At 42.1% G+C, this 138,822-nt stretch overlaps 1 protein-coding gene and 1 long non-coding RNA gene across 2 annotated transcripts; both read left to right on the plus strand.

The window, feature by feature from the left end:
* The first annotated feature begins 47,113 nt into the window (after positions 1-47,113).
* On the plus strand, positions 47,114-97,352 carry LOC123742517 (secretory phospholipase A2 receptor). The gene is made up of 7 exons (XM_045717464.1): positions 47,114-47,192; positions 47,910-47,945; positions 48,716-49,096; positions 49,329-49,483; positions 49,570-49,771; positions 50,037-50,393; positions 96,849-97,352. Exons 2-7 carry the CDS (start codon positions 47,912-47,914, stop codon positions 96,854-96,856), a joined length of 1,137 nt encoding a protein of 378 aa, XP_045573420.1. The 5' UTR covers positions 47,114-47,192; positions 47,910-47,911; the 3' UTR covers positions 96,857-97,352.
* LOC123742518 (uncharacterized) lies at positions 89,138-91,257 on the plus strand. Its single transcript, XR_006769702.1, has 3 exons — positions 89,138-89,270; positions 89,988-90,023; positions 90,866-91,257. It is a non-coding gene; the product is annotated as an uncharacterized lncRNA (long non-coding RNA).
* Positions 97,353-138,822: the final 41,470 nt, after the last annotated feature.

Below are 138,822 nucleotides of genomic sequence, written 5' to 3' on the forward strand. Positions count from 1 at the left end.
TTCGAAGCATGTCAACCGCTGTTTAAAATCAATTTTTATGCCATTTTTCTCGTAGAAAAGCGATAATATTCCGACCGGGAATCTCCTTTTCGGCAAACAGAGGAAAAAATCACAAAGACGTAGGCGGTCAGGTCACGCGCCTAAGCCCAGAGTCCCTTGATCGGCCACTTGAGAAAGGCGATAATGTGTTTCAGCCTGGGGCTGGGATGACGACATTCAGGTTTTTCCCGGGCTCTGAGCGCCTATGGACGACGTAGGAAGTGTCACGTTAGAGCAGAGATCCTTAGTAAAAGATAGAGATGGCAAAGAAGTTCCAGAAATGGTCAGACAGGCCACTTCCTGTAAAGGAATCTCTCAGGTTTTGACCTGCCATTTGAGTTCTGTTATACTCACAGACACCATTCAAACAGTTTTAGAAACTTTAGGGTGTTTTCTATCCATATGTAATAAGTATATGCATATTCTAGTTACTGGGTAGGAGTGGTAACCAGATTAAATCGGGTACGTTTTTTTATCCAGCCGTGTCAATACTGCCCCCTAGCCCAAACAGGTTAATGTATTTCTATGTTCTGTCTAGTCTAGTCAATTTCTATGTTTAGTTTATTGGGGTTGGACCTTCAATTGGAAGCAGCTGGTTATCGTTGCTTCTGATTGAAGGTCCTATAATTAGGAGTTTGCTTTCATGGGTTTTTGTGGGGGATTGTGCTGTTTATAGCTCTGTGCCTTACCGGCCTGCTATACGTCATTGTGTTTTTGTGTACGTGTTTGTTTTGGTTTTTCCTTCTTTGCCAATTTTAATAAAAGAAGATGAGAGCACATAACCCCGCTGCGTTTTGGTGTCAACACTACGACAACCGTGACAGAATCTCCCACCAAACAAGGCCCAAGCAGCGGGGTAAGGAGCAACGGAACACTAATATGGACTATCGGGAGTTTTGGACATGGGAGCAGATTCTGGCCGGAGAGGGCCCATAGAGGAAGTCGGGTGAGGACGGGGAAAGCTACCGGGGAACATGGCTGGCGAGGAAGCCGGAGAGGCACCCCCAATATTTTTTTTTGGGGGGGCACACGGGTAGTTTGGCTGGGCCAAGGGTGAGCCCTAAGCCAGCTCCCCGTGCTTTTTGGGAAGAAGGTATGGAGTGGAGGGCGCCGAGGTATGCGGAAGTGCGCACGATCTCGCCCATACGCACGCACAGTCCAGTGCGAGTGATCCCAGCCCCTCGCAAGTGCCGTGCTAGAGTGGGTATCCAGCCTGGTAGGAGGATGCCTGCACAGCGCATCTGGTCACCGGTGCGCCTCCTAGGTCCAGGCTACTCTACGCCCGCTCTACGCACGGCAACCATAAGGCCCCTGCACAGCCCAGTTCGCCCTGTGCCAGCACTTCGCTTGTGCAGGGCTACTAGTTCCATCCAGCCAGGACGGGTTGTGCAGGAAGTGCGATCGAGACCGCCAGTACGCCTCCACGGCCCGGTATATCCAGTACCGGCAACACGCACCAGGCCTCCAGTGCGTCAGCCCAATCCAGATCAGCCTGTTCCCGCTCCTCGCACTAGCCTTGAAGTGCGTGTCTCCAGTCTGGTTGCTCCACTACTAGCCCCACGCACTAGGCTTCCAGTGCATCAGCCCAGTCCAACTCAGCCTATTCCTGCTCCACGCACTAGCCCTGAGGTGCGTGTCCCCAAACTAACACATCCAGTACCAGCACAACGCATCAGGTTTTCAGTGCGTCAGCCCAGACCCAGGCTAGAGTGTCCGGCAACAGTGTCTAGTCCAGAGTGTCCAGCAACAGTGTCTAGTCCGGAACCGAGTGAGACGGCCTACTGTCCGGAACCGAGTGAGACGGCCTACTGTCCGGCACCGAGTGAGTCTGCTTACAGTCCGGAACCGAGTGAGTCTGCCTACAGCCCGGAACCGAGTGAGACGGCCTACTGTCCAGAACCGAGTGAGTCTGCTTACAGTCCGGAACCGAGTGAGTCTGCCTACAGCCCGGAACCGAGTGAGTCTGCTTACAGCCCGGAACCGAGTGAGTCTGCCTACAGTCTGGAACCGAGTGAGACGGCCTACAGCCCGGAACCGAGTGAGTCTGCCTACAGCCCGGAACCGAGTGAGTCTGCCTACAGCCCGGAACCGAGTGAGTCTGCCTACAGCCCGGAACCGAGTGAGTCTGCCTACAGCCCGGAACCGAGTGAGTCTGCCTACACTGTTCTATGTTAGTGTATTTCTATGTTCTGTCTAGTCTAGTCTATTTCTATGTTTAGTTTATTGGGGTTGGACCTTCAATTGGAAGCAGCTGGTTATCGTTGCTTCTGATTGAAGGTCCTATAATTAGGAGTTTGTTTTCATGGGTTTTTTCTGGGAGATTGTGCTGTGTATAGCTTTGTGCCTGACCGGCCTGTTATTCGTCATTGTGTTTTTGTGTACGTGTTTATTTTGGTTCTCCTTCTTTGCCAATTTTAATAAAAGAAGATGAGAGCACATAATCGCGCTGCGTTTTGGTCTCAACACTACGACAACTGTGACAAATAGGTAATAAGATAACCAGTAATGAAATAGGTAATAAGATAACCAGTAATGTAATAGGTAATAAGATAAACAGTAATGAAATAGGTAATAAGATAACCAGTAATGAAATAGGTAATAAGATAAACAGTAATAATAATGGTAAGAATCCAATTCAATAAAATAATATACAAACATAAAATAATATTAAAATCATTTAAACGATTAATTCTATAAATAGATTGAGTATCCATCACCTTACTCAATGTAAATCTGAATATGTCTGGAACAATGTGTTGGGCTGTAGGGTTCAGCTGGTCCAGCGATCAGGGTCTGGAACAATGTGTTGGGGTGTAGGATTCAGCTGGTCCAGAGATCAGGAACAATGTGTTGGGCTGTAGGATTCAGCTGGTCCAGAGATCAGGAACAATGTGTTGGGCTGTAGAATTCAGCTGGTCCAGAGATCAGGAACAATGTGTTGGGCTGTAGGATTCAGCTGGTCCAGTGATTAGGAACAATGTGTTGGGCTGTAGGATTCAGCTGGTCCAGAGATCAGGAACAATGTGTTGGGCTGTAGAATTCAGCTGGTCCAGAGATCAGGAACAATGTGTTGGGATGTAGGATTCAGCTGGTCCAGAGATCAGGAACAATGTGTTTGGATGTAGGATTCAGCTGGTCCAGACATCAGGAACAATGTGTTGGGCTGTAGGATTCAGCTGGTACAGAGATCAGGAACAATGTGTTGGGATGTAGGATTCAGCTGGTCCAGAGATCAGGAACAATGTGTTCGGATGTAGGATTCAGCTGGTCCAGAGATCAGGAACAATGTGTTGGGCTGTAGGATTCAGTTGGTCCAGAGATCAGGAACAATGTGTTGGGATGTAGGATTCAGCTGGTCCAGAGATCAGGAACAATGTGTTGGGCTGTAGGATTCAGCTGGTCCAGAGATCAGGAACAATGTGTTGGGATGTAGGATTCAGCTGGTACAGAGATCAGGAACAATGTGTTCGGATGTAGGATTCAGCTGGTCCAGTGATTAGGAACAATGTGTTGGGCTGTAGGATTCAGCTGGTCCAGAGATCAGGAACAATGTGTTGGGATGTAGGATTCAGCTGGTCCAGAGATCAGGAACAATGTGTTGGGCTGTAGGATTCAGCTGGTCCAGAGATCAGGAACAATGTGTTGGGATGTAGGATTCAGCTGGTCCAGAGATCAGGAACAATGTGTTGGGCTGTAGGATTCAGCTGGTAGAGAGATCAGGAACAATGTGTTGGGATGTAGGCTTCAGCTGGTCCAGATATCAACGTCTGGAACAATGTGTTGGGCTGTAGGATTCAGCTGGTACTGATTTCAGGGTCTGTTTTTAGTCATCTGCAATACAGAACAAATAAAATAAAAATACAAGATTAGTGAAATAGTGAGTGAGAGAGAGAGAAAGACAGACAGAGAGAGAGAGAGAGAGAGACAGAGAGAGACACAGAGAGAGAGACAGAGAGACAGACAGAGAGAGAGAGAGCTGAGTTCACAAACCTGTTCTACTAACACACTGAAGCCTCAGGACCAGAACATCCAATCAATCAGAATAAACCAAATTACAACACAGTCAAAACAAAACTACATTGCTTATTGGGAAACACAAGCACCAAGCAAAATGCAGCGCTATCTGGCCCTAAATCGACAGTACACCGTGGCTAACTATTTGACCATGGTTACTGATCAAAACCTTAGAAAAACCTTGACAAAGTACAGGCTCAGTGAGCACAGCCTTGCCATTGAGAAGGGTAGACACAGGAAAACCTGGCTTCCTGTAGAGGAAAGGCTGTGCAACCACTGCACCACAGCAGAACCTGAGACAGAGCTGCATTTCCTGACAAAATGTCAAAAATATAAAACAATTAGAGTGTCATTTCCCCAAATTTGAAACCCTTATTCAAGGTTTGAAAGACCTCTCTGATGAGGATAGGCTACCCGTCCTGTTGGGGGAGGACGCAGAGAGCTGTGTGTTGGCAGCTCACTACATTGCTGCCTGCCATAAGATGAGGGACAGTGTCTGACAGACCAATCAACCTGCACATGTCCTCTACTGTATGATTATTGTTCAATGTCTGGTTATTCTGACCCTTGGTTATTGTTGACAGACGGGTTGTCTGACTGACTGACAGACAGACAGACAGACAGACAGACAGACAGACAGACAGACAGACAGACAGACAGACAGACATTACAACATTTACTAAATAACAACACACATTAATGTTTACTAAATAACAACACACATTAATGTTTACTAAATAACAATACAAATTTGTGTTTACTAAATAACAATAAACATGAATGTTTACTAAATAACAACACACATTAACGTTTACTAAATAACAATACACATTAATGTTTACTAAATAACAATACAAATTTGTGTTTACTAAATAACAATAAACATTAATGTTTACTAAATAACAATACACATTTGTGTTTACTAAATAACAATAAACATTTATGTTTACTAAATAACAATAAACATTTATGTTTACTAAATAACAATACACATTTATGTTTACTAAATAACAATACACATTAAAATGTACTAAATAACAATACACATTTATGTTCACTAAATAACAATACACATTTATGTTCACTAAATAACAATACACATTTATGTTTACTATATAACAATAGACATTTATGTTACTAACTGTATTTTACTTTTCTCTTTACAAAAGTAGACATGTAGAGTTATGAAAGATATCCTCATACCCGATGTTTGTTGTTGTCGATGTTGTTTCTTGATATTGTTGTCAGCTCTCCCTCTCCCTCTGAGTGGCTCTGTCCCATCTGAGACAGGTGGGTGTTATACAGCTACATTATACAGTACTTCCTGCTCTTTCACCTCGTAACGTAGTGATGTCACAGTGGAAGGATGAAAGGCATCCCTGTCAGTTTTGTCTTAGTTCTTCCTCGTAGAGACATGCAAAACACTGGTCAAAGAGAAAAACCCATACAGGAAGAAGGAAATCCAAGAATTTATCATCATGGATTTCTGGAAAACAAAAATAAATTGCAACCCTCCATGTGGCTAAACTATACTAACATGTTGGATTACAATATAATATCTCCTTTAAAAAAGTAAATAGGAAGAACGAAAGAGAGAAATCATCAACAGTCAAATCCAGCCAAAGTAAATAGGCCTAGATAAAAAACCTCCTGTGTCATTCACTCAGCTCCCTTGTCAGTCACCCTGCTCTCAGGTATTTACCTCTCTGTCAGTCACCCTGCTCTAAGGTATTTACATCCCTGTCAGTCACCCTGCTCTCAGGTATTCACCTCCCTGTCAGTCACCCTGCTCTCAGGTATTTTCCTCCCTGCTCTCAGGTATTTACCTCCCTGTCAGTCACCCTGCTCTCAGGTATTTATCTCGCTGTCAGTCACCCTGCTCTAAGGTATTTACCTCCCTGTCAGTCACCCTGCTCTCAGGTATTTATCTCTCTGTCAGTCACCCTGCTCTCAGGTATTTACCTCTCTGTCAGTCACCCTGCTCTAAGGTATTTACATCCCTGTCAGTCACCCTGCTCTCAGGTATTCACCTCCCTGTCAGTCACCCTGCTCTCAGGTATTTACCTCTCTGTCAGTCACCCTGCTCTCAGGTATTTTCCTCCCTGCTGTCAGGTATTTACCTCCCTGTCAGTCACCCTGCTCTCAGGTATTTATCTCCCTGTCAGTCACCCTGCTCTAAGGTATTTACCTCCCTGTCAGTCACCCTGCTCTAAGGTTTTTACCTCTCTGTCAGTCACCCTGCTCTCAGGTATTTACCTCCCTGTCAGTCACCCTGCTCTAAGGTATTTCCCTCCTTTTCAGTCACCCTGCTCTCAGGTATTTATCTCCCTGTCAGTCACCCTGCTCTAAGGTATTTACCTCCCTGTCAGTCACCCTGCTCTCAAGTTTTTACCTCCCTGTCAGTCACCCTGCTCTCAGGTATTTATCTCCCTGTCAGTCACCCTGCTCTAAGGTATTTACCTCCCTGTCAGTCACCCTGCTCTAAGGTTTTTACCTCTCTGTCAGTCACCCTGCTCTCAGGTATTTACCTCCCTGTCAGTCACCCTGCTCTCAAGTTTTTACCTCCCTGTCAGTAACCCTGCTCTAAGGTATTTACCTCCCTGTCAGTCACCCTGCTCTAAGGTATTTACCTCCCTGTCAGTCACCCTGCTCTAAGGTATTTACATCTCTGTCAGTCACCCTGCTCTCAGGTATTTGCCTTCCAAAGAGTCATCAAAGAACCGTTTTGTCCAAAAATGGTTCTTAGAACGTTAAATGTTCTAGGTAGAACCCTTCAGCTTACAAAGAACCCTTGTTTTCCAAAAACAGTTCTTCAGATCTAAATGGTTCTTTGTAGAACCCTATCCCTCTGCGAAGAACCCTTTTGGAACCCTTTTTTCTAAGAGTGTATATCTGTTTTATCGTTTAGAAAATGAAAGTACTTTGTGTGTCTATTTCCCCGATTTGAAGGTGTCATGAGCATTTGGAGCAATTCACTTATGTGTATGAAATTAGTCACAAGTGTGTTATCTGGTCCTGTATTCCGAGCACACAGTGATGACATCAAGCTTGTGACTCTACAAACTTGTTGGACGCATTTGCAGTTTGTGTTTGTTGTGTTTCAGATTATTTTGTGCCCAATATTTATTTATTTTTTATAATGTATTGTGTCATTCTGGAGTCACTTTTTTGTGTGTGTACTTTTTTACCACTTTTTCTCCCCAATTGGTAGTTACAGTCTTGTCCCATCGCTGCAACTCCCCTACGGACTCGGGAGAGGCGAATGTCAAGAGCCATGCGTCCTAGGAAACATGACCCTGCCAAGCCGCACTGTTTCTTGACACACTGCTTGCTTAACCCGGAAGCCAGCCGCACCAATGAGTCGGAGGAAACGGTGTGCAACTGGCAACCAATGTCGGCGTGCATGTGCCCAGCCAGCCACAAGGAGTCGCTAGAATGCAATGGGACAAGGACATCCTGGCCGGCCAAACCCTCCCCTAACCTGGACGACGCTGGGTCAATCGTACACCGCCTCATGGGTCTCCCGGTTGTGGACGGCTGCGACACAGCCACGGGATTGAACCTGGGTCTGTAGTGACACCACAAGCACTGTGATGCAGTGGCTCAGGAGGCCTTGGAGTCAATTCTATTGTAAATAAGAATATAACATGTTTCTGAACACTTCTACATTAATGTGGATGCTACCACGATTATGGATAATCCTGAATGAATCATGAAAAATGATGAGTGACGATGTTACAGAGGGTCACAAATCGTATCCTCAAGACATGCTAACCTCTCACCATTACCAGTAATAGGGGAGGCTATCACTTTTGCCGGGTATGATATTTATGCTATCCTGAAAGAGGAATTAAATCACATTTTCCTCACTAGTGAGCAGATTTAATTAAACAACTCCACCCAAGGTTGATTACACTGAACTGTTGAAGTGACCTAGTGGAGTGACCTAGTGAAGTGACCTAGTGGAGTGACCTAGTGAAGTGACCTAGTGGAGTGACTTAGTGAAGTGACCTAGTGGAGTTACTTAGTGGAGTGACCTAGTGAAGTGACCTAGTGAATTAACTTAGTGGAGCGACTTAGTGGAGCGATCTAGTGGAGTGACCTAGTGGAGTGACCTAGTGAAGTGACTTAGTGAAGTGACCTAGTGGAGTGACCTAGTGGAGTGACTTAGTGGAGTGACCTAGTGGAGTGACCAACTGGAGTGACTTAGTGGATTGACCTAGTGAAATGACCTAATGAAGTGACCTAGTGAAGTGACTTAGTGGACTGACCAAGTGAAGTAACCTAGTGGAGTGACCAAGTGGAGTGACCTAGTGGAGTGACCTAGTGAAATGACCTAGTGAAGTGACTTAGTGAAGTGACCTAGTGGAGTGACCTAGTGGAGTGACCTAGTGGAGTGACCTAGTGAAGTGACTTAGTGGAGTGACCTAGTGGAGTGACCTAGTGAAATGACCTAGTGAAGTGACCTAGTGAAGTGACCTAGTGGAGTGACTTAGTGAAGTGACCTAGTGGAGTGACCTAGTGAAATGACCTAGTGAAGTGACCTAGTGGAGTGACCTAGTGGAGTGTTCTAGTGGAGTGACCTAGTGGAGTGACCTAGTGGAGTGACCTAGTGGAGTGACCTAGTGAAGTGACCTAGTGGAGTGACCTAGTGGAGTGACCTAGTGAAGTGACCTAGTGAAGTGACCTAGTGGAGTGACCTAGTGGAGTGACCTAGTGGAGTGTTCTTGTGGAGTGACCTAGTGGAGTGACCTGGTGGAGTGACTTGGTGGAGTGACTTTGTGAAGTGAGCTAGTGGAGTGACCTTGTGGAGTGACCTAGTGGAGTGACCTAGTGGAGTGACTTAGTGAAGTGACCTAGTGGAGTGACCTAGTGGAGTGACCTAGTGGAGTGACCTAGTGGAGTGACTTAGTGAAGTGAGCTAATGGAGTGACCTAGTGGAGTGACCTAGTGGAGTGACTTAGTGAAGTAACTTAGTGAAGTGAGCTAGTGAAGTGACCTAGTGGAGTGACTTAGTGGAGTGACCTATTGAAGTGATGGAGTAAAGTGACCTAGAGAAGTTACCTAGTGAAGTGATCTAGTGGAGTGAGTTAGTCATGTGATACGTACGAACTCCATGTTCCATCCTTCTCTAGTACTCTGAGTAGTCTGGAGTGTTCTAACTTGTTGGAGTGTACCAGAGTGTACTGACATGTTGGAGTGTACCAGAGTGTTCTAACGAGTTGGAGTGTACCAGAGTGTTCTAACGTGTTGGAGTGTACCAGAGTGTTCTAACGTGTTGGAGTGTATCAGAGTGTTCTAGCGTGTTGGAGTGTACCAGAGTGTACTAACGTGTTGGAGTGTACCAGAGTGTTCTAACGTGTTGGAGTGTACCAGAGCGTTCTAACATGTTGGAGTGTACCAGAGTGTTCTAACATGTTGGAGTGTACCAGAGTATACTAACGTGTTGGAGTGTACCAGAGTGTTCTAACGTGTTGGAGTTTACCAGAGTGTACTAATGTGTTGGAGTGTACCAGAGTGTTCTAGCATGTTGGAGTGTACCAGAGTGTACTAGCGTGTTGGAGTGTACCAGAGTGTACTAATGTGTTGGAGTGTATCAGAGTGTTCTAACATGTTGGAGTGTACCAGAGTGTACTAATGTGTTGGAGTGTACCAGAGTGTACTAATGTGTTGGAGTGTACCAGAGTTTTCTAAAGTGTTGGAGTGTACCAGAGTGTTCTAAAGTGTTGGAGTGTACCAGAGTGTTCTAATGTGTTGGAGTGTACCAGAGTTTTCTAACGTGTTGGAGTGTACCAGAGTGTTCTAACGTGTTGGAGTGTACCAGAGTGTTCTAGCGTGTTGGAGTGTACCAGAGTGTTCTAACGTGTTGGAGTGTACCAGAGTGTTCTAATGTGTTGGAGTGTATCAGAGTATACTAACGTGTTGGAGTGTACCAGAGTGTTCTAACGTGTTGGAGTGTACCAGAGTGTTCTAATGTGTTGGAGTGTATCAGAGTGTTCTAACGTGTTGGAGTGTACCAGAGTGTTCTAATGTGTTGGAGTGTATCAGAGTGTTCTAACGTGTTGGAGTGTATCAGAGTGTACTAACATGTTGGAGTGTACCAGAGTGTACTAACGTGTTGGAGTGTATCAGAGTGTTCTAACGTTCCAACCTCTTCTCAGGGACCTCTAATCTCTCCTCAGTTACCTCCAGCCATTCCAATCTCCCCTCAGGGACCTCCAGCCATTCCAATCTCCCCTCAGGTACCTCCAGCCATTCCAATCTCCCCTCAGGGACCTCCAGCCATTCCAACCTCTGATTTGGGACCTCCAGCCATTCCAACCGCTCCTCAGGGACCTCCAGCCGTTCCAATCTCCCCTCAGGGACCTCCAGCCATTCCAATCTCCCCTCAGGGACCTCCAGCCATTCCAACCTCTGATTTGGGACCTCCAGCCATTCCAACCGCTCCTCAGGGACCTCCAGCCATTCCAATCTCCCCTCAGGTACCTCCAGCCATTCCAATCTCCCCTCAGGGACCTCCAGCCATTCCAACCTCTGATTTGGGACCTCCAGCCATTCCAACCACTCCTCAGGGACCTCCAGCCATTCCAATCTCCCCTCAGGGAACTCCAGCCATTCCAACCTCTCATTTGGGACCTCCAGCCGTTCCAACCACTCCTCAGGGACCTCCAACCATTCCAATCTCCCCTCAGGGACCTCCAGCCGTTCCAACCCCTCCTCTGGGACCTTCAGACATTCCAACCTCTCCTCTGGGACTCCAAACCTCTCCTCAAAGACTCTCAAACCTCTCCTCAGGATCCCCAACCTCTCCTCTAGGACCTCCAGCCGTTCCAACCTCTCCTCAGGGACCTCCAGCCATTCCAACCTCTCCTCTGGGACCTCCAGCCGTTCCAACCTCTCCTCTGGGACCGCCAGCCATTCCAACCTCTCCTCTGGGATCTCCAGCCGTACGATGTATTTGATCTATTCTAGAGCTAATATATCTGATTTATCTGGTACTGCTAGTTCAGGACTACAACAACAACTACTGGTTCAGCTAGTTCAGGACTACAACAACAACTACTACGGCTAGTTCAGGACTACAACAACTACTGATGCAGCTAGTTAAGAACTACAACAACAACTGGTTCAGCTAGTTCAGGACTACAACAACAACTACTGGTTCAGCTAGTTCAGGACTACAACAACAACTACTGGTACAGCTAGTTCAGGACTACAACAACAACTGGTGCAGCTAGTTAAGGTCTACAACAACTGGTACAGCTAGTTCAGGACTACAACGACATGGTGAAATGTCTGGAGGTCCCTGAGGAGAGGTTGGAATGGCTGGCGGTCCAAGAGGTGAGGTGTGAGAACCACTGCTATACTTGAAAGTCATGGAACAACGCAGCCTGTTGGGGCAGGCACCAGTAGCCTAAAGGTAGATGAGTCGGTGGACCCCATACAGTAAGGTGTCTTTTTACTGTCAGGCTGCGTCCACACCTGAGCACCTGCCCTGAGGGTAGTCAAATCATTTGGCTGCAGCCAAACACATGCAGGCGCACGCACACACACAAGCACACACGGCCTGCGGAAACTCAAACCCTTTGACGAACTTAACAGTCAGTTAGTCACACCCTCACAGTATTTTTGCATTCCCCCCCACCTAAACTCCAACCCCTAACCCCTCAGACAAGCCTAGCTTTCTTCTCCTGTAACCCCAACTCCCCTCCTCTCCTCCTCCTTTCCCCCCTCTTCTCCTCTCCTCCTCTCCCCTCTTCTCCTCTCCTCCTCCTCTCTCTCTCCTCCTCTCCCCTCTCCTCCTCTCCTCCACTCTCCCCCTCTTCTCCTCTCCTCCTCCTCTCCTCCTCTCCTCCACTCTCCCCCTCTCCTCCTCACCTCCCATCCTCCTCTTCTCTCTCCTCCTCTCCCCCTCTCCTCCTCTCCTCCCATCCTCCTCTTTCTCTCTCTCCTCCTCCTCTCCTCCTCTTCTCTCTCTCCTCCTCTCTCCTCTCTCCCCCTCTTCCACTCTCCCACCTGGCTCCAGAGATAATACTCTCTCTTCACGTTCTCCTGCATCTCTCCTTCCTCTCGCCTTGTCCTCCCTCTCTAAACTCTCTCTTCACGTTCTCCTGCATCTCTCCTTCCTCTCTCCTTGTCCTCCCTCTCTAAACTCTCTCTTCATGTTCTCCTGCATCTAATCAAATCAAATCAAATTTATTTATATAGCCCTTCGTACATCAGCTGATATCTCAAAGTGCTGTACAGAAACCCAGCCTAAAACCCCAAACAGCAAGCAAAGCATGTGAAAAAAGCACGGTGGCTAGGAAAAACTCCCTAGGAAAAACTCCCTAGAAAGGCCAAAAACCTAGGAAGAAACCTAGAGAGGAACCAGGCTATGAGGGGTGACCAGTCCTCTTCTGGCTGTGCAGGGTGGATATTATAACAGAACATGGTCAAGATGTTAAAATGTTCATAAATGACCAGCATGGTCAAATAATTATAATCATAGTAGTTGTCGAGGGTGCAACAAGCACGTCCGGTGAACAGGTCAGGGTTCCATAGCCGCAGGCAGAACAGTTGAAACTGGAGCAGCAACACAGCCAGGTGGACTGGGGACAGCAAGGAATCATCATACCAGGTAGTCCTGAGGCATGGTCCTAGGGCTCAGGTCCTCCGAGAGAAAGACAGAAAGAGAGAATAAGAGAGAGCATATTTAAATTCACACAGGACACCGGATAAGACCTCTCCTTCCTCCTTCCAGGACACCGGATAAGATCTCTCCTTCCTCTTTCCTTGGCCTCCCTCTGAACTCTCTCTTCATGTTCTCCTGTATCTCTCCTTCCTCTCTCATTGTCCTCACTCTCTAAACTCTCTCTTCCCTTTCCCCTCCATCTCTCTACTGTATATTTATTGTTCTTCTCTGTTCCCTCTCTCCTCCATCTCTCTTCTGTATATTGCTTGTTCTTCTCTGTTCCCTCTCACTTCCATTTCTCTTCTGTATATGTATTGTCCTCCTTCTCCTCCCTTCTCTGTCAGTCTCTCTTTCTCTCTGTCTGCCTCTGTCTTTCTTTCTCGCTCTCTTTCTCTCTCAAACTAAAGAAGCTATAGGGAAGGGGAGGAAGAAAGCAAATAATGGAAAGTGAAAAGTAACCAGTTACACTGGGGCCAGAGGAGCTGGGAACTCCCTCTAGTGGTAATGTCATGCCAGTACATGGAGTTTAGGTCTTCCATTATTCTGAATACAGTGAGGAGGTCTCCCTCTAGTGGTAGAATCATGCCAGTACATGGAGTTTGGGTCTTCCATTATGCTGAATACAGTGAGGACTCCAGCCGATGGTGGTACCGCCTTTTAATATTAGGGGAGACGAGGGTTGGTTGTCTCGAGGGTTGTTTGTCTCGGGGGTTGGTTGTCTCAGGGGTTGGTTGTCTCGGGGGTTGGTTGTCTCAGGGGTTGGTTGTCTCGGGGGTTGGTTGTCTCGAGGGTTGGTTGTCTCGGGGGTTGGTTGTCTCAGGGTTGGTTGTCTCAGGGGTTGGTTGTCTCGGGGGTTGGTTGTCTCAGGGGTTGGTTGTCTCAGGGGTAATTATTCTCTAAATGGCATTGTGTAATACTTCCAACCACGCCTACAAATGTCAGTACATACGCAACCACAGCATCCCCAACTTTAAAATGTGTGATTTATTTTTAATAATTTATCGACCTGGTCAATTCATGTCAGCATGACAAAACATTGAGATGAGGGGAATTAATTGGATGTTCTCCTGCATCATCTCTGACATTTTTCTGACAAGTTCAAAGGTCAAAGGTAATCGAGGAGAGGCGATGAGGAGCGTGAAAGTGGACAAAAAATGAGCTTGTATGAAATTAGCCAGTCCTTCTCCACTCACGTCATCAGGCAAATTAAATTACACCTGGCCAACATCCGGTGAAGTTGCAGAGCGCGAAATTCAAAATACAAAAATTGTGATATTAAACATTCATGAAAATACAAGTGTCATACATCAGTTAAAAGCGTAACTTCTTGTTAATCCAGCCACTGTGTCAGATTTCAAAAAGGCTTTACGGCAAAAACACACCAATGCGATTATCTGAGGACAGCGCCCAGCACACAAAAGGATTAACCTCTCTGGGCCAGTGGGACGCTTGCGTCCCACCTATTCAACAGCCAGTGAAATCCCGTGGCGCGATATTCATATACCTTGGAAATGCTATTACTTCAATTTCTCAAACATATGACTATTTTACACCATTTTAAAGACAAGACTCTCGTTAATTGAGCGTCTCGTCCCGTAAGCGGGATCAAAATCCAGCGAAAACTCCTAGCGACATTAGCATAACGAAATGTAATCATTTTTTTTTTTCAAATATAGGACGGTCTCATATCGTTTTATAGATACACCTCTCCTGAATCGTCGTCCGATTTCAAAAAGGTTTTACAGGAAAAACAAAACATTAGATTATGTTAGAGGAGTCCATCGTAAAAGCAGCAACATAGCCATTTTCCGACCAACCACATGCATCACAAATAACCAAAAAACAGCTAAATGCAGCACTAACCTTTTACAAACTTCATCAGATGACACACCTAGGACATCATGTTATACAATGCATGCATTCTTTTGTTCGATAAAGTTCATATTTATATATGAAAACAGCATTTTACATCGGCGTCTGACGTTGACTAACTATTTTCCCGTCAAATGCATCCCGGGAAACAGTGCTACAATTTACTGAATTACTATTCGAAAACATTTTTAAAATGTAATATTGTCATTCTAAGATTTATAGATGAATATCTCTTGAAAGCACCTGTCATACCAGATTTAAAAATAACTTTACTGGGTAATCACACTTAGCGATAAAAGGGGATGCGATACTCAGAAAATGAGCTAGTAAATCTAGCTCGGCGCCATCTTGGAACAATCGCATATCACATCTAATCTTGTATAATATTGTCCATAATCGCTTACCTTTAGTTGTCTTCATCAGAAAGCACTTCCAGGAATCCCAGGTCCACAACAGATGTATTTTCGGTCGAAAAAGTCCATCCTTTATGTTCCATTAGCTTGCTGTTGTTAGCGCATCTGAAGGCTGTATCCAACTGCTCCGTCGGCCGCGGGACAGCCGTTTCGAAATAAAACATTTTTTTCTCATTTAGGTTCGTTCAAACATGTCAAACGTTGTATAACATAAATCTTCAGGGCCTGTTTCAACAAGAGAGCCAATAAGATTCGAGGGGGACGATTGTATTGTGTTTCAAAACGTTTCGAAAGGTGGGGGTAGACAGGGGCGCCGGCGTCATAATGGTGATGGCCCTCCCCCTGTGACCAATTTCCAACGCGTCTCATTCACTGAGTTTCGACAGTAGAAGGCTCAAAACACTTTGTAAAGACTGGGGACATCTTGTGGAAGCAATAGGAAGTGCTCAATGAACGATAGCTCACGTTGTGAATAATAGGCAACGATGTGAAGTTGAGTCCACAATTCAGAATTCCACTTCCTGTTTCAATCGGTCTCGGGGTTTTGACTGCCATATGAGTTCTGTTATACTCACAGACACCATTCAAACAGTTTTAGAAACTTTAGGGTGTTTTCTATCCACAGGTATTCATTATATGCATATCCTAGCTTCTGAGTTTGATTAGTAGGCCGTTGAAAATGGGCACAATTTGTTTTCAAAATGCGCTGTGGCGCCCCCTATCCTAGGGTAACGTCAAGAGGTTAATCTAACCACACTGTCCGATTTCAAAAAGTCTTTACAACGAAAGCAAAACATTAGATTATGTCAGCAGAGTACCCAGCCAGAAATAATCAGACACCCATTTTTCAAGCTAGCATATAATGTCACATAAACCCAAACCACAGTTAAATGCAGCACTAACCTTTGATGATCTTCATCAGATGACACTCCTAGGACATTATGCTATACAATACATGCATGTTTTGTTCAATCAAGTTCATATTTATATCAAAAAACAGCTTTTTACATTAGCATGTGACTAGCATGTGACTAGCATTCCCACCGAACACTTCCGGTGAATTTACTAAATTACTCATGATAAACCTTCACAAAAAACATAACAATTATTTTAAGAATTATAGATACAGAACTTGTTTATGCAATCGCGGTGTCCGATTTTAAAATAGCTTTTCGGTGAAAGCACATTTTGCAATATTCTGAGTAGATAGCCCGGCCATCACGGGCTAGGTATTTTGACACCCACCAAGTGCGGTACTCACCAAACTCAGATTTACTATTAGAAAAATTGGATTACCTTTGCTGTTCTTCGTCAGAATGCACTCCCAGGACTTCTACTTCAATAACAAATGTTGGTTTGGTTCCAAATAATCCACAGTTATATCCAAATAGCGGCGTTTTGTTCGTGCGTTCAAGACACTATCCGAAGGGTAAAGAAGGGTGACGCGCCCGAAGCGTTTTGTGACCAAAAAAATCAAAATATTCCATTACCGTACTTCGAAGCATGTCAAACGCTGTTTAAAATCAATTTTTATGCGATTTTTCTCGTAAAAATGCGATAATATTCGGACCGGGAAACCCTGTTTTTGTTCAAAGACGAAAAAATAAAAACATGGTGTCGGCTCGTGCACGCGCCCCAGTCTCATTGTTCTCAGATCGACCACTATCCAAATGCGCTTTCTGAGAGCCTATGGGAGCGTTAGAAAATGTCACGTTATGCCAGAGATCCCCTGTTTTGGATAGAGATGATCAAGAAGGCCAAGAAATAGTCAGAGAGAGAGCTTCCTGTTTGGAATCTTCTCAGGTTTTGACCTGCCAAATGAGTTCTGTTATACTCACAGACACCATTCAAACAGTTTTAGAAACTTTAGGGTGTTTTCTATCCAAATCAAACCATTATATGCATATTCTAGTTACTGGGCAGGAGTAGTAACCAGATTAAATCGGGTACGTTTTTTATCCGGCCGTGCAAATACTGCCCCCTATCCCCAACAGGTTAAAAACATTTTCCAATCAGGCAGAGGCGTAACGAAAGTCAGAAATAGTGATTAAATAAATCTCCTTTGAAGATCTTCCTCTGTTTGCAATCCAAAGGGTCCCAGATACATAATAAATGGTCGATTTGTTCAATAAAGTCCTTCTTTATATCCCAAAAAAGTCAGTTTAGTTGGCGCGCTTCATTCAGTAATCCACTGGTTTCCCTCGTTCAAAATGCATACAAAATTAATCCAAAATGTTACCAATAAACTTTGCCAAAACAGGTCAAACAACATTTCTAATCAATTCTCAGGTACCCTAATATGTAAATAAACAATCAAATTTAAGACGGAGAATAGTATGTTCATTACCGGAGATAAATAACGAAGTGCACACCCTCACCGGAACGCGCAACAAACACTACAGCCAAAATGGGAGCCACTTAGAAAAACTACAAATTCTAGCTCATTTTTCCAAAAACAAGCCTAAAATTCTTTCTAAAGACTATTGACATCTAGTGGAAGCCCTAGGAAATGCAATCTGGGAGGTATTAATTTTATATTCCCATAGACAGGCATTGTAATCAGTGGTGAGATAAAAAAAAAAAAAAAATTATCTGGATGGATTGCCCTCGGGTTTTCGCCTGCCACATCAGTTCTGTTATACTCACTGACATTATTTTAACAGTTTTAGAAGCTTTAGTGTTTTCTATCTAATACTACCAATTATATGCATATCCTAGCTTCTGGGCCTGAGTAACAGGCATTTTACTTTGGGCACCTCATTCATCAAAACATCCGAATACTGCCCCCTACCCCGAAGAAGTAAACAACATATTTTTTTTCTGTGACACACACACACATATTTACTCAAAATGTCACCTGTTATTTGCCCGGCATATCCTCGATCAAAGAAAGGCTGATAAAAGATGGTTGCCGACAGAGATGGCCGCCTCGCTTCGAGTCCTTAGGAAACTATGCAGTATTCTGTATTCTGTTTTTTAATGTATTATTTCTTACATTATTACCCCAGGCAATCTAAAGTCTTATTACATACAGCTGCGAAGAACTATTAGATATAAGAGCAACTTCAACTTAAAAACATTACGACCAGGAATACAACTTTCCCTAACCGGATCCTCTGTTTGAACCACCACCCAGGACAATGGATCGGATCCCAGTAGCCGACCCAAAACAACCGCGCCACAGAAGAAGCAGATGGAGCGGCCTTCTGTTCAGGCTCCGTAGACGGGCACATCACCCACCGCTCCCGAGTTTACTACTCGCCAATGTCCAGTCTCTTGACAACAAGGTAGATGAAATTCGAGCAAGGGTTGCCTTCCAGAGAGACATCAGAGATTGTAACGTTCTCTGTTTCCAGGAAACATGGCTCTCTCGGGATATGTTGTCGGAATTGGTTCAGCCACCGGGCTTCTCCATGCATCGCGCCGACAGAGATAAACACCTCTCTGGGAAGAGGAAGGGCGGGGGTGTATGCTTCATGATTAACAATGAATGGTATAATCATAACAACATACAGGAACTCAAGTACTTTTGCTCACCCGCGGAAGTTAGAGGGCTTTGTATGCATCGTGGAAGTTAGAGTAGCAGTGATTGAGTCTATTACCCCCGCGTGTAGTGCAATCAATATGCTGATAGAATTTAGGAATCCTTGTTCTCAAATTTGCTTTGTTAAAATCCCCAGCTACAATAAATGCAGCCTCAGGATATATGGTTTCCAGTTTACATAGAGTCCAGTGAAGTTCCTTGAGGGCAATTTTGTTGTCTGTCTGAGGGGCAATGTACACAACTGTGTCAATAGCTGATGAGAATTCTCTTTGGAGGTAATATGGCCGGCATTTGATTGTAAGGAATTCTAGGTCGGGTGAGCAGAAGGACTAGAGAAGAATAAGAATAATTATATAAAAAAACTAAATACTGCATAGTTTCCTAGGAACACGAAGCGAGGCGGCCATTTCAGTCAGCGCCGTATATATTAACCATGTATACTGTATACTGTCTATATTAACCATGTATACTGTATACTGTCTATTAACCATGTATACTGTCTATATTAACCATGTATACTGTATACTGTCTATATTAACCATGTATACTGTCTATATTAACCATGTATACTGTATACTGTATATTGTCTATAATAACCATGTATAATGTCTATATTAACCATGTGTACTGTCTATAATAACCATGTATACTGTATACTGTATATTGTCTATAATAACCATGTATAATGTCTATATTAACCATGTGTACTGTCTATAATAACCATGTATACTGTATACTGTCTATATTAACCATGTATACTGTATACTGTATATTGTCTATAATAACCATGTATACTGTCTATATTAACCATGTATACTGTATATTGTCTATATTAACCATGTATACTCTCTATATTAACCACGTATACTGTATATTGTCTATATTAACCATGTATACTGTCTATATTAACCATGTATACTGTCTATAATAACCATGTGTACTGTCTATAATAACCATGTATACTGTATCAAATCAAATCAAAAATCAAAATATATATTCTGTCTATATTAACCATGTATACTGCCTATATTAACCATGTATACTGTATATTGTCTATATTAACCATGTATACTCTCTATATTAACCACGTATACTGTATATTGTCTATATTAACCATGTATACTGTCTATATTAACCATGTATACTGTCTATATTAACCATGTATACTGAATACTGTCTATATTAACCATGTATACTGTCAAAAGTAACCATGTATACTGTATACTGTCTATATTAACCATGTATACTGCCTATATTAACCATGTATACTGTATATTGTCTATATTAACCATGTATACTCTCTATATTAACCACGTATACTGTATATTGTCTATATTAACCATGTATACTGTCTATATTAACCATGTATAGTGTATACTGTCTATATTAACCATGTATACTCTCTATATTAACCACGTATACTGTATATTGTCTATATTAACCATGTATACTGTCTATATTAACCATGTATACTGTATACTGTCTATATTAACCATGTATACTGTCTATATTAACCATGTATACTGTCAATATTAACCATGTATACTGTATACTGTCTATATTAACCATGTATACTGTCTATATTAACAGTGTATACTGTATATTGTCTATATTAACCATGTATACTCACTATATTAACCACGTATACTGTATATTGTCTATATTAACCATGTATTCTGTCTATATTAACCATGTATACTGTATATTGTCTATATTAACCATGTGTACTCTTTATATTAACCACGTATACTGTATATTGTCTATATTAACCATGTATACTGTCTATATTAACCACGTATACTGTATATTGTCTATATTAACCATGTATACTGTCTATATTAACCATGTATACTGTATACTGTCTATATTAACCATGTACACTGTATACTGTCTATATTAACCATGTACACTGTATACTGTCTATATTACCATGTATACTGTATACTGTCTATATTAACCATGTACACTGTATACTGTCTATATTAACCATGTACACTGTATACTGTCTATATTAACCATGTACACTGTATACTGTCTATATTAACCATGTACACTGTATACTGTCTATATTACCATGTATACTGTCTATATTAACCATGTATACTGTCTACTGTCTATATTAACCATGTATACTGTCTATATTAACCATGTATACTGTCTATATTAACCATGTATACTGTCTATATTAACCATGTATACTGTCTATATTAACCATGTATACTGTCTATATTAACTATGTATACTGTCTATGTTAACCATGTATCCTGTCTATATTAACCATGTATACTGTCTATATTAACTATGTATACTGTATACTGTCTACATTAACCATGTATACTGTATACTGTCTATATTAACCATGTATACTGTCTATATTAACCATGTATACTGTCTATATTAACCATGTATACTGTATACTGTCTATATTAACCATGTATACTGTCTATATTAACCATGTATACTGTATACTGTCTATGTTAACCATGTATACTGTCTACTGTCTACATTAACCATGTATACTGTCTATATTAACCATGTATACTGTCTATATTAACCATGTATACTGTATACTGTCTATATTAACCATGTATACTGTCTACTGTCTACATTAACCATGTATACTGTCTATATTAACCATGTATACTGTATACTGTCTATATTAACCATGTATGCTGTATACTGTCTATATTAACCATGTATACTGTCTATATTAACCATGTATGCTGTATACTGTCTATATTAACCATGTATACTGTCTACATTAACCATGTATACTGTCTATATTAACCATGTATGCTGTATACTGTATATATTAACCATGTATACTGTATACTGTCTATATTAACCATGTATACTGTATATTGTCTATATTAACCATGTATACTGTCTATATTAACCATGTATACTGTCTATATTAACCATGTATGCTGTATACTGTCTATATTAACCATGTATACTGTATACTGTCTATATTAACCATGTATACTGTCTACTGTCTACATTAACCATGTATACTGTCTATATTAACCATGTATGCTGTATACTGTCTATATTAACCATGTTTACAGTATACTGTCTGTATTAGCCATGTATACTGTCTATATTAACGATGTACACTGTATACTGTCTATGTTAACCATGTATATTGTCTATATTAACCATGTATACTGTATACTGTCTATATTAACCATGTATGCTGTCTATATTATCCATGTATGCTGTCTATATTGGTTGTAATTTATCTAGCGAAAATGTTATTGTTGAAATGAAACAGATCGGGTAGAAATGGCCGGATACATTTTAACCTCTTACTTAAGCTTCCCCAAACTTTGAAAGTCAAACTTGAAACTCACCCTCCTATGACAAAACCATGTTGAGAGGTGTGTTGTAACTAAGATTGTGCCTATTCTAACTGAGCACAAATGGACAGCTATGAAATCCATCGCGGAGAAAAGTGATCACCTCGACGCAGCACCAGCGGGTAGAAAGAGGAGAGACAGATCCGACAATCCACCGCCAGGGGGAGAGAGAGAGAGGGGAGAGAGGAGAGAGAGACCTGACTATCCACCGCCAGGGGGAGACAGAGAGAGGGGAGAGAGGAGAGAGAGACCTGACTATCCACCGCCAGGGGGAGAGAGGGAGGGGAGAGGAGAGAGAGGAGAGAGAGACCTGACTATCCACCGACAGATGGAGAGAGAGAGAGTGGAGAGAGGAGAGAGAGACCTGACTATCCACCGCCAGGGGGAGAGAGAGAGAGGGGAGAGAGGAGAGAGAGGCCTGACTATCCACCGCCAGGGGGAGACAGAGAGAGGGGAGAGAGAGACCCGACTATCCAACACCAGAGGGAGAGAGAGAGGGGAGAGGAGAGAGAGACCTGACTATCCACCGCCAGGGGGAGAGAGAGAGGAGAGAGAGGAGAGAGAGACCCGACTATCCACCGCCAGAGGGAGAGAGAGAGGAGAGAGAGACCCGACTATCCACCGCCAGAGGGAGAGAGAGAGGAGAGAGGAGAACTGAATTGAATCCACAAACCTCCACAACTGAATAGAAACTACAAACCTCCATAACTGAATAGATAGGAGCATATCAGGTTTATATATTAGAGGTTTCCATGCAGAATGGGCCCCACATATAGAGGTTTCCATGCAGAATGGGACCCACATATAGAGGTTTCTATGTAGAATGGGACCCACATAAAGAGGTTTCCATGCAGAATGGGACCCACATATAGATGTGTCCATGTAGAATGGGCCCCACATATAGAGGTTTCCATTCAGAATGGGCCCCACATATAGAGGTTTCCATGCAGAATGGGCCCCACATATAGAGGTTTCCATGCAGAATGGGCCCCACATATATCAAATCGAATCCAATCAAATTTATTTATATAGCCCTTCGTACATCAGCTGATATCTCAAAGTGCTGTACAGAAACCCAGCCTAAAACCCCAAACAGCAAGCAATGCATGTGAAAGAAGCACGGTGGCTAGGAAAAACTCCCTAGGAAAAACTCCCTAGAAAGGCCAAAAACCTAGGAAGAAACCTAGAGAGGAACCAGACTATGAGGGGTGGCCAGTCCTCTTCTGGCTGTGCCAGGTGGATATTATAACAGAACATGGTCAAGGGCTAGGGGGCAGCATTTGCACGTCTGGATAAACAAAATGTACCCGATTTAATCTGGTTACTAATCCTACCCAGTAACTAGAATATGCATATACTTATTATATATGGATAGAAAACACTCTAAAGTTTCTAAAACTGTTTGAATGGTGTCTGTGAGTATAACAGAACTCATTTGGCAGGCAAAGCCCTGAGACATTTTCTGACAGGAAGTGGATACCTGATGTGTTGTATTGCCTTTAAACCTATCCCATTGAAAAACACAGGGGCTGAGGAATATTTTGGCACTTCCTATTGCTTCCACTAGATGTCACCAGCCTTTACAAAGTGTTTTGAGTCTTCTGGAGGGAGATCTGACCGAACAAGAGCCATGGAACGATGATGTCCCATTAGACACCTGGAGCGCGAGTTCATGTTGGGTACCCTCGTTCCAATACGTTATAAAAGAGTATGCATTCGTCCACCTTGAATGTTATTCATGTTCTGGTTAAAAAAGGCCCTAATGATTTATGCTATACAACGTTTGACATGTTTGAACGAACGTAAATATATTTTTTCCCCTCGTTCATGACGAGAAGTCCGGCTGGCTTAGATCATGTGCAAACAAGACGGAGATTTTTGGACATAAATGATGAGCTTTTTTGAACAAAACTACATTCGTTATGGACCTGTGATACCTGGAAGTGACATCTGATGAAGAGAATCAAAGGTAATGGATTATTTACATAGTATTTTAGATTTTAGATCTCCCCAACATGACGTCTAGTCTGTATCGCAACGCGTATTTTTCTGGGCGCAGTGCTCAGATTATTGCAAAGTGTGATTTCCCAGTAAGGTTATTTTTAAATCTGGCAAGTTGATTGCGTTCAAGAGATGTAAATCTATAATTCTTTAAATGACAATATAATATTTTACCAATGTTTTCTAATTTTAATTATTTAATTTGTGACGCTGACTTGACTGCCGGTTATTGGAGGGAAACGATTTCCTCAACATCAATGCCATAGTAAAACGCTGTTTTTGGATATAAATATGAACTTGATAGAACTAAAAATGCATGCATTGTCTAACATAATGTCCTAGGAGTGTCATCTGATGGAGATTGTAAAAGGTTAGTGCATCATTTTAGCTGGTTTTATGGTTTTGGTGACCCTGTCTTTGAATTGACAAAACATTACACACAACTCTTGTAAATGTACTGTCCTAACATACTCTAAATTTATGCTTTCGCCGTAAAACCTTTTTGAAATCGTAAAACGTGGTTAGATTAAGGAGATGTTTATCTTTCAAAGGGTGTAAAATAGTTGTATGTTTGAAAAATTTGAATTTTGACATTTATTTGGATTCAAATTTGCCGCTCTTGAAATGCACCTGCTGTTGATGGAGTGCACCACGGGTGGCACGCTAGCGTCCCACCTAGCCCATAGAGGTTAAAATGTTCATAAATGACCAGCATGGTCAAATAATAATAATCATAGTAGTTGTCGAGGGTGCAACAAGCACGTCCGGTGAACAGGTCAGGGTTCCATAGCCGCAGGTAGAACAGTTGAAACTGGAGCAGCAGCACGGCCAGGTGGACTGGGAACAGCAAGGAGTCATCATGCCAGGTAGTCCTGAGGCATGGTCCTAGGGCTCAGGTCCTCCGAGAGAAAGAAAGAGAGAAAGAAAGAGAGAAAGAGAGAATTAGAGAGAGCATATTTAAATTCACACAGGACACCGGATAAGACAAGAGAAATACTCCAGATGTAACAGACTGACCCGAGCCCCCGACACATAAACAACTGCAGCATAAATACTGGAGGCTGAGACAGGAGGGATCAGAAGACACTGTGGCCCCATCCGATGATAGACAGGCAGGATATAACTCCACCCACTTTGCCAAAGCACAGCCCCCACACCACTAGAGGGATGTCTCCAACCACCAACTTACCGTCCTAAGACAAGGCCGAGTATAGCCCACAGAGATCTCCGCCACGGCACAACCCAAGGGGGGGGGGCAACCCAGACAGGAAGACCACGTCAGTGACTCAACCCACTCAAGTGACGCACCCCTTCCATGGACGGCATGGAAGAACACCAGTTAGCCAGTGACTCAGCCCCTTTAATAGGGTTAGAGGCAGAGAATCCCAGTGGAGAGAGGGGAACCGGCAAGGCAGAGACAGCAAGGGCGGTTCGTTGCTCCAGCCTTTCCGTTCACCTTCACACTCCTGGGCCAGACTATACTTAATCATAGGACCTACTAAAGAGATAAGTCTTCAGTAAAGACTTAAAGGTTGAGAATGAGTCTGCGTCTCTCACATGGGTAGGCAGACCATTCCATAAAAATGGAGCTCTATAGGAGAAAGCCCTACCTCCAGCCATTTGCTTAGAAATTCTAGGGACAATTAGGAGGCCTCGTGCCTTGTGACCGTAGCGTACGTGTAGGTATGTACGGCAGGACCAAATCGGAAAGATAGGTAGGAGCAAGCCCATGTAATGCTTTGTAGGTTAGCAGTAAAACCTTGAAATCAGCCCTTGCCTTGACAGGAAGCCAGTGTAGGGAGGCTAGCACTGGAGTAATATGATCAATTTTTTGGGTTCTAGTCAGGATTCTAGCAGCCGTATTTAGCACTAACTGAAGTTTGTTTAGTGCTTTATCCGGGTAGCCGGAAAGTAGACCACTGCAGTAGTCCAGCCTAGAAGTAACAAAAGCATGGATACATTTTTCTGCATCATTTTTGAACAGAAAGTTTCTGATTTTTGCAATGTTACGTAAATGGAAAAAAGCTGTCCTTGAAACAGTCTTGATATGTTCTTCAAAAGAGAGATCAGGGTCCAGAGTAACGCCGAGGTCCTTCACAGTTTTATTTGAGACGACTGTACAACCATCCAGATTAATTGTCAGATTCAACAGAAGATCTCTTTGTTTCTTGGGACCTAGAACAAGCATCTCTGTTTTGTCCGAGATTAAAAGTAGAAAGTTTGCAGCCATCCACTTCTTTATGTCTGAAACACAGGCTTCTAGCGAGGGCAATTTTGGGGCTTCACCATGTTTCATTGAAATGTACAGCTGTGTGTCGTCCGCATAGCAGTGAAATTTAACATTATGTTTTCGAATGACATCCCCAAGAGGTAAAATATATAGTGAAAACAATAGTGGTCCTAAAACGGAACCTTGAGGAGCACCGAAATTTACAGTGGATTTGTCAGAGGACAAACCATTCACAGAGACAAACTGATATCATTCCGACAGATAAGATCTAAACCAGGGCAGAACTTGTCCATGTAGACCAATTTGGGTTTCCAATCTCTCCAAAAGAATGTGGTGATCGATGGTATCAAAAGCAGCACTAAGATCTAGGAGCACGAGGACAGATGCAGAGCCTCGGTCTTACGTCATTAAAAGGTCATTTACCACCTTCACAAGTGCAGTCTCAGTGCCATGATGGGGTCTAAAACCAGACTGAAGCGTTTCTTATACATTGTTTGTCTTCAGGAAGGCAGTGAGGTTGCTGCGCAACAGCTTTTTCTACAATTTTTGAGAGGAATGGAAGATTTGATATAGGCCGATAGTTTTTTATAATTTCTGGGTCAAGATTCGGCTTTTTCAAGAGAGGTTTTATTACTGCCACTTTTAGTGAGCTTGGTACACATCCGGTGGATAGAGAGCCGTTTATTATGTTCAACATAAGACGGCCAAGCACAGGAAGCAGCTCTTTCAGTAGTTTAGTTGGAATAGGGTCCAGTATGCAGCTTGAGGGTTTAGAGGCCATGATTATTTTCATCATTGTGTCAAGAGATATAGTGCTAAAACACCTTAGTATCTCCCTTGATCCTAGGTCCTGGCAGAGTTGTGCAGACTCAGGACAATGGAGCTTTGGAGGAATACGCAGATTTAAAGAGGAGTCCGTAATTTGCTTTCTAATGATCATGATCTTTTCCTCAAAGAAGTTCATAAATGTATTACTGCTGAAGTGAAAGCCATCCTCCATTTGCAAATGCTGCTTTTTAGTTAGCTTTGCGACAGTATCAAAAAGAAATTTCGGATTGTTCTTATTTTCCTCAATTAAGTTGGAAAAATAGGATGATCGAGCAGCAGTGAGGGCTCTTCGATACTGCACGGTACTGTCTTTCCAAGCTAGTCGGAAGACTTCCAGTTTGGTGTGGCACCATTTCCGTTCCAATTTTCTGGAAGCTTGCTTCAGAGCTCGTGTATTTTCTGTATACCAGGGAACTAGTTTCTTATGACAGATGTTTTTAGTTTTTAGGGGTGCAACTGCATCTAGGGTATTGTGCAAGGTTAAATTGAGTTCCTCGGTTAGGTGGTTAACTGATATAGAGGTTTCCATGTAGAATGGGACCCACATATAGAGGTTTCCATGCAGAATGGGCCCCACATATAGAGGTTTCCATGCAGAATGGGTCCCACATATAGAGGATTCCATGCAGAATGGGCCCCACATATAGAGGTTTCCATGCAGAATGGGCCCCACATATAGAGGTTTCCATGCAGAATGGGCCCCACATGTAGAGGTTTTCATGCAGAATGGGCCCCACATGTAAAGGTTTCCATGTAGAATGGGCCCCACATATAGAGGTTTTCATGCAGAATGGGCCCCACATGTAAAGGTTTCCATGTAGAATGGGCCCCACATGTAGAGGTTTTCATGCAGAATGGGCCCCACATATAGAGGTTTCCATGCAGAATGGGCCCCACATATAGAGGTTTCCATGCAGAATGGGCCCCACATATAGAGGTTTCCATGCAGAATGGGCCCCACATATAGAGGTTTCCATGCAGAATGGGCCCCACATGTAGAGGTTTTCATGCAGAATGGGCCCCACATGTAAAGGTTTCCATGTAGAATGGGCCCCACATGTAGAGGTTTTCATGCAGAATGGGCCCCACATATAGAGGTTTCCATGCAGAATGGGCCCCACATATAGAGGTTTCCATGCAGAATGGGCCCCACATATAGAGGTTACCATGCAGAATGGGCCCCACATATAGAGGTTTCCATGCAGAATGGGCCCCACATATAGAGGTTTCCATGCAGAATGGGCCCCACATATAGAGGTTTCCATGCAGAATGGTCCCCACATATAGAGGTTTCCATGCAGAATGGGCCCCACATATAGAGGTTTCCATGCAGAATGGGCCCCACATACAGAGGTTACCATGCTGAATGGGCCCCACATATAGAGGTTTCCATGCAGAATGGGCCCCACATATAGAGGTTTCCATGCAGAATGGGCCCCACATATAACTATCCCATGTTATTTTCTCCCCTTACCCCAATCGCATAATTCATATCAATATTGGAACTGAACATAGTTTGATAGTTTTTATTGAAACAAAGATTCTTGTAGTTTTATCATCACACCACCAGGGGGTGCTGCAGGACCTTCACCTCCAGTACTTCCCGTGGCTGAAAACCTTGCAATAGAGACACTAAAGAATCTGGCAAGTGAGCTAGTCCAGTCTCACTTTGATTGCCTGCACATCATGGTTCACCAGCAGCCCCAAACAGCTCAAGAATAAGCTACAGCCCAGACAAACAAGCTTGTTTTGACAAAAGGAGGGTGATGTGAAAATATTTTTTACATTGAGAAGTTTAAAAAAACAAAATGTTACTCATTGAGTTGGAACAAACCCCGTTTATCTATGAATAATGATGTATGTTCCCTTAATGATTTATGTTCCCTAAATTATTTATGTTCCCTTAAGGCTTTATGTACCCTTAATTTCCTGAGTGTTGGACCAGTGGTTTTGGAAGATACTGACATATGACCAAAGTTCTACCATCTTCAGTCCATGTTGCAGCTAGTATAATTGTTTAGTGCATGCTTTTAGATCATGTGTTAGCTAATATAATTTAGCACTAATACCCAGTAATGAAATAGGTAATATGAAAACTAGTAATGAATTAACCAGTAATGAAATAGGTAATAAGATAACCAGTAATGAAATAGGTAATAAGATAACTACTAATGAATTAACCAGTCATGAAATAGGTAATAAGATAACCAGTAATGAAATAGGAAAAAGATAAACAGTAATGATATGGGTAATAAGATAAACAGTAATGATATGGGTAATAAGATAAACAGTAATGAAATAGGTAATAAGATAAACAGTAATGATATGGGTAAAAAGATAGCCTGTAATGAATTCGGTAATAAGATAAACAGTAATGATATTGGTAATAAGATAAACAGTACTGAAATAGGTAATAAAATAAAGAGCAATGAATTAACCAGTAATGAAATAGGTAATAAAATAAACGGTAATGAAATAGGTAAGAAGAAAAACAGTATAAATATGTGTAAAAAGATAAACAGTAATGAAATAGGTAATGGGATAAACAGTAATGATATGGGTAATAAGATAAACAGTAATGAAATAGGTAATAAAATAAACAGTAATGATTTCTCCAGCAATGAATTAGGTAATAAGGTAACCAGTAATGAAATAGGTAACAAGATAAACAGTAATGAAATAGGTAATAAGATACACAGTAATGAATTAACCAGTTATGAAATAGGTAATAAGATAACCAGTAATGAATTAACCAGTATTGAAATAGGTAATAAGAGAACCTGGAATGAAATAGGTAATAAAGTTAACAGTAATGAAATAGGTACTAAGATAAAAAGTTATGATATGGGTAACAAGATAAACAGTACTGAAATAGGTAATAAGATAAACAGTAATGAAATAGGTAATACGATAAAAAAAGTTATGCAATACGTAATAAGATAAACGGTAATGATATGGGTAATAAGATAGACAGTAATGAAATAGGTAATACGATAAATAGTAATGAAATAGGTAATAAGATAAACAGTAATGAAATAGGTAATAAGATAACCAGTAATGAATTAACCAGTAATGAAATAAGTAATAAGATAACCATTAATGAATTTTCCAGTATTGAAATAGGTAATAAGAGAACCTGGAAATAAATAGGTAATAATATAAACAGTAATAAAATAGGTAATAAGATAAACAGTAATGAAATGGGTAATAAGGTAAAACAAGTAATGAAATAGGTAATAAGACAAACAGTAATTATATGGGTAATAAGATAAATAGTAATGAAATAGGTAATAAAATAAACAGAAATGAATTAACCAGTAATGAAATAGGTAATACGATAACTAGTAATGAATTACCTAGTAGTGAAATAGGTAATAAGAGAACCAGTAATGAATTAACCAGTAATTAAATAGGTAATACGAGAACCTGGAATGAAATAGGTAATAAGATAAACAGTAATGAAATAGGTAATAAGATAAACAGTAATGATATGGGTAATAAGATAAACAGTAATGATATGGGTAATAAGATAAATAGTAATGAAATAGGTAATAAGATAAACAGTAATGATATGGGTAATAAGATAAATAGTAATGAAATAGGTAATAAGGTAACTGTCAACAGAATTTCTAGGTTCTCAAGGTTCCAAATGAACTATAATTAATCTACTAGGATCTGTATCCCAAAGGCTGTAAGGCTTTGGTTAATAAGAAACAGACAAGAGTCCCATTATACAATAGTCTGGATCTTTATTCAGGAGAGCTCTGCCCTCAAATTAAGGACACAGTATTTTTATATGTACACACACACACACACACACACACACACACACACACACACACACACACACACACACACACAAATGAACTCACATCAGTAGAGAACTCCACCCCGCTTTAGGTGGTTGTATTTTTCCACAGTTCACATACATGGTTTTCACACTTCTGCAACAGGTTTCATTATCTTCTACTAGCCTAGCCGTTCCTGACAGTTCCTCCCCTCCCTAAATTGGAGAGAGACCCCTTTTCCAATTATCAGTTTCTGCAAGGTCGTCTTCCTCTTTTCTGTGGTTTCAACTAGGCCCTGCTCATTTTGCGAAATAGTAACACAAAAGCCTAGTCACACACATGATAGAATTATGACTCTAACACATTATTATAGCCTTATAATTCTAATACATTTCACACAGTTATATGGTTTCAGGGTGGAATACTTTTAGTCATTATCTTTAAACATACAAATTCATCTATCAATAACCAGTAATGAAATAGTGTCACGTCCTGACCTGTAAAGCGGTTATTTGTTATTGTAGTTTGGTCAGGACGTGGCAGGGGGTATTTGTTTTATATGGTTCGGGGTGTGTGTTATGTAGAGGGGTATTAGATTTATGTATTCCGGGGTTTTTGGGCACTGTTAACCTCTATGGGCTAGGCGGGACAAATTCGTCCCACCTACGTAACAGCCACTTGAAGCCTGTGGCGCGATTTTCAAAACCTTAAAAATCCTATTACTTCAATTTCTCAAACATATGACTATTTTACAGCTATTTAAAGACAAGACTCTCGTTAATCTAACCACACTGTCCGATTTCAAAAAGGCTTTACAACAAAAGCAAAACATTAGATTATGTCAGCAGAGTACCAAGCCAGAAATAATCAGACACCCATTTTTCAAGCTAGCATATAATGTCACAAAAACCCAGAAGACAGCTAAATGCAACACTAACCTTTGATGATCTTCATCAGATGACAACCCTAGGACAGTATGTTATACAATACATGCATGTTTTGTTCAATCAAGTTCATATTTATATCAAAAACCAGCTTTTTACATTAGCATTAGCATGACGTTCAGAACTAGCATACTTCCGGGGAATTCGCTAACATTTTACTAAATTACTCACGATAAACGTTCACAAAAAGCATAACAATTATTTTAAGAATTATAGATACAGACCTCCTCTATGCACTCGATATGTCCGATTTTAAAATAGCTTTTTGGTGAAAGCACATTTTGCAATATTCTAAGTACATAGCCCAGGCATCACGGGCTAGCTATTTAGACACCCGGCAAGTTTAGCACTCACAATAATCATATTTACTATTATAAAAGTTTGATTACCTTTTGTTGTCTTCGTCAGAATGCACTCGCAGGACTGCTACTTCAATAACAAATGTTGGTTTGGTCCAAAATAATCCATCGTTATATCCGAATAGCGGCGTTTTGTTCGTGCGTTCCAGACACTATCCGAAATGGTAAAGAAGGGTCGCGCGCATGGCACAATTCATGACAAAAAAATTCTAAATATTCCATTACCGTACTTCGAAGCATGTCAACCGCTGTTTAAAATCAATTTTTATGCCATTTTTCTCGTAGAAAAGCGATAATATTCCGACCGGGAATCTCCTTTTCGGCAAACAGAGGAAAAAATCCCAAAGACGGGGGCGGTCAGGTCACACGCCTAAGCCCAGAGTCCCTTGATCGGCCACTTGAGAAAGGCGATAATGTGTTTCAGCCTGGGGCTGGGATGACGACATTCAGGTTTTTCCCCGGGCTCTGAGCGCCTATGGACGACGTAGGAAGTGTCACGTTAGAGCAGAGATCCTTAGTAAAAGATAGAGATGGCAAAGAAGTTCCAGAAATGGTCAGACAGGCCACTTCCTGTAAAGGAATCTCTCAGGTTTTGACCTGCCATTTGAGTTCTGTTATACTCACAGACACCATTCAAACAGTTTTAGAAACTTTAGGGTGTTTTCTATCCATATGTAATAAGTATATGCATATTCTAGTTACTGGGTAGGAGTGGTAACCAGATTAAATCGGGTACGTTTTTTTATCCAGCCGTGTCAATACTGCCCCCTAGCCCAAACAGGTTAATGTATTTCTATGTTCTGTCTAGTCTAGTCAATTTCTATGTTTAGTTTATTGCTACCGGGGAACATGGCTGGCGAGGAAGCCGGAGAGGCACCCCCAATATTTTTTTTTGGGGGGCACACGGGTAGTTTGGCTGGGCCAAGGGTGAGCCCTAAGCCAGCTCCCCGTGCTTTTTGGGAAGAAGGTATGGAGTGGAGGGCGCCGAGGTATGCGGAAGTGCGCACGATCTCGCCCATACGCACGCACAGTCCAGTGCGAGTGATCCCAGCCCCTCGCAAGTGCCGTGCTAGAGTGGGTATCCAGCCTGGTAGGAGGATGCCTGCGCAGCGCATCTGGTCACCGGTGCGCCTCCTAGGTCCAGGCTACTCTACGCCCGCTCTACGCACGGCAACCATAAGGCCCCTGCACAGCCCAGTTCGCCAAGTGCCAGCACTTCGCTTGTGCAGGGCTACTAGTTCCATCCAGCCAGGACGGGTTGTGCAGGAGGTGCGATCGAGACCGCCAGTACGCCTCCACGGCCCGGTATATCCAGTACCGGCAACACGCACCAGGCCTCCAGTGCGTCAGCCCAATCCAGATCAGCCTGTTCCCGCTCCTCGCACTAGCCTTGAAGTGCGTGTCTCCAGTCTGGTTGCTCCACTACTAGCCCCACGCACTAGGCTTCCAGTGCATCAGCCCAGTCCAACTCAGCCTATTCCTGCTCCACGCACTAGCCCTGAGGTGCGTGTCCCCAAACTGGCACATCCAGTACCAGCACAACGCATCAGGTTTTCAGTGCGTCAGCCCAGACCCAGGCTAGAGTGTCCGGCAACAGTGTCTAGTCCAGAGTGTCCAGCAACAGTGTCTAGTCCGGAACCGAGTGAGACGGCCTACTGTCCGGAACCGAGTGAGTCTGCTTACAGCCCGGAACCGAGTGAGTCTGCTTACAGCCCGGAACCGAGTGAGTCTGCCTACAGCCCGGAACCGAGTGAGTCTGCCTACAGCCCGGAACCGAGTGAGTCTGCCTACAGCCCAGAACCGAGTGAGTCTGCCTACAGCCCGGCACCGAGTGAGTCTGCCTACAGTCCAGAACCGAGTGAGTCTGCCTACAGCCCGGAACCGAGTGAGTCTGCCTACAGCCCGGAACCGAGTGAGTCTGCTTACAGCCCGGAACCGAGTGAGTCTGCTTACAGCCCGGAACCGAGTGAGTCTGCCTACAGTCCAGAGCTCATAGAGTCGTCCTACAGTCCAGCGCTCATAGAATATAGTACGGGGTCTACAGTGACGTGTCAGGCCGAGGTATTTGGGAGGAGTGGACTGGTCAGGGGGTGGTTTGAGGCCCGAGCCTAAGCCACCTCCAATGTAGGAGGTTTGGGGAGGGGGGGGTGTAGCACAGGAGCTGTCGTTGACGGCAGCCACCCTCCCTTCCCTCCCAATAGTTTAGGGGATATTTTTTTTGTGGGTTGATTTTTGTTTAATTGTGTGAGGTGCATCCGGGGTCTGTACCTTTTGGGGGGGGTACTGTCACGTCCTGACCAGTAATAGGGGTTATTTGTTATTGTAGTGGCAGGGGGTATTTGTTTTATATGGTTCGGGGTCTGTGTGTATGTAGAGGGGTGTTGGATTTATGTATTCCGGGGTTTTTGGGCACTGTTCTATGTTAGTGTATTTCTATGTTCTGTCTAGTCTAGTCTAGTCTATTTCTATGTTTAGTTTATTGGGGTTGGACCTTCAATTGGAAGCAGCTGGTTATCGTTGCTTCTGATTGAAGGTCCTATAATTAGGAGTTTGTTTTCATGGGTTTTTTCTGGGAGATTGTGCTGTGTATAGCTTTGTGCCTGACCGGCCTGTTATTCGTCATTGTGTTTTTGTGTACGTGTTTATTTTGGTTCTCCTTCATGCCAATTTTAATAAAAGAAGATGAGAGCACATAATCGCGCTGCGTTTTGGTCTCAACACTACGACAACTGTGACAAATAGGTAATAAGATAACCAGTAATGAAATAGGTAATAAGATAACCAGTAATGTAATAGGTAATAAGATAAACAGTAATGAAATAGGTAATAAGATAACCAGTAATGAAATAGGTAATAAGATAAACAGTAATAATAATGGTAAGAATCCAATTCAATAAAAGAATATACAAACATAAAATAATATTAAAATCATTTAAACGATTAATTCTATAAATAGATTGAGTATCCATCACCTTACTCAATGTAAATCTGAATATGTCTGGAACAATGTGTTGGGCTGTAGGGTTCAGCTGGTCCAGCGATCAGGGTCTGGAACAATGTGTTGGGGTGTAGGATTCAGCTGGTCCAGTGATCAGGAACAATGTGTTGGGCTGTAGGATTCAGCTGGTCCAGAGATCAGGAACAATGTGTTGGGATGTAGGATTCAGCTGGTCCAGAGATCAGGAACAATGTGTTGGGATGTAGGATTCAGCTGGTCCAGAGATCAGGAACAATGTGTTGGGATGTAGGATTCAGCTGGTCCAGAGATCAGGAACAATGTGTTTGGATGTAGGATTCAGCTGGTCCAGAGATCAGGAACAATGTGTTGGGCTGTAGGATTCAGCTGGTACAGAGATCAGGAACAATGTGTTGGGATGTAGGATTCAGCTGGTCCAGAGATCAGGAACAATGTGTTGGGATGTAGGATTCAGCTGGTCCAGAGATCAGGAACAATGTGTTGGGATGTAGGATTCAGCTGGTCCAGAGATCAGGAACAATGTGTTGGGATGTAGGATTCAGCTGGTCCAGAGATCAGGAACAATGTGTTGGGCTGTAGGATTCAGCTGGTCCAGAGATCAGGAACAATGTGTTGGGATGTAGGATTCAGCTGGTCCAGAGATCAGGAACAATGTGTTGGGCTGTAGGATTCAGCTGGTAGAGAGATCAGGATCAATGTGTTGGGATGTAGGCTTCAGCTGGTCCAGATATCAACGTCTGGAACAATGTGTTGGGCTGTAGGATTCAGCTGGTACTGATTTCAGGGTCTGTTTTTAGTCATCTGCAATACAGAACAAATAAAATAAAAATACAAGATTAGTGAAATAGTGAGTGAGAGAGAGAGAAAGACAGACAGAGAGAGAGAGAGAGAGACAGAGAGAGACACAGAGAGAGAGACAGAGAGACAGACAGAGAGAGAGAGCTGAGTTCACAAACCTGTTCTACTAACACACTGAAGCCTCAGGACCAGAACATCCAATCAATCAGAATAAACCAAATTACAACACAGTCAAAACAAAACTACATTGCTTATTGGGAAACACAAGCACCAAGCAAAATGCAGCGCTATCTGGCCCTAAATCGACAGTACACCGTGGCTAACTATTTGACCATGGTTACTGATCAAAATCTTAGAAAAACCTTGACAAAGTACAGGCTCAGTGAGCACAGCCTTGGCATTGAGAAGGGTAGACACAGGAAAACCTGGCTTCCTGTAGAGGAAAGGCTGTGGAACCACTGCACCACAGCAGAACCTGAGACAGAGCTGCATTTCCTGACAAAATGTCAAAAATATAAAACAATTAGAGTGTCATTTCCCCAAATTTGAAACCCTTATTCAAGGTTTGAAAGACCTCTCTGATGAGGATAGGCTACCCGTCCTGTTGGGGGAGGACGCAGAGAGCTGTGTGTTGGCAGCTCACTACATTGCTGCCTGCCATAAGATGAGGGACAGTGTCTGACAGACCAATCAACCTGCACATGTCCTCTACTGTATGATTATTGTTCAATGTCTGGTTATTCTGACCCTTGGTTATTGTTGACAGACGGGTTGTCTGACTGACTGACTGACAGACAGACAGACAGACAGACAGACAGACAGACAGACAGACAGACAGACAGACACTGTGTGAGCTCGTTTTAAACAGCCAGGGGACGGTGAACTATGTGAGCGATAAAGGAAGAGTTTGCCATTGTAAAGGAGCGCTGTATAGCCGGGGCGCGGCGAATACAGTCACTAACTAAAACACAAAAAAATAAGGAAACATTTTCAGACAAATCTGAAAGATCTGCTTTCCCAGACTGCACCATGTCACCATTCCGTCTGTCTGGTGACTGCTGAAACGGTTCATCACAGAGCAGAACTTAGTTTGTGGACACCACATTCTTTTTATTATTGTTTTGTTTTTGACTCCATCCCTCATTCCCCACCTCGCCGTCGGTTTTGAGTGGGGCATTCAGCGTTCGCCTGCCAGGCTCCAGAAATACAACTTGAGTGTTAACAGCCATGTAAAACCTGCACACACACACACATCCACACACACACACCCACACACACACACACACACACACACACACACACACACACACACACACACACACACACACACACACACACACGAAAACACATGAACACCAACCTGAGAAGAACAGGAGAAACAGAGAGTGGCCCATCCCTGGAGAATGGAGGGATAACAGTCTGGTGAACAAATGCCAACAACTAAACTTCAACTTCTACCAGCAGCATGGCTGCATGCTTTAGATTTGGAATTTAACGTCATGAAATGTAATGACTGAAAAAACATGTCAATCATTTTTTATTTTATTATTTTAGTGAATTTTTACTTTATGGATGGTTTGCACTGCCAGACTTTTCTGTTATTCTACTGCTCAAAAATATATTTATAAGCATTACAACATTTACTAAATAACAATACACATGAATGTTTACTAAATAACAACACACATGAATGTTTACTAAATAACAACACACATTAACGTTTACTAAATAACAATACACATGAATGTTTACTAAATAACAACACACATGACTGTTTACTAAATAACAACACACATGACTGTTTACTAAATAACAACACACATGACTGTTTACTAAATAACAACACACATTAACGTTTACTAAATAACAATACACATGAATGTTTACTAAATAACAACACACATGACTGTTTACTAAATAACAACGCACATTAACGTTTACTAAATAACAATACACATGAATGTTTACTAAATAACAATACACATGAATGTTTACTAAATAACAATACACATGACTGTTTACTAAATAACAACACACATTAATGTTTACTAAATAACAATAAACATTTATGTTTACTAAATAACAATACACATTAAAATGTACTAAATAACAATACACATTTATGTTCACTAAATAACAATAAACATTTATGTTTACTAAATAACAATAAACATTAATGTTTACTAAATAACAATACAAATTTGTGTTTACTAAATAACAATAAACATTAATGTTTACTAAATAACAATACACATTTGTGTTTACTAAATAACAATAAACATTTATGTTTACTAAATAACAATAAACATTTATGTTTACTAAATAACAATACACATTAATGTTTACTAAATAACAATAAACATTTATGTTCACTAAATAACAATACACATTAATGTTTACTAAATAACAATAAACATTTATGTTTACTAAATAACAATACACATTAATGTTTACTAAATAACAATACACATTTGTGTTTACTAAATAACAATAAACATTTATGTTTACTAAATAACAATAAACATTTGTGTTTACTAAATAACAATAAACATTTATGTTTACTAAATAACAATACACATTAATGTTTACTAAATAACAATAAACATTAAAATGTACTAAATAACAATACACATTTATGTTTACTAAATAACAATACACATTTCTGTTTACTAAATAACAATAGACATTTATGTTACTAACTGTATTTTACTTTACTCTTTACAAAAGTAGACATGTAGAGTTATGAAAGATATCCTCATACCCGATGTTTGTTGTTGTCGATGTTGTTTCTTGATATTGTTGTCAGCTCTCCCTCTCCCTCTGAGTGGCTCTGTCCCGTCTGAGACAGGTGGGTGTTATACAGCTACATTATACAGTACTTCCTGCTCTTTGACCTCGTAACGTAGTGATGTCACAGTGGAAGGATGAAAGGCATCCCTGTCAGTTTTGTCTTAGTTCTTCCTCGTAGCGACATGCAAAACACTGGTCAAAGAGAAAAACCCATACAGGAAGAAGGAAATCCAAGAATTTATCAACATGGATTTCTAGAAAACCAAAATAAATTGCAACCCTCCATAAAAAAGTAAATAGGAAGATCGAAAGAGAGAAATCATCAACAGTCAAATCCAGCCAAAGTAAATAGGCCTAGATAAAAAACCTCCTGTGTCAAAACCTCCTTGGCCCTGTCCGGGGGTATCATCGGATGGGGCCACAGTGTCTCCTGACCCCTCCTGTCTCAGCCTCCAGTATTTATGCTGCAGTAGTTTATGTGTCGGGGGGCTAGGGTCAGTCTGTTACATCTGGAGTATTTCTCTTGTCTTTTCTGGTGTCCTGTGTGAATTTAAATATGCTCTCTCTAATTCTCTCTTTCTTTCTTTCACTCGGAGGACCTGAGCCCTAGGACCATGCCACAGGACTACCTGGCATGATGACTCCTTGCTGTCCCCAGTTCACCTGGCCGTGCTGCTGCTCCAGTTCCAACTGTTCTGCCTGCAGCTATGGAACCCTGACCTGTTCACCGGACGTTCTACCTGTCCCAGACCTGTCCCAGACCTGCTGGAACCCTGACCTATTCACCGGATGTGCTACCTGTCCCAGACCTGCTGTTTTCAACTCTCTAGAGACAGCAGGAGCGGTAGAGATTCTCTCAAAGATCGGCTATGAAAAAGCCAGCTGACACTTACTCTTGTGTTACTGAATTGTTGCACCCTCGACAACTACTATGATTATTATTATTTGACCATGCTGGTCATTTATGAACATTTGAACTTCTAGGCCATGTGCTGTTATAATCTACACCCGGCACAGCCAGAAGAGGACTGGCCACCCCTCATAGCCTGGTTCCTCTCTAGGTTTCTTCCTAGGTTTTGGCCTTTCTAGGGAGTTTTTCCTAGCCACCGTGCTTCTACACCTGCATTGCTTGCTGTTTGGGGTTTTAGGCTGGGTTTCTATACAGCACTTTGAGATATCAGCTGATGTAAGAAGGGCTATATAAATAAATTTGATTTGATTTGATTTAGTGGTTGGTCTGCTTTAGTGGTTGGCCTGGTGGAGTGGTTGGTCTGGTTTAGAGGTTGGCCTGGTTTAGTGGTTGGTCTGGTTTAGTGGTTGGTCTGGTTTAATGGTTGGTCTGGTTTAGTGGTTGGTCTGGTTTAGAGGTTGGTCTGGTTTAGTGGTTGGTCTGGTTTAGTGGTTGGTCTGGTTTAGTGGTTGGTCTGGTTTAGTGGTTGGTCTGGTTTAGAGGTTGGTCTGGTTTAGAGGTTGGTCTGGTTTAGTGGTTGGTCTGGTTTAGTGGTTGGTCTGGTTTAGTGGTTGGTCTGGTTTAGTGGTTGGTCTGCTTTAGTGGTTGGTCTGGTTTAGTGGTTGGTCTGGTTTAGTGGTTGGTCTGGTTTAGTGGTTGGTCTGGTTTAGTGGTTGGTCTGGTTTAGTGGTTGGTCTGGTTTAGAGGTTGGTCTGGTTTAGAGGTTGGTCTGGTTTAGTGGTTGGTCTGGTTTAGTGGTTGGTCTGGTTTAGAGGTTGGTCTGGTTTAGAGGTTGGTCTGGTTTAGTGGTTGGTCTGCTTTAGTGATTGGTCTGCTTTAGTGGTTGGTCTGGTTTAATGGTTGGTCTGGTTTAGTGGTTGGTCTGCTTTAGTGATTGGTCTGCTTTAGTGGTTGGTCTGGTTTAATGGTTGGTCTGGTTTAGAGGTTGGTCTGGTTTAGAGGTTGGTCGGTCTGGTGGAGTAGTTGGTCTGGTTGGTCTGGTGGAGTGGTTGGCCTGGTGGAGGGGTTGGCCTGGTTTAGTGATTGGTCTGGTGGAGTGGTTGGCCTAGTGGAGTGGTTGGCCTGGTGGAGGGGTTGGCCTGGTTTAGTGATTGGTCTGGTGGAGTGGTTGGCCTAGTGGAGTGGTTGGCCTGGTGGAGGGGTTGGCCTGGTTTAGTGGTTGGCCTGGTGGAGTGGTTGGTCTGGTTGGTCTGGTTTAGTGGTTGGTCTGCTTTAATGGTTGGTCTGCTTTAATGGTTGGTCTGGTTTAGTGGTTGGTCTGGTTTAGTGGTTGGTCTGCTTTAGTGGTTGGTCTGGTTTAGTGGTTGGTCTGGTTTAGTGGTTGGTCTGGTTTAATGGTTGGTCTGCTTTAATGGTTGGTCTGGTTTAGTGGTTGGTCTGGTTTAGTGGTTGGTCTGCTTTAATGGTTGGTCTGGTTTAATGGTTGGTCTGGTTTAGTGGTTGGTCTGCTTTAGTGGTTGGTCTGGTTTAGTGGTTGGTCTGCTTTAGTGGTTGGTCTGGTTTAGTGGTTGGTCTGGTTTAATGGTTGGTCTGGTTTAGAGGTTGGTCTGGTTTAGTGGTTGGTCTGCTTTAGTGGTTGGTCTGGTTTAGTGGTTGGCCTGGTTTAGAGGTTGGTCTGGTTTAGTGGTTGGTCGGTCTGTTGGAGTAGTTGGTCTGGTTGGTCTGGTGGAGTGGTTGGCCTAGTGGAGTGGTTGGCCTGGTGGAGTGGTTGGTCTGGTTTAGTGGTTGGTCTGGTTTAGTGGTTGGCCTGGTGGCATGGTTGGTCTGGTTTAGTGGTTGGTCTGGTTTAGTGGTTGGCCTGGTGGAGTGGTTGGTCTGGTTTAGTGGTTGGTCTGGTTGGTCTGGTGGACTGGTTGTCCTGGTGGAGTGGTTGGTCTGGTTTAGTGGTTGGCCTGGTGGAGTGGTTGGTCTGATGGACTGGTTGTCCTGGTGGAGTGGTTGGTCTGGTTTAGTGATTGGTCTGGTTGGTCTGGTGGAGTGGTTGGCCTGGTGGAGTGGTTGGCCTGGTGGTGTGGTTGGTCTGGTTGGTCTGGTTTAGTGGTTGGTCTGGTGGAGTGGTTGGTCTGGTTTAGTGGTTGGCCTGGTGCAGTGGTTGTCCTGGTGGAGTGGTTGGTCTGGTGGATTGGTTGGCGGACTGGGTTTGTAGATAGGAGGAAGGATTTGGAATTTGAATGGTTGCCCTGTCAACACGAGAAGTTCGAGTGAGTATGCAAATTAGGATGATACTGTCAAGTCATGATGTTACTCTCATGGATTATTTGGTGGATCTGGTTCGGGACAGACTGTGAGCAGAAATCGGCCCTGATATTCTAACACACTGGCCCATTTGTTTTTCTCGATGCCACCATTGTTAGCCAGATAATTATAATTTTGTGTGAAATCCCCCACCCCCCAAATTAGACAGGCCAAATGGGCAAAACATTTACCAGCCCATCTGGCATTTTCCCCTGAAAGGACATATGTCTCTGGTGTATTTTGTCAAACTATCAACTGAGATCTAAAGCGTAGGAACAGCCTTCAGAAAGTAGTTCAGAAAGTAGTTATACCCCTTGACTTGTTCCACATTTTGTTGTTTTATAGCCTGAATCACCCGTCTAAACGCAATACCCCATAATTACAACATGAAAACATGTTTTTAGAAATATTTGCAAATTGATTGAAAATGAGGAAGAAAATTCTTATTTACAATGACGGCCTACCCCGACCGTACACGTACGACGCTGGGCCAATTGTGCGCCGCCCTATGGGACTCCCAATCACGGCCGAACGTTTCTGTATTTAATTTTCAATAAATTAGAAAATAAATTCTAAAAACATGTTTTACATTTGTCGTTATGGTGTATTGTGTGTAGAATATATTTAATCATCTTTGAATTCAGGCTGTAACCCAACAAAATTAGGACTAAGTCAAGGGGTATGAATACTATCTAAAGGCACTGTATATCTTTGGCTCAAGATGGACACCAGAGAGTGTCCAGTATCTGTGTTTAAACCATATGGCAAGGGTCTCCTGGTATCTGTGTATAAACCCCTATGGCAGGAGTCTCCAATAGGTCGATCGCCAGCTACCAGCCCACCTATGAGTAGCTTGCTAAACAATTCTGAAAGTATATGCAATTTCCACATGTTCCAGCTCAAATCTTCATAAACAAATCTCACATGTATCAGACACGTCAAGCTGCCAGCTGCTATCTAATCAATGCAAAACAAACCCACATTTACATGAACACCAAATCAGATATACAGATACTGAAGTATTCTGTTTGTGAGTTGACATTTATACAGTGAGGGAAAAAAGTATTTGATCCCCTGCTGATTTTGTACGTTTGCCCACTGACAAAGAAATGATCAGGGTATAATTTTAATGGTAGGTTTATTTAAACAGTGAGAGACAGAATAACAACAACAAAAAATCATATCAAATCATATCCAGTTTATAATGACCCGAAAAAAGCTGCATCCCGGTTATGAGAAACCCAGATAAGATGCCTGGAATATGCTGATTTTAGACGGTATACTTTGGCATGTACTGTAAACCTCCTGTCCTGTTTTCTGTTGCTTTTCACGGTCTGCCCAGGCTCAGGTTCACATATCATGGGTGTTGTGTGATGTTTTCATCTGATTGTCAAACAAATCACTTCAAAAAGTAGGCTACCTGAACAGCTCGGTCCACCGTATTTCTAGAATAATGCATTTTGCTGATACTCTGTACGGTACTGTGTATACTACTGGACACTATACACACACACACACACACACACACACGCACGCACGCACGCACGCACGCACGCACGCACGCACGCACGCACGCACGCACGCACGCACGCACGCACGCACGCACGCACGCACGCACGCACGCACGCACGCACGCACGCACGCACGCACGCACGCACGCACGCACGCACGCACGCACGCACGCACACACACACACACACACACACACACACACACACACACGGTCCATCATTTATTATTCTCCCAACATGTTATCTGAAGGTATACTTGTTAGACAACGTTAGAGCAGAGTACGTGTGTATGAGTGACATAAACAAGTCCAAGTGGAGTCTTGACCGGGGCTGTCTGTAATCGCACTGGCATCAGTTCCCTCTGCTCTATTACATTCTAACACAGCCACCAAACACTTCAATACACCCTGGTACACTCCAACACGTTAGTACACTCTGGTACACTCCAACACGTTAGAACACTCTGGTACACTCCAACACGTTAGAACACTCTGGTACACTCCAAAACATTAGAACACTCTGGTACACTCTAACATGTTAGTACACTCTGGTACACTCCAACACGTTAGAACACTCTGGTACACTCCAACACGATAGAACACTCTGGTACACTCCAACACGTTACAACACTCTGGTACACTCCAACATGTTAGAACACTCTGGTACACTCCAACACGTTAGAACACTCTGGTACACTCCAAAACATTAGAACACTCTGGTACACTCTAACACGTTAGAACACTATGGTACACTCCAACACGTTAGAACACTCTGATACACTCCAACACGCTAGAACACTCTGGTACACTCCAACACGTTAGAACACTCCAACACGTTAGAACACTCTGGTACACTCCAACACGTTAGAACACTCTGGTACACTCCAAAACATTAGAACACTCTGGTACACTCTAACACGTTAGAACACTCTGGTACACTCCAAAACATTAGAACACTCTGGTACACTCTAACACGTTAGAACACTATGGTACACTCCAACACGTTAGAACACTCTGATACACTCCAACACGCTAGAACACTCTGGTACACTCCAACACGATAGAACACTCCAGACTACTCAGAGTACTAGAGAAGGATGGAACATGGAGTGCGTTCGTGTCACATGACTAACTCACTCCACTAGGTCACTTCACTAGGTCACTTCACTAGGTTACTTCACTAACTCACTCCACTAGGTCACTCCACTAGGTCACTTCACTCGGTCACTTCACTAGGTCACTTCACTAGGTCACTCCACTAAGTCACTCCACTAAGTCACTCCACTGGGTCTATCCACTAGGTCACTTCACTAAGTCACTTCACTAAGTCACTTCACTCAGTCACTTCACTATGTCACTCCACTAGGTCACTCCACTAGGTCACTACACTAGGTCACTTCACTAGGTCACTCCATTAGGCCACTCCACTAAGTCACTTCACTAGGTCACTCCACTAGGTCACTCCACTAGGTCACTTCACTAGGTCACTCCACTAGGTCACTTCACTAGGTCACTCCACTAGGTCACTCCACTAGGTCACTTCAACAGGTCAGTGTAATCAACCTTGGGTGGAGTTGTTTAATTAAATCTGCTCACTAGTGTGGAAAATGTGATTTAATTCCTCTTTCAGGATAGTGTAACCGATGTGAAATGGCTAGCTAGTTAGCGGCGGTGCGCGCTAATAGCGTTTCAATCAGTGACGTCACTCGCTCTGAGACCTGAAGTGGTTGTTCCCCTTGCGTTGCAAGGGCCGCGGCTTTTGTGGCGCGATGGGTAACGATGCTTCGTGGGGTGTCAGTTGTTGATGTGTGCAGAGGGTCCCTGGTTCGAGCCCAGGTTGGAGCGAAGAGAGAGGGACGGAACCTACACTGTTACAATAGCATAAATATCATACCCTGCAATAATGACAGCCTCCCTTATTTCTGGTAATGGTGAGAGGTTAGCATGTCTTGGGGATACGATTTTTGACCCTCTGTAACGTTGTCACTCATCATTTTTCATGATTCATTCAGGATTATCCATAATCGTGGTAGCATCCACATTAATGTAGAAGTGTTCAGAAACATGTTATATTCTTATTTACAATAGAATTGACTCCAAGGCCTCCTGAGCCACTGCATCACAGTGCTTGAGGTGTCACTACAGACCCAGGTTCGATCCCGTGGCTGTGTCGCAGCCGTCCACAACCGGGAGACCCATGAGGCGGTGTACGATTGACCCAGCGTCGTCCAGGTTAGGGGAGGGTTTGGCCGGCCAGGATGTCCTTGTCCCATTGCATTCTAGCGATTCCTTGTGGCTGGCTGGGCACATGCACGCTGACATTGGTTGCCAGTTGCACACCGTTTCCTCCGACTCATTGGTGCGGCTGGCTTCCGGGTTAAGCAAGCAGTGTGTCAAGAAACAGTGCGGCTTGGCAGGGTCATGTTTCCTAGGACGCATAGATCTTGACATTTGCCTCTCCCGAGTCCGTAGGGGAGTTGCAGCGATGGGACAAGACTGTAACTACCAATTGGGGAGAAAAAGTGGTAAAAAAGTACACACACAAAAAAAGTGACTCCAGAATGACACAATACATTATAAAAAATAAATAAATATTGGGCACAAAATAATCTGAAACACAACAAACACAAGCTGCAAATGCGTCCAACAAGTTTGTAGAGTCATAAGCTTGATGTCATCACTGTGTGCTCGGGAATACAGGACCAGATAACACACTTGTGACTACTTTCATACACATAAGTGAATTGCTCCAAATGCTCATGACACCTTCAAATCGGGGGAATAGACACACAAAGTACTTTCATTTTCTAAACGATAAAACAGATATACACTCTTAGAAAAAAGGGTTCCAAAAGGGTTCTTCGCAGAGGGATAGGGTTCTACAAAGAACCATTTTGATCTGAAGAACTGTTTTTGGAAGACAAGGGTTCTTTGTAAGCTGAAGGGTTCTATCTAGAACATTTAACGTTCTAAGAACCATTTTTGGACAAAACGGTTCTTTGATGACTCTTTGGAAGGCAAATACCTGAGAGCAGGGTGACTGACAGGGAGGTAAATACCTGAGAGCAGGGTGACTGACAGGGAGGTAAATACCTGAGAGCAGGGTGACTGACAGGGAGGTAAATACCTGAGAGGGTTACTGTCAGGGAGGTAAAAACTTGAGAGCAGGGTGACTTAAAGGGAGGTAAAAACCTGAGTGCAGGGTGACTGACAGGGAGGTGAATACCTGAGAGCAGGGTGACTGACATGGAGGTAAATACCTGAGAGCAGGGTGACTGACAGGGAGGAAAATACCTGAGAGCAGGGTGACTGACAGGGAGGTAAATACCTGAGAGCAGGGTGACTGACAGGGAGGTAAATACCTGAGAGCAGGGTGACTGACAAGGGAGCTGAGTGAATGACACAGGAGGTTTTTTATCTAGGCCTATTTACTTTGGCTGGATTTGACTGTTGATGATTTCTCTCATTCGTTCTTCCTATTTACTTTTTCAAAGGAGATATTATATTGTAATCCAACATGTTGGTATAGTTTAGCCACATGGAGAGTTGCAATTTATTTTTGTTTTCCAAAAATCCATGTTGATAAATTCTTGGATTTCCTTCTTCCTGTATGGGTTTTTCTCTTTGACCAGTGTTTTGCATGTTTCTACGAGGAAGAACTAAGACAAAACTGACAGGGATGCCTTTCATCCTTCCACTGTGACATCACTACGTTACGAGGTCAAAGAGCAGGAAGTACTGTATAATGTAGCTGTATAACACCCACCTGTCTCAGATGGGACAGAGCCACTCAGAGGGAGAGCTGACAACAATATCAAGAAACAACATCGACAACAACAAACATCGGGTATGAGGATATCTTTCATAACTCTACATGTCTACTTTTGTAAAGAGTAAAGTAAAATACAGTTAGTAACATAAATGTCTATTGTTATATAGTAAACATAAATGTTTATTGTTATTTAGTGAACATAAATGTTTATTGTTATTTAGTAAAAATAAATGTGTATTGTTATTTAGTAAACATTAATGTGTATTGTTATTTAGTAAACGTTAATGTGTGTTGTTATTTAGTAAACATTAATGTGTATTGTTATTTAGTAAACATTAATGTGTATTGTTATTTAGTAAACATTAATGTGTGTTGTTATTTAGTAAACATTAATGTGTGTTGTTATTTAGTAAACAGTCATGTGTATTGTTATTTAGTAAACATTAATGTGTATTGTTATTTAGTAAACGTTAATGTGTGTTGTTATTTAGTAAACAGTCATGTGTATTGTTATTTAGTAAACATTAATGTGTATTGTTATTTAGTAAATGTTGTAATGCTTATAAATATATTTTTGAGCAGTAGAATAACAGAAAAGTCTGGCAGTGCAAACCATCCATAAAGTAAAAATTCACTAAAATAATAAAATAAAAAATGATTGACATGTTTTTTCAGTCATTACATTTCATGACGTTAAATTCCAAATCTAAAGCATGCAGCCATGCTGCTGGTAGAAGTTGAAGTTTAGTTGTTGGTATTTGTTCACCAGACTGTTATCCCTCCATTCTCCAGGGATGGGCCACTCTCTGTTTCTCCTGTTCTTCTCAGGTTGGAGTTCATATGTTTTCGTGTGTGGTTGTGTGTGTGTGTGTGTGTGTGTGTGTGTGTGTGTGTGTGTGTGTGTGTGTGTGTGTGTGTGTGTGTGTGTGTGTGTGTGTGTGTGTGTGTGTGTGTGTGTGTGTGTGTGTGTGTGTGTGTGTGTGTGTGTGTGTGTGTGAGCAGGTTTTACATGGCTGTTAGCTGAATGCCCCACTCAAAACCGACGGCGAGGTGGGGAATGAGGGATGGAGTCAAAAACAAAACAATAATAAAAAGCATGTGGTGTCCACAAACTAAGTTCTGCTCTGTGATGAACCGTTTCAACAGTCACCAGACAGACGAAACGGTGACATGGTGCAGTCTGGGAAAGCAGATCTTTCAGATTTGTCTGAAAATGTTTCCTTATTTTTTTGTGTTTTAGTTAGTGACTGTATTCGCCGCGCCCCGGCTATACAGCGCTCCTTTACAATGGCAAACTCTTCCTTCATCGCTCACATAGTTCACCGTCCCCTGGCTGTTTAAAACGAGCTCACACAGTGTCTGTCTGTCTGTCAGTCTGTCTGTCTGTCTGTCTGTTTTTCTGTCTGTCTGTCCGTCCGTCCGTCCGTCCGTCCGTCCGTCCGTCTGTCTGTCATCAATTACCATTATCATTGATGTCAACAGTTAGTTTGTGTGTTTTCAGGTTAGTTTGTGTGTGTGTGTGTGTGTGTGTGTGTGTGTGTGTGTGTGTGTGTGTGTGTTTTATTAGTACAGTCATAATGTTGGTTTGTTCTCCACAGGGCTGTCTGTCCTCCCCTCATGCCTCTCTCATCAGTTCCACTTTGTGAACATCAATAAAACCTGGACTGAAGCTCAGAGTTACTGCAGACAGAACTACACTGACCTGGCCTCCATAGACGACATGGCAGATATGAACAGGCTCAATAAAACAATAAAGGCTGGGTTATTAACTGGACCAGCCTGGATAGGGTTGTATAACACCAGCTGGAGGTGGTCTCTGGGAGACACAGAGTTAGAGAGGGAGGGGTTTTGGGACAAAAAGCACGGAGAAATCAACGACCAACCAGATAATGACAACAACAATGAGTTCTGTGTGTGGATGCGAAATGGGTCATGGCATGATGCGAACTGTGGTGAACAACAACATTTTGTCTGCTATGGTGAGTTCCCCTGTCAGTCAGCCTTTTCACTGTCCTTCCTTCCATCTTTCTGTTTGTCAACCAGTCAAACACCACAGTTTGAATTCAGTCAACAGATTCATATTTTATTGAAAATCTTTTTTTTCTACCAGTTTATTTACGGACATGTATTTGTCAGTTTGAACTTGTCTTTATTGGAACATGTTATTATATATCTCATCTCTTCTTATATACCTTCTGTTCTTTCAAATAGACACAAATCTCACTAGTATGTACATCCTCATCACTGAAAAGAAGAACTGGAGTGAGGCTCAGCACTACTGCAGACAGAACCATACGGACCTGGCCAGTGTGTGGAATGAAGCAGAGAATAACACCATACAGAAGGCCATACATAACGTCATACAGGCAAGTTCATTTCACTTCACCTAATTTGTCTTGCACTTTGAGCACCGTGTTAAAAACATAATCAGCATTTGCAAAACATTTTACAGGAAGTGGTGTGGATCGGCCTGTATAGAGAGTGGAGGTGGTCTGACCAGAGCGGCTCAACCTTCAGAAACTGGATGACAGGCGAGCCAAACGGGGCAGATGGGGAAAGAAAGCACAAAGAGCTCTCTGTGGAAGTTAAGTTCCCATCTGGAAAGTGGAATGATCACCATTGTATCACTGAACATCCTTTTTTCTGCTATGATGGTGAGGGGGGAGGGAGAGGGGGAGGGGGAGTGGTGATGGGGGAGGGGTGAAGGGGAGGGATGAGGGGTGAGGGATGAGGGTGTGAGGGGGAGGGATGAGGGGTGAGGGGTGAGGGGGAGGGGGATGAGGGGGAGGGGGAGGGGGGGGAGGGGGTGAGGGATGAGGGGGGTTAGATACAAATTCTTAAAAAAATTGACATTTACTTTAGAATCAACGTTATTTTGTGAATATTTAGCATATAGTCCATATCCTCCTCTTCCTCCAGATAAGCTGGTCCTGGTCTCAGAGAACAAGACGTGGTCCGAAGCCCTGTGGTACTGCAGAGAACGGAAGATGGAACTGGTGTCTGCCCACAACCACAGCATCCAGCACTGGGTCCAACAGAGAGCCAAGAAGGCCTCCAGTCCCTACGTCTGGCTGGGCCTGAGGTACACCTGCACCCTGGACTTCTGGTTCTGGGTCAATGGAGAAGAGTCCTGCTTCCACAACTGGGCCGACGGGGAGGGTTACAGTACCAGGAAGGAGCAGTGTGGGAACACGGGGGCCATAGAGAGAAACGGGGGGAAGTGGGTCGGCCTGCCTGAGACCGACAAATTCAACTTCATCTGCAGCAAGAGTGATGGTCAGATTTAATCTGTTTTGGTTTCATTCAACTATCGTCTCTCTCTCTCTCTCTCTCTCTCTCTCTCTCTCTCTCTCTCTCTCTCTCTCTCTCTCTCTCTCTCTCTCTCTCTCTCTCTCTCTCTCTCTCTCTCTCTCTCTCTCTCTCTCTCTCTCTCTCTCTCTCTCTCTCTCTCTCTCTCTCTCTCTCTCTCTCTCTCTCTCTCTCATTAAATTTGCTTTATTGGCATGACATAACAGTGTACATATTGCCAGAGCTTACTTTGGATATATACAATATTAAGATAATAATAATCAAAATTGTCAATGGGACAACAGTAACAACAATAACCAAGGGTCAGAATAACCATACATTGAACTATAACAATAAGCATACAGTAGAGGACATGTGCAGGTTGATTGGTCTGTCAGACACTGTCCCTCTGTAACGGGGCGTCGTAAGGATTGGACCAAGGTGCAGCGGGAACGTGTATACTCATCTTCTTTATTAAATTTAAAAGAAGGAAAAACAAACTAATCACTTAATCTGCTCCAGTTCCAACTGTTCTGCCTGCAGCTATGGAACCCTGACCTGTTCACTGGACGTGCTACCTGTCCCAGACCTGCTGTCCCAGACCTGCTGGAACCCTGACCTGTTCACCGGATGTTCTACCTGTCCCAGACCTGCTGGAACCCTGACCTGTTCACCGGATGTTCTACCTGTCCCAGACCTGCTGGAACCCTGACCTATTCACCGGACGTGCTACCTGTCCCAGACCTGCTGTCCTAGACCTGCTGGAACCCTGACCTGTTCACCGGATGTTCTACCTGTCCCAGACCTGCTGTCCCAGACCTGCTGGAACCCTGACCTATTCACCGGATGTGTTACCTGTCCCAGACCTGCTGTCCCAGACCTGCTGGAACCCTGACCTGTTCACCGGACGTGCTACCTGTCCCAGACCTGCTGTTTTCAACTCTCTAGAGACAGCAGGAGCGGTAGAGATACTCTCACAGATCGGCTATGAAAAAGCCAACTGACACTAACTCTTGCTGGTCATTTCTGAACATTTGAACATCTTGGCCATGTGCTGTTATAATCTCCACCCGGCACAGCCAGAAGAGGACTGGCCACCCCTCATAGCCTGGTTCCTCTCTAGGTTTCTTCCTAGGTTTTGGCCTTTCTAGGGAGTTTTTCCTAGCCACCGTGCTTCTACACCTGCATTGCTTGCTGTTTGGGATTTAGTCTGGGTTTCTGTACAGCACTTTGAGATATCAGCTGATGTAAGAAGGGCTATATAAATACATTTGATTTGCTCTGTATACAAAAACAACAAACGACATAAAACAGTCCTGTCAGGTGCACAGACACCAAACAGGAGACAACTACCCACAAATCCCATTACAAAACACCCCTATACATAGGACCTTCAATCAGAAGCAATGAGGAGCAGCTGCTTCCAATTGAAGGTCAACCCCATTAACTTAACATAGAAATAGAAAGACTAGAACTAACATAGAAATATACTTACATAGAACATAGACCAAAAAACCCCGGAACACATAAAACAAACACCCCTCTTACATAAGCACATAGCCAAACAAACCCTGAACCACATAAAACAAACACCCCCTGCCACGTCCTGACCAAACTACAATAACAAATAACCCCCTCATCTTATGGCAGGCAGCAATGTAGTGGGCTGCCAACCCACAGCTCTCTGCGTCCTCCCCCAACAGGACGGGTAGCCTGTCCTCATCAGAGAGGTCTTTGAAACCTTGAATAAGGGTTTCAAATTTGGGGAAATGACACTCTCTAATCATTTTATATTTTTGACATTTTGTCAGGAAATGCAGCTCTGTCTCAGGTTCTGCTGTGGTGCAGTGGTTGCATAGCCTTTCCTCTGCAGGGAGCCAGGTTTTCCTGTGTCTACCCTTCTCAATGGCAAGGCTGTGCTCACTGAACCTGTACTTTGTCAGGGTTTTTCTAAGGATTTGATCAGTAACCATGGTCAAATAGTTAGCCACGGTGTACTGTCGATTTAGGACCAGATAGCGCTGCATGTTGCTTGCTGCTAGTGTTTCCCAATAAGCAATGTAGTTTTGTTTTGACTGTGTTGTAATTTGGTTTATTCTGATTGATTGGATGTTCTGGTCCTGAGGCTTCAGTGTGATAGTAGAACAGGATTGTGAACTCAGCTCTCTCTCTCTGTCTCTCTCTCTCTGTCTCTCTCTCTACGTGTCTCTCTCTGTGTCTGTCTTTCTCTCTCTCTCATTCACTATTTCACTAATCTTGTATTTTTTATTTTATTTGTTCTGTAATGCAGATTACTAAAAACAGACCCTGACATCTGGACCAGCTGAATTCTACAGCCCAACACATTGTTCCTGATCTCTGGACCAGCTGAACCCTACAGTCCAACACATTGTTCCAGACATATTCAGATTTACATTGAGTAAGGTGATGGATATTCAATCTTTTAAAAATATTTTTAATATTTATTTTTTATATTATTTTATGTTTGTATATTCTATTATTGTTCCTCGTTGCCTCTAATTGAAGGTCCTATTTAATAGGGGTGTTTTTCATTGTGATTTGTGGGTAGTTGTTTCTCCGTATAGTCATTTTGTCCTTACGGGACTGTTTTTCGTCGTTGTTTTTGTTCAAGTGTTTTGTTTCGTTTATTTAATAAATAAGAAGATGAGTATACACTTTCCCGCTGCGTTTTGGTCCACTCAATACGACGAACGTGACAACTGGTTAATTCATTAATGTTTATCTTTTTACCTATTTCATTACTGGTTATTGATAGATGAATTTGTATGTTTAAAGATAATGACTAAAAGTATTCCACCCTAAAACCATATAACTGTGTGAAATGTATTAGAATTATAAGGCTATAATAACGTGTTAAGAGTCATAATTATATCATGTGTGTGACTAGGCCTTTGTGTTACTATTTCACAAAATGAGCAGGGCATAGTTGAAACCACAGAAAAGACAAAGACGACCTTGCAGAAACTGATAATGGGAAAAGGGGTCTCTCTCCAACTTAGGGAGGGGAGGAACTGTCAGGAACGGCTAGGCTAGTAGAAGATAATGAAACCTGTTGCAGAAGTGTGATAACAATGTATGTGAACTGTGGAAAAATACAACCACCTAAAGCGGGGTGGAGTTCTCTACTGATGTGAGTTTATTTGTGTGTGTACATATAAAAATACTGTGTCCTCATTTTGAGGGAAGAGCTCTCCTGAATAAAGATCCTGACTATTGTATAATGGGACGCCTGTCTGTTTCTTATTAATAACCAAAGCCTTACACCCTTTGGGATTGTCACATTTGTCTTCGTCTTCTGACGATAATGCGAAATCGTCATCAGAAAATGTGGACCAATACGCAGCAGGTACGTGAATGCTCATCTTGATTTTTAATTAATCTCAACAATGAACATACAAAATAACAAAAACGAACACTCGACAAATAAACAGTCTGGTAAGGCACAAGGCTATACACAGAATAATCACCCACAAATCACACATACAAACACACCCTAATATATGGGACTCTCAATCAAAGGCAGATAGACAACACCTGCCTTCAACTGAGAGTCCCAACCCCAATCAACCAAACATAGAAACACACAACCTAGACTAACCATAGAATTAACTAAACATAAACCAAAACCCTGAAAACTAAATCAAACACCCTTTACACAAACACAACACCCCGAACCACATAAAACAAATACCCTCTGCCACGTCCTGACCAAACTACAAAAACAATTACCCTTATACTGGCCAGGACGTGACAGGGATACAGATCGGAGTTGATTCATTATATACTGCTCAAAAAAATAAAAGGGAACACTTTATCAACACATCCTAGATCTGAATGAAAGAAATAATCTTATTAAATACTTTTTTCTTTACATAGTTGAATGTGCTGACAATAAAATCACACAAAAATAATCAATGGAAATCCAATTTATCAACCCATGGAGGTCTGGATTTGGAGTCACACTCAAAATTAAAGTGGAAAACCACACTACAGGCTGATCCAACTTTGATGTAATGTCCTTAAAACAAGTCAAAATGAGGCTCAGTAGTGTGTGTGGCCTCCACGTGCCTGTATGACCTCCCTACAATGCCTGGGCATGCTCCTGATGAGGTGACGGATGGTCTCCTGAGGGATCTCCTCCCAGACCTGGACTAAAGCATCTGCCAACTCCTGGAGAGTCTGTGGTGCAACGTGGCGTTGGTGGATGGAGCGAGACATGATGTCCCAGATGTGCTCAATTGGATTCAGGTCTGGGGAACGGGCAGGCCAGTCCATAGCATCAATGCCTTCCTCTTGCAGGAACTGCTGACACACTCCAGCCACATGAGGTCTAGCATTGTCTTGCATTAGGAGGAACCCAGGGCCAACCGCACCAGCATATGGTCTCACAAGGGGTCTAAGGATCTCATCTCGGTACCTAATGGCAGTCAGGGTACCTCTGGCGAGCACATGGAGGGCTGTGCGGCCCCCCCAAAGAAATGCCACCCCACACCATGACTGACCCACCGCCAAACCGGTCATGCTGGAGGATGTTGCAGGCAGCAGAACGTTCTCCACGGCATCTCCAGACTGTCACGTCTGTCACATGTGCTCAGTGTGAACCTGTTTTCATCTGTGAAGAGCACAGGGCGCCAGTGGCGAATTTGCCTATCTTTGTGTTCTCTGGCAAATGCCAAACGTCCTGCACGGTGTTGGGCTGTAAGCACAACCCCCACCTGTGGACGTCGGACCCTCATACCACCCTCATGGAGTCTGTTTCTGACCGTTTGAGCAGACACATGCACATTTGTGGCCTGCTGGAGTTTTTTTTGCAGGGCTCTGGCAGTGCTTCTCCTGCTCCTCCTTGCACAAAGGCGGAGGTAGCGGTCCTGCTGCTGGGTTGTTGCCCTCCTACGGCCTCCTCCACGTCTCCTGATGTACTGGCCTGTCTCCTGGTAGCGCCTCCATGCTCTGGACACTACGCTGACAGACACAGCAAACCTTCTTGCCACAGCTCGCATTGATGAGCCATCCTGGATGAGCTGCACTACCTGAGCCACTTGTGTGGGTTGTAGACTCCATCTCATGCTACCACTAGAGTGAAAGCACTGCCAGCATTCAAAAGTGACCAAAACATCAGCCAGGAAGCATAGGAACTGAGAAGTGGTCTGTGGTCCCCACCTGCAGAACCACTCCTTTATTGGGGGTTTCTTGTTAATTGCCTATAATTTCCACCTGTTGTCTATTCCATTTGCACAACAGCATGTGACATTTTTGGCAATCAGTGTTGCTTCCTAAGTGGACAGTTTGATTTCACAGAAGTGTGATTGACTTGGAGTTACATTGTGTTGTTTAAACAGACGTTCCACTAGCGGAACACCTGCTCCAATATCCAATGATGGGCGTGGCGCGAAATACAAAGTCCTCGAAAATCCGAACACTTCCATTTTTCAAACATATGACTATTTTACACCATTTTAAAGACCAGACTCTCCTTTATCTAACCACACTGTCCGACTTCAAAAGGCTTTACAGCGAAAGCAAAACATTAGATTACGTCAGCAGAGTACCCAGCCAGAAATAATCAGACACCCATTTTTCAAGCTAGCATATCCTGTTAGGGCTAGGGGCAGTATTTACACGGCCGGATAAAAAACGTACCCGATTTAATCTGGTTATTACTACTGTCCAGAAACTAGAATATGCATATAATTATTGGCTTTGGATAGAAAACACCCTAAAGTTTCTAAAACTGTTTGAATAGTGTCTGTGAGTATAACAGAACTCATATGGCAGGCAAAAACCTGAGAAGATTCTGTACAGGAAGTACCCTCTCTGACCATTCCTTGGGCTTCTTGGCTCTGTTTATTGAAAATTTAGGATGTTTGCTGTAACGTGACACTTCCTACGGCTCCCATAGGCTCTCAGAACCCGGGAAAAAGCTGAATGATGTAATTCCAGCCGCTGGCTGAAAAACTTTAGCGCCTTTGGTAAGTGGCCGATCAGAGGACCTTCAGACTGAGGCGCATGTACGGGGCGACCTCATGTTTTTACTTTCTCTCTCTTTGAACTAAAACACAGATTCCCGGTCGGAATAGTATCGCTTTTTACGAGAAAAATGGCATAAAAATTGATTTTAAACAGCGGTTGACATGCTTCGAAGTACGGTAATGGAATATTTAGAATTTTTTTTGTCACGAAAGCGCGTCGGGCGCGTAACCCTTATTTACCCTTTCGGATAGTGTCTTGAACGCACGAACAAAACGCCGCTATTTGGATATAACTATGGATTATTTGGGACCAAACCAACATTTGTTATTGAAGTAGAAGTCCTGGGAGTGCATTCTGACGAAGAACAGCAAAGGTAATAACATTTTTCTTATAGTAAATCTGATTTTGGTGAGGGCTAAACTTGGTGGGTGTGTAAATAGCTAGCCCTGTGATGCCGGGCTATCTACTTAGAATATTGCAATATGTGCTTTCACCGAAAAGCTATTTTAAAATCGGACATAGCGAGTGCATAGAGGAGTTCTGTATCTATAATTCTTAAAATAATTGTTATGCTTTTTGTGAACGTTTATCGTGAGTAATTTTGTAAATTCACCGGAAGTTTGCGGGGGTATGCTAGTTCTGAACGTCACATGCTAATGTAAAAAGCTGGTTTTTGATATAAATATGAACTTGATTGAACAAAACATGCATGTATTGTATAACATAATGTCCTAGGTGTGTCATCTGATGAAGATCATCAAAGGTTAGTGCTGCATTTAGCTGTGGTTTGGGTTTATGTGACATTATATGCTAGCTTGAAAAATGGGTGTCTGATTATTTCTGGCTGGGTACTCTGCTGACATAATCTAATGTTTTGCTTTCGTTGTAAAGCCTTTTTGAAATCGGACAGTGTGGTTAGATTAACGAGAGTCTTGTCTTTAAAATGGTGTAAAATAGTCATATGTTTGAGAAATTGAAGTAATAGCATTTCTAAGGTATTTGAATAACGCGCAACAGGATTCCACGAATTCGTCCCGCCTAGCCCAGAGAGGTTAATATAGACAGTATACAGTATACATGGTAATATAGACAATATACATGGTTAATATAGACAATATACATGGTTAATGTAGACAGTATACAGTATACATGGTTAATATAGACAGTATACATGGTTAATATAGACAATATACATTGTTAATATAGACAATATACATGGTTAATATAGACAATATACAGTATACATGGTTAATATAGACAGTATACATGGTTAATATAGACAATATACATGGTTAATATAGACAGTATACAGTATACATGGTTAATATAGACAGTATACATGGTTAATATAGACAGTATACATGGTTAATATAGACAATATACAGTATACATGGTTAATATAGACAGTATACAGTATACATGGTTAATATAGACAGTATACAGTATACATGGTTAATATAGACAGTATACATGGTTAGTATAGACAGTATACATGGTTAATATAGACAGTATACAGTATACATGGTTAATATAGACAGTATACATGCTTAATATAGACAGTATACAGTATACATGGTTAATATAGACAGTATACATGGTTAATACAGACAGTATACAGTATACATGGTTAATATAGACAGAATACATGGTTAATATAGACAGTATACAGTATACATGGTTAAAATAGACAGTATACTTAGTTAATATAGACAGAATACATGGCTAATATAGACAGTATACAGTATACATGGTTAAAATAGACAGTATACAAGGTTAATACAGACAGTATACAGTATACATGGTTAATATAGATAGTATACAGTATACATGGTTAATAGAGACAGTATACATTGTTAATATAGACAGTATACATGGTTAATATATACAGTATACATGGTTAATATAGACAGTATAAAGTATACATGGTTAATATAGAGAGTATACAGTATACATGGTTAATATAGACAGTATACAGTATACATAGTTAATAGAGACCGTATACATGGTTAATATAGACAGTATACAGTATACATAGTTAATATAGACAGTATACATGGTTAATATAGACAGTATACATAGTTAATATAGACAGTATACAGTATACATGGTTAATATAGACAGTATACAGTATACATGGTTAATATAGACAGTATACATGGTTAATATAGACAGTATACATGGTTAATATAGACAGTATACATGGATAATATAGAAAGTATACATGGTTAATATAGATATTATACATGGTTAAAATAGACAGTATACAGTTTACATGGTTAATATAGACAGTATACAGTTTACATGGTTAATATAGACAGTATACAGTATACATGATTAATATAGACAGTATACATGGTTAATATAGACAGTATACAGTATACATGGTTAATATAGACAGTATACATGGTTAATATAGACAGTATACAGTTTACATGGTTAATATAGACAGCATACATGGTTAATATAGACAGTATACAGTATACATGGTTAATATAGACAGTATACATGGTTAATATAGACAGTATACATGGTTAATATAGACAGTATACATGGTTAATATAGACAGTATACAGTATACATGGTTAATATAGACAGTATACATGGTTAATATAGACAGTATTCAGTATACATGGTTAATGTAGACAGTATACATGGTTAATATATACAGTATACATGGTTAATATAGACAGTATACAGTATACATGGTTAATATAGACAGTATACATGGTTAATATAGACAGTATACAGTTTACATGGTTAATATAGACAGCATACATGGTTAATATAGACAGTATACAGTATACATGGTTAATATAGACAGTATACATGGTTAATATAGACAGTATACAGTATACATGGTTAATATAGACAGTATACATGGTTAATATAGACAGTATACATGGTTAATATAGACAGTATACATGGTTAATATAGACAGTATACAGTATACATGGTTAATATAGACAGTATACATGGTTAATATAGACAGTATTCAGTATACGTGGTTAATGTAGACAGTATACATGGTTAATATATACAGTATACATGGTTAATATAGACAGTATACAGTTTACATGGTTAATATAGACAGTATACATGGTTAATATAGACAGTATACAGTATACATGGTTAATATAGACAGTATACATGGTTAATATAGACAGTATACAGTTTACATGGTTAATATAGACAGTATACATGGTTAATATAGACAGTATACATGGTTAATATAGACAGTATACAGTATACATGGTTAATATAGACAGTATACATGGTTAAAATAGACAGTATACAGTATACGTGGTTAATATAGACAGTATACAGTATACATGGTTAATATAGACAGTAAACATGGTTAATTTTATTTTTTATTTTTTTATTTCACCTTTATTTAACCAGGTAGGCAAGTTGAGAACAAGTTCTCATTTACAATTGCGACCTGGCCAAGATAAAGCAAAGCAGTTCGACAACATACAAAAACACAGAGTTACACATGGAGTAAAACAACATACAATCAATGATGCAGTAGAAAAAAAAAATAGAAAAAAAAAATAAGATTATATACAATGTGAGCAAATGATGTGAGATAAGGGAGGTAAAGGCAAAAAAATGCCATGGTGGCAGGGTAAATAAAGTATAGCAAGAAAAACACTGGAATGGTAGATTTGTAGTTTGAAGAAAGTTCAGAGATAAAATATAAATAATATGGTGCAAAGGAGCAAAATAAATAAAATAAATAAATACAGTAGGGGAAGAGGTAGTAGTTTGGGCTAAATTATAGATGGGCTATGTACAGGTGCAGTGATCTGTGAGCTGCTCTGACAGCTGGTGCTTAAAGCTAGTGAGGGAGATAAGTGTTTCCAGTTTCAGAGATTTTTGTAGTTCGTTCCAGTCATTGGCAGCAGAGAACTGGAAGGAGAGACGACCAAAGGAGGAGTTGGCTTTAGGGGTGACCAGAGAGATATACCTGCTGGAGCGCGTGCTACAGGTGGGTGCTGCTATGGTGACCAGTGAGCGGAGATAAGGGGGGACTTTACCTAGCAGGGTCTTGTAGATGACCTGGAGCCAATGTGTTTGGCGACGATTATGAAGCGAAGGCCAGCCAACGAGAGCGTACAGGTCGCAGTGGTGGGTAGTATATGGGGCTTTGGTGACAAAACGGATGGCACTGTGATAGACTGCATCCAGCTTGTTGAGTAGGGTATTGGAAGCTATTTTGTAAATGACATCGCCGAAGTCGAGGATTGGTAGGATGGTCAGTTTTACGAGGGTATGTTTGGCAGCATGAGTGAAGGATGCTTTGTTGCGAAATAGGGAAGCCAATTCGAGATTTCACTTTGGATTGGAGATGATTGATGTGAGTCTGGAAGGAGAGTTTACAGTCTAACCAGACACCTAGGTATTTGTAGTTGTCCACAAATTCTAAGTTAGAACCGTCCAGAGAAGTGATGCTGGACAGGCGGGCAGGTGCAGGCAGCGATCGGTTGAAGAGCATGCATTTAGTTTTACTTGTGTTTAGGAGCAGTTGGAGACCACGGAAGGAGAGTTGAATGGCATTGAAGCTCGTCTGGAGGGTTGTTAACACAGTGTCCAAAGAAGGGCCAGAAGTGTACAGAATGGTGTCGTCTGCGTAGAGGTGGATCAGAGATTCACCAGCAGCAAGAGCGACATCATTTATGTATACAGAGAAAAGAGTTGGCCCAAGAATTGAACCCTGTGGTACCCACATAGAGACTGCCAGAGGTCCAGACAGTAGGCCCTCCGATTTGACACACTGAACTCTGTCAGAGAAGTAGTTGGTGAACCAGGCGACGCAATCGTTTGAGAAACCAAGGCTACTGAGTCTGCCGATGAGGATGTGGTGATTAACAGAGTCAAAAGCTTTGGCCAGGTCAATGAATACGGCAGCACAGTATTGTTTCTTATCGATGGCGGTTACGATGTCGTTTAGGACCTTGAGCGTGGCTGAGGTGCACCCATGACCAGCTCTGAAACCAGATTGCATAGCGGAGAGGGTGCGGTGGGATTCGAAATGGTCGGTAATCTGTTTGTTAACTTGGCTTTCGAAGACCTTAGAAAGGCAGGGTAGGATGGATATAGGTCTGTAGCAATTTGGGTCAAGAGTGTCACCTCCTTTGAAGAGGGGGATGACAGCAGCTGCTTTCCAATCTATGGGAATCTCAGACGACACGAAAGAGAGGTTGAACAGGCTAGTAATAGGGGTTGCAAAAATTTCGGCAGATAATTTTAGAAAGAAAGGGTCCAGATTGTCAAGCCCAGCTGATTTGTAGGGGTCCAGATTTTGCAGCTCTTTCAGAACATCAGCTGAATGGATTTGGGAGAAGGAGAAATGGGGGAGGCTTGGGGAGTAGCTGTGGGGGGTGCAGTGCTGTTGAATGCAGTAGGGGTAGTTAGGTGGAAAGCATGGCCAGCCGTAGAAAAATGCTTGTTGAAATTCTCAATTATAGTGGGCTTATCGGTGGTGACAGAGTTTCCTAACCTCAGTGCAGTGGGCAGTTGGGAGGAGGTGTTCTTATTCTCCATGGACTTTACAATGTCCCAGAACTTTTTAGAGTTGGAGTTGCACGAAGCGAATTTCTGTTTGAAAAAGCTAGCCTTGGCGTTTCTAACTGCCTGTGTGTATTGGTTTCTAACTTCCCTAAAAAGTAGCATATCGCGGGGGCAGTTCTATGCTAATGCAGAACGCCACAGGATATTTTTGTGTTGGTTAAGGGCAGTCAGGTCTGGGGAGAACCAAGGGCTATATCTGTTCCTGGTTCTAAATTTCTTGAAAGGGGCATGCTTATTTAAGATGGAGAGGAAGGCATTTAAAAAAAATAACCAGGCATCCTCTACTGACGGGATGAGGTCAATATCCTTCCAGGATACCAGGGCCAGGTCGATTAGAAAGGCTTGCTCGTTGAAATGTTTCAGGGAGCGTTTGACAGTGATGAGTGGAGGTCGTTTGACCGCTGACCCATTACGGGTGCAGGCAATGAGGCAGTGATCGCTGAGATCTTGGTTGAAAACAGCAGAGGTGTATTTAGAGGGCACGTTGGTTAGGATGATATCTATGAGGGTGCCAGTGTTTGCGGCTTTGGGGTTGTACCTGGTGGGTTCATTAATAATTTGTGTGAGATTGAGGGCATCAAGCTTGGATTGTAGGATGGCTGGGGTGTTAAGCATGTCCCAGTTTAGGTCACCTAGTAGCACGAGCTCTGAAGATAGATGGGGGCAATCAGTTCACATATGGTGTCCAGAGCACAACTAGGGGCCGAGGGGGGTCTATAGCAGGCGCCAACGGTGAGAGACTTGTTTTTGGAGAGGTGGATTTTTAAAAGTAGAAGTTCAAATTGTTTGGGTACAGACCTGGATAGCAGGACAGAACTCTGCAGGCTATCTCTGCAGTAGATTGCAACACCGCCCCCTTTGGTCGTTCTATCTTGTCTGAAAACGTTGTAGTTAGGGATGAAGATTTCAGAGTTTTTGGTGGACTTCCTAAGCCAAGATTCAGACACAGCTAGGACATCCGGGTTGGCAGAGTGTGCTAAAGCAGTGAATAAAACAAACTTAGGGAGGAGGCTTCTAATGTTAACATGCGTGAAACCAAGGTTATTACGGTTACAGAAGTAATCAAAAGAGAGCGCCTGGGGAGTAGGAGTGGAGCCAGGCACTGCAGGGCCTGGATTCACATCTACATCCCCAGAGGAGCAGAGAACAATAAGTATGAGGGTACGGCTAAAAGCTATAAGAATTGGTCGTCTGTGACGTCCAGAATAGAGAGAAAAAGGAGCAGGTTTCTGGGGGCGATAAAATAGCTTCAAGGTATAATGTACAGACAAAGGTATGGTGGGATGTGAGTACAGAGGAGGTAAACCTAGGCATTTAGTGATTATGAGAGAGATATTGTTAATGTAGACAGTATACATGGTTAATATAGACAGTATACAGTATACATGGTTAATATAGACACAATACAGTATACAAGGTTAATATAGACAGTATACATGGTTAATATAGACAGTATACATGGTTAATATAGACAGTATACATGGTTAATATAGACAGTATACAGTATACATGGTTAATATAGACAGTATACATGGTTAATATAGACAGTATTCAGTATACATGGTTAATGTAGACAGTATACATGGTTAATATAGACAGTATACATGGTTAATATAGACAGTATACATGGTTAATATAGACAGTATACATGGTTAATATAGACAGTATACATGGTTAATATAGACAGTACACATGGTTAATATAGACAGTATACATGGTTAATATAGACAGTATACAGTATACATGGTTAATATAGACAGTATACATGGTTAATATAGACAGTATTCAGTATACATGGTTAATGTAGACAGTATACATGGTTAATATAGACAGTATACATGGTTAATATAGACAGTATACATGGTTAATATAGACAGTATACAGTATACATGGTTAATATAGACAGTATACATGGTTAACATAGACAGTACACATGGTTAATATATACGTCGCTGACTGAGATGGCCGCCTCGCTTCGCGTTCCTAGGAAACTATGCAGTATTTCGTTTTTTTATGTAATTATTCTTACATTGTTACCCCAGGAAATCATAGGTTTTATTACATACAGTCGGGAGGAACTATTGGATATAAGAGCAATGTCAACTCACCAACATTACGACCAGGAATACGACTTTCCTGAAGCGAATCCTCTGTTTGAACCACCACCCAGGACAATGGATCTAATCCCAGTAGCCGACCCAAAACAACCACGCCGCAGAAGGGGCAGATGGAGCGGCCTCCTGTTCAGGCTCCGTAGACGTGCACATCGCTCACCGCTCCCGAGTATACTAGTCGCCAATGTCCAGTCTCTTGACAACAAGGTAGACGAAATTCGAGCAAGGGTTGCCTTCCAGAGAGACATCAGAGATTGTAATGTTCTCTGTTTCACGGAAACATGGCTCTCTCGGGATATGTTGTCGGAATCGGTTCAGCCACCGGGCTTCGCCATGCATCGCGCCGACAAAGATAAACTCCTCTCTACTGAAGAGGAAGGGCGGGGTGTATGCTTCATGATTAACAATGAATGCTGTCTATATTGCTTGTAATTTATATAACGAAAACGTTATTGTTGAAATGAAACTTCCATGTAAATGCACATCTGAAAATCCCAACTGGGACACAGATCGGTAGAAATGGCAGGCTCCATTTTAACCTCTTACTTAAGCTTCCCCAAACTTTGAAAACCAAACTTGAATCTCACCCTCCTATGACAAAACCATGTTGAGAGGTGTGTTGTAACTAAGATTGTGCCTATTCTAACTGAGCACAAATGGACAGCTATGAAATCCATCGCGGGGAAAAGTGATCACCTCGACGCAGCACCAGCGGGTAGAAAGAGGAGAGACAGATCCGACAATCCACCGCCAGGGGAGAAGAGAGAGAGAGAGGGGAGAGAGACCTGACTATCCACCGCCAGGGGGAGAGAGAGAGGGGAGAGAGGAGAGAGAGACCTGACTATCCACCGCCAGGGGGAGAGCGAGAGAGGGGAGAGAGGAGAGAGAGACCTGACTATCCACCGCCAGGGGAGAGAGAGAGAGAGGGAGAGGAGAGAGAGGAGAGAGAGACCTGACTATCCACCGCCAGGGAGAGAGAGAGTGGGGAGAGAGGAGAGAGAGACCTGACTATCCACCGCCAGGGAGAGAGAGAGAGAGACCTGACTATCCACTGCCAGGGGGAGAGAGAGAGAGCGGAGAGAGGAGAGAGAGACCTGACTATCCACCGCCAGGGAGAGAGAGAGGAGAGAGAGGAGAGAGAGACCTGACTATCCACCGCCAGGGGAGAGAGAGAGAGGGGAGAGAGGAGAGAGAGACCTGACTATCCACCGCCAGGGGGAGAGAGAGAGAGGGGAGAGGAGAGAGAGTAGAGAGAGGAGAGAGAGACCCGACTATCCACCGCCAGGGGAGAGAGAGAGAGGGAGAGGAGAGAGAGACCTGACTATCCACTGCCAGGGGAGAGAGAGAGAGGGGAGAGAGGAGAGAGAGACCTGACTATCCACCGCCAGGGGGAGAGAGAGAGAGGGGAGAGGAGAGAGAGGAGAGAGAGACCTGACTATCCACCGCCAGGGAGAGAGAGAGAGAGGGGAGAGAGGAGAGAGAGACCTGACTATCCACCGCCAGGGGGAGAGAGAGAGAGGGGAGAGGAGAGAGAGTAGAGAGAGGAGAGAGAGACCCGACTATCCACCGCCAGGGGGAGAGAGAGAGAGGGGAGAGGAGAGAGAGACCTGACTATCCACCGCCAGGGGGAGAGAGAGAGAGGGGAGAGAGGAGAGAGAGACCTGACTATCCACCGCCAGGGGGGAGAGAGAGAGAGGGAGAGGAGAGAGAGGAGAGAGAGACCTGACTATCCACCGCCAGGGAGAGAGAGAGAGAGGGGAGAGAGGAGAGAGAGACCTGATTATCCACCGCCAGGGAGAGAGAGAGAGAGGGGAGAGAGGAGAGAGAGACCTGACTATCCACCGCCAGGGGGAGAGAGAGAGAGGGGAGAGGAGAGAGAGTAGAGAGAGGAGAGAGAGACCCGACTATCCACCGCCAGGGGAGAGAGAGAGAGGGAGAGGAGAGAGAGACCTGACTATCCACCGCCAGGGGAGAGAGAGAGAGAGGGGAGAGAGGAGAGAGAGACCTGACTATCCACCGCCAGGGAGAGAGAGAGAGTGGGGAGAGAGGAGAGAGAGACCTGACTATCCACCGCCAGGGAGAGAGAGAGAGAGACCTGACTATCCACTGCCAGGGGGAGAGAGAGAGAGCGGAGAGAGGAGAGAGAGACCTGACTATCCACCGCCAGGGAGAGAGAGAGGAGAGAGAGGAGAGAGAGACCTGACTATCCACCGCCAGGGGGAGAGAGAGAGAGGGGAGAGAGGAGAGAGAGACCCGACTATCCACCGCCAGGGGGAGAGAGAGAGAGGGGAGAGGAGAGAGAGACCTGACTATCCACCGCCAGGGGGAGAGAGAGAGAGGGGAGAGAGGAGAGAGAGACCTGACTATCCACCGCCAGGGGGAGAGAGAGAGAGGGGAGAGGAGAGAGAGGAGAGAGAGACCTGACTATCCACCGCCAGGAGAGAGAGAGAGAGGGGAGAGAGGAGAGAGAGACCTGACTATCCACCGCCAGGGGAGAGAGAGAGAGGGGAGAGGAGAGAGAGTAGAGAGAGGAGAGAGAGACCCGACTATCCACCGCCAGGGGAGAGAGAGAGAGGGGAGAGGAGAGAGAGACCTGACTATCCACCGCCAGGGGAGAGAGAGAGAGGGGAGAGAGGAGAGAGAGACCTGACTATCCACCGCCAGGGGGAGAGAGAGAGAGGGGAGAGGAGAGAGAGGAGAGAGAGACCTGACTATCCACCGCCAGGGAGAGAGAGAGAGAGGGGAGAGAGGAGAGAGAGACCTGATTATCCACCGCCAGGGAGAGAGAGAGAGGGGGAGAGGAGAGAGAGACCGGACTATCCACCGCCAGGGGGAGAGAGAGAGAGAGCGGAGAGAGGAGAGAGAGACCTGACTATCCACCGCCAGGGAGAGAGAGAGAGAGAGAGGAGAGAGAGACCTGACTATCCACCGCCAGGGGAGAGAGAGAGAGGGGAGAGAGGAGAGAGAGACCCGACTATCCACCGCCAGGGGAGAGAGAGAGAGGGGAGAGGAGAGAGAGAGGAGAGAGAGACCCGACTATCCACCGCCAGGGGAGAGAGAGAGAGGGAGAGGGAGAGAGAGACCTGACTATCCACCGCCAGGGGAGAGAGAGAGGGGGGAGAGAGAGAGGGGAGAGAGGAGAGAGAGACCTGACTATCCACCGCCAGGGGAGAGAGGGAGAGGGAGAGAGAGAGAGAGACCTGACCATCCACCGCCAGGGGAGAGAGAGAGAGAGAGGGGAGAGGAGAGAGAGACCTGACTATCCACCGCCAGGGGAGAGAGGGAGAGGGGAGAGAGGAGAGAGAGACCTGACAATCCACCGCCAGGGGAGAGAGAGAGAGGGGGAGAGGAGAGAGAGACCTGACTATCCACCGCCAGGGGGAGAGAGTGAGAGGGGAGAGAGGAGAGAGAGACCTGACTATCCACCGCCAGGGGGAGAAAGAGAGGAGAGAGAGGAGAACTGAATTGAATCCACAAACCTCCACAACTGAATAGAAAATACAAACCTCCATATCTGAATAGATAGGAGCATACCAGGTTGATATATTAGAGGTTTCCATGCATAATGGGCCCCAATATATAGAGGTTTCCATGCAGAATGGGCCCCACATATAACTATCCCATGTTGATGTCTCCCCTTACCCCAATCGCATAATTCATATCAATAATGGAACAGAACATAGTTTGATAGTTTTTATTGAAACACAGATTCTTGCAGTTTTATCATCACACCACCAGGGGGTGCTGCAGGACCTTCAGCACCAGTACTTCCCGTGGCTGATATCCTGGCCATAGACACACTAAAGAATCTGGCAAGTGAGCTAGTCCAGTCTCACTTTGATTGCCTGCACATCATGGTTCACCAGCAGCCCCAAACAGCTCAAGAATAAGCTACAGCCCAGACAAACAAGCTTGTTTTGACAAAAGGAGGGTGATGTGAAAATATTTTTTACATTGGGAAGTTTAAAAAAACAAAATATTACTCATTGAGTTGGAACAAACCCCCTTTATCTATGAATAATGATGTATGTTCCCTTAATGATTTATGTTCCCTAAATGATTTATGTTCCCTTAAGGCTTTATGTTCCCTTAATTTCCTGAGTGTTGGACCAGTGGTTTTGGAAGATACTGACATATGACCAAAGTTCTACCACCTTCAGTCCATGTTGCAGCTAGTATAATTGTTTAGTGCATGCTTTTAGATCATGTGTTAGCTAATATAATTTAGCACTAATACCCAGTAATGAAATAGGTAATAAGAAAACTAGTAATGAATTAACCAGTAATGAAATAGGTAATAAGATAACCAGTAATGAAATAGGTAATAAGATAACCAGTAATGAAATAGGTAATAAGATAACTAGTAATGAATTAACCAGTAATGAAATAGGTGATAAGATAACCAGTAATGAAATAGGTAATAAGATAACTACTAATGAATTAACCAGTAATGAAATAGGTAATAAGATAACCAGTAATGAAATAGGAAAAAGCTAACCAGTAATGAAATAGGTAATAAGATAAACAGTACTGAAATAGGTAATAAAATAAATAGCAATGAATTAACCAGTAGTGAAATAGGTAATACGATGACCAGTAATGAATTAACCAGTAATGAAATAAGTAATAAGATAACCAGTAATTAATTTTCCAGTATTGAAATAGGTAATAAGAGAACCTGGAATGAAATAGGTAATAATATAAACAGTAATAAAATAGGTAATAAGATAAACAGTAATGATATGGGTAATAAGGTCAAAAAAGTTATGAAATAGGTAATAAGACAAACAGTAATTATATGGGTAATAAGATAAATAGTAATGAAATAGGTAATAAAATAAACAGTAATGAATTAACCAGTAATGAAATAGGTAATACGATAACTAGTAATGAATTACCTAGTAGTGAAATAGGTAATAAGATAACCAGTAATGAATTAACCAGTAATTAAATAGGTAATACAAGAACCTGGAATGAAATAGGTAATAAGATAAACAGTAATGATATGGGTAATAAGATAAACAGTAATGATATGGGTAATAAGACAAATAGTAATGGAATAGGTAATAAGATAAACAGTAATGAAATAGGTAATAAGATTTTTTAAAGTAATGAAATAGGTAATAAGATAAACAGTAATGATATGGGTAATAAGATAAATAGTAATGGAATAGGTAAAAAGATAAACAGTAATGAAATAGGTTATATGATTTTTTAAAGTAATGAAATAGGTAATAAGATAAAAAGTAATGATATGGGTAATAAGATAAACAGTAATGATATGGGTAATAAGATACACAGTAATGAAATAGGTAATAAGATAAACAGTAATGAATTACCCAGTAATGAGATAGGTAATAAGATATCCAGTAATGAAATAGGTAATAAGATAAACGGTAATGAAATAGGTAATAAGATAAACAGTAATGAAATATGTGATAATATAAACAGTAATGAAATAGGTAATAAGATAAACAGTAATGAAATAGGTAATAAGATTTTTAAGTAATTAAATAGGTAATAAGATAAACAGTAATGATATGGGTAATAAGATAAATAGTAATGGAATAGGTAAAAAGATAAACAGTAATGAAATAGGTTATATGATTTTTTTTAAGTAATGAAATAGGTAATAAGATAAAAAGTAATGATATGGGTAATAAGATAAACAGTAATGATATGGGTAATAAGATAAACAGTAATGAAGTAGGTAATAAGATAAACAGTAATGAATTAACCAGTAATGAGATAGGTAATAAGATATCCAGTAATGAAATAGGTAATAAGATAAAAGGTAATGAAATAGGTAATAAGATAAACAGTAATGAAATATGTGATAAGATAAACAGTAATGAAATAGGTAATAAGATAAACAGTAATGAAATAGGTAATAAGACAAACAGTAATGGTATGTGTAATAAGATAAACAGTAATGATATGGGTAATAAGAGAACCAGTAATGAAATAGGTAATACAGTAACTGTCAAGAGAATTTCTAGGTTCTCAAGGTTCCAAATGAACTATAATTAATCTACTAGGATCTGTATCCCAAAGGGTGTAAGGCATTGGTTAATAAGAAACAGACAAGAGTCCAATTATACAATACTCTCGATCTTTATTCAGGAGAGCTCTGCCCTCAAATTAACCTCTCTGGGCTAGGTGGGACGCTTGCGTCCCACCTACTCAACAGCCAGTTGAATCCCGTGGCGCGTTATTCAAATACCTTAGAAATGCTATTACTTCAATTTCTCAAACATATGACTATTTACCCCATTTTAAAGACAAGACTCTCGTTAATCTAACCACACTGTCCGATTTCAAAAAGGCTTTACAACGAAAGCAAAACATTAGATTATGTCAGCAGAGTACCCAGCCAGAAATAATCAGACACCCATTTTTCAAGCTAGCATATAATGTCACATAAACCCAGAAGACAGCTAAATGCAGCACTAACCTTTGATGATCTTCATCAGATGACAACCCTAGGACATTATGTTATACAATACATGCATGTTTTGTTCAATCAAGTTCATATTTATATCAAAAACCAGCTTTTTACATTAGCATGTGACGTTCAGAACTAGCATAACCCCCGCAAACTTCCGGTGAATTTACAAAAAATGTACTAAATCCATCTGCCCACACCTTACTACCTGCCAAATCATTCCTCAAAATCATGTGGACTCCCTCTACTGGCAACTGGGGTCTAACCCCAACATCTACATCACCCTCTACCAGACCACATTTTAAGGTAACTTCATGTAAAGGAGAAGAGAAAGGAACTAAACCCATACCACAAACCATTACACATCTGCCAGTATCAGACTCCTTAGAGAACGGCAAAACAGATTCCCGAATAAAAGAATCTAAAGCTCCAGTGTCTCTTAACCTGTTAGGGCTAGGGGGCAGCATTTGCACGTCTGGATAAAAATGTTTTACCCGATTTAATCTGGTTACTAATCCTACCCAGTAACTAGAATATGCATATACTTATTATATATGGATAGAAAACACTCTAAAGTTTCTAAAACTGTTTGAATGGTGTCTGTGAGTATAACAGAACTCATTTGGCAGGCAAAACCCTGAGACATTTTCTGACAGGAAGTGGATACCTGATGTGTTGTATTGACTTTAAACCTATCCCATTGAAAAACACAGGGGCTGAGGAATATTTTGGCACTTCCTATTGCTTCCACTAGATGTCACCAGCCTTTACAAAGTGTTTTGAGTCTTCTGGAGGGAGATCTGACCGAACAAGAGCCATGGAACGATGATGTCCCATTAGACACCTGGCGCGCGAGTTCATGTTGGGTACCCTCGTTCCAATACGTTATAAAAGAGTATGCATTCGTCCACCTTGAATATTATTCATGTTCTGGTTAAAAAAGGCCCTAATGATTTATGCTATACAACGTTTGACATGTTTGAACGAACGTAAATATATTTTTTCCCCTCGTTCATGACGAGAAGTCCGGCTGGCTTAGATCATGTGCTAACAAGACGGAGATTTTTGGACATAAATGATGAGCTTTTTTGAACAAAACTACATTCGTTATGGACCTGTGATACCTGGAACTGACATCTGATGAAGAGAATCAAAGGTAATGGATTATTTACATAGTATTTTCGATTTTAGATCTCCCCAACATGACGTCTAGTCTGTATCGCAACGCGTATTTTTCTGGGCGCAGTGCTCAGATTATTGCAAAGTGTGACTTCCCAGTAAGGTTATTTTTAAATCTGGCAAGTTGATTGCGTTCAAGAGATGTAAATCTATAATTCTTTAAATGACAATATAATATTTTACCAATGTTTTCTAATTTTAATTATTTAATTTGTAACGCTGACTTGACTGCCGGTTATTGGAGGGAAACGATTTCCTCAACATCAATGCCATAGTAAAACGCTGTTTTTGGATATAAATATGAACTTGATAGAACTAAAAATGCATGCATTGTCTAACATAATGTCCTAGGAGTGTCATCTGATGGAGATTGTAAAAGGTTAGTGCATCATTTTAGCTGGTTTTATGGTTTTGGTGACCCTGTCTTTGACTTGACAAAACATTACACACAACTCTTGTAAATGTACTGTCCTAACATAATCTAAATTTATGCTTTCGCCGTAAAACCTTTTTGAAATCGTAAAACGTGGTTAGATTAAGGAGATGTTTATCTTTCAAATGGTGTAAAATAGTTGTATTTTTGTAAAATTTGAATTTTGACATTTATTTGGATTCAAATTTGCCGCTCTTGAAATGCACCTGCTGTTGATGGAGTGCACCACGGGTGGCACGCTAGCGTCCCACCTAGCCCATAGAGGTTAAGATCTTGATTGAAACATTTTGTTTGCCATCTACCAGGGATACTACACCATCTGAAATAAAGGCTGAAAAATCACAGTTGGAAGACTTAGAATCAAACTCAACTAGTGGCTGAAAAACCTCACCCTGGTGGTAAGAGGCTGAAACAGGAGCTGCCATCACAGCAGGTTTAACTTGAGCTGACTTTTTTGATTTAAGTAGAGGACAATCTTTCTTCCAATGTCCTTCAACTAAACAGTAGCGACAGGTATTAGCATTCACCGGTGCTTTAAGTCCTCTCGACCCAAACTTCTGCTGAGGCCTTAGGAAAGAAGCTACAAAAAAATTTGACCTACTATTCCTGGTAGTAAAGTTATTTTTATGGTACATGTCACTGTTTGACTCAAAATTGCTTTTATGTGTTAGCCTGTACTCATCTGCAAGGACTGCTGCATCACTTGGAGAATTAACTTTACGTTCATTCATGTATGTAGCAACCTGGTCAGACACAGAATTTTTGAACTGTTCTAACACAATCAAATTAGACAGATCCTCAAAAGTACTAACTTCAGAAGCTGTACACCAACGATTAAATGCAGAAGTCAAATCACGAACAAACTCAGAACAGGTTTGTGAATTTAACCTCTTCCTGTAACGAAAACGTTGATGATATGCCTTTGGCACAAGTTCGTAGACCTTCAGAACTGCTGATTTAACTCTAGCATACACTTTACTGTCAGCTACACTCAGTGCTGCAAAAGCCTCACGTGCTTTACCTGTAAGTACACATTGCAACAACATAGTCATGTCCAAATCAGACCAAGCTCTAGCTTCCGCAATACGCTCAAATAAAGTAAAGTATGTATCTGGATCTGACTCATCAAATTTAGGCAACAAACGAAGATTCTGTGAAACAAACTGTGATAATCCTTCATGTCTATTAGCATGTCGCAATCGCTCTCTCCGACTGCATTCGCAACAGCTCCCGCTGCTGCTCAAAAGTTAATGAAGTACTAGACTGAAAACTTGTACCTTCACTACTAGCAGATTGACCCGAAAAAACACCTATTTCCATAAGACCCTGCTTTACTTTAGCTTTAATAGTCTCTTAAATTTTTTATCAACAATCTCAATCTGAAAATGTTCAGCAATTTCAATTAACCTCTTACATCTAGACGTTCCGCTAGCGGAACACCTGCTCCAATATCCAATGATAGGCGTGGCGCGAATTACAAATTCCTCAAAAATACAAAAACTTCAATTTTTCAAACATATGACTATTTCACAGCATTTTAAAGACAAGACTCTTCTTTATCTAACCACACTGTCCGATTTCAAAAAGGCTTTACAGCGAAAACAAAACATTAGATTATGTCAGCAGAGTACCCAGCCAGAAATAATCAGACACCCATTTTTCAAGCTAGCATATAATGTCACAAAAAACAAAACCACAGCTAAATGCAGCACTAACCTTAGATGATCTTCATCAGATGACACACCTAGGACATTATGTTATACAATACATGCATGTTTTGTTCAATCAAGTTCATATTTATATCAAAAAACAGCTTTTTACATTAGCATGTGACGTTCAGAACTAGCATACCCCCCGCAAACCTCCGGTGAATTTACTAAATTACTCACGATAAACGTTCACAAAAAACATAACAATTATTTTAAGAATTATAGATACAGAACTCCTTTGTGCAATCGAGGTGTCCGATTTTAAAATAGCTTTTCGGTGAAAGCACATTTTGCAATATCTGAGTAGATAGCCCAGCCATCACGGCTAGCTATTTAGACACCCACCAAGTTTAGCCCTGACCAAACTCCGATTTACTATTAGAAAAGTTTGATTACCTTTGGTGTTCTTCGTCAGAATGCACTCCCAGGACTGCTACTTCAATAACAAATGTTGGTTTGGTTCAAAATAATCCATTGTTATATCCAAATAGCGGTGTTTTGTTAATGCGTTCAAGACACTATCCGAAGTGTAAATAAGGTCACGAGCATGGCACATTTCGTGACAAAAGATTTCTAAATATTCCATTACCGTACTTCGAAGGATGTCAACCGCTGTTTAAAATCAATTTTTATGCCATTTTTCTCGTAAAAAGCGATAATATTCCGACTGGGAATCTGCGTTTAGGTAAAAAGACGAAAGAAAATAAAGCATGGGGTCGACTCGGGCACGAGCCTGAGTCTCACAGTACTGTGACCAGCCACTATCCAAACGCGCTACTTTTTTACAGACAGAGCCTGCAACGCCACGATTCAGCTTTTTGCCGCCTTCTGAGAGCCCATGGGAGCCGTAGGAAGTGTCACGTAACAGCAGAGATCCCCTGTAATGGATAGAGATAATCAAGAAGGGCAAGAAATTGTCAGACAGGGCACTTCCTGCATGGAATCTTCTCAGGTTTTGGCCTGCCAAATAAGTTCTGTTATACTCAGACACCATTCAAACAGTTTTAGAAACTTTGGAGTGTTTTCTATCCAAAGCTAATAATTATCTGCATATTCTAGTTTCTGGGCAGGAGTAATAATCTGATTAAATCGGGTACGTTTTTTATCCGGCCGTGAAAATACTGCCCCCTAGCCATAACAGGTTAACTGCTCCTTAGTACACAACTCTAAGGCTACCTCTGAAGGAGCTTGAACAAAACCACTCAGAATGGAAGACATTTTCCTCAACCAATACAACTATTACAAATGCTCAATAAAAACACAACTCACCCGCAGTCAGTCTGGGTTCAAGGACAGGAGCCACACGCCACTATCCTCCAAAAACAACTAACTAACTGGCCCTGGTCTTCGTGCAGTCACATGTGGTGGGGTTTTATGCACACAAAACCAGCGGAGTGGAAAAGACAAGCAGAAACTGGCGGCCCCCCCATAACCACGGAGGTGCTCCCGAGCCGATGTAGGGGAAAAGGAAAAGGGAAGCTCTACCCACGTTCACTGCCACCTAAAACACCACAAGCCTCCTATTGACACTCGCTGATTAGCCTGAACAGGAGAGGACTCCCACATGAACAAAAACCCAGAAAAACCCAGAGTGAATTGTTAACCAAATTTAGCTACCAAGCTAACTGAACCAAAAGAACACATGGCTCTCAACGCTCTCTCCAACCATATTGGCCCAAACAAAACATCCCCTCAAACAAAACATTTGGCAATCTGAACTAAACCAACCCAACTATAACTATACAATTGACTAACTTATGGATGAGCCCCCACTTGTCACAGGCCGGCTCATAGCCTGTGGCAAAAATGAGAGGACATCAACAACCGGTATAGGCCAATTCAAAAAGTTCATTATTATCAAAAAAAAAACTATTAACTCTAAACAAAGGAAAAGGAATGAGGTGTGGAAATGTCATAACATAGGGTGTATGTAGGGTGCGTGAATATGTGTAAACATGACTGAGTGGAAACTAAACAAACAAAACCAGATGTGTGAGAGAGAGAGAGAGAGAGAGAGAGAGAGAGAGAGAGAGAGAGAGAGAGAGAGAGAGAGAGAGAGAGAGAGAGAGAGAGAGAGAGAGAGAGAGAGAGAGAGAGAGAGAGAGAGAGAGAGAGAGAGAGGTTAGTGGAGCAGTTTGTTAAATACCCTGAGCCCAGGTGGCTCCAATCACACCAGCTGCAATCACTAACGACCCTAGTTATAGCCATGACACTAGTCAATTTAACATTACAACTCTTCATCATTTTCCGTAGGGAATTATAGAATTTCAAAGTAATTGTACACTTTGAATAGAGACTGGTGTTTCTTATTCATTTTATATTTAAATCGCACCTGTTCCAATAATTTCTAGTGAAGTTGATCAGTCTTCACGGGAATTTTTTTTAGGATTCAGGGCATTTGACACCATTAAATGTTTACTCTCCCTTCTCTGTCCCTGTCCTTCAGAAACCATTTAGATACATTTCAAAACATTTCCATCTTTCTGTATACCCAGTTTAAAACTGAATTGAAAAAGGTCCATCCAAAATAAATCCACTAAGGCATATTCATTCCCGGTATATGGTGTTCACCTGCTAGTGAACCATAGGTCAAGAACACACAGGCACCGGCCTCACTTATCCAGAACTCCCTTTATAGCCTAATCCAGATACTTTTACTCTTAAAACGGCCGACCATCACTAACTGCTTTCCCCAGTATCGCAGTCTCCAAGGGCATTTCGACAAGAGAAAATGAAAACCCCTTCTGGAAAAGAAAGTGTACATTTCGTTAGTATTCACAATGTTAACTTTTAATCAGCAAGCCAATAGTATTACTTATATACTGAACATTATAATTATAATTCCACTATCCTTACTCCAATCATTAAATGTTTGTTTCAATCCACCACAAAGTTCATAAACGAACTAAAACATTTTAAAAGTTCATTTTAAATTTGGCAATCCCAATGCTGGCGTTTAACCAAATTATTTCTTTAACTCGACAAACATTTCCTCACACTCTTGATTCCATTCTATAAGTGTTTTAACAGTTTCAGAGAATGACGGTATAAAATGTCTAACAATATTGAAAATCCCTTAAGTTTTCCTGAGCATGCGAGGAGAACGCATAGTTTCTACCCGATCCCGGGTTATGTGTATCTTGCCCTCAGAAATTGAAAACGCCAAATATGTTACATTTTGCTTTGCCTGTTCCTCCAACTAATTTACTAAGGCGGTGATCTCTCATATACGTTTATTTTCCGTCTTTCGACGCCAATAACAAATCATCCACGTATTTTATCACCACAGAAACGATTGTTTCAATGCAAAATGATACCAAGTGGGACTATTTGTAAATCCCATCGGTACTCTAATAAAAGTTAGGTAAAACGTGATCTAATACGTCTTCCATCTCATAGAAACTGTAATATCATTGATCGAACAGAGACCATTCACCGCAATGTGGTAAGTTGAGCTTCTTATTCTGGTTTTATGTGATTGTTTCAATTCGTAATTGCCTCCATGAATCCTTCATTTGATTTTATTTATCCTGTTTACTGGGTAATGTTGCCCTACATTATCCAGTTTGCTCTTTCATATTCAAGCCAAATTGGTAGATTAAACGTGCGCTTCTTTCAGCGACTCCATGGTGTCACGGTTGTCGTTTGGAATGGAGGACCAAAACGCAGCAGGAATGTGGATGCTCATCTTGATATTTATTTGAAATCAAAATGAACACCAAAATAACAAAACAACGAACAACAAAACAGTCTTGTAAGGCTCACACAGGCAAAACAAGAAACAATCTCCCACCAACACTAAACCAAACAATTACCCATATATAGGACTCTCAATAAGAGGCAACGAGAAACACCTGCCTCCAATTGAGAGTCCAGCACCCAAAGCTAAACATAGAAAACCTAAACTAGACAACATGCAGAAATACAACCTAGAACAACTAACCTAGAACATACACCCAAAACCCAGGAACACATAAATCAAACACCCCTCTCTAACACACAAACACAAAAACCCCCACCATACAAAACAAACATCCCTCTGCCACGTCCAAACCAAAATACTAAACAACTACTCCCTCTGCTGGTCAGGATGTGACAGTACCCCCCCCTAAAGGTGCAGACCCCGGATGCACCTCATAACTAAACAAAAAAAACAAAACAACAACAAAAAAATCCCCCTAAACTAAAGGGAGGGAAGGGAGGGTGGCTGCCGTCACTTGTGCTACACCCCCCCTCCCCAACCCACCTATACAGGTGGTGGTTCAGGCTCCGGCCTACTGTCCTCCAGAATGCAGACAGACTTGATCAGTTTCGGGCCGTAGGCAGACTCCCCTCGTTCCGGATCGTAGGCAGACCTCTTCCGTTCCACACTGTAGGCAGACTCATTTGAAACACAGTTACTTATATTTAGTTCTGGATCGTCGATAGACTCCCTCGGTTCCGGGTCGCAGGCAGACCCCCTCGGTTCCGGGTCGCAGGCAGACCCCCTCGGTTCCGGGTCGCAGGCAGACCCCCTCGGTTCCGGACTAGACACTGCTGCCGGATACTCTGGATTGCACACTGGTGCCGGATACTCTGGACTGCACACTGGTGCCGGATACTCTGGACTGCACACTGGTGCCGGATACTCTGGATTGCACACTGGTGCCGGATACTCTGGACTGCACACTGGTGCCGGATACTCTGGACTGCACACTATTGCCAAACTCTCGAGGCTGGGCTGACGCACTGGAAGCCTGATGCTGGTACTGGAGGTATCAGCCTGGGAACACGGACCTCAGGGATAGTGCAGGGAGCGGGAACAGGACGAGTCGGACTGGGCTGAAGCACTGGAAGCCTGGTGCGTGGTGCTGGTACTGGATATGCCAGACTGAAACACACACCTTAGGGTTAGTGCGTGGAGCGGGAACAGGATATATTGGACCGTAGAGGCGTACTGGCGGTCTCGAGCGCAGAACTGGCATCGCTCTTACTGGCTGGATGCCCACCACCCCCTGGCAAATGCGGGGCGCTGGTATAGCGCATACCGGCCTAAAAATACTTGCCCTCGCCACCGTACCCATTACCTCGAAGCACGGGACCTGTCCATTCACTGGTTGCCCAGAAAAGGTATGGGGATTTGGCCTGGGGCTCAAACCTCGCCCAGCCAAATTACCCATATGCCCCCCAAAAAAAATCTTGGGGCTGCTCTGGGCTTAGTTAAACGCCAGTCGTGTTCCCCTGTAGCGTTCCTTGTCTTCGCTCCACTTTCTCCATGGGCCCTCTCCGGCCATAATCTGTTCCCATGTCCATTTCTCCCGTTGGTCCAACTCAAATTCCCTTTGCTCCTCAAAAGTCTACCTGTTGCTCCTTCCTCCGCTGCTTGGTCCTTTTGTGGTGGGAGATTCTGTCACGGTTGTCGTCTGGAATGGAGGACCAAAACGCAGCAGGAATGTGGATGCTCATCTTGATATTTATTTGAAATCAAAATGAACACCAAAATAACAAAACAACGAACAACAAAACAGTCTTGTAAGGCTCACACAGGCAAAACAAGAAACAATCTCCCACCAACACTAAACCAAACAATTACCCATATATAGGACTCTCAATAAGAGGCAACGAGAAACACCTGCCTCCAATTGAGAGTCCAGCACCCAAAGCTAAACATAGAAAACCTAAACTAGACAACATGCAGAAATACAACCTAGAACAACTAACCTAGAACATACACCCAAAACCCAGGAACACATAAATCAAACACCCCTCTCTAACACACAAACACAAAAACCCCCACCATACAAAACAAACATCCCTCTGCCACGTCCAAACCAAAATACTAAACAACTACTCCCTCTGCTGGTCAGGACGTGACACATGGCTTTAATAAATTCCACTATCTCCATATTCCAGGGAGAAACAGTCCGTTTGTCAACATGCCGCTATTTATAATTCCCTAAACGCCACCAACAGTGTTCAGGGTATTTAGATTTCTTTACTCCCATCTATAATACACACCTTTTATTAACTCTTTTCCAAGGTAGGGCTACCCACTTTCGCCAGATAATAATTCATTAGCCACAGACCTTAATACCTCCTATTAAAGCCTACTCTATAATGTCTGTAACTGTATTACTGAATACTACAGATGACTTTATAGTCATTTTTTAGCAGACGCTCTTATCCAGTACAGCACCTCAAATATCACTGTGCGTTTTTCCCATTCACAGACATCATTATTATTTCGTCTTTGCATAGGGGTTGTCTGGCCCCTAAGATCTCTACTGGTGTTTTATTTATTGTATCAGTTTACTTATTCTACTACTTTAACTTAATTCAGTGTATTAAATCCTTTTTAACACATTTTTCCGTCTATTTCAGCTGTTTATAATATCTATACTTTCTTATCTCGTTATTTTTATTCACTTATTATATTCTATCCTACTGTTACTTATTGTTTATATTCCTAATTTATCCTACCTATTCTCAGCGCTAGTTCCTATTTCACTGAGTTTCTCCAGGCCCACTCTTTCTGCTAGTGTCTAACTTTACACTTTTGTCCTCCCTCCAGGCTGTAACTTCCTAAGAGTCCTGCAGCTATAGTGTTACCCACTGTTTTCCTCCTACCGTTCTTCACGGTGCTGTAATATCTCTAGTATATACTACAGACTATACCATGGTACTGTTCTTCATGTATTTGTTGTCACTATTTATTCTAGATAGCCTGAGTTTGTTTTAAACATAGTATAGCTTGTGTTTTATCCGTATGTTTAATCTTCCCACTTCACACACCGTATGTACTATATGTGGCTTGTTTTTATACTTTTTACCACGTTCTATGTATTTCACAATGATCACTTTAACACACTATTATGTCATTGTTCTATCTTTACATAGCTTATTTTGTATAATATCTATTGATTTTGTTCCCTCTTCCCAGTGAGAGTTAGATACACTCTCCTCAACTTAATTCAATGAACTGTCACAGAGGGGCTGCACAGTCCCTCCTCTGGACCAACGACACACACACACTATTCTTCCTCCTTGCTCCGCTTATTCTAGCTTGCTCTGATACACTTCCTCAACACAGAGAAACTTTCATTCAGGCGCTTATTTGCACTCATTCAAATTTTTTTCCACATTCGTTCATACACACTACGTTTTACCTAAAACAACCTATAGTTTTTTTTAGCCCTAACCTGATGCACTTCCTCAACACAGGAAGGCTATATTCTACAGGATTTTACGGTATGATGGAAATTCAGCCTAATCGGGTCAGTTTCCCTTCATATCCTATTCACCCACCCCGTGCTATCCTCTGTCCCTCAGAGCAGCAACGTGGTGTGACCTACTGATCCACAGACCCCCGTTTAGCTAGACGGAGCGTTTTATCAGCAGGATTTGTTGTGCAGTTGAACCTCGCCTAATCGGGTCGACGTTTTCCTGGGCCCTATCTGTTCACCCAAGCAGACCCCCGTTTAATTGGCGTGGTATTGTGAACAACCGACTGTGGTGGTTAATTTCTGCATTACCAAATGAGGAGAGTTACAAACTTCACACACAGGTCAGAGTTATACTTAAAACTACATCTTAAATAATTAAGATGCTTTTGCAAAAGCATTTGACTTTCAATGATGAGCTATCTCTAATGAACCATTGAAAATGTGATTACACAAAAGTACAAAGATCTTTTATAACCAAGATCCACCCCCTCAACGAACAAGACGAACAACAGATCTTAGGAACAGTTCACAAAGGTTAAGTTTTGTATAAAAGATATCTATAAAACATAGCAGACAGCAACTGCTGTATCAACAGTGTTCATTGTATAGACCAGTATCTGGTCCTCCTACCCCAAACTGGAACCGTCTCTTCCTGGTACGGTATAGAACAGAACCATTAGCTCATCCAATGGCATAAATCAATTGACAACTCTAGATACTCCCATCTCAAGTAAACTCCCTCTTGACTCCGCTCCTGGACAAGCTCACTGAGGGGAGTGACTTGCGCACAGACATTGTGGAGACAAATAATTGGTTCCCCATTAATCACGCCATCCCTTCACATGGTTTAACAGATACATTCACATATGACAAGTATCTCACATAAGCATATTATGCAAATAAAACATCTTAATTATCTGTTACCCAACTAATTCTGATTCATCCGCCACACCACCCAAAGCAGACCTCTTTCTAATTTTTTTAAAGAGCGGTATCGTGGGATTTCCACCTACTTATTGATGCAGACCTCTACTCTTTTAAAGCTGTATTCATAAGTAACCAATCCAAGCAGTCCCTCTACTAATTTTGATCGAAACGGTATCATAGGTTTTTCTATCTACTTATTGATTTGTTTTGACCGTATGGGCAGGCAGCAGCAGCCCCACACCAGGCCAGGCAGTCCAGCCAGAGAGAGCAAATAGACGCACCAATCGGGCCACACAAGGTCCCCAGACGAACGGCCCGGCGAGAGGGGCAACCCGAATCACACACCCAACGTGATCAGGTTGATTGGGCTGTGTTAACGCACATCCCAAAACAGTTCCTGAAACAGTCGAGTTCGGTCAAGCAGAATTAGACCGGACAGCCCCACCCAACCGGACCACACACGTGGGTCCGTTCGAACCGTCTGACCAGCACAAGTGCAAGCCCCTCCGCTAAACACCCGACACCAGCAAGGGCTACAGCCCCCCATACACCTTGTCCTCACAAATGCGCATACATAATTACATTTAACAACCCACAAAATTCATTCATGCATGCAGTTAATCGAATTCAAAAGCTCTTAGTACTACTGGGTTTTTAGGAGTTTAAAGAGAGACCTACGTGATGTCCCTTCTGCCGAGACAGAATCCCTGAAGCAATTTACACAAACATTTCAACTACGTAAGAACAAGCTCACCTGATATAATTGGGCGGCCACCCGTTTGTGAGATTGTCCAGAGAAACTGTCACCAGCCAAGAACGCCACTGTCCGAGGTTCCTTCAGCTCCTGGCTAGCACGCCAAGTATGTTGTGGAAAATTGTCTCAAAATATAACACTCTTACAAGAACTTGTGAATTCAATATAGACTTTAATACAAAGTAGCAAAGCCGTGCTGGTCCGCGGAACAACCAACTTCCCTGAACACTGGCTCTGCTTTTATACACATACAGTATATACGTACATCCCCTATGTTAATGCAGTTACTTCCCTTAGTTCTTCTGCCACCATTATCTTTTAGTCCGATGTTCTTTGCTTGTTCACGCCCAATAACGCTCATATCTGCTTCTGATTAGATTATAATGGTGGCGGGGACCTCTGTATGTCATACAAAAATAATGCATGCATTGCATGCTCATGTTTGGTCATTTTTCTACCATCCTCCTTCCTGTGCCCTTCTGACTTTGGTATGTCTGTGTAACGGCTGTCGTAGAGAGGTGACCAAAGAGCAGCGTGTTGATTGCTCATGATGAATATTTATTTTAACTCAAAACACTAAAGAAAAGATAACAAAAGCGAAAACGAAAGCGCACAGTTCTCTCAGGTACATAAACTAAACAGAAGACAACTACCCACAAACACAGGTGGAAAAAAACCCTACTTAAGTATGATCTCCAATTAGAGACAACGAGAACCAGCTGCCTCTAATTGGAGATCATTCCAAAAGAAACCAACATAGAAATAGAAAAACTAGAATGTAAACATAGATATACAAAAGATAGAAAAACACAAAACAACCCCTGTCACACCCTGACCTACTCTACCATAGAAAATAACATCTTACTATGGTCAGGACGTGACAGTCTGGCTGTCATAAATGTATTTATGGCCTTGGCTAATGTACTCATTGCTCGTGTGTAATCTGTCATAAATGTATTTATGGCCTTGGCTAATGTACTCATTGCTCGTGTGTAATCTGTCATAAATGTATTTATGGCCTTGGCTAATGTACTCATTGCTCGTGTGTAATCTTAAGAGACTGATGATGATAAGGTTTCAGAAGAGGTAAATACAGAACTTATAAACCCCTATGGCAGGAGTCTGCTGGTATCTGTGTATAAACCCCTATGGCAGGAGTCTCCTGGTATCTGTGTATAAACCCCTATGGCAGGAGTCTCCTGGTATCTGTGTATTAACCCCTATGGCAGCAGTCTCCTGGTATCTGTGTATAAACCCCTATGGCAGGAATCTCTTGGTATCTGTGTATAAACCCCTATTGCAGGAGTCTCCAATAGGTCGATCGCCAGCTACCAGCCCACCTATGAGTAGCTTGCTAAACAATTCTGAAAGTATATGCAATTTCCACATGTTCCAGCTCAAATCTTCATAAACAAATCTCACGTGTATCAGACACGTCAAGCTGCCAGCTGCTATCTAATCAATGCAAAACAAACCCACATTTACATGAACACAGATACAGATATACAGATACTGAAGTATTCTGTTTGTGAGTTGACATTTATACAGTGAGGGAAAAAAGTATTTGATCCCCTGCTGATTTTGTACGTTTGCCCACTGACAAAGAAATGATCAGTGTATCATTTTAATGGTAGGTTTATTTAAACAGTGAGAGACAGAATAACAACAACAAAAAATCATATCAAATCATATCCAGTTTATAATGACCCGAAAAAAGCTGCATCCCGGTTATGAGAAACCCAGATAAGATGCCTGGAATATGCTGATTTTAGACGGTATACTTTGGCATGTACTGTAAACCTCCTGTCCTGTTTTCTGTTGCTTTTCACGGTCTGCCCAGGCTCAGGTTCACATATCATGGGTGTTGTGTGATGTTTTCATCTGATTGTCAAACAAATCACTTCAAAAAGTAGGCTACCTGAACAGCTCGGTCCACCGTATTTCTAGAATAATGCATTTTGCTGATACTCTGTACGGTACTGTGTATACTACTGGACACTATACACACACACACACATACACACACACACACACACACACACACACGCACGCACGCACGCACGCACGCACGCACGCACGCACGCACGCACGCACGCACGCACGCACGCACGCACGCACGCACGCACGCACGCACGCACGCACGCACGCACGCACGCACGCACGCACGCACGCACGCACGCACGCACACACACACACACACACACACACACACACACACACACACACACACACACACGGTCCATCATTTATTATTCTCCCAACATGTTATCTGAAGGTATACTTGTTAGACAACGTTAGAGCAGAGTACGTGTGTATGAGTGACATAAACAAGTCCAAGTGGAGACTTGACCGAGGCTGTCTGTAATCGCACTGGCATCAGTTCCCTCTGCTCTATAACATTCTAACACAGCCACCAAACACTTCAATACACCCTGGTACACTCCAACACGTTAGTACACTCTGGTACACTCCAACACGTTAGTACACTCTGGTACACTCCAACACGTTAGTACACTCTGGTACACTCCAACACGGTAGAACACTCTGGTACACTCCAACACGTTAGAACACTCTGGTACACTCCAACACGTTAGTACACTCTGGTACACTCCAACACGTTAGAACACTCTGGTACACTCCAACACGTTAGAACACTCTGGTACACTCCAACACGTTAGTACACTCTGGTACACTCCAACACGGTAGAACACTCTGGTACACTCCAACACGTTAGAACACTCTGGTACACTCCAACACGTTAGAACACTCTGGTACACTCCAACATGCTAGAACACTCTGGTACACTCCAACACGTTAGAACACTCTGGTACACTCCGACACGTTAGAACACTCTGGTACACTCCAACACGCTAGAACACTCTGGTACACTCCAACACGTTAGAACACTCTGGTACACTCCAACACATTAGAACACTCTGGTACACTCCAACACATTAGAACACTCTGGTACACTCCAACACGCTAGAACACTCTGGTACACTCCAACACGTTAGAACACTCTGGTACACTCCAACACGTTAGAACACTCTGGTACACTCCGACACGTTAGAACACTCTGGTACACTCCAACACGTTAGTACACTCTGGTACACTCCAACACGTTAATACACTCTGGTACACTCCAACACGTTAGAACACTCTGATACACTCCAACACGTTAGAACACTCTGGTACACTCCAACACGTTAGAACACTCTGGTACACTCCAACACGTTAGAACACTCTGGTACACTCCAACACGCTAGAACACTCTGGTACACTCCAACACGTTAGAACACTCTGGTACACTCCAACACGTTAGAACACTCTGGTACACTCCAACACGCTAGAACACTCTGGTACACTCCAACACGCTAGAACACTCTGGTACACTCCAACACGTTAGAACACTCTGGTACACTCCAACACGTTAGAACACTCTGGTACACTCCAACACGTTAGTACACTCTGGTACACTCCAACACGTTAGAACACTCTGGTACACTCCAACACGTTAGAAAACTCTGGTACACTCCGACACGTTAGTACACTCTGGTACACTCCAACACGTTAGAACACTCTGGTACACTCTAACACGTTAGAACACTCTGGTACACTCCAACGCATTAGTACACTCTGGTACACTCCAACACGTTAGAACACTCTGGTACACTCCAACACGTTAGAACACTCCAGACTACTCAGAGTACTAGAGAAGGATGGAACATGGAGTGCGTACGTGTCACATGATTAACTCACTCCACTAGATCACTTCACTAGGTAACTTCACTAGGTCACTCCATTAGGCCACTCCACTAAGTCACTTCACTAAGTCACTTCACTAAGTCACTCCACTGGGTCTATCCACTAGGTCACTTCACTAAGTCACTTCACTAGGTCACTCCACTAGGTCACTCCACTAGGTCAGTGTAATCAACCTTGGGTGGAGTTGTTTAATTAAATCTGCTCACTAGTGAGGAAAATGTGATTTAATTCCTCTTTCAGGATAGCATAAATATCATACCCGGCAAAAATGACAGCCTCCCCTATTACTGGTAATGGTGAGAGGTTAGCATGTCTTGAGGATACGATTTTTGACCCTCTGTAACGTTGTCACTCATCATTATTCATGATTCATTCAGGATTATCCATAATCGTGGTAGCACAGATGCATGTGTAACCGATGTGAAATGGCTAGTTAGTTAGCGGTGGTGCGCGCTAATAGCGTTTCATTTGGTGGTTCGAGCCCAGGTTGGGGCGAAGAGAGGGACGGAACCTACACTGTTACATTGATGCTGTTGACCCGGATCCTTGGTTGCTGCGGAAAAGGAGGTGGTCAAAAGGGGGGTGAGTGTAACCGATGTGAAATGGCTAGTTAGTTAGCAGTGCTGCGCGCTAATAGCGTTTCAATCAGTGACGTCACTCGCTCTGAGACCTGAAGTGGTTGTTCCCCTTGCGTTGCAAGGGCCGTGGCTTTTGTGGCGCGATGGATAACGATGCTTCGTGGGGTGTCAGTTGTTGATGTGTGCAGAGGGTCCCTGGTTCGAGCCCAGGTTGGAGCGAAGAGAGAGGGACGGAACCTACACTGTTACAATAGCATAAATATCATACCCTGCAATAATGACAGCCTCCCCTATTACTGGTAATGGTGAGAGGTTAGCATGTCTTGAGGATACGATTTGTGACCCTCTGTAACATCGTCACTCATCATTTTTCATGATTCATTCAGGATTATCCATAATCGTGGTAGCATCCACATTAATGTAGAAGTGTTCAGAAACATGTTATATTCTTATTTACAATAGAATTGACTCCAAGGCCTCCTGAGCCACTGCATCACAGTGCTTGTGGTGTCACTACAGACCCAGGTTCAATCCCGTGGCTGTGTCGCAGCCGGCCACAACCGGGGAGACCCATGAGGCGGTGTACGATTGACCCAGAGTCGTCCAGGTTAGGGGAGGGTTTGGCCGGCCAGGATGTCCTTGTCCCATTGCATTCTAGCGATTCCTTGTGGCTGGCTGGGCACATGCACGCTGACATTGGTTGCCAGTTGCACACCGTTTCCTCCGACTCATTGGTGCGGCTGTCTTCCGGGTTAAGCAAGCAGTGTGTCAAGAAACAGTGCGGCTTGGCAGGGTCATGTTTCCTAGGACGCATAGATCTTGACATTTGCCTCTCCCGAGTCCGTAGGGGAGTTGCAGCGATGGGACAAGACTGTAACTACCAATTGGGGAGAAAAAGTGGTCAAAAAGTACACACACAAAAAAAGTGACTCCAGAATGACACAATACATTATAAAAAAAAAAAAAATATTGGGCACAAAATAATCTGAAACACAACAAACACAAGCTGCAAATGCGTCCAACAAGTTTGTAGAGTCACAAGCTTGATGTCATCACTGTGTGCTCGGGAATACAGGACCAGATAACACACTTGTGACTACTTTCATACACATAAGTGAATTGCTCCAAATGCTCATGACACCTTCAAATCGGGGGAATAGACACACAAAGTACTTTCATTTTCTAAACGATAAAACAGATATACACTCTTAGAAAAAAGGGTTCCAAAAGGGTTCTTCGCAGAGGGATAGGGTTCTACAAAGAACCATTTTGATCTGAAGAACTGTTTTTGGAAGACAAGGGTTCTTTGTAAGCTGAAGGGTTCTATCTAGAACATTTAACGTTCTAAGAACCATTTTTGGACAAAACGGTTCTTTGATGACTCTTTGGAAGGCAAATACCTGAGAGCAGGGTGACTGACAGAGAGGTGAATACCTGAGAGCAGGGTGACTGACAGGGAGGTAAATACCTTAGAGCAGGGTTACTGACAGGGAGGTAAAAACTTGAGAGCAGGGTGACTTAAAGGGAGGTAAAAACCTGAGTGCAGGGTGACTGACAGGGAGGTGAATACCTGAGAGCAGGGTGACTGACATGGAGGTAAATACCTGAGAGCAGGGTGACTGACAGGGAGGAAAATACCTGAGAGCAGGGTGACTGACAGGGAGGTAAATACCTGAGAGCAGGGTGACTGACAGGGAGGTAAATACCTGAGAGCAGGGTGACTGACAAGGGAGCTGAGTGAATGAGACAGGAGGTTTTTTATCTAGGCCTATTTACTTTGGCTGGATTTGACTGTTGATGATTTCTCTCATTCGTTCTTCCTATTTACTTTTTCAAAGGAGATATTATATTGTAATCCAACATGTTGGTATAGTTTAGCCACATGGAGGGTTGCAATTTATTTTTGTTTTCCAAAAATCCATGTTGATAAATTCTTGGATTTCCTTCTTCCTGTATGGGTTTTTCTCTTTGACCAGTGTTTTGCATGTCTCTACGAGGAAGAACTAAGACAAAACTGACAGGGATGCCTTTCATCCTTCCACTGTGACATCACTACGTTACGAGGTCAAAGAGCAGGAAGTACTGTATAATGTAGCTGTATAACACCCACCTGTCTCAGATGGGACAGAGCCACTCAGAGGGAGAGGGAGAGCTGACAACAATATCAAGAAACAACATCGACAACAACAAACATCGGGTATGAGGATATCTTTCATAACTCTACATGTCTACTTTTGTAAAGAGAAAAGTAAAATACAGTTTGTAACATAAATGTCTATTGTTATATAGTAAACATAAATGTTTATTGTTATTTAGTGAACATAAATGTTTATTGTTATTTAGTACATTTTAATGTGTATTGTTATTTAGTAAACATAAATGTTTATTGTTATTTAGTGAACATAAATGTTTATTGTTATTTAGTAAAAATAAATGTGTATTGTTATTTAGTAAACATAAATGTTTATTGTTATTTAGTAAACATAAATGTTTATTGTTATTTAGTAAACATTAATGTGTATTGTTATTTAGTAAACGTTAATGTGTGTTGTTATTTAGTAAACGTTAATGTGTGTTGTTATTTAGTAAACATTCATGTGTGTTGTTATTTAGTAAACATTAATGTGTGTTGTTATTTAGTAAACATTCATGTGTATTGTTATTTAGTAAATGTTGTAATGCTTATAAATATATTTTTGAGCAGTAGAATAACAGAAAAGTCTGGCAGTGCAAACCATCCATAAAGTAAAAATTCACTAAAATAATAAAATAAAAAATGATTGACATGTTTTTTCAGTCATTACATTTCATGACGTTAAATTCCAAATCTAAAGCATGCAGCCATGCTGCTGGTAGAAGTTGAAGTTTAGTTGTTGGTATTTGTTCACCAGACTGTTATCCCTCCATTCTCCAGGGATGGGCCACTCTCTGTTTCTCCTGTTCTTCTCAGGTTGGAGTTCATATGTTTTCGTGTGTGGTTGTGTTTTTTGTGTGTGTGTTTGTGGGTGTGGTGTGTGTGTGTGTGTGTGTGTGTGTGTGTGTGTGTGTGTGTGTGTGTGTGTGTGTGTGTGTGTGTGTGTGTGTGTGTGTGTGTGTGAGCAGGTTTTACATGGCTGTTAGCTGAATGCCCCACTCAAAACCGACGGCGAGGTGGGGAATGAGGGATGGAGTCAAAAACAAAACAATAATAAAACGCATGTGGTGTCTACAAACTAAGTTCTGCTCCGTGATGAACCGTTTCAACAGTCACCAGACAGACGGAACGGTGACATGGTGCAGTCTGGGAAAGCAGATCTTTCAGATTTGTCTGAAAATGTTTCCTTATTTTTTTGTGTTTTAGTTAGTGACTGTATTCGCCGCGCCCCGGCTATACAGCGCTCCTTTACAATGGCAAACTCTTCCTTTATCGCTCACATAGTTCACCGTCCCCTGGCTGTTTAAAACGAGCTCACACAGTGTCTGTCTGTCTGTCTGTCTGTCTGTCTGTCTGTCTGTCTGTCTGTCTGTCTGTTTTTCTGTCTGTCTGTCCGTCCGTCCGTCCGTCCGTCCGTCCGTCCGTCCGTCCGTCCGTCCGTCCGTCCGTCCGTCCGTCCGTCCGTCCGTCTGTCTGTCATCAATTACCATTATCATTGATGTCAACAGTTAGTTTGTGTGTTTTCAGGTTAGTTTGTGTGTGTGTGTGTGTGTGTGTGTGTGTGTGTGTGTGTGTGTGTGTGTGTGTGTGTGTGTGTGTGTGTGTGTGTGGTTGTGTGTTTTATTAGTACAGTCATAATGTTGGTTTGTTCTCCACAGGGCTGTCTGTCCTCCCCTCATGCCTCTCTCATCAGTTCCACTTTGTGAACATCAGTAAAAACTGGACTGAAGCTCAGAGTTACTGCAGACAGAACTACACTGACCTGGCCTCCATAGACGACATGGCTGATATGAACAGGCTCAATAACACAGTAAAGGCTGGGTTATTAACTGAACCAGCCTGGATAGGGTTGTATAACACCAGCTGGAGGTGGTCTCTGGGAGACACAGAGTTAGGGACGGTGGTGTTCTGGGACAAAAAGCACGGAGAAATCAACGACCAACCAGATAATGTAAAAAACAATGAGTTCTGTGTGTTTATGCGAAATGGGTCATGGCATGATGAGAACTGTAGTACACAACATAATTGTGTCTGCTATGGTGAGTTCCCCTGTCAGTCAGCCTTTTCACTGTCCTTCCTTCCATCTTTCTGTTTGTCAACCAGTCAAACACCAAACAGTTTAAATTCAGTCAACAGATTCATATTTTATTGAAAATCTTTTTTTTCTACCAGTTTATTTACGGACATGTATTTGTCAGTTTGAACTTGTCTTTATTGGAACATGTTATTATATATCTCATCTCTTCTTATATACCATCTGTTCTTTCAAATAGACACAAATCTCACTAGTAAGTACATCCTCATCACTGAAAAGAAGACTTGGAGTGAGGCTCAGCACTACTGGAGAATATTCAGATTACAAAGCTATAATTTTCCTAATATAACTTTCCTGTACTATAATATTATATTCTATTACAGTATAGGCCAATTATCTTCTAGTTTCAATGGTGTATTTACCTCTAGTCCAGTCTCATCCCAAACGTCGTAAATTGTTGTATCTGCACGAACCCAGTCTTTACTAAAATCATCCATACATCAATTGTCTTAAAATCATTTATTTACTACACTAAGTAATTAACAGAAAAACATACAAACAGTAATTATCGTCCAAAAGGATTGGTATCGGAATGTGCCCTACTGGCTAAACAGGCAGGTCGGCCTGTTGAACAATGGATCATAAACGGTCAGGCTCAGAAGTTACACAGAGTTCATTAATATTACAATTGACAATTGAAGGCTCACTCATTCGGGAACAATTGCAATCAATATATATTTACGCTCAGTGTGTCGTCGTTCTTTGTTGGAGAGTTCGGTTCTGTTGGGAAGTTTTGTCCGCGTTCTCTCTCTCTCGGTTAGAATGGATCTTTCAGAGCGACATTCATTAATGTCGTCATAGAATGGTTGTTTCGTTGGTCTTCGCGTTCGATGATATAATTTACTTAGCTGCAGACTAATAATTAATATCAAAGACTTGTTCTTATTCTGTCGGTATCAATAGTCTAAAAGTTAACCACGTGGTATGGTTCACTTTCAGTAGAGGAATTGGAAGGTAAAACCTATTAGCCAACGGAGTGTAGGCCTGGTCTGGAGAAATGTAAATCAGGGAGTGTTTTATAGTGCCCATCGAACAGGCTGGTCAAATGACACCTGGTCCTGTATGTGTCCCTGGGGCGTGCCTATGACTGAGTTAGATTTGGTTACAGAAATACAATTCTATCACATTACATCAGTACATAGCATCTCAATGTCTTACAAAAGCTTTATTCTTATTAATACATTCCATACACCCATATGAGGCAAGTCTTAAACTGAGTCTATTATATAAACAGTTTTATGGTAATATGGCTATATTGTCTCTTCTGAGTATCACAAAATGGTACCAAGCGGATCAGTTCGTAGCTGGATTCTTCACCAATCTTCCATACCTTCTCCAGAACACAAAATGTCACTTGGCTCTCCAATTCTATGAGTTGGAAGAATTTCCTGTGTCTCTCGATGGGCCATGTGGCCAGAGACTCTCCTGGAATTTTAGAGTTTTTACGACGCTTTACACACAGGGTGGATTGTGTGCAAAAGGGAGGGGTCAACTGTCCTCCCTGTACCAAAAGAGGCCAACGTCATGACAACTTAACCTCTATGGGCTAGGTGGGACGCTAGCGTCCCCCCCGTGGTGCACTCCATCAACAGCAGGTGCATTTCAAGAGCGGCAAATTTGAAACCAAATAAATGTCAAAATTCTAATTTTTCAAACATACAACTATTTTACACCCTTTGAAAGATAAACATCTCCTTAATCTAACCACGTTGTCCGATTTAAAAAAGGTTTTACGGCGAAAGCATAAAGTTAGATTATGTTAGGAGAGTACATTGACAATAGCTGTGTGTAATGTTTTGTCAATTCAAAGACAGGGTCACCAAAACCATAAAACCAGCTAAAATGATGCACTAACCTTTTACAATCTCCATCAGATGACACTCCTAGGACATTATGTTAGACAATGCATGCATTTTTAGTTCTATCAAGTTCATATTTATATCCAAAAACAACGTTTTACTATGGTATTGATGTTGAGGAAATCGTTTCCCTCCAATAACCGGCAGTCAAGTCAGCACCACAAATTAAATAATTAAAATTAGAAAACATTGGTAAAATATTATATTGTCATTTAAAGAATTATAGATTTACATCTCTTGAACGCAATCAACTTGCCAGATTTAAAAATAACCTTACTGGGAAATCACACTTTGCAATAATCTGAGCACTTTGCCCAGAAAAATACGCGTTGCGATACAGACTAGCCGCCATGTTGGGGAGATCTAAAATCGAAAATACTATGTAAATAATCCGTTACCTTTGATTCTCTTCATCAGATGTCACTTCCAGGTATCACAGGTCCATAACGAATGTAGTTTTGTTCAAAAAAGCTCATAATTTATGTCCAAAAATCTCCGTCTTGTTAGCACATGATCTAAGCCCGCCGGACTTCACTTCATGAACGAGGGGAAAAAATATATTTACGTTCGTTCAAACATGTCAAACGTTGTATAGCATAAATCATTAGGGCCTTTTTTAACCAGAACATGAATAATATTCAAGGTGGACGAATGCATTCTCTTTTATAACGTATTGGAACGAGGGTACCCAACATGAACTTGCGCGCCAGAGTCTAATCGGCCATCACCGTTCCATGGCTCTTGTTCGGTCAGATCTCACAGTAAAAGACTCAAAACACTTTGTAAAGGCTGGTGACATCTAGTGGAAGCAATAGGAAGTGCCAAAACATTAATCAACCCCTGTGTGTTTCAATGGCATAGGCTTAAAGATAATTCAACACATCAGGTATCCACTTCCTGTCAGAAAATGTCTCAGGGTTTTGCCTGCCAAATGAGTTCTGTTATACTCACAGACACCATTCAAACAGTTTTAGAAACTTTAGGGTGTTTTCTATCCATATATAATAAGTATATGCATATTCTAGTTACTGGGTAGGATTAGTAACCAGATTAAATCGGGTACGTTTTTTTATCCAGCCGTGAAAATACTGCCCCCTAGCCCCAACAGGTTAATCTGCTCCAGTTCCAACTGTTCTGCCTGCAGCTATGGAACCCTGACCTGTTCAACGGACGTGCTACCTGTCCCAGACCTGTTGTCCCAGACCTGCTGGAACCCTGACCTGTTCACCGGACGTGCTACCTGTCCCAGACCTGCTGTTTTCAACTCTCTAGAGACAGCAGGAGCGGTAGAGATACTCTCACAGATCGGCTATGAAAAAGCCAACTGACACTTACTCTTGTATTACTGACTTGTTGCACCCTCGACAACTACTATGATTATTGTTATTTGACCATGCTGGTCATTTATGAACATTTGAACATCTTGGCCATGTGCTGTTATAATCTCCACCCGGCACAGCCAGAAGAGGACTGGCCACCCCTCAAATCCTGGTTCCTCTCTAGATTTCTTCCTAGGTTTTGGCCTTTCTAGGGAGTTTTTCCTAGCCACCGTGCTTCTACACCTGCATTGCTTGCTGTTTGGGGTTTTAGTCTGGGTTTCTGTACAGCACTTTGAGATATCAGCTGATGTAAGAAGGGCTATATAAATAAATTTGATTTGATCTGTATACAAAAACAATGAACGACATAAAACAGTCCTGTCAGGTGCACAGACACAAAACAGGAGACAACTACCCACAAATCCCATTACAAAACACCCCTATACATAGGACCTTCAATCATAAGCAACGAGGAGCAGCTGCTTCCAATTGAAGGTCAACCCCATTAACTTAACATAGAAATAGAAAGACTAGAACTAACATAGAAATACACTTACATAGAACATAGACCAAAAAACCCTGGAACACATAAAACAAACACCCCTCTTACATAAGCACATAGCCAAACTAACCCCGAACCACATAAAACAAACACCCCCTGCCACGTCCTGACCAAACTACAATAACAAATAACCCCTTTACTGGTCAGGACGTGACAATACCACCCCCCCCCCCACCCTGGATGCACCTCAAACAAAAAACTAGCAAAACAATAACCCCCAAAACTACAGGGGAGGGAAGGGAGGGTGGCCACCGTCACCGACGGTTCTTCTGCAACACCCCCCCTCCAATACTCCCCCCTCAGGAGTGGGACGCAGACCCCGCTCCACCACTTCAGTGTTGCCTCTAGAGCGAGGGACCCTCACAACGGGCGACTCTGGCTGCGTCGGACTGGAGGGCGACTCTGGCTGCGTTGGAATGGAGGGCGATCTCTCTCGGTTCCGGACTGTGGGCCGTCTCTCTATGGGGCACTGTCGCCAGACACTCTGGATGAGGCACTGTCGCCGGACACTCTGGACGAGGCACTGTCGCCGGACACTCTGGACGAGGCACTGTCGCCGGACACTCTGGACGAGGCACTGTCGCCGGACGCTCTGGAAAGGCACTGTTGCCGGAAGCTCTGGACGGGGACTGCGCACTGAAGACCTGATGCGTGGAGCTGGCTTAGGAAGTGCCAGACTATGGACACGCACCACAAGGCTAATGCGAGGAGCAGGAGCAGGACGAGCTGGACTGGGCTGGCGCACAGGATACACTGGGCCGTGAAGGCGCACTGGTGATCTCGAGCGCAGGACTGGCACCACTCTTACTGGCTGGGTGCCTGCTTCCCCCCGGCAAATGCGGGACGCTGGCACCGAGCATACCGGCCTGGGGATGCTTGGCCTCGATGCCGTGCGCATCACCCCATAGCACAGGGCCTGACCAGTACCACGCTGCCTCTGGTAAGCACGGGGAGTTGGCTTAGGGCTCAACCCTGGCCCAGCCAAACTACCCGTGTGCACTTACATAGAACATAGACCAAAAAACCCCGGAACACATAAAACAAACACCCCTCTTACATAAGCACATAGCCCAACAAACCCCGAACCACATAAAACAAACACCCCCTGCCACGTCCTGACCAAACTACAATAACAAATAACCCCTTTACTGGTCAGGACGTGACTCCCTCATCTTATGGCAGGCAGCAATGTAGTGCGCTGCCAACCCACAGCTCTCTGTGTCCTCCCCCAACAGGACGGGTAGCCTGTCCTCATCAGAGAGGTCTTTGAAACCTTGATTAAAGGTTTCAAATTTGGGGAAATGACACTCTAATTATTTTATATTTTTGACATTTTGTCAGGAAATGCAGCTCCGTCTCAGGTTCTGTTGTGGTGCAGTGGTTGCACAGCCTTTCCTCTACAGGGAGCCAGGTTTTCCTGTGTCTACCCTTCTCAATGGCAAGGCTGTGCTCACTGAGCCTGTACTTTGTCAAGGTTTTTCTAAGGTTTTGATCAGTAACCATGGTCAAATAGTTAGCCACGGTGTACTATCGATTTAGGGCCAGATAGCGCTGCATTTTGCTTGGTGCTAGTGTTTCCCAATAGGCAATGTAGTTTTGTTTTGACTGTGTTGTAATTTGGTTTATTCTGATTGATTGGATGTTCTGGTCCTGAGGCTTCAGTGTGATAGTAGAACAGGTTTGTGAACTCAGCTCTCTCTCTCTGTCTCTCTCTCTACGTGTCTCTCTCTGTGTCTGTCTTTCTCTCTCTCTCATTCACTATTTCACTAATCTTGTATTTTTTATTTTATTTGTTCTGTAATGCAGATTACTAAAAACAGACCCTGACATCTGGACCAGCTGAATTCTATAGCCCAACACATTGTTCCTGATCTCTGGACCAGCTGAATCCTACAGCCCAACACATTGTTCCTGATCTCTGGACCAGCTGAACCCTACAGTCCAACACATTGTTCCAGACATATTTAGATTTACATTGAGTAAGGTGATGGATACTCAATCTTTTAAAAATATTTTTAATATTTATTTTTAATATTATTTTATTTTATGTTTGTATATTCTCTTATTGAATTGGATTCTTACCATACTCTTATTATTTTCTTATGGATGCATTACTGGTTATCTTATTACCTATTTTATTACTTGTTAATTCATTACTGTTTATCTTTTTACCTATTTCATTACTGGTGTCACGTCCTGACCAGTAAAGGGCTTGTTTGTTATTGTAGTTTGGTCAGGGCATGGCAGGGGGGTGTTTGTTTAGTGTGTTTTGGGGTTTTTGGGCAATGTTCTATGTTAGTGTATTTCTATGTCTGTGTCTATGTATTCTATTTCTATGCTTATTTTATTGGGTTGACCTTCAATTGGAGGCAGCTGTTCCTCGTTGCCTCTAATTGAAGGTCCTATTTAATAGGGGTGTTTTTCATTGTGATTTGTGGGTAGTTGTTTCTCCGTATAGTCATTTTGTCCTTACGGGACTGTTTTTCGTCGTTGTTTTTGTTCAAGTGTTTTGTTTCGTTTATTTAATAAATAAGAAGATGAGCATACACATTCCCGCTGCGTTTTGGTCCACTCAATACGACGAACGTGACAACTGGTTAATTCATTAATGTTTATCTTTTTACCTATTTCATTACTGGTTATTGATAGATGAATTTGTATGTTTAAAGATAGTGACTAAAAGTATTCCACCCTGAAACCATATAACTGTGTGAAATGTATTAGAATTATAAGGCTATAATAACGTGTTAACGTCTCTAGGCTACATATGACTATTTTACAGCCATTTAAAGACAAGACTCTCGTTAATCTATTCACACTGTCCGATTTCAAAAAGGCTTTACAACGAAAGCAAAACATTAGATTATGTCAGCAGAGTACCAAGCCAGAAATAATCAGACACCCATTTTTCAAGCCAGCATAAAATGTCACCAAAACCCAGAAGACAGCTAAATGCAGCACTCACCTTTGATGATCTTCATCAGATGACAACCCTAGGACATTATGTTATACAATACATGCATGTTTTGTTCAATCAAGTTCATATTTATATCAAAAACCAGCTTTTTACATTAGCATGTGACGTTCAGAACTAGCATACCCCCCGCAAACTTCCGGGGAATTCGCTAACATTTTACTAAATTACTCACGATAAACGTTCACAAAAAGCATAACAATTATTTTAAGAATTATAGATACAGACCTCCTCTATGCACTCGATATGTCCGATTTTAAAATAGCTTTTTGGTGAAAGCACATTTTGCAATATTCTAAGTACATAGCCCAGGCATCACGGGCTCGCTATTTAGACACCCGGCAAGTTTAGCACTCACCATAATCATATTTACTATTATAAAAGTTTGATTACCTTTGTTGTCTTCGTCAGAATGCACACCCAGAACTGCTACTTCAATAACAAATGTTGGTTTGGTCCAAAATAATCCATCGTTATATCCGAATAGCGGCGTTTTGTTCGTGCGTTCCAGACACTATCCGAAATAGTAAAGAAGTGTCACGCGCATGGCGCAATTCGTGACAATAAAATTCTAAGTATTCCATTACCGTACTTCGAAGCATGTCAACCGCTGTTTAAAATCAATTTTTACGACATTTTTCTCGTAGAAAAGCGATAATATTCCGACAGGGAATCTCCTTTTCGGCAAACAGAGGAAAAAAATCCCAAAGGCGGGGGCGGTCGGGGTCACGAGCATAAGCCCAGTGTCCCTTGATCGGCCACTTGAGAAAGGCGATAATGTGTTTCAGCCTGGGGCTGGAATGACGACATTCTGTTTTTTCCCGGGCTCTGAGCGCCTATGGACGACGTGGGAAGTGTCACGTTAGAGCAGAGATCCTTAGTAAATGATAGAGATGGAAAAGAAGTTCAAGAAATTGTCAGACAGGCCACTTCCTGTAAAGGAATCTCTCAGGTTTTGACCTGCCATTTGAGTTCTGTTATACTCACAGACACCATTCAAACAGTTTTAGAAAATTTAGGGTGTTTTCTATGTAATAAGTATATGCATATTCTAGTTACTGGGTAGGAGTGGTAACCAGATTAAATCGGGTATGTTTTTTATCCAGCCGTGTCAATACTGCCCCCTATCCTAAACAGGTTAACAGTCACAATTATATCATGTGTGTGACTAGGCCTTTGTGTTACTATTTCACAAAATGAGCAGGGCATAGTTGAAACCACAGAAAAGACAAAGACGACCTTGCAGAAACTGATAATGGGAAAAGGGGTCTCTCTCGAATTTAGGGAGGGGAGGAACTGTCAGGAACGGCTAGGCTAGTAGAAGATAATGAAACCTGTTGCAGAAGTGTGATAACAATGTATGTGAACTATGGAAAAATACAACCACCTAAAGCGGGGTGGAGTTCTCTACTGATGTGAGTTTATTTGTGTGTGTACATATAAAAATACTGTGTCCTCATTTTGAGGGAAGAGCTCTCCTGAATAAAGATCCTGACTATTGTATAATGGGACTCCTGTCTGTTTCTTATTAATAACCAAAGCCTTACACCCTTTGGGATACAGATTGGAGTTGATTCATTATATACTGCTCAAAAAAATAAAAGGGAACACTTTATCAACACATCCTAGATCTGAATGAAAGAAATAATCTTATTAAATACTTTTTTCTTTACATAGTTGAATGTGCTGACAATAAAATCACACAAAAATAATCAATGGAAATCCAATTTATCAACCCATGGAGGTCTGGATTTGGAGTCACACTCAAAATTAAAGTGGAAAACCACACTACAGGCTGATCCAACTTTGATGTAATGTCCTTAAAACAAGTCAAAATGAGGCTCAGTAGTGTGTGTGGCCTCCGCGTGCCTGTATGACCTCCCTACAATGCCTGGGCATGCTCCTGATGAGGTGACGGATGGTCTCCTGAGGGATCTCCTCCCAGACCTGGACTAAAGCATCTGCCAACTCCTGGAGAGTCTGTGGTGCAACGTGGCGTTGGTGGATGGAGCGAGACATGATGTCCCAGATGTGCTCAATTGGATTCAGGTCTGGGGAACGGGCAGGCCAGTCCATAGCATCAATGCCTTCCTCTTGCAGGAACTGCTGACACACTCCAGCCACATGAGGTCTAGCATTGTCTTGCATTAGGAGGAACCCAGGGCCAACCGCACCAGCATATGATCTCACAAGGGGTCTAAGGATCTCATCTCGGTACCTAATGGCAGTCAGGGTACCTCTGGCGAGCACATGGAGGGCTGTGCGGCCCCCCCAAAGAAATGCCACCCCACACCATGACTGACCCACCGCCAAACCGGTCATGCTGGAGGATGTTGCAGGCAGCAGAACGTTCTCCACGGCATCTCCAGACTGTCACGTCTGTCACATGTGCTCAGTGTGAACCTGTTTTCATCTGTGAAGAGCACAGGGCGCCAGTGGCGAATTTGCCTATCTTTGTGTTCTCTGGCAAATGCCAAACGTCCTGCACAGTGTTGGGCTGTAAGCACAACCCCCACCTGTGGACGTCGGACCCTCATACCACCCTCATGGAGTCTGTTTCTGACCGTTTGAGCAGACACATGCACATTTGTGGCCTGCTGGAGTTTTTTTTGCAGGGCTCTGGCAGTGCTTCTCCTGCTCCTCCTTGCACAAAGGCGGAGGTAGCGGTCCTGCTGCTGGGTTGTTGCCCTCCTACGGCCTCCTCCACGTCTCCTGATGTACTGGCCTGTCTCCTGGTAGCGCCTCCATGCTCTGGACACTACGCTGACAGACACAGCAAACCTTCTTGCCACAGCTCGCATTGATGAGCCATCCTGGATGAGCTGCACTACCTGAGCCACTTGTGTGGGTTGTAGACTCCATCTCATGCTACCACTAGAGTGAAAGCACTGCCAGCATTCAAAAGTGACCAAAACATCAGCCAGGAAGCATAGGAACTGAGAAGTGGTCTGTGGTCCCCACCTACAGAACCACTCCTTTATTGGGGGTTTCTTGTTAATTGCCTATAATTTCCACCTGTTGTCTATTCCATTTGCACAACAGCATGTGACATTTTTGGCAATCAGTGTTGCTTCCTAAGTGGACAGTTTGATTTCACAGAAGTGTGATTGACTTGGAGTTACATTGTGTTGTTTAAACAGACGTTCCACTAGCGGAACACCTGCTCCAATATCCAATGATGGGCGTGGCGCGAAATACAAAGTCCTCGAAAATCCGAACACTTCCATTTTTCAAACATATGACTATTTTACACCATTTTAACCTGTTGGGTCTAGGGGGCAGCATTTGCACGTCTGGATAAAAAAAATGTACCCGATTTAATCTGGTTACTAATCCTACCCAGTAACTAGAATATGCATATACTTATTATATATGGATAGAAAACACTCTAAAGTTTCCAAAACTGTTTGAATGGTGTCTGTGAGTATAACAGAACTCATTTGGCAGGCAAAACCCTGAGACATTTTCTGACAGGAAGTGGATACCTGATGTGTTGTATTGACTTTAAACCTATCCCATTGAAAAACACAGGGGTTTAGGAATATTTTGGCACTTCCTATTGCTTCCACTAGATGTCACCAGCCTTTACAAAGTGTTTTGAGTCTTCTGGAGGGAGATCTGACCGAACAAGAGCCATGGAACGGTGATGTCCCATTAGACACCTGGCGCGCTAGTTCATGTTGGGTACCCTCGTTCCAATACGTTATAAAAGAGTATGCATTCGTCCACCTTGAATATTATTCATGTTCTGGTTAAAAAAGGCCCTAATGATTTATGCTATACAACGTTTGACATGTTTGAACGAACGGAAATATATTTTTTCCCCTCGTTCATGACGAGAAGTCCGGCTGGCTTACATCATGTGCTAACGAGACGGAGATTATTGGACATAAATGATGAGCTTTTTTGAACAAAACTACATTCGTTATGGACCTGTGATACCTGGAAGTGACATCTGATGAAGAGAATCAAAGGTAATGGATTATTTACATAGTATTTTCGATTTTAGATCTCCCCAACATGACGTCTAGTCTGTATCGCAACGCGTATTTTTCTGGGCGCAGTGCTCAGATTATTGCAAAGTGTGATTTCCCAGTAAGGTTATTTTTAAATCTGGCAAGTTGATTGCGTTCAAGAGATGTAAATCTATAATTCTTTAAATGACAATATAATATTTTACCAATGTTTTCTAATTTTAATTATTTAATTTCTGACGCTGACTTGACTGCCGGTTATTGAAGGGAAACGATTTCCTCAACATCAATGCCATAGTAAAACGCTGTTTTTGTATATAAATATGAACTTGATAGAACTAAAAATGCATGCATTGTCTAACATAATGTCCTAGGAGTGTCATCTGATGGAGATTGTAAAAGGTTAGTGCATCATTTTAGCTGGTTTTATGGTTTTGGTGACCCTGTCTTTGACTTGACAAAACATTACACACAACTCTTGTAAATGTACTGTCCTAACATACTCTAAATTTATGCTTTCGCCGTAAAACCTTTTTGAAATCGTAAAACGTGGTTAGATTAAGGAGATGTTTATCTTTCAAATGGTGTAACATAGTTGTATTTTTGAAAAATTTGAATTTTGACATTTATTTGGATTCAAATTTGCCGCTCTTGAAATGCACCTGCTGTTGATGGAGTGCACCACGGGTGGCACGCTAGTGTCCCACCTAGCCCCAAGAGGTTAAAGACCAGACTCTCCTTTATCTAACCACACTGTCCGACTTCAAAAGGCTTTACAGCGAAAGCAAAACATTAGATTACGTCAGCAGAGTACCCAGCCAGAAATAATCAGACACCCATTTTTCAAGCTAGCATATCCTGTTAGGGCTAGGGGGCAGTATTTACACGGCCGGATAAAAAACGTACCCGATTTAATCTGGTTATTACTACTGCCCAGAAACTAGAATATGCATATAATTATTGGCTTTGGATAGAAAACACCCTAAAGTTTCTAAAACTGTTTGAATGGTGTCTGTGAGTATAACAGAACTCATATGGCAGGCAAAAACCTGAGAAGATTCTGTACAGGAAGTACCCTCTCTGACCATTCCTTGGGCTTCTTGGCTCTGTTTATTGAAAATTTAGGATGTTTGCTGTAACGTGACACTTCCTACGGCTCCCATAGGCTCTCAGAACCCGGGAAAAAGCTGAATGATGTAATTCCAGCCGCTGGCTGAAAAACTTTAGCGCCTTTGGTAAGTGGCTGATCAGAGGACCTTCAGACTGAGGCGCATGTACGGGGCGACCTCATGTTTTTACTTTCTCTCTCTTTGAACTAAAACACAGATTCCCGGTCGGAATAGTATCGCTTTTTTACGAGAAAAATGGCATAAAAATTAATTTTAAACAGCGGTTGACATGCTTCGAAGTACGGTAATGGAATATTTAGAATTTTTTTGTCACGAAACGCGTCGGGCGCGTAACCCTTATTTACCCTTTCGGATAGTGTCTTGAACGCACGAACAAAACGCCGCTATTTGGATATAACTATGGATTATTTGGGACCAAACCAACATTTGTTATTGAAGTAGAAGTCCTGGGAGTGCATTCTGACGAAGAACAGCAAAGGTAATAACATTTTTCTTATAGTAAATCTGATTTTGGTGAGGGCTAAACTTGGTGGGTGTGTAAATAGCTAGCCCTGTGATGCCGGGCTATCTACTTAGAATATTGCAATATGTGCTTTCACCGAAAAACTATTTTAAAATCGGACATAGCGAGTGCATAGAGGAGTTCTGTATCTATAATTCTTAAAATAATTGTTATGCTTTTTGTGAACGTTTATCGTGAGTAATTTTGTAAATTCACCGGAAGTTTGCGGGGGTATGCTAGTTCTGAACGTCACATGCTAATGTAAAAAGCTGTTTTTTGATATAAATATGAACTTGATTGAACAAAACATGCATGTATTGTATAACATAATGTCCTAGGTGTGTCATCTGATGAAGATCATCAAAGGTTAGTGCTGCACTTAGCTGTGGTTTGGGTTTATGTGACATTATATGCTAGCTTGAAAAATGGGTGTCTGATTATTTCTGGCTGGGTACTCTGCTGACATAATCTAATGTTTTGCTTTCGTTGTAAAGCCTTTTTGAAATCGGACAGTGTGGTTAGATTAACGAGAGTCTTGTCTTTAAAATGGTGTAAAATAGTCATATGTTTGAGAAATTGAAGTAATAGCATTTCTAAGGTATTTGAATAACGCGCCACAGGATTCCACGAATTCGTCCCGCCTAGCCCAGAGAGGTTAATATAGACAGTATACAGTATACATGGTAATATAGACAATATACATGGTTAATATAGACAATATACATGGTTAATGTAGACAGTATACAGTATACATGGTTAATATAGACAGTATACATGGTTAATATAGACAATATACATTGTTAATATAGACAATATACATGGTTAATATAGACAATATACAGTATACATGGTTAATATAGACAGTATACATGGTTAATATAGACAGTATACATGGTTAATATAGACAGTATACATGGTTAATATAGACAATATACATGGTTAATATAGACAGTATACAGTATACATGGTTAATATAGACAGTATACATGGTTAATATAGACAGTATACATGGTTAATATAGACAGTATACAGTATACATGGTTAATATAGACAGTATACAGTATACATGGTTAATATAGACAGTATACAGTATACATGGTTAATATAGACAGTATACATGGTTAGTATAGACAGTATACATGGTTAATATAGACAGTATACAGTATACATGGTTAATATAGACAGTATACATGCTTAATATAGACAGTATACAGTATACATGGTTAATATAGACAGTATACATGGTTAATACAGACAGTATACAGTATACATGGTTAATAGAGACAGTATACATTGTTAATATAGACAGTATACATGGTTAATATATACAGTATACATGGTTAATATAGACAGTATAAAGTATACATGGTTAATATAGAGAGTATACAGTATACATGGTTAATATAGACAGTATACAGTATACATAGTTAATAGAGACCGTATACATGGTTAATATAGACAGTATACAGTATACATAGTTAATATAGACAGTATACATGGTTAATATAGACAGTATACATAGTTAATATAGACAGTATACAGTATACATGGTTAATATAGACAGTATACAGTATACATGGTTAATATAGACAGTATACATGGTTAATATAGACAGTATACATGGTTAATATAGACAGTATACATGGATAATATAGAAAGTATACATGGTTAATATAGATATTATACATGGTTAAAATAGACAGTATACAGTTTACATGGTTAATATAGACAGTATACAGTTTACATGGTTAATATAGACAGTATACAGTATACATGATTAATATAGACAGTATACATGGTTAATATAGACAGTATACAGTATACATGGTTAATATAGACAGTATACATGGTTAATATAGACAGTATACAGTTTACATGGTTAATATAGACAACATACATGGTTAATATAGACAGTATACAGTATACATGGTTAATATAGACAGTATACATGGTTAATATAGACAGTATACAGTATACATGGTTAATATAGACAGTATACATGGTTAATATAGACAGTATACATGGTTAATATAGACAGTATACATGGTTAATATAGACAGTATACAGTATACATGGTTAATATAGACAGTATACATGGTTAATATAGACAGTATTCAGTATACATGGTTAATGTAGACAGTATACATGGTTAATATATACAGTATACATGGTTAATATAGACAGTATACAGTTTACATGGTTAATATAGACAGTATACATGGTTAATATAGACAGTATACAGTATACATGGTTAATATAGACAGTATACATGGTTAATATAGACAGTATACAGTTTACATGGTTAATATAGACAGTATACATGGTTAATATAGACAGTATACATGGTTAATATAGACAGTATACAGTATACATGGTTAATATAGACAGTATACATGGTTAAAATAGACAGTATACAGTATACGTGGTTAATATAGACAGTATACAGTATACATGGTTAATATAGACAGTAAACATGGTTAATTTTATTTTTTTATTTCACCTTTATTTAACCAGGTAGGCAAGTTGAGAACAAGTTCTCATTTACAATTGCGACCTGGCCAAGATAAAGCAAAGCAGTTCGACAACATACAAAAACGCATTTACACATGGAGTAAAACAACATACAATCAATGATGCAGTAGAAAAAAAAATAGAAAAAAAAATAAGATTATATACAATGTGAGCAAATGATGTGAGATAAGGGAGGTAAAGGCAAAAAAATGCCATGGTGGCAAAGTAAATAAAGTATAGCAAGAAAAACACTGGAATGGTAGATTTGTAGTTTGAAGAAAGTTCAGAGATAAAATATAAATAATATGGTGCAAAGGAGCAAAATAAATAAAATAAATAAATACAGTAGGGGAAGAGGTAGTAGTTTGGGCTAAATTATAGATGGGCTATGTACAGGTGCAGTGATCTGTGAGCTGCTCTGACAGCTGGTGCTTAAAGCTAGTGAGGGAGATAAGTGTTTCCAGTTTCAGAGATTTTTGTAGTTCGTTCCAGTCATTGGCAGCAGAGAACTGGAAGGAGAGACGACCAAAGGAGGAGTTGGCTTTAGGGGTGACCAGAGAGATATACCTGCTGGAGCACGTGCTACAGGTGGGTGCTGCTATGGTGACCAGTGAGCGGAGATAAGGGGGGACTTTACCTAGCAGGGTCTTGTAGATGACCTGGAGCCAATGTGTTTGGCGACGATTATGAAGCGAAGGCCAGCCAACGAGAGCGTACAGGTCGCAGTGGTGGGTAGTATATGGGGCTTTGGTGACAAAACGGATGGCACTGTGATAGACTGCATCCAGCTTGTTGAGTAGGGTATTGGAAGCTATTTTGTAAATGACATCGCCGAAGTCGAGGATTGGTAGGATGGTCAGTTTTACGAGGGTATGTTTGGCAGCATGAGTGAAGGATGCTTTGTTGCGAAATAGGAAGCCAATTCGAGATTTCACTTTGGATTGGAGATGATTGATGTGAGTCTGGAAGGAGAGTTTACAGTCTAACCAGACACCTAGGTATTTGTAGTTGTCCACAAATTCTAAGTTAGAACCGTCCAGAGAAGTGATGCTGGACAGGCGGGCAGGTGCAGGCAGCGATCGGTTGAAGAGCATGCATTTAGTTTTACTTGTGTTTAGGAGCAGTTGGAGACCACGGAAGGAGAGTTGAATGGCATTGAAGCTCGTCTGGAGGGTTGTTAACACAGTGTCCAAAGAAGGGCCAGAAGTGTACAGAATGGTGTCGTCTGCGTAGAGGTGGATCAGAGATTCACCAGCAGCAAGAGCGACATCATTTATGTATACAGAGAAAAGAGTTGGCCCAAGAATTGAACACTGTGGTACCCCCATAGAGACTGCCAGAGGTCCAGACAGTAGGCCCTCCGATTTGACACACTGAACTCTGTCAGAGAAGTAGTTGGTGAACCAGGCGACGCAATCGTTTGAGAAACCAAGGCTACTGAGTCTGCCGATGAGGATGTGGTGATTAACAGAGTCAAAAGCTTTGGCCAGGTCAATGAATACGGCAGCACAGTATTGTTTCTTATCGATGGCGGTTACGATGTCGTTTAGGACCTTGAGTGTGGCTGAGGTGCACCCATGACCAGCTCTGAAACCAGATTGCATAGCGGAGAGGGTGCGGTGGGATTCGAAATGGTCGGTAATCTGTTTGTTAACTTGGCTTTCGAAGACCTTAGAAAGGCAGGGTAGGATGGATATAGGTCTGTAGCAATTTGGGTCAAGAGTGTCACCTCCTTTGAAGAGGGGGATGGCAGCAGCTGCTTTCCAATCTATGGGAATCTAAGACGACACAAAAGAGAGGTTGAACAGGCTAGTAATAGGGGTTGCAATAATTTCGGCAGATAATTTTAGAAAGAAAGGGTCCAGATTGTCAAGCCCAGCTGATTTGTAGGGGTCCAGATTTTGCAGCTCTTTCAGAACATCAGCTGAATGGATTTGGGAGAAGGAGAAATGGGGGAGGCTTGGGGAGTAGCTGTGGGGGGTGCAGTGCTGTTGAATGCAGTAGGGGTAGTTAGGTGGAAAGCATGGCCAGCCGTAGAAAAATGCTTGTTGAAATTCTCAATTATAGTGGGCTTATCGGTGGTGACAGAGTTTCCTATCCTCAGTGCAGTGGGCAGTTGGGAGGAGGTGTTCTTATTCTCCATGGACTTTACAATGTCCCAGAACTTTTTAGAGTTGGAGTTGCACGAAGCGAATTTCTGTTTGAAAAAGCTAGCCTTGGCGTTTCTAACTGCCTGTGTGTATTGGTTTCTAACTTCCCTAAAAAGTTGCATATCGCGGGGGCAGTTCTATGCTAATGCAGAACGCCACAGGATATTTTTGTGTTGGTTAAGGGCAGTCAGGTCTGGGGAGAACCAAGGGCTATATCTGTTCCTGGTTCTAAATTTCTTGAAAGGGGCATGCTTATTTAAGATGGAGAGGAAGGCATTTAAAAAAAATAACCAGGCATCCTCTACTGACGGGATGAGGTCAATATCCTTCCAGGATACCAGGGCCAGGTCGATTAGAAAGGCTTGCTCGTTGAAATGTTTCAGGGAGCGTTTGACAGTGATGAGTGGAGGTCGTTTGACCGCTGACCCATTACGGGTGCAGGCAATGAGGCAGTGATCGCTGAGATCTTGGTTGAAAACAGCAGAGGTGTATTTAGAGGGCACGTTGGTTAGGATGATATCTATGAGGGTGCCAGTGTTTGCGGCTTTGGGGTTGTACCTGGTGGGTTCATTAATAATTTGTGTGAGATTGAGGGCATCAAGCTTGGATTGTAGGATGGCTGGGGTGTTAAGCATGTCCCAGTTTAGGTCACCTAGTAGCACGAGCTCTGAAGATAGATGGGGGGCAATCAGTTCACATATGGTGTCCAGAGCACAACTAGGGGCCGAGGGGGTCTATAGCAGGCGGCAACGGTGAGAGACTTGTTTTTGGAGAGGTGGATTTTTAAAAGTAGAAGTTCAAATTGTTTGGGTACAGACCTGGATAGCAGGACAGAACTCTGCAGGCTATCTCTGCAGTAGATTGCAACACCGCCCCCTTTGGTCGTTCTATCTTGTCTGAAAACGTTGTAGTTAGGGATGAAGATTTCAGAGTTTTTGGTGGACTTCCTAAGCCAAGATTCAGACACAGCTAGGACATCCGGGTTGGCAGAGTGTGCTAAAGCAGTGAATAAAACAAACTTAGGGAGGAGGCTTCTAATGTTAACATGCATGAAACCAAGGTTATTACGGTTACAGAAGTAATCAAAGAGAGCGCCTGGGGAGTAGGAGTGGAGCCAGGCACTGCAGGGCCTGGATTCACATCTACATCCCCAGAGGAGCAGAGAACAATAAGTATGAGGGTACGGCTAAAAGCTATAAGAATTGGTCGTCTGTGACGTCCAGAATAGAGAGAAAAAGGAGCAGGTTTCTGGGGGCGATAAAATAGCTTCAAGGTATAATGTACAGACAAAGGTATGGTGGGATGTGAGTACAGAGGAGGTAAACCTAGGCATTTAGTGATTATGAGAGAGATATTGTTAATGTAGACAGTATACATGGTTAATATAGACAGTATACAGTATACATGGTTAATATAGACACAATACAGTATACATGGTTAATATAGACAGTATACATGGTTAATATAGACAGTATACATGGTTAATATAGACAGTATACATGGTTAATATAGACAGTATACAGTATACATGGTTAATATAGACAGTATACATGGTTAATATAGACAGTATTCAGTATACATGGTTAATGTAGACAGTATACATGGTTAATATAGACAGTATACATGGTTAATATAGACAGTATACATGGTTAATATAGACAGTATACATGGTTAATATAGACAGTATACATGGTTAATATAGACAGTATAAAGTATACATGGTTAATATAGACAGTATACAGTATACTTGGTTAATATAGACAGTATACATGGTTAACATAGACAGTATACATAGTTAATATAGACAGTATACATGGCTAATATAGTGAGTATACATAGTTAATATAGACAGTATACATGGTTAATATAGACAGTATACATGGTTAATATAGACAGTATACATAGTTAATATAGACAGTATACATGGTTAATATAGACAGTATACATGGTTAATATAGACAGTATACAGTATACATGGTTAATATAGACAGTATACATAGTTAATATAGACAGTATACATGGTTAATATAGTGAGTATACATAGTTAATATAGACAGTATACATGGTTAATATAGACAGTATACATGGTTAATATAGACAGTATACATAGTTAATATAGACAGTATACATGGTTAATATAGACAGTATAAATGGTTAATATAGACAGTATACAGTATACATGGTTAATATAGACAGTATACATAGTTAATATAGACAGTATACATGGTTAATATAGACAGTGTACATGGTTAATATAGAAAGTATACATGGTTAACATAGACAGTATACATAGTTAATATAGACAGTATACATGGTTAATATAGACATTATACATGGTTAATAAAGACAATATACATGGTTAATATAGACAGTATACATGGTTAATATAGACAGTATACAGTATACATGGTTAATATAGACAGTCTACAGTATACATGGTTAATATAGACAGTCTACAGTATACATGGTTAATATAGACAGTATACAGTATACATGGTTAATATAGACAGTATACATGGTTAATATAGACAGTATACATGGTTAATATAGACAGTGTACATGGTTAATATAGACAGTATACAGTATACATGGTTAATATAGACAGTTTACATGGTTAATATAGACAGTATACAGTTTACATGGTTAATATAGACAATATACATGGTTAATATAGACAGTGTACATGGTTAATATAGACAGTATACAGTTTACATGGTTAATATAGACAGTATACATGGTTAATATAGACAGTATACATGGTTAATATAGACAGTATACAGTATACATGGTTAATATAGACAGTATACATGGTTAATATAGACAGTATACAGTATACATGGTTAATATAGACAGTATACATGGTTAATATAGACAGTTTACATGGTTAATATAGACAGTATACATGGTTAATATAGACAGTATACATGGTTAATATAGACAGTTTACATGGTTAATATAGACAGTATACATGGTTAATATAGACAGTACACATGGTTAATATATACAGTATACATGGTTAATATAGACAGTATACATGGTTAATATATACAGTATACATGGTTAATATAGACAGTATACATTGTTAACATAGACAGTTTACATGGTTAATTAATATAGACAGTTTACATGGTTAATATAGACAGTATACATGGTTAATATAGACAGTTTACATGGTTAATATAGACAGTATACATGGTTAATATAGACAGTATACATGGTTAATATAGACAGTACACATGGTTAATATATACAGTATACATGGTTAATATAGACAGTATACATGGTTAATATAGACAGTATACATGGTTAATATATACAGTATACATGGTTAATATAGACAGTATACATTGTTAACATAGACAGTTTACATGGTTAATTAATATAGACAGTTTACATGGTTAATATAGACAGTATACATGGTTAATATAGACAGTTTACATGGTTAATATAGACAGTATACATGGTTAATATAGACAGTATACATGGTTAATATATACAGTATACATGGTTAATATAGACAGTATACATGGTTAATATATACAGTATACATGGTTAATATAGACAGTATACAGTATACATGGTTAATATAGACAGTATACAGTATACATGGTTAATATATACAGTGTACATGGTTAATATAGACAGTATACATGGTTAATATAGACAGTACACATGGTTAATATAGACAGTATACATGGTTAATATAGACAGTATACAGTATACATGGTTAATATAGACAGTATACAGTATACATGGTTAATATATACAGTATACATGGTTAATATAGACAGTATACATGGTTAATATAGACAGTATACAGTATACATGGTTAATATAGACAGTATACATGGTTAACATAGACAGTACACATGGTTAATATATACGTCGCTGACTGAGATGGCCGCCTCGCTTCGCGTTCCTAGGAAACTATGCAGTATTTCGTTTTTTTATGTAATTATTCTTACATTGTTACCCCAGGAAATCATAGGTTTTATTACATACAGTCGGGAGGAACTATTGGATATAAGAGCAATGTCAACTCACCAACATTACGACCAGGAATACGACTTTCCTGAAGCGAATCCTCTGTTTGAACCACCACCCAGGACAATGGATCTAATCCCAGTAGCCGACCCAAAACAACCACGCCGCAGAAGGGGCAGATGGAGCGGCCTCCTGTTCAGGCTCCGTAGACGTGCACATCGCTCACCGCTCCCGAGTATACTAGTCGCCAATGTCCAGTCTCTTGACAACAAGGTAGACGAAATTCGAGCAAGGGTTGCCTTCCAGAGAGACATCAGAGATTGTAATGTTCTCTGTTTCACGGAAACATGGCTCTCTCGGGATATGTTGTCGGAATCGGTTCAGCCACCGGGCTTCGCCATGCATCGCGCCGACAAAGATAAACTCCTCTCTACTGAAGAGGAAGGGCGGGGGTGTATGCTTCATGATTAACAATGAATGCTGTCTATATTGCTTGTAATTTATATAACGAAAACGTTATTGTTGAAATGAAACTTCCATGTAAATGCACATCTGAAAATCCCAACTGGGACACAGATCGGTAGAAATGGCAGGCTCCATTTTAACCTCTTACTTAAGCTTCCCCAAACTTTGAAAGTCAAACTTGAATCTCACCCTCCTATGACAAAACCATGTTGAGAGGTGTGTTGTAACTAAGATTGTGCCTATTCTAACTGAGCACAAATGGACAGCTATGAAATCCATCGCGGGGAAAAGTGATCACCTCGACGCAGCACCAGCGGGTAGAAAGAGGAGAGACAGATCCGACAATCCACCGCCAGGGGGAGAGAGAGAGAGAGAGGGGAGAGAGACCTGACTATCCACCGCCAGGGGGAGAGAGAGAGAGGGAGAGAGGAGAGAGAGACCTGACTATCCACCGCCAGGGGGAGAGAGAGAGAGGGGAGAGGAGAGAGAGGGGAGAGGAGAGAGAGACCTGACTATCCACCGCCAGGGGGAGAGAGAGAGAGGGGGGAGAGGAGAGAGAGACCTGACTATCCACCGCCAGGGGAGAGAGAGAGAGGGGAGAGAGGAGAGAGAGACCTGACTATCCACTGCCAGGGGAGAGAGAGAGAGGGGAGAGGAGAGAGAGACCTGACTATCCACCGCCAGGGGGAGAGAGAGAGAGGGAGAGAGGAGAGAGAGACCTGACTATCCACCGCCAGGGGAGAGAGAGAGAGAGGGAGAGAGGAGAGAGAGACCTGACTATCCACCGCCAGGGGGAGAGAGAGAGAGGGGAGAGGAGAGAGAGGAGAGAGAGACCTGACTATCCACCGCCAGGGAGAGAGAGAGAGGGGAGAGAGGAGAGAGAGACCTGACTATCCACCGCCAGGGAGAGAGAGAGAGAGACCTGACTATCCACTGCCAGGGGGAGAGAGAGAGAGCGGAGAGAGGAGAGAGAGACCTGACTATCCACCGCCAGGGAGAGAGAGAGGAGAGAGAGGAGAGAGAGACCTGACTATCCACCGCCAGGGGGAGAGAGAGAGAGGGGAGAGAGGAGAGAGAGACCTGACTATCCACCGCCAGGGGAGAGAGAGAGAGGGGAGAGGAGAGAGAGTAGAGAGAGGAGAGAGAGACCCGACTATCCACCGCCAGGGGGAGAGAGAGAGGGGAGAGGAGAGAGAGACCTGACTATCCACCGCCAGGGGGAGAGAGAGAGAGGGGAGAGAGGAGAGAGAGACCTGACTATCCACCGCCAGGGGAGAGAGAGAGAGAGCGGAGAGAGGAGAGAGAGACCTGACTATCCACCGCCAGGGGGAGAGAGAGAGGGGAGAGAGGAGAGAGAGACCTGACTATCCACCGCCAGGGGGAGAGAGAGAGAGGGGAGAGAGGAGAGAGAGACCCGACTATCCACCGCCAGGGGGAGAGAGAGAGAGGGGAGAGGAGAGAGAGAGGAGAGAGAGACCCGACTATCCACCGCCAGGGGGAGAGAGAGAGAGGGGAGAGGAGAGAGAGACCTGACTATCCACCGCCAGGGGAGAGAGAGAGGGGGAGAGAGAGAGAGGGGAGAGAGGAGAGAGAGACCTGACTATCCACCGCCAGGGGGAGAGAGGGAGAGGGGAGAGAGGAGAGAGAGACCTGACCATCCAACGCCAGGGGGAGAGAGAGAGAGGGGAGAGAGGAGAGAGAGACCTGACAATCCACCGCCAGGGGGAGAGAGAGAGAGGGGGGAGAGGAGAGAGAGACCTGACTATCCACCGCCAGGGGAGAGAGGGAGAGGGGAGAGAGGAGAGAGAGACCTGACTATCCACCGCCAGGGGGAGAAAGAGAGGAGAGAGAGGAGAACTGAATTGAATCCACAAACCTCCACAACTGAATAGAAAATACAAACCTCCATATCTGAATAGATAGGAGCATATCAGGTTGATATATTAGAGGTTTCCATGCAGAATGGGCCCCACATATAGAGGTTTCCATGCAGAATGGGCCCCACATATAGAGGTTTCCATGCAGAATGGGCCCCAATATATAGAGGTTTCCATGCAGAATGGGCCCCACATATAACTATCCCATGTTGATGTCTCCCCTTACCCCAATCGCATAATTCATATCAATAATGGAACAGAACATAGTTTGATAGTTTTTATTGAAACAAAGATTATTGTAGTTTTATCATCACACCACCAGGGGGTGCTGCAGGACCTTCACCTCCAGTACTTCCCGTGGCTGAAAACCTGGCCATAGACACACTAAAGAATCTGGCAAGTGAGCTAGTCCAGTCTCACTTTGATTGCCTGCACATCATGGTTCACCAGCAGCCCCAAACAGCTCAAGAATAAGCTACAGCCCAGACAAACAAGCTTGTTTTGACAAAAGGAGGGTGATGTGAAAATATTTTTTACATTGGGAAGTTTAAAAAAACAAAATATTACTCATTGAGTTGGAACAAACCCCCTTTATCTATGAATAATGATGTATGTTCCCTTAATGATTTATGTTCCCTAAATGATTTATGTTCCCTTAAGGCTTTATGTTCCCTTAATTTCCTGAGTGTTGGACCAGTGGTTTTGGAAGATACTGACATATGACCAAAGTTCTACCACCTTCAGTCCATGTTGCAGCTAGTATAATTGTTTAGTGCATGCTTTTAGATCATTTGTTAGCTAATATAATTTAGCACTAATACCCAGTAATGAAATAGGTAATAAGAAAACTAGTAATGAATTAACCAGTAATGAAATAGGTAATAAGATAACCAGTAATGAAATAGGTAATAAGATAACCAGTAATGAAATAGGTAATAAGATAACTAGTAATGAATTAACCAGTAATGAAATAGGTGATAAGATAACCAGTAATGAAATAGGTAATAAGATAACTACTAATGAATTAACCAGTAATGAAATAGGTAATAAGATAACCAGTAATGAAATAGGAAAAAGCTAACCAGTAATGAAATAGGTAATAAGATAAACAGTAATGATATGGGTAATAAGATAAACAGTACTGAAATAGGTAATAAAATAAATAGCAATGAATTAACCAGTAGTGAAATAGGTAATACGATGACCAGTAATGAATTAACCAGTAATGAAATAAGTAATAAGATAACCAGTAATTAATTTTCCAGTATTGAAATAGGTAATAAGAGAACCTTGAATGAAATAGGTAATAATATAAACAGTAATAAAATAGCTAATAAGATAAACAGTAATGATATGGGTAATAAGGTCAAAAAAGTTATGAAATAGGTAATAAGACAAACAGTAATTATATGGGTAATAAGATAAATAGTAATGAAATAGGTAATAAAATAAACAGTAATGAATTAACCAGTAATGAAATAGGTAATACGATAACTAGTAATGAATTACCTAGTAGTGAAATAGGTAATAAGATAACCAGTAATGAATTAACCAGTAATTAAATAGGTAATACAAGAACCTGGAATGAAATAGGTAATAAGATAAACAGTAATGATATGGGTAATAAGATAAACAGTAATGATATGGGTAATAAGACAAATAGTAATGGAATAGGTAATAAGATAAACAGTAATGAAATAGGTAATAAGATTTTTTTAAAGTAATGAAATAGGTAATAAGATAAACAGTAATGATATGGGTAATAAGATAAATAGTAATGGAATAGGTAAAAAGATAAACAGTAATGAAATAGGTTATATGATTTTTTTAAAGTAATGAAATAGGTAATAAGATAAAAAGTAATGATATGGGTAATAAGATAAACAGTAATGATATGGGTAATAAGATACACAGTAATGAAATAGGTAATAAGATAAACAGTAATGAATTACCCAGTAATGAGATAGGTAATAAGATATCCAGTAATGAAATAGGTAATAAGATAAACGGTAATGAAATAGGTAATAAGATAAACAGTAATGAAATATGTGATAATATAAACAGTAATGAAATAGGTAATAAGATAAACAGTAATGAAATAGGTAATAAGATTTTTTTAAGTAATTAAATAGGTAATAAGATAAACAGTAATGATATGGGTAATAAGATAAATAGTAATGGAATAGGTAAAAAGATAAACAGTAATGAAATAGGTTATATGATTTTTTTAAGTAATGAAATAGGTAATAAGATAAAAAGTAATGATATGGGTAATAAGATAAACAGTAATGATATGGGTAATAAGATAAACAGTAATGAAGTAGGTAATAAGATAAACAGTAATGAATTAACCAGTAATGAGATAGGTAATAAGATATCCAGTAATGAAATAGGTAATAAGATAAAAGGTAATGAAATAGGTAATAAGATAAACAGTAATGAAATATGTGATAAGATAAACAGTAATGAAATAGGTAATAAGACAAACAGTAATGGTATGTGTAATAAGATAAACAGTAATGATATGGGTAATAAGAGAACCAGTAATGAAATAGGTAATACAGTAACTGTCAAGAGAATTTCTAGGTTCTCAAGGTTCCAAATGAACTATAATTAATCTACTAGGATCTGTATCCCAAAGGGTGTAAGGCTTTGGTTAATAAGAAACAGACAAGAGTCCAATTATACAATACTCTCGATCTTTATTCAGGAGAGCTCTGCCCTCAAATTAACCTCTCTGGGCTAGGTGGGACGCTTGCGTCCCACCTACTCAACAGCCAGTTGAATCCCGTGGCGCGTTATTCAAATACCTTAGAAATGCTATTACTTCAATTTCTCAAACATATGACTATTTACCCCATTTTAAAGACAAGACTCTCGTTAATCTAACCACACTGTCCGATTTCGAAAAGGCTTTACAACGAAAGCAAAACATTAGATTATGTCAGCAGAGTACCCAGCCAGAAATAATCAGACACCCATTTTTCAAGCTAGCATATAATGTCACATAAACCCAGAAGACAGCTAAATGCAGCACTAACCTTTGATGATCTTCATCAGATGACAACCCTAGGACATTATGTTATACAATACATGCATGTTTTGTTCAATCAAGTTCATATTTATATCAAAAACCAGCTAGCATAACCCCCGCAAACTTCCGGTGAATTTACAAAAAATGTACTAAATCCATCTGCCCACACCTTACTACCTGCCAAATCATTCCTCAAAATCATGTGGACTCCCTCTACTGGCAACTGGGGTCTAACCCCAACATCTACATCACCCTCTACCAGACCACATTTTAAGGTAACTTCATGTAAAGGAGAAGAGAAAGGAACTAAACCCATACCACAAACCATTACACATCTGCCAGTATCAGACTCCTTAGAGAACGGCAAAACAGATTCCCGAATAAAAGAATCTAAAGCTCCAGTGTCTCTTAACCTGTTAGGGCTAGGGGGCAGCATTTGCACGTCTGGATAAAAAAAATGTACCCGATTTAATCTGGTTACTAATCCTACCCAGTAACTAGAATATGCATATACTTATTATATATGGATAGAAAACACTCTAAAGTTTCTAAAACTGTTTGAATGGTGTCTGTGAGTATAACAGAACTCATTTGGCAGGCAAAACCCTGAGACATTTTCTGACAGGAAGTGGATACCTGATGTGTTGTATTGACTTTAAACCTATCCCATTGAAAAACACAGGGGCTGAGGAATATTTTGGCACTTCCTATTGCTTCCACTAGATGTCACCAGCCTTTACAAAGTGTTTTGAGTCTTCTGGAGGGAGATCTGACCGAACAAGAGCCATGGAACGATGATGTCCCATTAGACACCTGGCGCGCGAGTTCATGTTGGGTACCCTCGTTCCAATACGTTATAAAAGAGTATGCATTCGTCCACCTTGAATATTATTCATGTTCTGGTTAAAAAAGGCCCTAATGATTTATGCTATACAACGTTTGACATGTTTGAACGAACGTAAATATATTTTTCCCCTCGTTCATGACGAGAAGTCCGGCTGGCTTAGATCATGTGCTAACAAGACGGAGATTTTTGGACATAAATGATGAGCTTTTTTGAACAAAACTACATTCGTTATGGACCTGTGATACCTGGAAGTGACATCTGATGAAGAGAATCAAAGGTAATGGATTATTTACATAGTATTTTCGATTTTAGATCTCCCCAACATGACGTCTAGTCTGTATCGCAACGCGTATTTTTCTGGGCGCAGTGCTCAGATTATTGCAAAGTGTGATTTCCCAGTAAGGTTATTTTTAAATCTGGCAAGTTGATTGCGTTCAAGAGATGTAAATCTATAATTCTTTAAATGACAATATAATATTTTACCAATGTTTTCTAATTTTAATTATTTAATTTGTGACGCTGACTTGACTGCCGGTTATTGGAGGGAAACGATTTCCTCAACATCAATGCCATAGTAAAACGCTGTTTTTGGATATAAATATGAACTTGATAGAACTAAAAATGCATGCATTGTCTAACATAATGTCCTAGGAGTGTCATCTGATGGAGATTGTAAAAGGTTAGTGCATCATTTTAGCTGGTTTTATGGTTTTGGTGACCCTGTCTTTGACTTGACAAAACATTACACACAACTCTTGTAAATGTACTGTCCTAACATACTCTAAATTTATGCTTTCGCCGTAAAACCTTTTTGAAATCGTAAAACGTGGTTAGATTAAGAGATGTTTATCTTTCAAATGGTGTAAAATAGTTGTATTTTTTAAAAATTTGAATTTTGACATTTATTTGGATTCAAATTTGCCGCTCTTGAAATGCACCTGCTGTTGATGGAGTGCACCACGGGTGGCACGCTAGCGTCCCACCTAGCCCATAGAGGTTAAGAACTTGATTGAAACATTTTGTTTGCCATCTACCAGGGATACTACACCATCTGAAATAAAGGCTGAAAAATCACAGTTGGAAGACTTAGAATCAAACTCAACTAGTGGCTGAAAAACCTCACCCTGGTGGCAAGAGGCTGAAACAGGAGCTGCCATCACAGCAGGTTTAACTTGAGCTGACTTTTTTGATTTAAGTAGAGGACAATCTTTCTTCCAATGTCCTTCAACTAAACAGTAGCGACAGGTATTAGCATTCACCGGTGCTTTAAGTCCTCTCGACCCAAACTTCTGCTGAGGCCTTAGGAAAGAAGCTACAAAAAAATTTGACCTACTATTCCTGGTAGTAAAGTTATTTTTATGGTACATGTCACTGTTTGACTCAAAATTGCTTTTATGTGTTAGCCTGTACTCATCTGCAAGGACTGCTGCATCACTTAGAGAATTAACTTTACGTTCATTCATGTATGTAGCAACCTGGTCAGACACAGAATTTTTGAACTGTTCTAACACAATCAAATTAGACAGATCCTCAAAAGTACTAACTTCAGAAGCTGTACACCAACGATTAAATGCAGAAGTCAAATCACGAACAAACTCAGAACAGGTTTGTGAATTTAACCTCTTCCTGTAACGAAAACGTTGATGATATGCCTTTGGCACAAGTTCGTAGACCTTCAGAACTGCTGATTTAACTCTAGCATACACTTTACTGTCAGCTACACTCAGTGCTGCAAAAGCCTCACGTGCTTTACCTGTAAGTACACATTGCAACAACATAGTCATGTCCAAATCAGACCAAGCTCTAGCTTCCGCAATACGCTCAAATAAAGTAAAGTATGTATCTGGATGTATCTGTATCTGACTCATCAAATTTAGGCAACAAACGAAGATTCTGTGAAACAAACTGTGATAATCCTTCATGTCTATTAGCATGTCGCAATCGCTCTCTCCAACTGCATTCGCAACAGCTCCCGCTGCTGCTCAAAAGTTAATGAAGTACTAGACTGAAAACTTGTACCTTCACTACTAGCAGATTGACCCGAAAAAACACCTATTTCCATAAGACCCTGCTTTACTTTAGCTTTAATAGTCTCTTAAATTTTTTTATCAACAATCTCAATCTGATAATGTTCAGCAATTTCAATTAACCTCTTACATCTAGACGTTCCGCTAGCGGAACACCTGCTCCAATATCCTTCTCTGTCCCTGTCCTTCAGAAACCATTTAGATACATTTCAAAACATTTCCATCTTTCTGTATACCCAGTTTAAAACTGAATTGAAAAAGGTCGATCCAAAATAAATCCAATAAGGCATATTCATTCCCGGTATATGGTGTTCACCTGCTAGTGAACCATAGGTCAAGAACACACAGGCACCGGCCTCACTTATCCAGAACTCCCTTTATAGCCTAATCCAGATACTTAAAAGAAAGTGTACATTTCGTTAGTATTCACAATGTTAACTTTTAATCAGCAAGCCAATAGTATTACTTATATACTGAACATTATAATTATAATTCCACTATCCTTACTCCAATCATTAAATGTTTGTTTCAATCCACCACAAAGTTCATAAACGAACTAAAACATTTTAAAAGTTCATTTTAAATTTGGCAATCCCAATGCTGGTGTTTAACCAAATTATTTCTTTAACTCGACAAACATTTCCTCACACTCTTGATTCCATTCTATAAGTGTTTTAACAGTTTCAGAGAATGACGGTATAAAATGTCTAACAATATTGAAAATCCCTTAAATTTTCCTGAGCATGCGAGGAGAACGCATAGTTTCTACCCGATCCCGGGTTATGTGTATCTTGCCCTCAGAAATTGAAAACGCCAAATATGTTACATTTTGCTTTGCCTGTTCCTCCAACTAATTTACTAAGGCGGTGATCTCTCATATACGTTTATTTTCCGTCTTTCGACGCCAATAACAAATCATCCACGTATTTTATCACCACAGAAACGATTGTTTCAATGCAAAATGATACCAAGTGGGACTATTTGTAAATCCCATCGGTACTCTAATAAAAGTTAGGTAAAACGTGATCTAATACGTCTTCCATCTCATAGAAACTGTAATATCATTGATCGAACAGAGACCGCAATGTGGTAAGTTGAGCTTCTTATTCTGGTTTTATGTGATTGTTTCAATTCGTAATTGCCTCCATGAATCCTTCATTTGATTTTATTTATCCTGTTTACTGGGTAATGTTGCCCTACATTATCCAGTTTGCTCTTTTCATATTCAAGCCAAATTGGTAGATTAAACGTGCGCTTCTTTCAGCGACTCCATGGTGTCACGGTTGTCGTCTGGAATGGAGGACCAAAACGCAGCAGGAATGTGGATGCTCATCTTGATATTTATTTGAAATCAAAATGAACACCAAAATAACAAAACAACGAACAACAAGACAGTCTTGTAAGGCTTACACAGGCAAAACAAGAAACAATCTCCCACCAACACTAAACCAAACAATTACCCATATATAGGACTCTCAATCAGAGGCAACGAGAAACACCTGCCTCCAATTGAGAGTCCAGCACCCAAAGCTAAACATAGAAAACCTAAACTAGACAACATGCAGAAATACAACCTAGAACAACTAACCTAGAACATACACCCAAAACCCAGGAACACATAAATCAAACACCCCTCTCTAACACACAAACACAAAAACCCCCACCATACAAAACAAACATCCCTCTGCCACGTCCAAACCAAAATACTAAACAACTACTCCCTCTGCTGGTCAGGATGTGACAGTACCCCCCCCCTAAAGGTGCAGACCCCGGATGCACCTCATAACTAAACAAAAAAAACAAAACAACAACAAAAAAATCCCCCCTAAACTAAAGGGAGGGAAGGGAGGGTGGCTGCCGTCACTTGTGCTACACCCCCCCTCCCCAACCCACCTATACAGGTGGTGGTTCAGGCTCCGGCCTACTGTCCTCCAGAATGCAGACAGACTTGATCAGTTTCGGGCCGTAGGCAGACTCCCCTCGTTCCGGATCGTAGGCAGACCTCTTCCGTTCCACACTGTAGGCAGACTCATTTGAAACACAGTTACTTATATTTAGTTCTGGATCGTCGATAGACTCCTCGGTTCCGGGTCGCAGGCAGACCCCCTCGGTTCCGGGTCGCAGGCAGACCCCCTCGGTTCCGGGTCGCAGGCAGACCCCCTCGGTTCCGGACTAGACACTGCTGCCGGATACTCTGGATTGCACACTGGTGCCGGATACTCTGGACTGCACACTGGTGCCGGATACTCTGGACTGCACACTGGTGCCGGATACTCTGGATTGCACACTGGTGCCGGATACTCTGGACTGCACACTGGTGCCGGATACTCTGGACTGCACACTATTGCCAAACTCTCGAGGCTGGGCTGACGCACTGGAAGCCTGATGCTGGTACTGGAGGTATCAGCCTGGGAACACGGACCTCAGGGATAGTGCAGGGAGCGGGAACAGGACGAGTCGGACTGGGCTGAAGCACTGGAAGCCTGGTGCGTGGTGCTGGTACTGGATATGCCAGACTGAAACACACACCTTAGGGTTAGTGCGTGGAGCGGGAACAGGATATATTGGACCGTAGAGGCGTACTGGCGGTCTCGAGCGCAGAACTGGCATCGCTCTTACTGGCTGGATGCCCACCACCCCCTGGCAAATGCGGGCGCTGGTATAGCGCATACCGGCCTAAAAATACTTGCCCTCGCCACCGTACCCATTACCTCGAAGCACGGGACCTGTCCATTCACTGGTTGCCCAGAAAGGTATGGGGATTTGGCCTGGGGCTCAAACCTCGCCCAGCCAAATTACCCATATGCCCCCCCCAAAAAAAAATCTTGGGGCTGCCTCTCGGGCTTAAACGCCAGTCGTGTTCCCCTGTAGCGTTCCTTGTCTTCGCTCCACTTTCTCCATGGGCCCTCTCCGGCCATAATCTGTTCCCATGTCCATTTCTCCCGTTGGTCCAACTCAAATTCCCTTTGCTCCTCAAAGTCTACCTGTTGCTCCTTCCTCCGCTGCTTGGTCCTTTTGTGGTGGGAGATTCTGTCACGGTTGTCGTCTGGAATGGAGGACCAAAACGCAGCAGGAATGTGGATGCTCATCTTGATATTTATTTGAAATCAAAATGAACACCAAAATAACAAAACAACGAACAACAAAACAGTCTTGTAAGGCTCACACAGGCAAAACAAGAAACAATCTCCCACCAACACTAAACCAAACAATTACCCATATATAGGACTCTCAATCAGAGGCAACGAGAAACACCTGCCTCCAATTGAGAGTCCAGCACCCAAACCTAAACATAGAAAACCTAAACTAGACAACATGCAGAAATACAACCTAGAACAACTAACCTAGAACATACACCCAAAACCCAGGAACACATAAATCAAACACCCCTCTCTAACACACAAACACAAAAACCCCACCATACAAAGCAAACATCCCTCTGCCACGTCCAAACCAAAATACTAAACAACTACTCCCTCTGCTGGTCAGGACGTGACACATGGCTTTAATAAATTCCACTATCTCCATATTCCAGGGAGAAACAGTCCGTTTGTCAACATGCCGCTATTTATAATTCCCTAAACGCCACCAACAGTGTTCAGGGTATTTAGATTTCTTTACTCCCATCTATAATACACACCTTTTATTAACTCTTTTCCAAGGTAGGGCTACCCACTTTCGCCAGATAATAATTCATTAGCCACAGACCTTAATACCTCCTATTAAAGCCTACTCTATAATGTCTGTAACTGTATTACTGAATACTACAGATGACTTTATAGTAATTTTTTAGCAGACGCTCTTATCCAGTACAGCACCTCAAATATCACTGTGCGTTTTTCCCATTCACAGACATCATTATTATTTCGTCTTTGCATAGGGGTTGTCTGGCCCCTAAGATCTCTACTGGTGTTTTATTTATTGTATCAGTTTACTTATTCTACTACTTTAACTTAATTCAGTGTATTAAATCCTTTTTAACACATTTTTCCGTCTATTTCAGCTGTTTATAATATCTATACTTTCTTATCTCGTTATTTTTATTCACTTATTATATTCTATCCTACTGTTACTTATTGTTTATATTCCTAATTTATCCTACCTATTCTCAGCGCTAGTTCCTATTTCACTGAGTTTCTCCAGGCCCACTCTTTCTGCTAGTGTCTAACTTTACACTTTTGTCCTCCCTCCAGGCTGTAACTTCCTAAGAGTCCTGCAGCTATAGTGTTACCCACTGTTTTCCTCCTACCGTTCTTCACGGTGCTGTAATATCTCTAGTATATACTACAGACTATACCATGGTACTGTTCTTCATGTATTTGTTGTCACTATTTATTCTAGATAGCCTGAGTTTGTTTTAAACATAGTATAGCTTGTGTTTTATCCGTATGTTTAATCTTCCCACTTCACACACCGTATGTACTATATGTGGCTTGTTTTTATACTTTTTACCACGTTCTATGTATTTCACAATGATCACTTTAACACACTATTATGTCATTGTTCTATCTTTACATAGCTTATTTTGTATAATATCTATTGATTTTGTTCCCTCTTCCCAGTGAGAGTTAGATACACTCTCCTCAACTTAATTCAATGAACTGTCACAGAGGGGCTGCACAGTCCCTCCTCTGGACCAACGACACACACACACTATTCTTCCTCCTTGCTCCGCTTATTCTAGCTTGCTCTGATACACTTCCTCAACACAGAGAAACTTTCATTCAGGCGCTTATTTGCACTCATTCAAATTTTTTCCACATTCGTTCATACACACTACGTTTTACCTAAAACAACCTATAGTTTTTTTAGCCCTAACCTGATGCACTTCCTCAACACAGGAAGGCTATATTCTACAGGATTTTACGGTATGATGGAAATTCAGCCTAATCGGGTCAGTTTCCCTTCATATCCTATTCACCCACCCCGTGCTATCCTCTGTCCCTCAGAGCAGCAACGTGGTGTGACCTACTGATCCACAGACCCCCGTTTAGCTAGACGGAGCGTTTTATCAGCAGGATTTGTTGTGCAGTTGAACCTCGCCTAATCGGGTCGACGTTTTCCTGGGCCCTATCTGTTCACCCAAGCAGACCCCCGTTTAATTGGCGTGGTATTGTGAACAACCGACTGTGGTGGTTAATTTCTGCATTACCAAATGAGGAGAGTTACAAACTTCACACACAGGTCAGAGTTATACTTAAAACTACATCTTAAATAATTAAGATGCTTTTGCAAAAGCATTTGACTTTCAATGATGAGCTATCTCTAATGAACCATTGAAAATGTGATTACACAAAAGTACAAAGATCTTTTTATAACCAAGATCCACCCCTCAACGAACAAGACGAACAACAGATCTTAGGAACAGTTCACAAAGGTTAAGTTTTGTATAAAAGATATCTATAAAACATAGCAGACAGCAACTGCTGTATCAACAGTGTTCATTGTATAGACCAGTATCTGGTCCTCCTACCCCAAACTGGAACCGTCTCTTCCTGGTACGGTATAGAACAGAACCATTAGCTCATCCAATGGCATAAATCAATTGACAACTCTAGATACTCCCATCTCAAGTAAACTCCCTCTTGACTCCGCTCCTGGACAAGCTCACTGAGGGGAGTGACTTGCGCACAGACATTGTGGAGACAAATAATTGGTTCCCCATTAATCACGCCATCCCTTCACATGGTTTAACAGATACATTCACATATGACAAGTATCTCACATAAGCATATTATGCAAATAAAACATCTTAATTATCTGTTACCCAACTAATTCTGATTCATCCGCCACACCACCCAAAGCAGACCTCTTTCTAATTTTTTTAAAGAGCGGTATCGTGGGATTTCCACCTACTTATTGATGCAGACCTCTACTCTTTTAAAGCTGTATTCATAAGTAACCAATCCAAGCAGTCCCTCTACTAATTTTGATCGAAACGGTATCATAGGTTTTCTATCTACTTATTGATTTGTTTTGACCGTATGGGCAGGCAGCAGCAGCCCCACACCAGGCCAGGCAGTCCAGCCAGAGAGAGCAAATAGACGCACCAATCGGGCCACACAAGGTCCCCAGACGAACGGCCCGGCGAGAGGGGCAACCCGAATCACACACCCAACGTGATCAGGTTGATTGGGCTGTGTTAACGCACATCCCAAAACAGGTCCTGAAACAGTCGAAGTTCGGTCAAGCAGAATTAGACCGGACAGCCCCACCCAACCGGACCACACACGTGGGTCCGTTCGAACCGTCTGACCAGCACAAGTGCAAGCCCCCTCCGCTAAACACCCGACACCAGCAAGGGCTACAGCCCCCCATACACCTTGTCCTCACAAATGCGCATACATAATTACATTTAACAACCCACAAAATTCATTCATGCATGCAGTTAATCGAATTCAAAAGCTCTTAGTACTACTGGGTTTTTAGGAGTTTAAAGAGAGACCTACGTGATGTCCCTTCTGCCGAGACAGAATCCCTGAAGCAATTTACACAAACATTTCAACTACGTAAGAACAAGCTCACCTGATATAATTGGGCGGCCACCCGTTTGTGAGATTGTCCAGAGAAACTGTCACCAGCCAAGAACGCCACTGTCCGAGGTTCCTTCAGCTCCTGGCTAGCACGCCAAGTATGTTGTGGAAAATTGTCTCAAAAATATAACACTCTTACAAGAACTTGTGAATTCAATATAGACTTTAATACAAAGTAGCAAAGCCGTGCTGGTCCGCGGAACAACCAACTTCCCCTGAACACTGGCTCTGCTTTTATACACATACAGTATATACGTACATCCCCTATGTTAATGCAGTTACTTCCCTTAGTTCTTCTGCCACCATTATCTTTTAGTCCGATGTTCTTTGCTTGTTCAGTGTCGTGGTGTGTTGTGTCGTGGTGTGTCATGGTGTGGCGTGTCGTGTCGTGGTTTGGTGTGTCGTGTCGTAGTGTGTCGTGGTTTGGTGTGTCGTGTCGTGGTGTGGTGTGTCGTGGTTTGGTGTGTCGTGTCGTAGTGTGTCGTGGTTTGGTGTGTCGTGTCGTGGTGTGGTGTGTCGTGGTGTGGTGTGTCGTGGTGTGTCGTGTCGTGGTGTGTTTTGGTGTGTCGTGGTGTGTCGTGGTGTGTCGTGTCGTGTCGTAGTGTGTCATGGTGTGTCGTGTCGTGTTGTGTTGTGTCGTGGTGTGTCGTGTCGTGGTGTGTCGGGTTGTGGTGTGTTGTGGTGTGTCGGGGTGTGTCGTGTCATGTCGTGGTGTGGTGCGTTGTGGTGTGTTGTGTCGTTGTGTGTTGTGTCGTTGTGTGTTGTGGTGTGTAATGGTGTGTCTTCGTGTGGTGTGGTGTGTCGTGGTGTGTCGTGGTGTGTCGTGTTGTGGTGTGTCGAGGTGTGTCGTGTTGTGGTGTGTCGTTTTGTGTCGTGGTGTGTCGTGGTGTGTCGTGGTTTGGTGTGTCGTGGTGTGGTGTGTCGTGATGTGTCACAAGATTCAAAAGGCACTCGCACATCAGAGCAATCTTGTTGCAGGTGCATGGCAACAGTTGAAACAGGATGAAGGAAAGAAGGAAACCGCACACTGATCTTGATAGTATCACTGATATTTAATAAGCTTTACGTATCGGCCTAACGGCCTTAGTCAGAGCTTTTGTGAATTTTCTGAAAACAGCACCTCTATGTAGACCTAGCCCCACCCACATCCGTTCCACGTATGGAAAGGGGTTGGAGGCAAAGGAAAAATAAATAAGTGCTACCAAACATAACAATATGCATTTCACAAATATTACAAAAGTGTATAGACAAGACGCACCGAACACGTCCATAAAATCACAACGAGGACATAGCAATTAATCATTGGGTACATCATACGAAAAAACAAAGTAATCTTAAATAGGAACATATTTTAAATTCACAACATAACATACATAGGCATTTCATCATTAACCTGTTGGGGCTCGGGGGCAGTATTGAGACATTTTGAAAAAAATATGTGCCCATTTTTAACTGCCTCCTACACCAACTCAGAAGCTAGGATATGCATATTATTAACACATTCGGATAGAAAACACTCTGAATTTTCTAAAACAGTCTGAATGGTGTCTGTAAGTATAACAAAACTCATATTGCAGGCAAAAACCTGTGAAAAATAGATCAAAAAAAAAATGTGAATTTTGTGACTGTACTATTTAGTGTCATTGTTTTATAGATACCATAGTGAGAAAGGATTAATTTCGCAACACCTACGGCTTCCACTAGATGTCAACGATCTTTATAAAGTTGTTTGAAGCATCTATGATAAACAGAGAGCAAATTAGAATCCAAGGAAGTTGACATGTCATCACTTCATTTTTTTGCGCCTGCGCATAAATCTGAGAAACGTGAGTTTGTCATCATTTTTATCTAGACATAGGATAGGTTGTGTGAAAATATTACTGATGTTTAACGTTAAAAATGGACCAAAAGATTAATGCTAAACAACATTTGACATGTTTGAACGAACATAAATAGATTATTTACTAGGTTTTTTTTAGCTTTTCGGCGTGATTTTACCAGCCCCCCACCACGTTTTGTGGGAGCATAATGAACGCTAAGTACTTGGTGTTATTTGGACATAAATTATGAACTTTGTCAAAAGAAACCACATTTGTTCCGGACCTGGGATGCCTTCCGGACCTGGGATGCCTGTCTTCTGATGGAGATAATCAAAGGTAAGGGGATATTTACAATGTTATTATCGATTTTAGATGATGCTAACTGTATAGCATAGCCTGTTGTTCTTAGCATAGCACCCCGTTTATTGCAAAATGTGATTTCCCAGTAAAGTTATTTTGAGATCTGGCCATTCGGTAGCAATTACGAGATGATAATATATTATTCTTTGAATGACAATATTATAATTTACCAGCATTTCAGAGAAGAAAAAAATCTGAATTTCACGCTACTGTAAAATGCTGTTTTTGGATATAAATATGAACTTGATGGAACAAAAAATGCATGTATTGTATAACATAATGTCCTAGGAGTGTCATCTGATGGAGATTGACAAAAGTTAGTGCATAATTCAAGCTGGTTTCTGCTTTTGGTGACGCCTGACCTTGAATTGAAAATGGATGTTTGTACTTTTGTGGCTATGTACTGTCCTAACATAATCTAACTTTATGCTTTTGCCGTAAAGCCTCTTTGAAAAATCGAACAATGTGGTTAGATTAAGGAGATGTTTATCATTTAAATTGTGTAAAATAGTTGATTGTTTGAGAAATTGAAATTATTAGATTTTTGATGTTTTGAATTTCCAGCCTTGTTAGCAATCCCGGCTCGGGGTTCATTGCTAACCTGTAGCCCCAACAGGTTTTAAGTCCTTGAGGAAATAATGTCTGGAGGGTGAAAATCCAAAAACATTCTCTTTTGCTTAGAGTATTATTAATATCACCTCCCCTGTCTGATATCTTGACTTTCTCTATACCACAAAATCTAAAGGTAGAAATGTCATGCTTTAGGTCATTAAAATGTACTGCGACTGGATAATCCCTGTCGTTTCTCCTGATTTAACTTTTATGTCCACTAATTCTCTGTTTGAGAGAGCGGGAGGTTTTACCGACATAGCAGAGCCCACATGGACATTTAATAATGTAAATAACATGGGTGGTGGTGCACGCGATGATATCGTTAATTTGAAACCGTTTTCCTGTGTGTGGGTGGCAGAAATATTCACACTTCATCATATTGTTGTACTGTGCGCATCCTCTACATTTATAGCTACCATTTGGTAGAGGGCGTAAAAGAGCCTGGCTGATTTTCTTTCGTGGCTGGCAGTTGGCATGAACCAATTTATCGCGTAAATTGCGACCTCTCCTATACACAATGAGTGGTGGATTCTTAAATTCAGCCGGCAATGCTGGGTCCGATGATAAAATATGCCAATGTTTCTTAACCACACCTCCCACTTTTCGCGAATTCAAAGTATGTGTGGTTGTGAACATAACGGAGTGTTCTTTTGCTTTAGCTGGTCTTTTTTGTAACAATTCATCTCGTGTTTTTCCCAATTACCATAATGAAGAGCTTCATCCACACATTGTGGCGAATAGCCTCTTCTTAGAAACCTAGTGCGCATCTCCGCTGCTTTTTCTAGATAATCATCATTGGAGTAGCATATACGGCGCAGTCTGAAAAACTGGCTTCTAGGAAGTCCTCTTTTTAATGGCTCAGGGTGGAAGCTGTCCCCCTGTAGTAGAGGATTTCTGTCTGCTTCTTTTCGATACAGAGTTGTAAACAGGGTTCCATTTGATTTCTCAATTCCACATATCGAGGTAATGAACACATTGAGTGTCACTTTCAATAGTAAATTTGAGATTGGGATCCATGTCATTGAGTAGTGCCATAAAATCTGACAGCTCTTGTTCAGTTCCTTCCCATATGCAAAAAAATGTCGTCAATATATCGATACCACTTCAGGATTTTATTCAAAAATGGTTCTTTCGTTTTTGTTATTGACAAAACGTTCTTCAAATAGACCCACATAAAGGTTAGCATAGCTCGGAGCGAATGTGGAGCCCATCGACGTTCCATTCGTTTGGAGGTAGTATTCATCATCAAACCTAAAATAGTTATACTTCAAAACATATTCTGCCAGCTCTAAAATAAAGTTTGTTGGTGGATATTCATTAGTATCTCTGTCTCCCAAATAGTGAGCTAGTGCTGCCAGCCCCCCCCCCGCATGGGGAATGCTGGTATATAGACTCTCCACATCTAATGTGACCAGAATGCAGTCTTCTTTCAAACCCGTTATTGGTGAGATCTTGTTTGTGAAGTCTATAGAGTCTTTTACATATGATGGCAATGCTTGCACATGAGTTTTAATAAAAACGTCTACAAAGTTCGACAATGGCTCTAGCATTGAGCCTATTCCTGCAACCACTGGTCTGCCTGGATAATTGCCTTGTTGTGTTTTAGGTTTGTGTAATTTCGGTCAAATGTAAAGGCATGGACGTATGGCACATTTGCAGCAAAGATATTCATATTCAGGTTTTGAGATAAGGTGGTTTAATAGGGCTTGCTCCAAACTAGAGCATATATCCCTTTGGAACACCTGTGTGGGATCAACACTTAGTTTTCTATAGAAACGTTCATTACTGAGTTGTCTCTGAATTTCTTCTTTATATTTTTCATAGTCTAAAACAACCACAGCACCCCCCTTGTCTGCAGGTTTAATAACCAACGATGAATCTTTCATTAATTCATTAAGTGCCTGTTCTTCTGTTCTAGTGAGATTTTTCTGAATGTGGTTTGTTTGTCTTGTATACACTGACATGGCTTCTTGTTCGACTAACCTACAATAGGTATTAATCGAAGAGTTGTTAACTATGGGACAGAATTTGCTTTTGGGCTTAAAATGTGTGCCAGTTCGTTGATGTGTTTCTTGGCCCGAAACAGTGTTTTTGTGAAAACACATGCTTAAGTTTAATCTTACGGAAGAATTTGAACAGATCTACTTTCGTATCAAATGGTTTATCTGTACATGTAGGTACAAAAGAGAGACCCTTAGATAAGACTGAGACTTGAGCGTCAGTAAGGTCTTTTTTTGGAGAGGTTAATTATCGCGTCCTGCTGTAGCTCCGTGTCCACGGCCTGTGATCCTGGTCTCCTCTTCGACCGCTTGCCTCTCCTACATCGTTTCTTTTCTTTCGTAGAGCCTTGTGTTGCTTCCGGGCTAGAAAAACCGGCTGTGTGCCATGATAGCTGGAGTCACCGTCTGTAGGGAATTCGCTCTCGGTGGATGCCTCTGTGTCCAAATTTCCATGTCCTCCTGCTGCTGCGTATCTGCGTCCCTCAATCAGTGGTGCGTCCCTACGTCGGCCTCTCCGTGCTCCTGTCCTTGGGCCTTCCCATGCATACACCTGGTTAAGCTGGTAATCCTCTGTGTCACACCGATATTTCTTGATCTTTGTCGCTTGTAGAGAGTCTCTGTATTTCCCAATGGACTGGTTGATCGCGTCGTCTATGGCTGTAAAATTAAGGCCTAGAATCTCCTTCATAACAACCTCATGTTCGCTAATCTTAACTTCAACTTCTTTTGCTTCCTTCGACACATGCTCAACGATTAATAACATTAAATCTAGTGAACATTTATTGAGTATATCACCCCATTGATGAACGAAAGTTTTGTCATTTTTCCCTATTGTAGGCTCCTTCTGTATTCTCAGTCCTCTTGGAATGCGCTTGTTGCGCCAATACTCGCTAAGAGTGGTGCCATGCAGGAACAAATGAGTTTCTTTCTCTCGAAGTCTCTGGAATTGGATTTTGAGTTCGACAGTCGAGTGCTGAACTGGGTTGTCCATGTTGGAAGTAGGAAAAAGAATCCTATCGGCGTCTTCTTGTGTGAATGAAAGGGTATTAGCACAATGCTCAGTAAGTGAGTTGATCTCTCGTAGTGAATCCATTGTATATTTGGTACGTCTTTTTCTTTTTGTGTATACTACAAGATTTCAGAGTGCAGAGTGAAAAACAGTATTACAAGATTCAAAAGGCACTCGCACATCTGAGCAATCTGGTGTTTCGTGTCGTGTTGTGGTGTGTCGTGGTGTGTCGTGGTGTGGTGTGTCGTGGTGTGTCGTGGTGTGGTGTGTCGTGGTGTGCCAATGTGTGGTGTGTCGTGGTGTGGTGTGTCGTGGTGTGTCGTGTCGTGGTGTGTCGTGGTGTGTTGTGTCGTGGTGTGTTGTGTCGTGGTGTGTCGTTGTGTGTCGTTGTGTGCCGATGTGTGGTGTGTCGTGGTGTGTCGTGGTGTGTCGTGTCGTGGTGTGTCGTGGTGTGGTGTGTCGTGGTGTGGTGTGTTGTGGTGTGTCGTGTTGTGTCGTGACGTGGTGTGGTGTGTCGTGGTGTGTCGTGTCGTGGTGTGTCGTGGTGTGTCGTGGTGTGGTGTGTCGCAGTGTGTCTTGTTGGGTTGTGGTGTGTCGTGGTTTGGTGTGTCGTGGTGTGTTGTGGTTTGGTGTGTCGTGGTTTGGTGTGTCGTGTCGTGGTGTGTCGTGTCGTGGTGTGTCGTGGTTTGGTGTGTCGTGTCGTGGTGTGTCGTGTCGTGGTGTGTCGTGGTTTGGTGTGTCGTGTCGTGGTGTGTCGTGGTGTATCGTGTCGTGGTGTGTCGTGGTGTGGTATGTCGTGGTGTGTTGTGGTGTGGTGTGTCGTGGTGTGTTGTGCCGATGTGTGGTGTGTCGTGGTGTGGTGTGTCGTGGTGTGTCGTGGTGTGTCGTGGTGTGGTGTGTTGTGTCGTGGTGTGTTGTGTCGTGGTGTGTCGTTGTGTGTCGTGGTGTGTCGTTGTGTGCCGATGTGTGGTGTGTCGTGTCGTGGTGTGGTGTGTCGTGGTGTGTCGTGTCGTGGTGTGTTGTGTCGTGGTGTGTCGTGGCGTGGTGTGTCGTGGTGTGTCGTGGTCGTGGTGTGTCGTGTCGTGGTGTGTCGTGGTCGTGGTGTGTCGTGGTGTGTTGTGTGCGTGGTGTGTTGTGTCGTGGTGTGTCGTTGTGTGTCGTGGTGTGTCGTTGTGTGCCGATGTGTGGTGTGTCGTGTCGTGGTGTGGTGTGTCGTGGTGTGTCGTGGTGTGTTGTGTCGTGGCGTGGTGTGTCGTGGTGTGTCGTGTCGTGGTGTGTCGTGTCGTGTCGTGGTGTGTCGTGGTCGTGGTGTGTCGTGGTGTGTTGTGTCGTGGTGTGTTGTGTGGTGTGTCGTGTCGTGGTGTGTCGTGTCGTGGTGTGTCGTGGTCGTGGTGTGTCGTGGTCGTGGTGTGTCGTGGTTTGGTGTGTCGTGGTCGTGGTGTGTCGTGTAGTGGTGTGTCGTGGTTTGGTGTGTCGTGTCGTGGTGTGTCGTGGTTTGGTGTGTCGTGTCGTGGTGTGGTGTGTCGTGGTGTGTTGTGGTGTGTCGTGGTTTGGTGTGTCGTGGTGTGTCATGGTGTGGTGTGTCGTGGTGTGGTGTGTTGTGGTGTGTCGTGTTGTGTCGTGACGTGGTGTGGTGTGTCGTGGTGTGTCGTGTCGTGGTGTGTCGTGGTGTGTCGTGGTGTGTCGCAGTGTGTCTTGTTGGGTTGTGGTGTGTCGTGGTTTGGTGTGTCGTGGTGTGTTGTGGTTTGGTGTGTCGTGGTTTGGTGTGTCGTGTCGTGGTGTGTCGTGTCGTGGTGTGTCGTGGTTTGGTGTGTCGTGTCGTGGTGTGTCGTGTCGTGGTGTGTCGTGGTGTGGTGTGTCGTGTCGTGGTGTGTCGTGGTGTATCGTGTCGTGGTGTGTCGTGGTGTGGTATGTCGTGGTGTGTTGTGGTGTGGTGTGTCGTGGTGTGTTGTGCCGATGTGTGGTGTGTCGTGGTGTGGTGTGTCGTGGTGTGGTGTGTTGTGTCGTGGTGTGTTGTGTCGTGGTGTGTCGTGGTGTGTCGTTGTGTGCCGATGTGTGGTGTGTCGTGTCGTGGTGTGGTGTGTCGTGGTGTGTCGTGTCGTGGTGTGTTGTGTCGTGGTGTGTCGTGGCGTGGTGTGTCGTGGTGTGTCGTGTCGTGGTGTGTCGTGTCGTGTCGTGGTGTGTCGTGTCGTGGTGTGTCGTGGTGTGTTGTGTCGTGGTGTGTTGTGTCGTGGTGTGTCGTTGTGTGTCGTGGTGTGTCGTTGTGTGCCGATGTGTGGTGTGTCGTGTCGTGGTGTGGTGTGTCGTGGTGTGTCGTGGTGTGTTGTGTCGTGGTGTGTCGTGGCGTGGTGTGTCGTGGTGTGTCGTGTCGTGGTGTGTCGTGTCGTGTCGTGGTGTGTCGTGTCGTGGTGTGTCGTGGTGTGTTGTGTCGTGGTGTGTTGTGTGGTGTGTCGTGGTGTGTCGTGTCGTGGTGTGTCGTGTCGTGGTGTGTCGTGTCGTGGTGTGTCGTGGTTTGGTGTGTCGTGTCGTGGTGTGTCATGTAGTGGTGTGTCGTGGTTTGGTGTGTTGTGTCGTGGTGTGTCGTGGTTTGGTGTGTCGTGTCGTGGTGTGGTGTGTCGTGGTGTGTTGTGGTGTGTCGTGGTTTGGTGTGTCGTGGTGTGTCATGGTGTGGTGTGTCGTGGTGTGGTGTGTCGTGTCGTGGTGTGTCATGGTGTGTCTTGTTCGGTTGTGGTGTGTCGTGTCGTGGTGTGTCATGGTGTGTCTTGTGGTGTGTCGTGGTGTGTCATGGTGTGGTGTGTTGTGGTGTGTCGTGGTTTGGTGTGTCGTGGTGTGTCGTGGTGTGGTGTGTCATGTCGTGGTGTGTCATGGTGTGTCTTGTTGGATTGTGGTGTGTCGTGGTGTGTCGTGGTGTGTCGTGGTGTGTCGTGTCGGGTTGTGGTGTGTTGTGGTGTGTCGGGGTGTGTCGTGTCATGTCGTGGTGTGGTGTGTTGTGGTGTGTCGTGGTGTGTTGTGGTGTGTAATGGTGTGTCTTCGTGTGTCGTGGTGTGGTGTGTCGTGGTGTGGTGTGTCGAGGTGTGTCGTGTTGTGGTGTGTCGTTTTGTGTCATGGTGTGTCGTGGTGTGTCGTGGTTTGGTGTGTCGTGGTGTGTCGTGGTGTGTCGTGGTTTGGTGTGTCGTGGTGTGTCGTGGTTTGGTGTGTCGTGGTGTGTCGTGTCATGGTGTGTCGTAGTGTGTCGTGTCGTGGTGTGTCATGGTGTGTCCTGTCGTGGTTTGTCGTGTTGTGTCGTAATGTGTCGTGTTGTGCTGTGTCATGGTGTGGTGTGTTTTGGTGATGTGTGTTGTGTTGTGTCGTAATGTGTCGTGCTGTGCTGTGTCATGGTGTGATGTGTTGTGTCGTGTTGTGTCGTGTTGTGTTGTTGTGTGTCGTCTTGTATCATGTTGTGTTGTGTCGTGGTGTGGTGTGTTTTGGTGATGTGTGTTGTGTTGTGTCATAATGTGTCGTGTTGTGCTGTGTCATGGTGTGGTGTGTTGTGTCGTGTCGTGTTTTGGTGTGGTGTGTTGTTGCGCTCCCTCCTCTCTCCTTACCTCCCCTCCCACCTGGCTGTCTCTCCTCAGAAACGGCGAGTCGGTCTGGTGGTTTCATTCAACCAACACCAGTCTTATTACAAGCCACTCACTACAATAATGCACCACTGGCTATATATATACTAACTTTTTACTCGTTGGGAAAAATACATTCCACCAAGTACTAGAACTCCTCTAATGATTTGGCCTTCCACTAGAAAACACTGGATAAAAGATAAAAGACAAGAAAAACTAAATGGCTAGATACCAGCTTTCTGTAAAAGTCTATTTTTCCATCTATGTAACATGCTGTAACATCTATTAGGTTGTTCAATGTGTGTAACGCCCTGACCATAAAGAGTTTTTTTTTGTTCTTTATTTTGGTTAGGCCAGGGTGTTACATTGTGTGGGCGTTCTATGTTCCTTTTTCTATATTTCTTTGTTTTGGGCCGAGTAGGGTTCCTAATCAGAGGCAGCTGTCTATCGTTGTCTCTGATTAGGAACCATACTTAGGCAGCCTGTTTTCCTTTGGGGTTTTGTGGGTAGTTGTTTCTGTTGTGTGGTTTGCACCGACAGAACTGTTGGCTTTCGTTTTCCCTGTTTGTTTTTTGAAGTGTATCATTAAAAATCATTATGACCACTTACCACGCTGCATCTTGGTCCCCTCTTCCAGACGATCGTTACAATGTGGTTGTTTTGGTAGTCGTTGTGTCCAGCCAGGGCAGTGACGTTGCCATGTCAACATATGTGACTGACTCATTGTCTACCTCTCTCCTTTGTAGAACCTTTGTATTTTTTTCATTCATTTATACATGTTTTAAAATGAACAATTTGTGTATTCATGTGTTGCTATTTTGATATTTGTATTTTGTTTCTCTGTGCTCATCACATGTTTTTTTTTATTTGCACTAGGGCTGTCAGAGTTAACTGATTGACTCGAGTAAATGTTTTGTAATTTGTGGCAAAAACAATTTCAGCGCGATTAAGCGCATTTTTTGAAAGCTTTGAAAATACAATGAAAACATCAACAAAAACGCTAAAATGTACAAACTAGTTGACATTGTGTGGTTTCTCAATTTACCTAATTTTGCTCACCATTACCTAAGCCAAAATCAAGATATTCTTGTAGTCTTTTTTTATCTTAAATTACAAATTGTCACGTCCTGACCAATATTTAGGTATTATTTGTATTTTGCACTGCTAGTTATAGCAGTCATTCGTCGTTCTTGTTTTCTTGTTTTCTCGTGTGCACATTCATTTAATAAATTAAGATGATGAGCACTAACTCCTCTGCGTATTGGTCCACGTTCTCCGACGATGATTTCGCTATATCGTCTGACGACGAAGATTTCTGTGACACAAATTATGAATTTGCAATTAATCATAATCAATAGCAGCAAATCCTGCACGTTAACGCGCAATTGATTTTCATTGCCCTAATTTGCATATGATGTTTTGATATTAATAATTTACATTTCCGTCCTCTCTGTGTTCATGGCAGACGGAAGCAACCCAGCTTTTTCTTTTCATCCACAGTGATGATAACTTTATTTATAAACAATTTCACATACACTGCCTACAGAAAGTCAACACCTCCTTTAACTTGTTGCCTTACAAAGTGGGATTTAAATAGATGGAATTGTATTTTTTTTTATTATTATTGATCTACACAAAACACACACAGTACCAGTCAAAAGTTTGGACACTGTCACAAATCCCACCGAATCCCCTGCCTGCTCGAGCGGCGCTCGGCGGTCGTCGTCGCCGGCCTACTAGCCACCGCTGATCCCTTATTCCTTTTCTGTTTGTTTAGTCTTATTGGTTGCACCTGTTCCCTATTGTGTTCTTGATTTGTGTTTATTTAAGCCTGTTTAGCCCGCCCAGGTTTGTGCGGGATTACGTTTGCTGTTGTGTTTATTTTGGATGTGCTGGCTTAAGCCTTGTATTCTCTCTCCGGACTGTTTTGCACGTTGTACTGGCTTGGTCATTTGTTTTACGCGCCCGTTTGTTTTGGCGTTGACCGTTTTGTGCCGGGAAGAATAAAGGTCGTTGTACTTCACCTCTGCTCTCTGCGCCTGACTCCTACCACCACTCCTAGTATCCTGTGACAGACACACCTACTCATTCCAGGATTTTCTTTATTTTTACTATTTTTCTACATTGTAGAATAATAGTAAAGACATAAAAACTATGAAATAACACATGTGGAATCATGTAGTAACTAAAAAAAGGGTTAAACAAAAACAGATTTTTATATTTGAGATTCTTTAAAGTAGCCACCCTTTGCCTTGATGACAGCTTTGCACACTCTTGGCATTCTCTCAACCAGCTTCACGAGGTAGTCACCTGGAATGTATTTCAATTAACAGGTGTGCCTTGTTAAAAGTTAATTTGTGGGATTTCTTTCC

Source organism: Salmo salar, chromosome ssa04 (assembly GCF_905237065.1).
Source record: "Salmo salar chromosome ssa04, Ssal_v3.1, whole genome shotgun sequence".
Lineage (NCBI taxonomy): Eukaryota > Metazoa > Chordata > Actinopteri > Salmoniformes > Salmonidae > Salmo > Salmo salar.

What these genes read in the sequence shown, in the direction of transcription:
- LOC123742517 (XM_045717464.1), top strand. Translation starts at nt 47,912, where the DNA reads ATGGGCCACTCTCTGTTTCTCCTGTTCTTCTCAG. An exon ending in GTTTCTCCTGTTCTTCTCAG is followed by an intron (nt 47,946 to 48,715) that starts GTTGGAGTTCAT and finishes TGTTCTCCACAG; the next exon opens with GGCTGTCTGTCCTCCCCTCA. An exon ending in TCCTTTTTTCTGCTATGATG is followed by an intron (nt 49,772 to 50,036) that starts GTGAGGGGGGAG and finishes CTCTTCCTCCAG; the next exon opens with ATAAGCTGGTCCTGGTCTCA.